Genomic DNA, 121,896 nt, shown 5'->3' with positions numbered 1-121,896 from the left:
GATCAGATCAACCGAGCGTCTAACAAACATAGAGAGAACTAACAGTCATTCTGGCTTCCTCTTATGGCCAATTGAGGAATACAGCAAACAATCACATTTTACAGTATGATTTAAAGAAACAATTACAGCATTATTATGATTGATATATTGCCAACTCAACCATTAGAATTATATTCCTAACATTCTCGTAATCTGTATTCATCGCAACAACGGTTATACTTTATATTGCCTTGGGCCTTGGTAAAATGATCTGCGATGTTATCTTCAGACATACAATACTCCAGTGAAACTAATTTACTATTCATACACAAACCAGTATACATAGACACCTAGACTGAGCAGAATCGACCTTATAGAACTTATGGTTAGTGTGAGTGGGACCTTGAGAAATGCCACATGGAAATTCTATCACCTCAATAAAGTTACAAAACTCCTCATGTGTGCATGCAGGGGGCTGGAAAAGAGCAATGTGTTTCTGGCTGTCTTCTTCAATATCTTATGACTCTCCTATGGTTCCTCACGAGCACCAGGGAAGTGTAAAAAAAAGTAGGATTTCACTGTTTATCCTCTAGTTTAGATAAAACCTAGTGGATTTATTATATATGTTGTGCAGACAAAGTACAGAAAAAGATAGCATTGAATTGCATGGTTAAGGTGCCACCTTGAATATTTGGACTTTCTCTAGTGATACTTTTGGTCACAGTTAAAGGCTGAAATATAGAATGTTAGACTTAACCATTAATCTGTCTTCCTAGTCAGATGCTGTTTGGTATTCAGATGTGGGTTCAGCAGAATGATGTAGCACTTGGGCAGGAAGATGCAGCCCAGGAGGCCTGCAGTAGAGCCCAAGATGGAGAAGACCTCCACAGCTACCATGTATTTCCCCTTGGTGCTCAGATAGGCTGGGATGAAGGACACCCAAATGCTACAAAACACAAGCATGCTGAAGGTGATCAGCTTGGCTTCGTTAAAAGTGTCAGGCAGTTTTCTGGCAAAGAAAGCCACAGTAAAACTGATGATGGCTAAAAGCCACAAGTATCCCAGGACAATGTAAAACATGGTATCTGAACCTTCATTACATTGAACAATTATCTCTTGAACCTGTGAATGCATGTCCCATTCAGGGAAGGGAGGAGATACGATCAACCATACGATACAGATAACAGCTTGAATACAGGAGCAGAAGGCACTGATGGATCCCGCCAGTCTGTTTCGTAGCCATTTCCTCATCTGGTTTCCTGGCTTAGTGGCCAGGAAAGCCATAACAACCGTGATGGTCTTGGCCAAGACACAAGATACCGAGAGAGAGAAAATGGTGCCAAACATAGTTTGCCTGAGGAAGCAACTCACATTCCCAGGCTGACCTATGAAAAGCAGAGAGCACAGAAAACACAGCAGGAGAGAGGAAAGGAGGATACATGTGATGTTCCTGTTGTTGGCTTTGACAATGGGGGTGTCCCAATGTAGAATGAATGTCACTGCCACCAAAATAAGAATAGCTGAAAAGAAAAGGTTCAGAGAACTCAAAACGATTCCCAAGGGTTCCTCATAAGATAAATAGCTGAAACGTTTGGGAAGGCACTGGACTTTTTCTGCATTCGAATACTCATCTTCTGGGCATCTCTCACATTGGTCTGCATCTGAAATACATGAAGGAAGTCTTGTGATTCCAACTATATAGGACAATATATATATACAGCTAATTGAAAGAGATCATGGCTGGGGATGCCATTCACGATCCCCATGACACATACACAATAATTCTTTCTTAACAAGCATATGGGTTCTGCCTTGTTATTTATGCATATGTATTTATTTGAACTGCAGCATTAGTGGTGGAGTGCTTTGGAGAGAATTGCAACCCTCAACCAAAATAAAATGGATTTATACAAGTATTTAAATTGGACCCACCTTTGAAAAGAAAATTTACTGCAGTTCACCCAAATCCCATCCACTAAATAGCATAGCAGAGATGAAAAGACCAAAGGAAAGTTGAGTTTGGAAGTTCTCAACTCTCAGCTGTCTCTTTTTTTACTTACCTGTTTCAATTGAAATTCTTCCTTCAGGACATTGTCTACAATTATAGCAACAAATATGTTTCCCCTCCTGAACAACCCTGCTGAACCCCGGACAGCAGCTCTCTACACATCTGGCATGGGGACGTAGCTGGATAAAAAAACAAGAAATGTTAGGAATGGGATTCATCAAGATGTTGTACAAGTTCTCCATTTTATTAAAAGAACTTGGTACTTTCAGGGAGATTAGTAATCTTCTGATGTCAGCATATCCCAAAATGCATTTGGAGAGTGTCCATATTTACATCAAATCATCCTCTTCCTTGGATGAGTTCTTAGTTTTCTGCAAACACATCAGAGATGGCATTCAGCTGGTTCTAACCGGTTCTGGCGAACCAGTAGGAGAAATTTTGAGCAGTTAGGAGAACCGGCAAATACCACCTCTGGCTGCCCCTGCCCCTGATTTATTTGCTGCCTCCCGATACTCAGATGATCAGCTGGGTCTTCTTTTTTTGCCCTGCACAGGAAAGGGGATTTGGAAAGCAAGTAATGGTGGAGGCAATGGGGACTTTGCAGTATCCTTCCCTTGCCATGCCCACGAAGCCATGCTCAAAGAACCGGTAGTATTTTTAAAAAAAATCCGGCTACTGAAACACGTCCATTCTCATTTGCTCATTTGCATGTGTGGGCAAAAATCAGCTGTCCTTCATGCGTACGGAAGTTCTGGAAACTGGAAGGACTGATCTTTGTTTTCCAGTGCAATCATGCATGCCGGCCAACTGATCATTGTTCAAGTAACAAGAAGGGTAGGTTGCCGGCACGCATGCTGGAAACCAGAAGTTCAGTTTCTGGTGGGAGCATGTTCCATGGGCTTTCAAGTCATTGGAGAAGAATATCTTCACCTCCGAATAATAGTCTACCTAGTTAGAGTTTACCAAAAATCCCACCTGCTGAAACTTGTGATTCCACATAATGATACTTTCATTAATAATGAATTTCTTCCCATCAAGAGATTTGGAGACCATCTTTCCAATCCGGACTCTCTGGAAGGATTTATTGTGGAAGGAGACATAGTTGAAAATGTCATATCCCAGGTCAATCTCCCCTTTCTCATCAAAAAAGATTTCTTCTCCCACACTGTTATTAAAACGGGTGTTTCTCAGAAAGTAGTGAAGCTGGATTTGAGAGAGATGAGAAGTCATATCAGTTATCCTAATCTTCCCCAAAGTTTGGCTTTATTCAGAATCCCAACTGAGTTTCTTTAGTGAATCTTATCTGAATTGTAACTGAATTGCTTTCTGGTTTGATTCAGAAATCTCTTCAACCCATGGACCACACCGCATTTTAAATTTCAGTAATATCAGATCCAACAATTTCCTAATATGTATTGATTCAACTGGAATAAAGTAACCAATAAAATTAAGATTCATGGCATCAGATTCTCACACATTTTTTTAAATTTTTGCATAAATAAACAATTGGAGGAAAGAGACAATCCCACATAAGTAAGGTAAGATATCCATTACATGTGACAGGAAGAAAAGGGAAGGTCAGGGAATACATTGCTCTCCACCTCTTATTCTTGACTAACAGCTTTGTAAAAGTTTATTTCACATGAATCAATAACTTCCTTAAATTAATATTACTAAGAGTGTTGTAGACATTCAACTTAGTCTTTCCAATCCTGCCTGTCCCATATATATGGACTGTCAAATACATATAATACATCCAAAGGGTTACACTGCAAATCGATGCACCAATTTGAATTGGAGATGTCATTAATTAAGATAAAGACACAATCTAGTTATTATGATCTTCTAGTGATTTCAGGTCCACATATATTTATTTCTGCATGCACAAATATGAAATGTTGGGCCATTTTACTCAATAAATCAATTATCAGGTTTTTTTCAGTCCTCCTTATCTAGTTTTGGGATTTGTGCAGAAAACCAGTGATATTTTAGGTCATGTTTATGTAGAAATATTAAGACTTCCTAAGGATTCACAAAATGTACTATATACATGGTACATAAACAGTTCCATAGCACAGTAGGTAGGGTTGCAAGAACAGAAATATTGTTTACCACAATGAGACGGGAGGAGATTCTATAATGAAGAGTAAGGAGACAATCTAGAAACTTTTTAATTTTGTTCTTTTAAATTTTGGGAGATGTTGTGTGTAAGAGTTTTATTTTGTTTATTTGTTTCATCAAGCGTGTATAAGATAATGGATACAAGTACATCCAAGATTATGAATGCATGAAATGCATACAAATAACAGGGAATATTAGGGCAGGAACAGTAGGCACGTTGGTGCACTTATGAAAGCCCCTTACAGACCTCTTAGGAATGAGATGAGGTCGAGAGTAGACAGTACAACCATAAAGTTGTGGGGGTTTGGGGAAGAAACCACAGTGTCAGGTAGTGCATTTCAGGGATTGACCACTCTGTTGCTGAAGTCGTATTTTCTGCAATCAAGTTTGGAGTGGTTTACCTTAAGTTTGTATCTATTCTGCACTGTTGAAATGTTGTGGTTGAAGCTGAAGTAGTCATTGACAGGTAGAACATTGTACTAGATAATTTAATGAACTATGCTTAGGTCAGACCAAAGGCTGCATAAAATTAATGGGTTTTCACTCCCTGAAACAGCATTAAGAAGTAGATCTCCAAACATAATTCCTTTTGGAGCTGGTTTGACTTTGGAGATGATTCTTAGGTATTATTGAACTGCATCAGTTATTGCAGATTTGCTAATATTTGCTAATAGATATTGATTGCTACAGAGAAACAAATCCAGATTGTCTATCTATTGTTCCCTCCCCATCCTACCCCATCCCTTTCAGGGCTTCTATAAATGTATCTGAGAAGAGCAATGACATACCTCCCATGGCTGCAAAGGCTGATTCCTCACAGGAGCTGGCTTTGCTCTCTTTGCTCTTTTTGTATACATTGCTTGCAACACATGTGCTGCAAGATAAACCCCATTGTAGATATTGTAGCTTTCTCCAGACATTGTCATTTCAAACACAGAGCCAGAGACGGTCTTGAGTTTTTCCATCCCAGTGCAGCGTTTAACACCTTTCCGATATGGAGGCAGTGAACAATCAAACACAAATTCCCAGAACCAATCAATGTATGAAATGGGATGCACCAAAGGTTTTATTTTCTCAAGAAACTCTTGAAATCCTGGCACAGTCCTTCTATGGAGGGAGAAGTATAGGGAACCATTGAAAGTCTGAACTAGAAAGCTATCTATTGGCAATAAACTCACAGTGAAATCCCACTGGTAGGTCATGATCCATACTCTGTGATCAATTGGGGTTTGGCAAACTTCCCGCAAATAAAGCCCCCATTGTAAAATCTCCATTGATTGGGCAGTTCCAGAAGCAAGGAATACAGAGACATTCTTCTGTAAGATAATGCCTAATAGGTTGTCTACCCATTCCTGAATGAAACCTCTATTTAAGAGTGCATCTGCTAAAATTCTGATCAACGCTATCCAAGCAATGCAAATATCACTCTGGAAGAGCTTTTGTTCGAGATTTTGAATAAAGGCTTCCCCACTCTCATTCTCTGAGACCAAGAGGCCAATCCAGTTCCATCCAAAATGTTTTAGTAAATGAACAATCCCCTCGTATTGCAAATTGTCATTGGGAACCATGCTGAAGAAGGAAGGGAACTGCCTTTTATCACTCAGGACTGGATCAAAGGAACCATAATTGATCTGTTGGGAAGAAGGATGCATAGAAAAGATAAGTTTCACGATGGTAGATTCTGGGAACTCAGAATTGGTAAACGATAGACTGGCTGACATTGAAAGAAGCTAGGATTCATAAAAATAAAAGAAAAAGAAAAAGAAAGACCAAAGAAGAAACAAGAAAGAAAAACAAAAAAAAACTATGAGAGAATTTTTGGTCAAACAAGTTGATCTGTGGAAAATGGTCATACCTGTGGAAACTTGTAGATGTTCAACATGTGGGCCATCTGGATGGAATTGAGTGAGGTGAGGTCACCAATGATAGGCAAGAAGTTCAGATTCCTTCTTCCAACACAGTTGAAGTTGATAGGACTCCTTTGACTCAGAAACAGAAAATCTAAAACAAACTTACTGGCCTTTATGGGATTGAAACTAGTTTGAGCAATCAGAGGTGTTAGTGTGAGGTTGGGGAAGAGCTTGGCATTCTTGTTGATCTCATCAATGGCAAAATACATAGTAAGAGGATGCTGGACATATTTTGGTAATATGCTGCAATGAAAGCGCAGAAGTGGAGAAAAGCAAATTTTTAAAAAGAACTAAATCTACTTCCAAACTACATATTGATTTATTTTTATTTAGTTAGTTTGTCAAACATGTTCGAGACTACAGGTATACGTATAAACATGGACATGAACACAGGAAATGGATACAAATAGATGGGAAGAGTAAGACAGAGATGGTAGGCACTCTCATGCTCTTATGCAAGCCCCTTTACAGACCTCTTAGGAATGGGGTGAGGTCAATGGTAGACAGTTTATGTGTTAAAGTTATGGGGTTGGAGGATATAACAACAGAGTCAGGTAGTACATTCCAGGAATTGATCACTCTGTTGCTGAAGTCATATTTTCTGTAATCGAGTTTGGAGCAGTTTACCTTGAGTTTGTATATATTGTTTGCCCATGTAATATTGAGGATAATTTCAGCAATTGATTCAGCAGAGATTAATTTTGAATTTCAATGAAGGAGACTTTTGGCTTTGCACATTATTCTGACCATCTCCACAGTCACTGATTAGCAAGATCAGTCCTATACCTCTAGTTAGTGGTGGGATTCAAGTAATTTAACAATTGGTTCCCTGTGCTAATGATTTCTTCCAACAACCAGTTTGTGTGAGCTTAAATGGACTCCAGAGGATGGTAGAGGACAGAAAGGCCTGGAGAAACATTGTCCATGGGGTTGTGATGGGTCGGACCTGACTTCACAACTAAAAACAAAATGTTAATCTTGGGCAGTAAATTATACGATCAGGTCCATAAATTAAACTTTTAGTTCATAGTTTGGTGATTTGTTGGAGCTTCCTTCTTTCAATAGGAAAGGTATATTGAAGAGTTTATAAAATTATCAACTATCTAGATCTTTCTAGAACTGTTGTATAAAGTAAGTTTACATGCAACTACTACACACTTCAATCAATACAGAACAATGTTTAAGATAGAAATAGATCTTTACATTGTTCTTTTAAATTGTATCATCTTTTCTTCAGCCCATGGCATCAGCTAATAAAAACCTTGTGATGGTGATGATGATGTGCATTGCAATTTCTTAGAAAGAAGCCTCTTGGTTTTGTATTCCTTTGAGAAAGTGCTACCAATACTTTACTAGAAAGGATTGTAGTTGCCTGCATTTTAATTTGTGAATTCTGATCATAGTCAAAAAGGTGATATGAAAGAACCCAGTATTTGCTGAATGGAAAAAGGTTAGGAGGACATGATCCCATTCCCCACAAACTTTGTGGTAGTTCCATTTTTGAAATGGAGATTATTATTCTTGATATTATTATTATTTGGATTGTTATTGCTGTGACTGCATGATAGTATATCTCTAATTTATTATATCATAAATATAATAAGCATATTATATATTTCTAGTAGCCAATATCATTTGATCAGTTTACAAGTAGATTTTTAAAAATCTATGAAAGATAAAAACAATATGATAGCATTATTCTTTTCCCTTTGTTTTCAATAAAAAAACTAAGCAGAAAATAAAAAGACAAGAGTATTTGCTCTGGGAGCATTTTCCCCCCCAAAAATCCACATTTACCTTACAATGCACTTTTAGATTTCTAGATCTAGAAGAGGGTTTGTTGTAACATGTGAAGGTCCCACATGAATGTTTTCCTAACGGCCATCTCTCAATGGAAGCCCTGATCAACATAGCTAACATCTTTAAATATGACAGCCAAACTAGCAGTGCCATAATTGAACTAGTATAATATACCTTTTCTCTACATTCTATCCCCTTTGTCTGAATTTATATTGCATTTTACTCAAGGAAGAACGAGGCACTTACGATCCATATTCAGAAATTACTGGCACTTTTTTGAAACTCTGGGCACGTTCATCAGGGTTGACATAGGAAAAAAATCCCACAAGTAATGTTTCATCTCCAGAGGTGGAAAGTTTCCTGTGAACATTATTGGATTGGAGGCAGATTGATTTCAAATTCTGATTGACACTGCCAGGTAGAAAGAAGAACAGAATAAGGTTAAATGCCAGAAGACTTGAGCCATCCTTCCATCCTTTTGAAAACATGGTCAACAAATATAGCAGACAAGTTTGGAAAAAAAATTGCCTTGGTTAGACCTAATGGGGAACATCCACTGAAAAGGAGGAAGATATATAAATTTAAAAAGTAAAGATAAAATAGAGTGGTTTCCTTGATTGGCACAAGATCAATTTCGAGGGATCTTTCAAAGTGCAGCAGGATTTTCTGGTTTTTTTCTCCTTGCCATCCTTGTTCAGGTGTGATGATGTCAAGGAACTGAACTGAAATACAGACATTTGCAAATTATCACCTTATACTGTATTCCCTGGGAATTTCAGCAAATAGTGTTTGTGTTATTGTAAGAGTTACACTTTGTTTCCATAAGCAAGTGCTATTTTCTTTCTCTTGCCTTGCAATCTTCTTTGTTCTTACCTTGACCTTATATCCAGAAAGTTTTCAAAAACTTTGGCTTTTGAGAATTGCATTAGCTACCTTGATCTACATCAACCTCCACATGGATGTCAACTTCTTAAATCACACTAAGCTTAATTACAAGGAGCTGACAGAAAGATATGATCTTGAAAGTGGGATTAATTTAATATATAGAGGAAAGCTGTAATAGTCCATTGTCTTCGCTAAAATGGAAAAACCAAAAGAAATCAATACTCCACTTATGACCGTATCTGAGCCCCAAATTTCTGAGACTTTTTTTCAGTGAGGTTTGCCCCATTTTGTGACCATTATTGCCTTAGTTGTTAAGTGAATCACTGCAGTTTTTAAGTAAATAACCCAGTTGTTAAGTAAAACTAGCCTGTTCATGGACTTCTTGTTAGTGTCAGGCCAGGAAGCCATCACTTGCATTGGGCCTTCAGGCCTGCCACATTTAGTGCTGTGGGAAATTGGGAGGAGGGATTACATGGAGTATGGGAGATATATAGTCTAAATAACATTCCTTTCTCAGAGAGTCAAGGACATCTTGGCCTGTACCTGGAGGGGTGTGACTGGGAGGCATCCCCAGTTGGGACGGTGCCTGAGTGGGCCATGTGATGGACATGTGGGTGCTGTGCAGGGACTTGAACTTTCTTTTGGGTGAAAGAAACCTGGAAACTTTCAGATTTGGGTTTTCCCAGATGTGCCAATATGACATCTCTAATAAAATGGAACTTTCAAGACTTGGAGTCTTCTTTCATTGGGGGTCTTACTTGCAACCCTAATCTTCCGTTGTCAGAATATCGCAAATGGTGATCCCATGACCTTAGGACACTGCAACCGCCTTAAGTATGAACCAATTGCCAAGCATCTGAATTTTGATCACATGATCATGGGGATGTTGCAAAGGCCGGTCATAAATCAGTTATTTCTGTTCCGTTGTATGTTTGAATAGTCACTAAACAAACTATTGTAAGTCAAAGACTACCTGTATTTTTTTTCTATCTCTTGAAATAATCCATCCAAGCATCTATCAGTCTGATATTCCTATACAAGAAATCTCCCAAATTTCACCAAAATCATATTTCACTACCAATAAAGGAGAATATGTGAAGCTCAGGGTTGAATCATTTCAAATATTCTCCTTTTTGGCTCCTCATATTTCAGGGAAAACAAGAAGAACGAGAAACCCACACGATAAGCCCCTTTAGCTTCAAATTTATAATCTGAGTAGAGTGATTTTTAAAGGTCTCAGATACTGTATAAATGCCAGAGAAGGAAGAATGGATGGAAGCGGATCAAAGAGAGATTCAACCTGGAAATAAGGAGAAATTTTCTGACAGTGAGAACAATTTACCCATGGAACACAAGTTGCTTTCGGGGGTTGTGGGACCTTCATCACTGGAAGTTTTCAAGACGAGATTGGACTGCCATTTGTCAGAAATGGTGTACAGTCTCCTCTTTGGGTGAGGGGTTGGATTAGATGACCTAGAAGGTCCCTTCAAATTCTGTTCATTTGTATCTGTAAATGTTATCTTGAAAGTTGCTGTAGGCTCTTCTTCATGATTGGAGTTGGGAATGCTTAGAAATCCTAAATTAGGTTTGCAATAAAAAAAGTTGTAAGAGGTTCATTTTGCCCTTTTGTGAGTGTTTTGCCATTAAAAAAATTTATTGGATTTTAAACAAGAGGGTTGAAAACTAACACCAAATAATATTAAAAAAATAATTGCAAAAAAGAAATAAGGTCAAATATTTTACAAGCATTTTGAAGATGACTCATACTAAATTTATCTGACAACATTAAGGGTATTTTTTCCTTCAGATGTATGGAAATTCTAATTCCAAAGATTTACTAAAGCTTTTGTCTGCATAAATGTCATTTTAAAAGCATTCATATGTTGGAGATGAGCTTTTACAATACCAGAAAATAACTATTAAAGGTATTTCACTGTCCCTTTAGTGTTTGTTCCTTCATTGATTTTGTGCTATGGGCTAATGCTAATCATTTTGTGGAGCTCTCCCCTCACAATCAGGAGGTGGTGAGTTTTATCCTAGGTAGAGGCAGATGTAGGGTCTCCTGCTTGGGCAGGGGGTTGCAAGGTCTCTTCCAATTCTGTTTATCTCTGGGTGTGTGCGTGATGTAATGCACAAACAAATTCAGTGTAGAGTGTGGTGGATTTCCATGTTTCTCAGTCTTCTCCCAACTCATCTCACAGACATATTTTTTCCTGTAAAACACATGAATGCTAAATTACACGAAGGAGTATTATATGAAGGAGTATAAATATGTTTGAAGTTTTATATAAAAGTAATGCACAGGGGATCATAAAGTAGCCAGGGCAAAACACAGACTCCTTTCTAACCAATCTCTGCTGGGGGAAAAACAAAGCAGAAAAGTCAGCTTGGAGTGTATTTGGATATCAAGAGAGGAGAAGATGCATCAAGCTAAATTGCTAGAAAATTTCCACAATTTTTTCCTGTTCAGATTATTATTCCCATGTTGTAGGAGTGTCTGCGCCTATGGGTGCTTTGTTTGGTTTTCTCCCATTGTTTACTAAGATTTGTCCACTAGTAAAAGCAGTCTCAGGAACAGAAAGTGGCCCTTATGTAAAGCTCTGGAAGGATGCAGGGAAAAATACCATTTGGAATTGTAATGGTACAAAATAGATAAATTTATTTTGAAAGATACTGTGGAGCTGCTGAATGTCAATCTTCTGCTCATTGAAAAACTCTCATATTTGTGAGTAAATTCATTGCATTTTCAATACTATTCTTAAGCAAATCTCAGCAGCTTTCATCTCATGTATAACATACTGTATAAAGTAACAAGCTAATTAATATATATTAACATAGGAACCTAATATATATTTTTCAATAGGTGTCCCACCTCCAGATGACAAAAATCACCATGTTTCAACAACAGAAGAGCCAGGTGGGACTTCTCAAATTGATAAAATCAGGGGTAGAAAATGGGGCCAATATTAAAATTTTCAATAAAACTACTTGACATCTTGGAAACCAAAGAGGTTCCCACATGTTAACAAAACCATGCATTTCCCAAAATACCCTTATTCTCTCCATAGTATTAAAAAAAATTAATGAAATTTGGTACTATTTATTTATTTATTTTTATTTGTTTGTTTGTTTGTTTTGAAACTTTCATATAGCTAACCATCTTCTAACCATTTAGCTATTTGACAGCTCAGATAAACCCTTAGGGATTGATTATATACAGTATTTTACAGAAATGAAGAAAATAAAATAAATAGCATTGAATTGAATGATTAAGGTTGTGAGTTTGAATATTTGGACTGTTCACATGGATGATTTTGGTCACCAGATAAAGGCTGAATTATAGTATTATTGATTATTAATCTGTTCTCCTGGTTAGATGCTGCTTTGTGTTCAGATGTGGGTTCAGGAGAATGATATAGCACTTGGGGAAAAAGATGCAGCCCAGGAGGCCTGCAGTAGAGCCCAAGATGGAGAAGACCTCCACAGCCACCATGTATTTCCCCTTGGTGCTCATATAGGCTGGGATGAAGGACACCCAAATGCTACAAAACACAAGCATGCTGAAGGTGATCAGCTTGGCTTCATTAAAAGTATCAGGCAGTTTTCTGGCAAAGAAAGCCACAGTGAAACTGCTGGTGGCCAGGAGCCACAAGTAGCCCAGGATAATGTAAAACATGCCATCTGAGCCTTCATTACATTGAACAATGATCTCTTGAGCCTGTGAATGCATGTCCCATTCAGGGAAGGGAGGAGATATGATCAACCATACCATACAGATAACAGCTTGAATACAGGAGCAGAAGACAATGATGGATCCCGCCAGTCTGTTTCCTAGCCATTTCCTCATCTGGTTTCCTGGCTTAGTGGCCAGGAAGGCCAAAACAACCGTGATGGTCTTGGCCAAGACACAAGATACTGAGAGAGAGAAAATGGTACCAAACATTGTTTGCCTGAGAAAGCAAGTCACATTCCCAGGCTGACCTATGAAGATCAGAGAACACAGAAAACACAGCAGGAGAGAGGAAACGAGTACACATGTGATGTTCCTGTTGTTGGCTTTGACAATGGGGGTGTCCCAATGTAGAATGAAGGTCACTGCCACCAAAATAAGAATTGCTGAAAAGAAAAGAGTCAGAGAACTCAAAACGATTCCCAAGGGTTCCCCATAGGATAAATAGCTGAAACGTTTGGGAAGGCACTGGACTTTTTCTGCATTCGAATACTGATCTTCTGGGCATCTCTCACATTGGTCTGCATCTGAAATACATGAAGAAGACCTTGTCATTCCCAACTATATGGGACAATATATATATAGCTATCTGAAAGAGATCATGGCTGGGGTTGCCAGTCACAGTCCCCATGACACCTACAGTCCCCTACACAATAATCCTTTCTTAATAAGTGTATGGATTCTGGCTTGTTATTTCTGCATATGTATTTGTTTGAACTGCAGCATTAGTGGTAGAGTGCTTCGGAGTGAATTGCAACGCTCATCCAAGAAAAGAGATCAAAATAGAATGGATTCATACAAGTATTTAAATTAGACCCACCTTTGAAAAACAAAATCTACTGCAGTTCACTCCAATCCCATTCTACTAAATAGCATACCAGAGATGAAAAGAACAAGGGAAAGTTGAATTTGTAAACTCTCAACTCTCAGCTATCTCTTCCTTTACTTACCCGTTTTAATTGAAATTCTTCCTTCAGGACATTGTCTACAATTGTAGCAACAAATATGTTTCCCCTCCTGAACAACCTTGCTGTACCCCTGACGGCAGCTCTCTACACATCTGGCACGGGGACGTACCTTAAAAAAAACACCAAGAAACTTTAGGAATGGGATTCATCACGATGTTGTACAAGTTCTCCATTTTATTAAAACAACTTGGTACTTTCAGGGAGATGCATAATCTTCTGACGTCAACATGGCCCAAGATGCATTTGGAGAGTGTCCATATTTACATCAAATCATCCGCTTCCTAGGATGAGTTCTGAGTTTTCTGCAAACACATCAGAAATGGCATTCGGCCGGTTCTAAACGATTCTGGTGAATCAGTACCAGAAATTTTGAGGAGTTAGGAGAACTGGCAAATACCACCTCTAGCTGCCCCTGCCCCTGAATTATTTGCTGCCTCCCAAGACCCAGCTTCCTTCAGTTGCTTTGGAGAACAGGTTGACCCTCTCTTCTTTCTCATGGCTCATTAGATGTTGGAACGCTGCTACAACATCTTCCTTCTTTTTACTAAGACATATCTGTTCCTGCAACCATTCTTTATATATTTAATCCTTCAGCCCCCTAATCATGTTTGTTGCTCTTCTTGGTATGTAGAGGTCTTCATAAAGATCATCTCAAATATCCAGCAGAACCACAAGATTCCTGAGTACTATCACTGTTCTTCATTTATGGACTTTTAGATCATTGGAGAAGAATATCTTCACCTCCGAATAATAGTCTACCAGGTTAAAGTTTACCAAATATCCCACCTGCTGAAACTTGTGATTCCACACAATGGCATTTTCATTAATAGTGAATTTCTTCCCATCAAGAGATTTGGAGACCATCTTTCCAATCTGGATTCTCTGGAAGGATTGATTGTGGAAGGAGACAAAGTTGAAGATGTCATATCCTGGGTCAAACTCCCCTTTCTCATCAAAAAAGATTTCTTCTCCCACACTGTTATTAAAACGGATGTTTCTCAGAGTGTAGTGAAGCTGGATTTGAGAGAGAGAAGTTATCCTAATCTTCCCCAAAGATTGGCTTTATTCAGAATCCTAACTGGTTTTCTCTAGTGAATCTTATCAGAATTGTAACTGAATTGCTTTCTGGTTTAATTCAGAAATCTCTTCAACCCATGGACCAGAACCCATTTTAAATTTCAGTAATATCAGATCCAACAATTTCCTAATATGTATTGATTCAAATGGAATATAGTAGATAAAATTAAGATTCATGGCATCAGATTCTCACACAGCTTATTTTTCAATTCTTGCATAAATGTATCATTAGAGGAAAGAGACAATTCTACATAAATAAGGTGAGATATCCATTACATGTGATGGGAAGAAAAGGGAAGGACTGGGAATGCATCACTCTCCACCTCTTACTCTTGACTCACAGCTTTGTTTAAGTTTCTTTCACATGAATCAATAAATTCCTTAATGTAATATTACTTAGAGTCTTGTAGAAATTTAACTTAGTCTTTCCAATCCTCCTGTCCCATATGTCTGTACTGCCATATAAATATAATACATCTAAAGTGTTACAGTGAAAATGGATACATCAATTGGAATTGGAAATTTTATTAATTAAGATAAAAACACAATCCAGTTATTATGATCTTCTAGTGATTTTAGGTCCATAGATGTGCACAAATGGATCATTTTACTCAACAAATCAATCAGCAGGTTTATTTCAGCCCTCCTGTTCTAGTTTTAGGATTTGTGATGAAAACCAGTTATATTTTAGGTCATGTTTATGTAGAAATATTAAAACGTCACAAACTTTTCAGGATTACCATATATGTAAAAAAAATTTCACAATATTTACACAGTACATCAACAGTTCCATAGCACAATAGTTAGTATAGCAAGAACAGAAGTATTGTTTACTACAGAGAGATTAGGAGAGATACTATAATGAAGAATATGGAGACAACCTAGAAACGTTTTAATTTTGTGCATTAATTTTTTGGGTGATGTTGGGTGTGAGACTTTGCACAAAAGTTGCTAAAATTAATAGATTTTCACACCCTGAAACAGCATTAAGTAGTAGATCTCCAAACATAGTTCCTTTTGGGGATGGTTTGACTTTGGAGATGATTTTTAGGTATAATTGAGCTGCATCAGTTATTGCAGATTTACTAATATTTGCTAATAGATATTGGTTGCTACAGAGAAACAAATCCAGATTGTCTATCTATTGGTGCCTTCCCATCCTACTCCATCCCTTCCAGGGCTTCTATAAATGTATCTGAGAAGAGCAATGACATACCTCCCATGGCTGCAAAGGCTGAAGATTTGATCCATCCTGATTCCTCACAGGAGCTGGCTTTGCTCTTTTTGCTCTTTTTGAATACATTGCTTGCAACGCATGTGCTGCAAGATAAACCCCATTGTAGACATTGTAGCTTTCTCCAGACATGGTCATTTCAAACACAGAGCCAGAGACGGTCTTGAGTTTTTTCCTCCCAGTGCAGCGTTTAACACCTTTCTGATATGGAGGCAGTGAACAATCAAACACCAATTCCCAGAACCAATTAATGTAACGAAAGGGATGTTTATCAGGTTTTATTTTCTCAAGAAACTCCTGAAATCCTGGGACAATCCTAGTATGGAGGGAGAAGTATAAGGAACCATTGAAAGTTTGAACTTGGAATTTCCCTCGTGCTGATGAAATCACGGTGAAATCCCATTGATAGGTCATGATCCATACTCTGTGATCTATTGGATTCTGACGATTAATTTCAGTAGAATAAAGCCCCCATTGTAGAGTCTCCATAGATTGGGCAGTCCCGGAGGCAAGGAATATACTGATATTCTTCCCTAAGATAGTGTATATTATGTTTGTTATGCGATCAAAAATAACATACTTATTTATGACTGCATCCATTATAATTGGAATCAACCCTGTCCAAGCAATGCAAATATCACTCTGGAAGAGTTTTGGTTGGAGATTTTGAAGAAAGGTTTCCCCGCTTTCGTCCTCTGAGACCAAGAGGCCAATCCAGTTCCATCCAAAATGGTTCAGTAAATGGACAATCCCCTCGTATTGCAAATTTTCATTGGGAACCATGCTGAAGAAGGAAGGGAACTGCCTTTTGTCACTCAGGACTGGATCAAAGGAACCATAATTGATCTGTTGGAAAGAAGGAGGCATAGAAAATTAAATTCAGAGTCCTTTTGTGATCATGAAGAGCATAGACTTTTTCCATTCTCCATAGAATATTGGATTTCACTGTGACATCATGACTTTATTGCGAAAGTTTTACATTAAGAAAGAGATCATAAGATTTATTATAGTAGACTCAGAACTGATAATTGATAGCCTGGCTAAAAATGAAAGAAGCTAGGGTTAATAAAAAGAAAAGAAACAAAGAAGAAACAAGAAACAAACTGATCTGTGGAAAATGGTCATACCTGTGGAAACTTGTAGATGTTCAACATGTGGGCCATCTGGATGGAATTGAGCGAGGGGAGGTCACCAATGATAGGCAAGAAGTTCAGATTCCTTCTTCCAACACAATTGAAGTTGATAGGACTCCCTCGATTCAGAAACAGAAAATCTAAAACATCCTCACTGGCCTTCATGGCATTGAAACTAGTCTCATAAATCTTCGGTGTTAGTGTGATGTTGGGGAAGAGCTTGGCATTCTTGTTGATCTCATCAATGGCAAAATACATAGTAAGAGGATGCTGGGCATATTTTGGTATTAGGCTGAAATAAAAGTGGAGAAGTGGAGAAAATCAAATCCTAAAAAAGAACTCAATCTGGTTCTCAACTACATAGGTAACTTTAGCAATTTATTCAATAGAGATTAATTTTGAATTTCATTGAATGAGACTTTTGGCTTTGCACATTATTCTGACCGTCTCCACAGTCACTGATTAGCAAGACCTGTTCTATACCTCTAGGCAGTGGTGGGATTCAAGTAATTTAACAACTGGTTCTCTCCCCTATGGATTTTTTCCAACCACCAGTTTGCCAAACTGCTCAAAACATTAACCCCCGGTTCTCCCGAACTGGTGTGAACTGCCTGAATCCCACCACTGCCTCTAGGCAAGGATTTGGGAGAGGTTGATTGGAAGACATTTCCTCAACAGGGAAAGTGATGGTTCCTCTTTAGAAGAGAACATAGAATAGCGACAATGTTTCCAAACTGTTCACAGAATTGTTGGAAATGTAGTCAAGCCCACAGAACATTATATCATATGTGGTGGATGTGTATAGTAGCAAGAAAATATTGGACAAGAATAAAAAACTGGCTTGAAGAGATAACTACATTAGCAATAGAGCTAAAAGCAGAATTATTTTTCTTAGGGATGATTACTGGGAACTATGAGAAAAAAATTCAATACTTAATATTATATGCAATAAATGCAGCAAGAATCATATACACACAAAATTGGAAGAACAAAACTATACCAACAGAGGAAATTTGATTTAAAAAGTATTAGAGTGTGCTGAAATGGACAGAATTACAAAATAAATAAAAGATAAAGGATAATCTGATTATCACTTAGTATGGAATTTATGGTACAAATGGCTAGAGGAAAGATGCAAAGAATAAAAAAGCATTTAGGGAAGAAAGATTAAGAAATCAGAGAAAAATCATGAAACCATATAAATAAATAAGAGGGGAAAAAGTAAGATTTACTGTATATAAAATAGTACAGAATAATATCTATAAGAGGAATATATGTACACAGATAGATATAAGATGCATTGCATAGAAATTAGCACATTGAAAGAATAATAAGCATAGAAGAAATATAATTATGAATTAACATATTAGTAAATGGAAATGTATTCTCTCTCTCTCTCTCTCTCTCTCTCTCTGTGTGTGTGTGTGTGTGTGTGTGTGTATACATGTACAGACAAAAATATTATAATGGAGCTTACGATGTGGAAATGTTGGGAAAAAACTGTTTAATAAAAATATTTTGGAAAGTAGTAAAAAGTTTACTTTAAAAAAAAGAGAGAAAAAAAGAACAAAACATAGAATAAATTCTAGTTGAGCTGCCCTCTTGCTTCCTCCTTTACCGTTTGAATGACAAACTTGTCAGCTGGGTCAACCCATCCGATTCCCCTCTTTAATGTCTGGGTAAATAAACCCACCTGTTACTCCTGTGATGTATTTTGACATACATTGGTTAAGTTTGTAGCAAAACGTTCATCTATTTCGTATGCTTGGTTTGGTGCCCTAGAGTATATTCTTATGGTAATGTCTTTTTTTATGTTCAACCGTAAGCATTCTAGCAGGTTTTCATCCTTAGTGTTGTGTCCCCTAAATGCAAGCTGGGTGGATGTGACTTTGTAGACGACCCACACACTATCAAGGACCTTGGAGCACTCATCTCAAACAGTCTAAGTGCCAGAGCTCACTGTAACCACATTGCTAAAAGGGCATTAATCTTGCATAGCTTTTTCTCTGATAATATTGAACTGCCAACTAGGACATAAAAAACTTTCGCTAGACCAATTCTTGAATGCAGCTCATCTGTCTGGAAATTGGACTGCATATCAGACATAAATAGAATCAAACAAGTTCAGAGATATTTCCCAAGAAATGTCCTCCACTCCTCTGCTCTCAACAGAATAACTTATGCCTTGAAATTTTGGGCTTAGACAATTTAGAACTTTGCCATCTTCGACCCAACCTAAGCGCAGTACATAAATATCTGCTACAATGTCCTAGCTGTCAATGAATACTTCAGCTTCAAACACAACAACACACGAGCTCACAATAGATCCAAACGTATGGCAAACCACTCCACACTGGATTGCAGAAAACACGACTTCAGCAGCAGAATGGTCAATGCCTGGAATGCACTACCCAACACTGTGGTTTCTTCCCCAAACACCCAAACCTTTAACCTTAGACAGTCTACGGTCATACTCACCCCATTCCAAAGAGGACTTTAAGGGACGTGCATAGTCGCACCAGCGTACCTGCCGTCACTGTCCTAATATTACCTGGTATTCGTATTGATTTCATGTATTGAAAATCATGTTTATACTTATATCTGTTATCTAATCCACGCTTAATGAAATAAATAAATAAAATAAACTTGGTGGTATTTCCATTTTTGAAAGGGAGAGAGAAATACTCTTGCAGCATTTTTTTTCAAAAATCAAAGTTCTCTTAAAATGCTTCTTTAGATCTCTAGATTTCTAACAGGGTCCTTTATAACATGTGAAGGTCCAAAATGCATGTTTTCTTAAGGGTAATCTCTCAATGGAAGCCCTGATTAACATGGCTAGTATCTCTAAATATGACAGCCAAACTAGCAGTGCCATAATTGAACTAGTATAATCTACCTTTTCTTTACATTCTATCCCCTTTGTCTGAATTTATATTGCATTTTACTCAAGGAAGAACGAGGCACTTACGATCCATATTCAGAAATTACTGGCACTTTTTTGAAACTCTGGGCACGTTCATCAGGGTTGACATAGGAAAAAAATCCCACAAGTAATGTTTCATCTCCAGAGGTGGAAAGTTTCCTGTGAACATTATTGGATTGGAGGCAGATTGATTTCAAATTCTGATTGACACTGCCAGGTAGAAAGAAGAACAGAATAAGGTTAAATGCCAGAAGACTTGAGCCATCCTTCCATCCTTTTGAAAACATGGTCAACAAATATAGCAGTCGTTTGGGAAAAAAATTGCCTTGGTTAGACCTAATGGGGAACATCCACTGAAAAGGAGGAAGATACATAAATTAAAAAGTAAAGATAAAATAGAGTGGTTTCCTTGATTTCAGTGGCACAAGATCAATTTCGAGGGATCTTTCAAAGTGCAGCAGGATTTTCTGGTTTTTTTCTCCTTGCCATCCTTGTTCAGGTGTGATGATGTCAAGGAACTGAACTGAAATACAGACATTTGCAAATTATAACCTTATACTGTATTCCCTGGGGATTTCAGCAAATAGTGTTTGTGTTATTGTAAGAGTTACACTTTGTTTCCATAAGCAAGTGCTATTTTCTTTCTCTTGCCTTGCAATCTTCTTTGTTCTTACCTTGACCTTATATCCAGAAAGTTTTCAAAAACTTTGGCTGCCTTGATCTACATCAACCTCCACATGGATGCCAACTTCTTAGATCACACTAAGCTTAATTACAAGGGGCTGACAGAAAGATATGATCTTGAAAGTGGGATTAATTTAATATATAGAGGAAAGCTGTAATAGTCCATTGTCTTCGCTAAAATGGAAAAAACAAAATAAATCAATCCTCCACTTATGACCGTACTTGAGCCCAAAATTTCTGATGCACTTTTTTCATTGAGGTTTGCCCGTTTTGTGACCATTATTGCCTTAGATGTTAAGTGAATCACTGAAGTTTTTAAGTGAATAACCCAGTTGTTAAGTAAAACTGGCCTGTTCGTGGGCTTCTTGTTAGTGTCAGGCCTGGGAGCCATCACTTGCATTGGGCCTTCAGGCCTGCCACATTTAATGCTGTGGGAAATTGGGGGGAGGGATTACATGGGGTATGGGTGAGATATAGTCATAATAACATTCCTTTCTCAGAGCGTCAAGGACATCTTTGCCTGCACCTGGAGGGGTTTGACTGGGAAGTATCTCCAGTTGGGACAGTGCCTGATTGGACCATGTGATGGACATGTGAGTGCTGGGCAGGGAATTGAATTTTCTTTTGGGTGGAGGAAGCTTGGAAACTTTCAGATTCGGGTTTTCCCAGATGTGCCAATATGACATCTCTAATAAAATGGAACTTTCAAGACTCAGAGTCTTCTTTCCTTGGGGGTCTTACTTGCAACCCTAATTGTCAGTTGTCAAAATGTCGTAAAAGGTGATCACATGACCTTAGGACACTGCAACCGCCATAAATATGAACCAATTGCTAAGCATCTGAATTTTGATCACATGATCATGGGGATTTTGCAAAGGCCGTAACCTTTAAAAATGGTGATAAATCAGTTTTTTTCAGTTCCGTTGTATCTTTGAATAGTCACTAAACAAACTGTTGTAAATCATGGACTACCTGTATTTTTTTTCTATCTCTTGAAATAATCCATGCAAGCATCTATCAATTTCTTATTCCTATACAACAGCGTTGCGGCAGCCCTCCCCTCGCTCCTCGAGTCGGTAGCCGAGTTGGCAGTTGAGTTTCCCAGGCTTATGGTTCTGGGGGATTTCAACTTGCCTTCTCTCGGCGCTCACTCTGATGGAGCGCAGGAGTTCATGGCTTCCATGCTCGACCTCGTATTTCTCTCGGAGCAGTGGAGTTGTGACCTTGGTCTGAAGGGTAGTGAGATCTTACCCCTGTCATGGTCGGACCACTACCTACTGAGGCTTGACTTTCGGAGACCAAACCCCCACTGTAGGGAGGAGGAACCGATTAGGTGGTTTCACCCCAGGCGACTTATGGACCCGTCGGGTTTTCAGACAGGGCTTGGGGTTATTCCTGATACTCTCGCCCGCAGTCCGGCGGAGACTCTGGTGCTGCTTGGAATTCAGCAGCGACAGAGGCTCTTAACCGGATTGCGCCTTTACGGCCAATCCGAGGCAGTGGATCCAGGAGGGCCCCTTGGTTTACTGAGGAACTCCAGGAGATGAAGCGCCGAAAGAGACGCCTAGAGCATCGATGGAGATCCAGTAAATCCGAGTCAGACCGAGCACTTTTAACATCCAGCATCAGAGTTTACATCCAGGCAATTAGGACGACAAAAAGAACATACATTGCCTCTCTGATTGCTTCCGCTGAGTCGCGCCCAGCTGCCTTGTTCAGGATAACCCGTTCCCTCCTAAATAGGAGGGATACGAGCGATCCTTTGCAAGGCAGAGCTGAGGACTACGTCCAATTCCTCACGGATAAAGTTGCTCGGCTTCGGGCGGACCTGGACTCCAATTCTGCAGAACCAGCTGAGGCACCAAGGGATAATCTGGTAGGACATCACTGGATTGATTTTCAAGCTGTTACCCCTGAGGACGTGGACAAGGCCATGAGAGCTGTAAGTGCCTCCACATGTGTACTGGACCCGTGCCCCTCCTGGCTGGTTGTTAACAGCAGGGAGGTGACACGGGGCTGGATCCAGGCAGTTGTTGCCGCCTCCCTTCGGGAGGGGGTCTTTCCCCCCGCATTAAAGGCGGTGGTGGTGAGACCCCTCCTGAAGAAACCATGTTTGGATCCAGCCGTCCTAAACAACTATCGTCCAGTCTCCAACCTCCCCTTTGTGGGGAAGGTTGTTGAGAAGGTGGTAGCCTTTCAGCTCCAGCGGGCCTTGGAGGAAACCAATTATCTAGATCCCTTCCAGTCTGGTTTCAGGCCTGGCTACAACACGGAAACCGCTTTGGTCGCATTGATCGATGATCTTTGGAGAGCCAGGGATGGAGGTCATGCCTCCATCCTGGTACTCCTTGACCTCTCTGTGGCTTTCGATACCATCGACCATGGTATCCTTCTGCGACGACTGCGGGAGGTGGGGGTGGGAGGCACTGTCTTACGGTGGTTCTCCTCTTACCTCTCGGACAGGTCACAGTCGGTGTTGGTCGGAGGGCAGAGATCGACCCCTAAGCCCCTAATGTATGGGGTGCCACAGGGTTCGGTCCTGTCCCCCCTCCTCTTTAATATCTACATGAAACCGCTGGGTGAGACCATTCGACGGCACGGGATAAAATACCACCAGTATGCGGACGATACACAGTTGTATCTGTCCGCCCCGTGCCAACTCAATGAAGCGATTGATGTGATGTGCCAGGGCCTCGAGGCTGTTAGGGACCGGATGGGGGTTAACAAGCTTGTACTCAATCCAGATAAGACCGTGTGGCTGCTGTGCTTTCCTCCTACTAATTGGCCAGGTGTTCCACCTCTCAGGCTAGGGGGTCAAACGGTACGCCCCTCAGACAGGGTTTGCAATTTGGGAGTCCTCCTGGACCCACAGCTGACTTTTGAACATCATTTGTCAGCTGTGACCAGGGGGGCATTCGCCCAGGTTCGCCTGGTGCACCAGTTGCGTCCCTACCTGAACCGGGAGGCTCTCACAACAGTCACTCGTGCCCTTGTGACCTCCAGACTGGATTACTGCAACGTGCTCTACATGGGGCAGCCCTTGAAGAGTATTGGGCGACTTCAGCTTGTCCAGAATGCAGCCGTGCGAGCGATCACCTATCCTCCGCGAGCTGCACTGGCTGCCTGTTGATCTCCGTGTACGCTTCAAGGTGCTAGTTGTCACCTACAAAGCCCTTCATGGTATTGGACCTGGGTACTTGAGAGACCGCCTACTGCCAATTACCTCCACAGACTAGGCCTCCTCCGAATTCCATCAGCCGGCCAGTGTCGACTGGCGACTACCCTGAGGAGAGCCTTCTCTGTGGCTGCTCTGACCCTCTGGAACGAACTCCCCGTGGAGATTCGTACCCTCACCACCCTCCAGGCCTTCTGCATAGCCCTTAAAACCTGGCTGTTCCGACAGGCCTGGGGCTAAAGACTCGCTGCCTCACTCGAATGGTATGATTGTTGTGCTTTTAACTATGTATGGTTTTTTATGTTTTTGTTATTCTGTTTGTATTTCCCCTCCCTTTTGAGTTGTGAGCCGCCCTGAGTCCCTTCAGGGAAAAGGGCGGCATACAAATAAAATTAAAACCTAAAACCTAAAACCTAAAACCTAAACCTATACAAGATATCTGCCAAATTTCATCAAAATCATATTTCACTACCAATAAAAGAGAATATGTGTAGCTTGGGGTTGAATCATTTCAAATATTCTCCATATTTCGGTGAAACCAAGAAGAACGAGAAACCCACACGATAAGCAGCTTTAGCTTCAAATTTATAATCTGGGTGGAGTGATTTTTAAAGATCTCAGATACTACATAAAGGCCAGACAAGGAAGAATGGATGGAAGCGGATCAAAGAGAGATTCAACCTTGAAATAAGGAGAAATTTTCTGACAGTGAGAACAATTCACCCATGGAACACAAGTTGCCTTCGGGTGTTGTGGGACCTTCATCACTGGAAGTTTTCAAGATGAGATTGGACTGCCATCTGTCAGAAATGGTGTAGGGCTTCGTGCTTGGGTGAGGGGTTGGATTAGATGACCTACAAGGTACCTTCAAATTCTGTTCATCTGTATCTGTAAATGTTATCTTGAAAGTTGTTGTAGGCTCTTCTTTGTGATTGGAGTTGGGAATGCTTAGAAATCCTAAATTAGGTTTGCAATAAAAAAAATTGTAAGAGGTTTTGTGAGTGTTTTGCCATTAAAAAAAATTATTGGGATTTTAAACAAGAAAGTTGAAAACTAACACCAAATAATATTAAAAAAAATAATTGTAAAAAAGAAATAAGATCAAACATTTTACAAGCATTTTGAAGATGACTCATACTAATTTTATCTGACAACGTTAAGGGTATTTTTTCCTTCAGTTGTATGGAAATTCTAATTCCAAAGATTTACTAAAGCTTTTGTCTGAATAAATGTCATTTTAAAAGCAAACATATATTGTAGATGAGTTTTTACAATACCAGAAAATAACTATTAAAGGTATTTTACTATCCCTTTAGTATTTGAACTGTCAAGATTTTGTTCCTTCCTTGAATTTGTGCTATGGGCTAATGCTAATCATTTTGTGGAGCTCTCGCATCACAATCAGGAGGTGGTGAGTTTGTTCCTAGGTAGAGGCAGATCTAGGGTCTCCTGCTTGGGCAGGGGGTTGCAAGGTGTCTTCCAATTCTGTTAATCTCTGGGTGTGTGTGTGATGTAATGCACAAACAAATTATGTGTAGAGTGTGCTTGATCACCTCTGTCCTATTTCTCAGATTTCCATGTTTCTCAGTCTTCACCCAACTCATCTCACAGACATTTTTTTTCCCTGTAAAACACGTGAATGCTAAATTACATGAAGGAGTCTTATATGAAGGAGTATTAAGTATGTTTGAAGTTTTATATAAAAGTAATACACATGGGGTCATAAAATAGCCAGGGCAAAACACAGACTCATTTCCAGCCAATCTTGGCTAGAAAAAAACAAAGCAGAAAAGTCAGCTTGGAGTGTATTTGTATATCAAGAGACGAGAAGATGTATCAAGCTAAATTGCTAGAAAATTTCCAATTATTTTTCCTGTTCAGATTATGATTCCCTTGTTGTAGGAGAGTCTGTGCCTATGAGTGCTTTGTTGGTTTTCTCACGTTGTTTACTAAGATTTGTCCACTAGTAAAAGCAGTCTCAGGAACAGAAAGTGGCCCTTATGTAAAGCAGGGAAAAACAAAATTTGGGATTGTAATGGTACGAAATAGATAAATTTACTTTGAAAGATACTGTGGATCTGCTGAATGTTAATCTTCTGCTCATTGAAAAACTCTCATGTTTGCAAGTTAATTCATTGCATTTTCAGTACTATTCTTAAGCAAATCTCAACAGCTTTGATCTCATATATAACAGATAAGGTAACAAGCTAATTAATATATATTAACATAGGACCCTAATATATATTGTTCAATAGTTATCCCACCTCCAGATGACCAACCTCCCCCATTTCAACAACAGGAGAGCCAGGTGGGACTTCTCAAATTGATAAAATCAACAATGGAAAATGGGGCCAATCAATAAAATTTTCAATAAAGCTACTTGACATCCTGGAAACCAAAGTTTCCCACATGTTAACAAAAACCATGCATTTCCCAAATCACTCTTATTCTCTCTCTAGTATTAAAAAAATTGAATGCAATTTTGGTACTATTTATTTATTTTTATTTGTTTCTTTGTTTAGTTTGAAACTTTTATATAGCTAACCATCTTCTTTTTTTTTTTTCATTCAAATGTTTTATTTTCATTTTTTCATTTTCATTTCATATAGTCACATATATACTGTGCATGATTGGGGCCATATAACATTGGGCAATAAACACAGCCATCCTTGTACTCCCCAAAATGCAAAATCAATATACCACTTCAACCCTCCATACACCCTTTCTTTCTCCCCCCTCCAACTTTCCTTTCTCCCCTCCAACATTCCTCTCTCCTACTTCCCCTCCCCCTCTATCACTCCTTTCTCCCCTCCCTTCCATCTCACCCTCCTTCCGATCCTCTCTCCCACCCTCTCTACCCCTCCCTCTTCTTTCCCTCTGCTCCTCCCTTCGGTGTATTTCTACTATCTATCGATATATTCAGCTTCTTATTTTTATACTAAAATTTAAAAAAGCAACAGTATACAAGTGCAATCATGTTACTTTAAAATCTGGCACATACTATATTTCCCCCTCCCCCCCCATGACCCCACCTCCCTTCCCCCCTCCTGACTTCCCAGAGCCCGTACACGGTATAGCTTTTTATCAAACACAGTCTAAGATGTATTAAAACCAAGAAAGTTAGGGAAAAAAATAATAAAGAAAAAAAAAGGGGGAAAGAGAAAAGAAAGAGAAGAAAAAAAAGTCAGTAAAATCTCTGCGTTGAACTCAGCTTCTTACCATTACACAAACTTTAAGCAGTTTACATTGTTCCTAATCTTAATTGTTTGATTACCTACAGGATTTCCCCAGAAGTTATTTGTTAATTCAGCTTTTGCCTGTACTCTTCTCTAGCTAGGGGCCTTATCTCTTTATCTAAGTATCTGTCTGTTTCTAAACCCTTAGTTTTGTCCCCTTTATGCCTCCTTCCTCTATAACACAATTTGGATACATTTCAAATTTTTCTTTTGGTATCCTCTTCCAACTCTTTTCATTTTTGCCCTTGTTTATGTCTATATATATTTTTTTGTATTCATCAGTACTCCTCTCATATATGCTTTACTTACATCTCCTACAAATTCCCTGAATATACCCTTATTCATATTCAGAACAAAGTATTCAGATAGCAATTTTTTACAATCATTAATATACTTTTCATATAAAAATAAACTCCCATTCGACTTCCAAGACCTTCTTGCATGCACTACCCTTCCCAATTCCATCCAGACTGGGTTATGATCCAAGAGAACCCTCGCCGCAATCTTTGTCTTCTTCACCCTAGAAGATAAATCATTAGTGATTTGTATAAAATTCAAAGTTGTCCATCAAGTCTTTTTCCCTTCTAGAATTAGGTCTAATGCGATATATCTTCCAAAGGGATCTGCTTCAGTTCATTCAGCCTTAATGTCTTTTCTTAAGTATACAACTATACCATTTTTCTTTTGCGTAGCAGAGGTCACAAAATATTGACCAAGTTCGAGGTTGAACAGATATTTTGGATCAGTTAATTTAATATGATTTTCTTACAGACAAGTTATATCGTTCTTGAACTGTTTGAGATAGTAAAATATTTTCTTTCTCTTCTGTAAAGAGTTCAGACATAACTCCTTGATCAATGGCCGATGATTATTGAGGTTGTTGCAATCTGCCTTGTTTTCCCATTCGTCTGGTAGTCGTACGGCTAGGTCCTTGTTCTCTGGTACCTTGCCCTTCCGGAAGGAGGAAATGGTGCTTTCTGTCTGGTAGTTGTGTGATTTGCTGTTTATCTTGTCCTTCTCGTAGTCTTTCTCCAGATCCAGATGATTCGGGGTGTCCCACCTTCAGGGTCTTGTGATAGAAATCTCGGGCTTCCCATACAGAGTTGAGACGATATTTTTGCTTATCAAATGTAATTATAATACCAAATGGCACATCCCATCTATACTGTATCTGACGGTTTCTGAGTTCTTCCACTAGAAAAGCATAATCTCTCCTGGCTCTTAGCATTTGGGGTGGTATTTCTTTCAAGACAATCAAGTCCTGTCCACCAATTTGTAGCCTGGTATTATAAGACTCTTGTAGTATCATGTTTCTAGACTCTCTTGTAGTAAAATATATAATTACATCTCGAGGAAGTTGTCTCTGTTTTGCCGCCCAAGAGTTAATGCGATAATTTTTTTCGATCTGCCAGTCAAAGTTGATCCCCGGTCTTCCCACCAGACGATTAAAGGCCTCTGAGAAAATCTGCTTCAAGTTCTCCTGTTCGTTTTCACGCAGCCCCCTGACTCTTAATGCAAGCTCCATCTGTTTGTAGTGTATCATAACAATTTGTTTTTCTGCATTTTCAACTGTTTGTTGCATCACTTCAATTTTGGATGTCAAGTTAGTGTTGGCTTCATCAAGAACCTCTAGCTTATCTTCCATTCCAGCAACATATTCTGTCAATACAGTTACAAGTCCCACCATATTGTCCTTTATTTTGGCAATCCTAGTATCAAGCTTATCACATAAGTCTGCATTAAGTTTCTTTATCTCCTCTCTAAATTCTCTAAGAGTCTCAAAAAAAAAAATCTTTCGTTAGCAAATCTCCAGTAGGGGGCATAGAGGGTGAAAGCTGCAACTTTGTGCCAAGTGCGTGAGGTGTATTCCTAAAAGGACGTCTCCCCGACTTTGATTTTGATGCCATTATTTCTTTTCTTCAAACAATTATTCAACAATTATTCAAACTCTGCTGGCCCATTGTGTAGCTTGCGAGAGAAGAAAGTATTAAGTCCCCCCTTTATTTGTTCTTAGAGGTTTTTCAAAAGGTTTCAGAAAAGAGCATTGTAACAAAGCGAGTTTCAAAAGATTAGCATTGTAATGAAACAGTTCATATTCATCTCTGTTTAGAATGTCTCTATATTAACAAGGAGGCTTTTACAGCTTTTAAAAGTTGAAAAGAAAAAAAAATCTTGGTAGGTCTTCAGAGAAACAAAACTAATTAGTCAGAGAATGCTATCTGGCTGTTCCTTTGATCTTTTTCTCTGTCGGACAGTTAAGAATGTGGCATCCGCCATTTTAGGAGCTTATTTTTTTAGAAACCCGATGCACGAAGAAAGCTCTTTCTTTTAAAAAAATAAATAAAAAAAGGGGACAGATAAAGTTCTCGGGTACGGACTCTGCTTGTATTAATCTCAAATAGATATATCAAAAATTGTCCTAAGCGGGGGTTCCTTACTTTGTGCCGTAGTGGTTATGGCAGAAGTTCCTGGCTCGGAGGTGTGATTCAGCCTTCGGTAGGCCCCCCCTTCCGTTCGCAGCAAAAAAAAAGCTGCAAACTTCAAAGAAAAGCTCTTGCCAGCTGGATCTCTCTCTCATCTTCTTTGCCTGAAGAATGAGTTTATCTACCAGGTATTTAGGCAGATAACGCAGCCAGGAACCTGGGGGCAGCTCATTAAGCTACCGCCATCAGCAAGGTCCCGCCCCGGAAGCCCCATCTTCTAACCATTTAGCTGTTTGACAGCTCAGATAAACCTTTAGGGATTGATTATATATTTTACAGACATGAATAAAATAAAATAAATAGCATTGAATTGAATGATTAAGGTTGCAAGTTTGAATATTTGGACTGTTCACATGGATGATTTTGGTCACCAGATAAAGGCTGAATTATAGCATTATTGATTATTAATCTGTTTTTGTTAGATGCTGTTTTCTGTTGAGATGTGGGTTCAGGAGAATGATGAAGCACTTCAGAAGGAAGATGCAGCCCCTGAGGCCTGCAGTAGAGCCCAAGATGGAGAAGACCTCCACAGCCACCATGTATTTCCCCTTGGTGCTCAGATAGGCTGGGATGAAGGACACCCAAATGTTACAAAACACAAGGATGCTGAAGGTGATCAGCTTGGCTTCGTTAAAAGTATCAGGCAGTTTTCTGGCAAAGAAAGCCACAATGAAACTGATGGTGGCCAGGAGCTTCAAGTAGCTCAGGACAATGTAAAACATGGTATCTGAGCCTTCATTACATTGAACAATTATCTCTTGAACCTGTGAATGCATGTCCCACTTAGGGAAGGGAGGAGATACGATCAACCATACCGTATAGGTAACAGCTTGAATACAGGAGCAGAAGACAATGATGGATCCCGCCAGTCTGTTTCCTAGCCATTTCCTCCTCTGGTTACCTGGCTTAGTGGAAAACATGGAATGTACTGTATATATATCCTCTCAATTTTAAAACATAGTCAGAAAAAGTCAAAAGGTATTCAAACAATTCTTCTTATCAATTGTTCTCTGTTATTTAAACCAGGCCTAAATACAATAATATAACACTTGGGGAAGAAGATACATTCTAGAAGCACTGCACTAGAGCACAAAATAGAAAAGATCTCCACAGCCACCATGGCTTTTCCTCTGGTGCTCAGGTAGGTTGGCACAAAGGAGACCCACACACTGCAGAAAACCAACATGCTGAAGGTGATGAACTTGGCTTCATTAAAGGTGTCGGGCAGTTTACGAGCCTGGAAAGCCACAATGAAGCTGGCAAATGAAAGGAGAGCCATATAGCTCAGGAGACAATAAAACATAACAACTGACCCCTCATTACATTGGAGAACCATTTTTTCAGTGATTGAGTGCATATCTAATTCTGGGAATGGGGGAGAGGTGGATAACCAAACAATACAGATGCTTGCTTGGACTAGAAAGCAGAGAAGGACAATAGAAATAGCTAGTCTTTTCCCCACCCATGTCCTCAACCGAGATCCTGGCTTGGTGGCCTTGAAGGCAAGAGAAACAAGGATGGTTTTGGCCAACACACAAGAGATGGACAATGAGAAGGTGAGTCCAAATGCAGACTGTCTGAGGAGACAGGTGACTCTTCCAGGTTGTCCAATGAAGAGCAAAGAGCAGAAGAAGCAAAGCAGAAGGGAGATGAGGAGAGTGTAGGTGAGATCTTGGTTGTTGGCTTTCACAATAGGGCTGTCTTTGTGCTTAATAAATATTCCCAACATCCATGTTGTAGTAAGGAAAAATAAAGTGGCAACAGTGGTTAAAATGAGTCCTAAAGGTTCTTCATAAGACAAGAAGCTAATTGTTTTCATGATGCATCCATCCTTCTTACGGTTTGCATATTGATCACCAGGACATTGAAAGCAAGCAACAGCATCTAAAGAGAAAAAAAAATCAACACAGATTCAATAGAATGATCATTATTAATTTTCATATTTATCCACATCCTGATGTTTATGCCTTTGTATCAAACATAAGACCTACAAAGTGATAATGCTCCCTGTGTATATGTATATTTTTGTATTTAGGTATTGTCAAATATTATTTTGATTGATTGATTTGATTGATGGGAAAAAAAACCACCCCGTTTTGCAAAAAATGGACCGTTTTTGCTTGTTATTGCCCCCCACCCAGGAGCACTCTATAAGCCTCCTAAGGGCTATTCATTCCCTTTTTTGAAAAAAAATATGGGCCCATTTGATTAAATAATTCGCAGTCAACCTGGCTTCACCCAAATCTAAATTATGCTCCATTTCAAGCACACATAATATGTTCCTAAACTTTTCCTCCAAACATGGAATCAGCACATTGCCTTTTCCCATGACTTTAGCCTTCTGGCCATTTGCCAAAGCTACTGCATCTCCTCCAGCTGGACACATTCCGAAAAACAGTTTTGAATTATTAACAATTGTTTCATTGGCCCAGTGGTGGGTTTCAAAATTTTTTGGAACTTCTTCTGTAGGTGTGGCCTGCTTTCCGGGTCCTCTAGTGGAACCTCTTCTAATAGGTTTGGTAGATTTGACGAACCAGTTCTACTGAACTGGTGCAAACCGGTAGGAACCCACCTCCTGATTGGCCCCACTATCTATTAACCATTTGTCTCTGCTATTACAGTAACTAAATTTTGCAACAGCAACTTGTCCATCTGTTGTTTTTCTTCGTTGTAAACAGACTTTTTTTAAAGGAGTCTTATTACCACATATGAAACGCCATCATTGTTCCCATTTTTTCTTCTTAGAAATTCTTTTCTGGGCTGTAATCCAGTCTCTTCTGGTCTCTGCAGACATCCTGTCTGTTGCTTTTCTCTCTCTGCTCTTTGAGCCCTACCTCAAGAATTTCTCCTCATGGCTTCTTCTAAAATGGTGTTTGTTTCCTTCAGACATCAGAATCTGATCCACATCTATCTAGGAGGGATTTGTAGTCCATGCAGTGCAATTAATTTGAGTGGATTAACACCCGGTGCCTGCTTTCAGAGTACATCTATCCCATTGTTTGTCCATGAGGAAGTTACTGAATGCCCTTCAATTTGCAAGTCATCAACCTGAAGGTTACCTTGACTCTGAATGACATAGGACTATCAAAATGTGACATCCCATAGGTTCAAGAAAATATATTATAATAAACTGGGGATTATGATGACTACAACATGCTTATTAAACAACTTGTTCACTCAACACTAAAACAAAATGAATTTGGGTACGAATTAATTATTTTCAACAGACTGCAATGGAATGGAATGTAGAATGTAGAATAGAATATAGAAGAATGGAATGGAATAGAATAGAATAGAATGTAGAATGTAGAATGTAGAATGTAGAATGTAGAATGTAGAATGTAGAATGTAGAATGTAGAATGTAGAATGTAGAATGTAGAATGTAGAATAGAATATAGATGAATGGAATGGAATGGAATAGAATAGGAATAGGGTAGAGTAGAGTAGAGTAGAGTAGTATAGAGTGGAGTGGAGTGGAGTGGAGTGGAGTGGAGTGGAGTGGAGTGGACTGGACTGGACTGGAGTGGAGTGGAGTGGAGTGGACTGGAGCAGAGTAGAGTGGAATAGAATGTAGAATAGAATGTAGAATAGGATATGGAATGTAGAATAGAATATAGAATAGAATATAGAATAGAATATAGAAGAATGGAATGGAATGGAATGGAATGGAATGGAATGGAATGGAATGGAATAGAATAGAATAGAATAGAATAGAATAGAATAGAATAGAATAGAATAGAATAGAATAGAATAGAATAGAATAGAATAGAATAGTTCTTTATTGGCCAAGTGTAATTTTTGCTGTGAATTGAAACATTGACTTTGCCATTAGACTTTGATCATCATACTTTGGACTTTGCCTCTTAAAACTTGGACCTTATTTATTTATTTATTAATAAAATTTATAGGCCGCCCAATCCCGAAGGACTCCGGGCAGCTTACAAAGCAAAAGAAAAAAGAATTAATAAAGAAAAAAAATAAAGGAAAAACAATTTAAAAACATCACACATGCACAATGAGGTCAACAGCCCTGATCAGATTGAGGTCAACAGCCCCAGGCCTGCCGGAATAGCCAGGTTTTAACAGCTTTTCGGAAGGCCATGAATGTGGGCAAGGTCCGGATCTCTGGGGGTAGCTCATTCCCAAGGGTCGGAGCAGCCACAGAGAAGGCCCTCCTCTGTGGAGGAGGGCCTTAAATAGTTAAATTATTAGACTTAACTATTCATCTGTCTTCCTGGTCAGGTGTTGTTTTGGGTTCAGATGTAGGTTCAGGAGAATGATGTAGCACTTGGGTAGGAAGATGCAGCCCAGAAGGCCTGCAGTAGAGCCCAAGATGGAGAAGACCTCCACAGCCATCATGTATTTCCCTTTGGTGCTCAGATAACATGACAGAAAGACTATGTATCTGGTCTTACATATATTAACTGCAGCTAGAATTGTATTTGCACAAGAATGGAACACACTTCCACTCTCTGTCTGTGACCTTCCTCCCATATTTGGGCATACCAGGGGTTGTGACTTTAAATATATACCTCTCACCCTGGCTGGCTGATAAGGAGTCGAGCTTTGTAGCTCAATGGTTAACACATCTGCCTAAGAGGCAATAGAGCACAGGTTCGATTCCCAACAAGGGTGTGGCTAGCTGATGAGAGCTAAATAGCTTGAAATAGATCTATACTAGTCTCCCTTTACTTATTTATCAGCATAAATATAACAAATGTAACAAAAAGGCAACAGTAAAAAATATTGGGTTTCTGTCTGGATGGTCTCTTGTGATGAGCCGAAGACAGAGAGTGGAAGTGTGACCTTCCTCCCATATTTGGGCATACCAGGGGTTGTGACTTTAAGTATATAACTCCCACCCTGGCTGGCTGATAAGGAGTCGTTCTCTGTAGCTCAAATGGTTAACTCCCTGCCTGGGAGGCAATGGAGCACAGGTTCGATTCCCAAACTTGGGTATGGCTAGCTGATGAGAGCTAAATAGCTTGAAATAGATCTATACTAGTCTCCCTTTATTTATTTATCAGCATAAATATAACAAATGTAACAAAAAAGGCAACAGTAAAAAATATTGGGTTTCTGTCTGGATGGTCTCTTGTGACGAGCCTAATGACAGAGAGTGGAAGTGTGACCTTCCTCCCATACTTGGGCATACCAGGGGTTGTGACTTTAAGTATATACCTCCCACCCTGGCTGGCTGATAAGGAGTCGTTCTCTGTAGCTCAAATGGTTAACTCCCTGCCTGGGAGGCAATGGAGCACAGGTTCGATTCCCAAACTTGGGTATGGCTAGCTGATGAGAGCTAAATAGCTTGAAATAGATCTATACTAGTCTCCCTTTATTTATTTATCAGCATAAATATTATATATATATATATATATATATATATATATATATATATATATATATATATATATATATATATATATATATATATATATATATATATATATATATATATATATATATATATATATATATATATATATATATATACACACATACATACATACATACATACATACATACATATATATATATATATACACACACACACACACATAGTATAGTATAGTATAGTATAGTATAGTATAGTATAGTATAGTATAGTATAGTATAGTATAGTATAGTATAGTATAGTATAGTATATATATACCGGGGGTATATATATATCCCCGGTATACCCAAATATGGGAGGAAGATCACTACTTCCATTCCCTGTCCTTCGGCTCGTCACAAGAGGCCATCCAGAGAGAAACCCAATATTTTTACTGTTGCCTTTTTGTTACATTTTGCACAAAATGTTACATTTTGCCTTTTTGCACAAATATAACATATATATATATATATATATATATATATATATATATATATATATATATATATATATATATATATATATATATATATATATATATATATATATATATATATATATATATATATATATATATATATATACACACACATACATACATATATGCATATATACATATACATATACATATACATATACATATGCATATACACATACACATACACATACACATACACATACACATACACATATGTGAATGATATATATATCATTCTATTGTTATTAATCTATTTAACAACATAATTGTATTATCACTTAATTCCTTCAATTAGAACACAAGTAAAACATTCTTAAAAGCGAGTAACAGGTAAGAGTAACAGGCCCTAGTAAGACCACACCTAGAATACTACATCCTGTCTTGGTCACCACATTACAAAAAAGATGTTGACTCTAGAAAAAAAATGCAGAGAAGAGCAACCAAGATGAGGGGGGGACTTGAGGCTAAAACATATGAAGAACGGTTGCAGGAACAGGGCATGTCTAGTTTGATGAAAAGAAGGACCTGGGGTGACATGATAGCAGCGTTCCAATATTTGAGGACTGTCACAGAGAGGAGGAGGGGTTCAAGCTATTTTGCAAGGCACCTGAAGGCCAGTCAAGGAATAATGAATGGAAACTGAACAAGGAGAGATTCAACATAGAAATAAGGAGAATTTTTCTGACAGTGAGAAAAATGAACCACCATTTGTCGGGAATGGTGTAGGGTCTCCTGCTTGGGCAGAGGGTTGGACTAGATGACCTACAAGGTCCCTTCCAACTCTGTTAATCTATGTAAATCTACTGTATCAACTCCATTTAGAACAGTTGTCTTGCCCTGATTACATATCCCTTTCAGATAGATGCAGGATCAGGTCCTTTAGCTTAACCGAACTGATCTGTTGTGTTATTCATTCCATTACAATATTCTCATTTCCAAAAAAGTTCTGGGGAGTGATACTAGTAATCATCCATTTTACTAAAGAAATTCATTTGTGGAAGTTCTATTGTGAACCTGCCACGAGCACAAAAACATTTTCAGTTGAAAAGTGGAACATGACCAAAGTTTTAATCCTCAAAGTGTAGCTCTGTGATGAATTGAAGTTCCCTTCTGAACTTTTCAAATTATTGCATCAGCAACGGGAGAGAAAATGCTGAAGACATAACCTCCCACAGGAATTATTTCAATGATAATAATTTTCTCCCTTCATCAAAACTGTAAACAATTGAAGAAGACATGAAGGGTTAAGAAATAAATTCATATAAATATATAAAAGGACTACCCCATGGAGACTGGGGAATTGAAAAAAAATAACATACATGTCCTGTGATTTTAACTGTCCCAAATTAAGTTCTGTTGCTGGAATTCTACACTGCCACTCAGGACTTTTGCAGTATTATCACTATAAGAACACGAATCAGGGCTAAAAGTCAGTCTTCAGCCTTTCTCTTGACAGGAATATTGAGGCTGGTGAATGCAGACCAACATGGGAAGCTCCTGGTGGTTGAGGGTCTATACTTAGAGAGCCTTTGCTGCCCAAATGTTCATTCTTCTCCTGTTTCCACTCTTCAGAGTGAAGTCTCTGCCGTGTCATCTAGGTGAACCCATACCTGTTCCAAATGAATGGTACCAGCAAGGAGACTTTGTCATCGGTGGGATGGTATCCATGGCTAACTACCAATTTAATGAAGTTTCATTTCGGCAGCATCCCTCTCAGGAGTATTTTGGACACCCAGAGTAAGTAATTCTGATCGTTCACATATTTATTTATTTTAGTTAGTTAGTTAGTGTGTCAAAGCATGTACAGGTTACAGATATAAGTATAAACATGGACATGAGCGCACGGAAACAGTATAAATAGATGATTGCAAATATGTATTAGCATGGACATGAGACCGTAAAATGAGTACAAATCAATAGAGACAGAAACAGAAGCTCATGAAAGAAATGCCACAGAGATATGACTTGGGGTGATGGTGTGCATGCCAGCAGAGAGGGCTCTGCATGCTACCTCTGGCATGTGTGCCATAGGTGTGCCATCATGGGTATAGGGTCTCCTACTTTATCATGGGGTTGGGCTAGAAGACTTCCAATGTCCCATCCAACTGATATTTTCATCAGTTTTCTGAATGTCTTCTCTAGCAGAACATTTGTCATTTCCCTTTAGAGGACGTTCTTCATTCCTCACTTTCTTATCCATCCACTGTGGCTTCCTTTCATTTAGCATCCACTGACCCAGAAGGCTGAGTCCCATTTTCCTTTAGTTCAGTTCAGTAGAGATGGCAATAGGGTTGAAATGGCTGTTCTTCAATTGTGCTTGGATACTGACCGAAGCACCTCCATGAGATTACAGGAAAGTGGCTAGAACTAGAAATATTTAATGAGACATATACATTGTCCTATTTTCAGCGTACTAACTAAATTCTACCAGCATGTCCTTTCCTTGGTCTTTGCTGTGAAGGAGATCAATGAGAATCCAAAACTCTTGTCTAATGTCACTCTTGGCTTCCATATCCACGACAGCTACTACAATGCAATGATGACCTATCAAACCACTCTAGACCTCCTGTTCAGGTCACAGAAATTTGTCCCCAACTACAAGTGTGACACTAGGAAGAATCTCATTTCTGTCATTGGGGGACTGAGCTCTGAAACGTCATCCTATATTGCAGACCTTATACAGTTTTACATGATTCCACAGGTAGGATCTTTGAGAATAGAAAAATTCCCTCCTCCTTTCTTTTTTTCCAAATGAGGGCAATGCAAAAATAAATAAATAAATGATTATACTCTGAACAATGCCCACATAGCCCACAATGTGACCAAAATTTTCAAGGAATATTACTTGGAAACCTGACAATAAGTTTCCAAATTAAAAAAAAGAGAGAAATTGATGATGATGATGATGATGATGATGATGATGATGATGATGATGATGATGATGATAGTACGTAATAGCTATTTATTTGCTTTTAGTTCACGTATGGGTCATTTGCTCCAAAGGATATTCACAGTTCTGAGCTTCCCATCTATTACTCCATGGTTCCAAATGAGTCCTCCCAATACATTGGGATTATCCGTCTGCTTCAACATTTTGGGTGGATTTGGGTTGGGCTCTTTGCTATTGATAATAGTCACGGAGAATATTTTCTGCAGACCATGGAGTCCCTCTTTTCCCAGCATGGAATCTGCTCTGCCTGTACACAAAGGATTCCCTTTTTAACCCACTGGGACAATTTATCTGAAATGATCGTTATAGGGGAAACTATTTACAACCACATAGCTGATGAGAAGATCAATACCTTTGTCGTCTGCGGAGAGACCTTGACGATTGCATGGATCATTAATACTATATTCACGTTTGATCCTAGACATGAGAAGATTTCCTTGGGAAAGGTGTGGATCATGACTGCCCAGATTGTCTATTTGTTAACTGGCATGCAAACGAGATGGGATCGGCAGGCTTTGGATGGTTCCATTTTCTTTACAATTCACTCCAAAGACATTCCCGAGTTCAAGGAATTCCTGAAGGTCATAAAACCACCTTGGATTCAAGAAGATAGTTTTTTCCCACTTTTCTGGGAACAAGTATTTGATTGCTCCTTGCCAATTCATACCTTGACCCTTCCGGATAGTGAGATTTGTACTGGAAAGGAGAGGATGAAGGATATTCCTAGAGCTCTTTTTGAGCTGGAACTCTCTGGGCACAGCTATAGTATCTATAATGCGGTCTATATATTGGGTCAAGGTTTACATGATGTTTCCTTACTTGGATCTAACAACAGGCATTTTTTGAGGCATAAATTATCAGGATATCAAGATTTACAACCATGGCAGGTGATTTGTGTGCTACAAATACTTTGCACTAGATAATAGTAAAGTTAAGAATAGAATAACAGAGTTGGAAGGGAGATCTTCTAGTCCAACCCCCTTCTTAGATAGGTAACCCTACACCACTTCAGACAAATGGTTATCCAATATCTTCTTAAGTCTTGCAGCATTCACAACTTCTGGAGGCAAGTTGTTCCACTGATAAATTGTTCTGTCAGGAAATTTCTCCTTAGTTCTAAGTTGCTTCTCTCCTTGATTTCCCCCCATTGCTTCTTGTCCTACCCTCAGGTGCTTTGGAGAATAGCTTGACTCCCTCTGCCTTGTGGCAGCCCCTGAGCTATTGGAACATTGCTATCATGTCTCTCCTAGTCCTTTTTTTCATTAAACTAAACATACCCAGTTCCTGTAACAGTTCTTCATATGTTTTAGCCTCCAGTCTCCTAATCATCTTGGTTGGTCTTCTCTGCACTCCTTCTAGAGTCTCAACATGTTTTTTACATCGTGGTGACCAAAACTGAAGTTAGAGTGCATGATTCAAGCAGAGAAGAAGCAGATATTAATGTCCATTGATCATATTTATCTTTATCTTTATTTGCATCTTTGTATTTATAGAAAGGATGTTTGTAGAAGTAGAGCTGGTTTGATGGACTATAGTGAACAGCCATATTCCCAGGAAGAAGGGAACACATTCCAGAAAGTTGAAGGAGACAAGAGACACACAACCTGGATATTGAAATAAAAATAGAAAGGAATTAGAATAGCCATACTTTGAATTTTTCAGGTTATATCTGTTAGGATGAGAGTAGTAAGCGTTTAGTCAGGAAAGATTCTGTCTATTGTGTGTAAGCAAATAAAAGAACTGAACTCTGCTGATTTCTTCTATGTCGTTGGTTTTAAGTTCACAGTAATACATTTTCCATTTTATTTCCTGGACAACTTCAGGCGGCAATGATTAAAGCTTGAATGAATTAAGACAGTGGTCTTCATCCTTTCGGGCTCCATGGATTGACACTGGGGGAAGTGGTAGAAGGGGAGATGGTTTTCTGTGCACAATCTAGATTCCCCTGCATTTGCAGATGAAGATTCATGCACTCCCCCACCACTTGCCCGGCCCGGTTCGCAACAGGTTGTGGACTAATACCAATCCACAGCCCAGGGCTTGGAGACCCCCTGAACTAAGATGCAGCTTCTGGTTTTTAAAGCCCTACATCTATTCAGGAATTTCACCTATTGATGAAGATAGTAAATGAATGCTCCTTAGCATTGGTGGGATGCAACCGGTTTAAGAACTGGTTTAACAATTGATTCAGTGATTGTGTGCTTCAGTTTGCCTGAACCAGCTGAATCTCACCCCTGTTGTCCCTTAGCTGTTGTTCAGTTCTTACCACATGCTTAGCAACCTCACATCTATGAGAATAACATGAAATGAAAATAGATGGGAAGTGAGGAGCAGGATTGAAAAATGCTCCTCCATGTTTTTTGATATGCCTTTTCCTGGGACAAGGATCAGGGGGTTCTGCTAGCCTAGAATTCACCTTACCTTTTATTTCACTATTCCATAAATTGAAGTACTGAATCCTTCTTATTATGTTATCCCTGTTCTGACCTAGGCTTCCCAAGATCATGAAGCAGACTCCGCATCCTGATAAAACCTGTTTTATTTAGGTTAAAGGGAATTCCTCTCCAGCAAAGTCCCGGCAAACAGTCTTTCATGAGACTTCACAACTACAGAGTTTTATCAGGATTGGAGAGGTTACAGGCTGATATCTTCCAATCGCCACACTGTAACAGCAATTACTTGGCAAGAAGTCAGGAACAGATCTTTGTCCTAATGAACTGAATTAATTGTCTCTTATTCCTTAACTGTTCCCTTCTCCTGGCAGCTCTGCGCAGGCACACATTGGGAACAGGTTCCAGCTGTTCTTCTGCCCCACTGATATCTGACTCCAAAGGCAGTTGATAACTGTCAGATGGCCCTGGCCCCCTCTCTGCCTCCAACACAGAGGACTCATCAGAGCCTTCCCCAGACTCCAGGACTGGCCCATCTTCCTCCCCAACCTCCTCACAGTCTTAGACAGCCACCAGCTCTGCTGGTGGGCCACAACACCCCCCCTATGTAGGAAGAACTAAACAATTTCTCAAGATGTTGGACAAATAGATTCCCTATGTTTTCAGAGTTTCTCCCTCAAAAGTATAGCACAACTGTGACAAATGTACTCATATCTTTCTATTCTTTCTTTTCCTATTTTATTCATCCAAATAATCTAGCTCCACCAGTTTCTGAAAGGCATGAAATTCAATAATTCTCTTGGAGAGACCTTGACTTTCTATGATCAAAAGAAGATGGAGGGTGGATTTGATATTATAAATATAGCTGTCTTTCCCAATTCCACTTACCAGAGAGTAAAGCTTGGAACAGTGAACCCTGATACTCTCAAAGGAAAGGAATTAGACATAAATGAAGACATGATAGTTTGGCACAGATCGTTTAACCAGGTATGGATGCAAAGAGAGTTTGTATGACCATTGTAAGATGGGTAGATTTGAATGGGATATTTAGGGTTTTTCTTCTTGCAGACAACTTATAAAAACAAGAAAAACATTCTTTCAACTTTTACTGTTAAAAACTAAGACAAATATATTTTTGCACAATATTTATTATATCTCCCTGAAAAACTGAAACAAAAATATGAAAGAAATCTACATGCATTTAAGTGACTATATTTTCTTGTTTGAGTGAAGCTTCATCTGAGCCGAGGTGGCGCAGTGGTTAAATGCAGCACTACAGGCTACTTCAGCTGACTGCAGTTCTGCAGTTCGGCTGTTCAAATCTCACCGGCTCAGGGTTGACTCAGCCTTTCATCCTTCCGAGGTGGGTAAAATGAGGACCCAGATTGTTGGGGGCAATATGCTGACTCTATAAACCGCTTAGAGAGGGCTGAAAGCCCTATGAAGCAGTATAAAAGTCTAACTGCTATTGCTATTGCTATTGAGTTGTGATTGAAAGGGAATTTGATTGAGTCATTTTTTCTCATTGAATTAACTGAATTAATGAAATATTCCATATTAAAAACCCGATAATTTAAAAACTTAGAAATCCAGGTCAGATATGTCCACAAATTCAAATTAAAGTTCCAATTGAAATGGACGAACTGTATTTTCAAATAAATTGAATGTTTGATCCTTTTGTAAATCCTTTTGTTTAGGATATTTCTTTTAATATAATAGAACATTTCATTTCCAGTGTCGTAACTTCAAAGTAATACATCTTCATCTTCCAACATTTAATATTGATAATTAGGTCCTCCCTGTTTCTCTGTGCAATGACTATTGCCACCCTGGCAATCAGAAGAGGAAGAAGGAAGGGAAAAAATTCTGCTGCTATGATTGTGTTCCATGTCCAAAAGGGAAAATCTCCAAAGAGATGGGTAAGCTAACAGAATACTCTGGTTTTGTTGTTACGCAATGAAGTTGAAATTTCAGACAGACTTCCATAGTAATCAAGTACACCACAGAGCCGTGATGGCCAACCTCTGATGGCACACAAGCCATCGCCCCCATTCTGCTCAGCTGTGTATGACCCAGTTCAGCTCACCTCCCACTGGTCAGCTGGTCTTTGGGTCTCTGTTGCAGATGTCCTGGGGCAGGGTGCATGTGGGGGGCACGCACATGCATGGGGGTGCAGAGGAAGAGTGCACATGCATGGGGGCACACACACATTGCATTTTGGAAGTTCAAGCATTTGCTTGTTTTGGGCACTCCAGAAAAGATTAGCCATCATTGCCATAGAGGCATAGAGGAGTGCCAAAACAACCAGACATTAAGATATTTTCCCCCATGCATCACTCTGCTGAACAATTAATTCCTACAATACTGTCTTATCCCTAAGAATAGCTATGTAGTCGAGCTAAATCACTATTATCCTTCTCATCTTTTCTATTACCCAGGTTTCCCGAAAATAAGACCTCCCCGGATAATAAGCGCAATTGGGCTTTTGAGCGCTTGTGCTAAAATAAGCCCTCCCCAAAAAATAAGCCCTCCCCACACTTGCCGCCTCCCGCACCTCAAAAATAATAAGACCTCCCTGAAAATAAGGCCAAGTGCTTATTTCAGGGGTCAAAAGAAAATAAGTGTCTTATTTTCGGGAAAACACGGTACCTACTGGTATTCCTTTAACATCTTATGACTATCATCTTGTGTTGTATCTTATCATTTATGATGGACTTTATTTTTTGATTGTAATCATGATTTTTCACTTGCTGCTTGTATGTACACTGGGAGTTTATGCACCAGAGACAAATTCCTTTTGTGTGTTGAATCACACTTGGCCAATAAAGAATTCTATTTCTTTGAGTCTGTGGTCTGTTGAACTCTTTGAGATAATCTATTTTTGTGCTCAGGTTATGCATTCATGAAATCTTGTTTGGAAATGGAATGGGGCAATTAAGAAATCAAATTCATTTGTTCATTGGAAATTATATTATTCTGAGCATGGAATTAATTCTATGTCTCATGAACCTGGATTGACCTAAGGAATTTCTTTTCTTCTTAGACATTCTTACTTATCCCAAAGGTGCTTTTTCAACAGACAACTGGACTTCATTTTTTTCTTGAAGATGTTTGCTTTTCATCCAAAAAAACATCTTCACTGACTATCAGTTGCCTCTTGCAAAAGCATTTTTGGAACAACCATGACCTGGATGACTAAGAATCTACATGGATGTATTCCTACTTTCAGTGCTCTGAAAATCAATTCAAAAATTGTGATAAAGATGAATGCATCATCAAAAATAACTATCTTCTTGCCTTATGAAAGACTTTGGAATCAGTTTAGCCACTGTTGCTACTTTATATTTATCCATTACAACACATGTGTTGTTGTTGTTTTCAATTTCAGATATGGTAGCTTGTGTCCAATGCCCAGAAGATCAATATGCAAACCAAGAAAGAAATGGATGCCTCCTGAAAAGGATAAACTTTCTGTCTTATGAAGAACCTTTAGGGTATAATTTAGCTTGTCTTGGTGCTGTGTTATTCCTCATTACATCATGGGTCCTGGGAACTTTTATTAAGCACAAGGACAGCCCTATTGTGAAAGCCAACAACCGGGATCTCACCTACACTCTCCTTATCTCCCTTCTGTTCTGCTTCCTCTGCTCTTTGCTCTTCATTGGAAAACCTGGAAAAGTCACTTGTCTCCTCAGACAGTCTGCATTTGGTCTCATTTTCTCATTGTCCATCTCTTGTGTGTTGGCCAAAACCATCCTTGTTTCTCTTGCCTTCAAGGCCACCAAGCCAGGCTCTCGGATGAGGACATGGGTGGGGAAAAGACTGGCTGTTTCTATTGTCCTTTTCTGCTCAATATTCCAAGCAGGCATCTGTATTGTGTGGTTGTCAACCTCTCCCCCATTCCCAGAGTTAGATATGCACTCAACAACTGAAGAAATAATTATACAATGCAATGAAGGATCAGTTTTTATGTTTTATTGTGTCCTGAGCTATATGGCTCTCCTTTCATTTGCCAGCTTCATTGTGGCTTTCCAGGCTCGTAATCTTCCTGACAGCTTCAATGAAGCCAAGTTCATCACCTTCAGCATGTTGGCTTTCTGCAGTGTGTGGATCTCCTTTGTCCCAACCTACCTGAGCACCAGGGGAAAAGCCATGGTGGCTGTGGAGATCTTCTCTATCTTGTCCTCCAGTGCTGGGCTTCTAGGCTGCATCTTTTTCCCCAAATGTTACATTATTGTTTTGAGGCCTGATTTAAACCACAAGGAGCAACTGATAAGAAGACATGTTTAAACATGTTTTAATTACAAACAGATTATGTCTGTCTATGTAAAATTATAAAGTATCTTTAATGATTCTTGTGAAGATATTCATTTCTTTTAAATACTGAAAATTCATTCTTTAAGAGATATGAGGAAGAGGGCTTCTTATGGTTTCTTAAAGTTCTTGGGGAATTATGGTTTTTATAAAGAGCAAACAATATTTAATCAAATACAGTTAGCGGTGGATGAAAAGTTAATTAAGAAACTGTATAATTTCCTATTAAGACTAAAAATGTAAGATGAAAAGGTAAAAGAGAAGATGATAGTTTTTTGAATATACTATAAAGGTAAAGGTCCACCTTGCACATATATGCGATAGTAGTGGGCTCCTACTGGTTCGGACCGGTTCGGCTGAACCGGTAGTACTTCGGCAGCTGGAATCACTGGAATCGGCAGCAACAACGGCCTGCTATGGCTCCGAACCAATTCTCCCTGCAGTGTCATAGGCACTTGCATTTTGTGTTTTGCTTCTGTACATGCACAAAGCAATTTTTATTGCTCTGTACATGCATGCATCTGTGCAGCGCGCACAGAAGCAAACGAGCAGTAGTGACCACCGGAACCCATCCCTGATGTGCAAGTTGTTCCGAACTCTAGGGGGTGGTGCTGATCTCCATTTCAAAGCCGAAGAGCCAGCACTGTCCGAAGACGTCTCCGTGGTCATGTGGATGACGCAACTAAATGCTGAAGGCACACGGAATGCTGTTACCTTCCCACCAAAGGTGGTTTCTATTTTTCTACTTGCATTTTTACATGCTTTCAACTGCTAGGTTGCCAGAAGCTGAGACAAGTAATGGGAGCTCACTCCATTATGCAGTGCTAGGGATTCAAACCGCTGAACTGCCAACCTTTCTGATCAACATGTTCAGTGTCTTAGCCCCTGAGCCAGCACATCCCTTTTAGAAATACTATAGAATTTGATAATTGCCAAAAGCTCTAGGAAAGGAACTATAAATTGACAATGGCAACTACATATAAGAAAAATATGTATAAAATATTTTATAGGTGGCACTTACCACCAGCAAGACTAGCCAAAAAGGTTTAAAAATATGTCTGCTAAATGTTGGAAATGTAATTAAACTCTGGGCACATATTACCATATGTGGTGGACATGTCCAAAGTAAACTAAAATAGACAAAATACATATAATGATTGGCAAAAATGGTAAGGCAGCATATAGGCTACAAACCAGAATTATTTTTGCTAGGTATAATACCAGAAAAATCTGATAAAGGGAATGTATATTTCAAATTGTATTTTTTGACAGCAGCAATAATTGTATTTGCACAATTCTGGAAAAATGAGGAAACATCTCCAGAAGAAGAGATGATAAAAAAAATTGACTATGCAGAAATGGACAGACTAACAATGAAGGTAAAAGAAAAATAAATTTGGAACTCATTTTCTCAATGGTTGGATAATAAAGGTAGAAATTAGGAGTTTATTATTGCTATATAAACAAACTGACCCAGACAGTATACTGTCTATCAAGCACTTATTGTATACAAAGAGAAAATATATAAATACAATTGAAAGACAATGAAAATTATATATATATATATATATATATATAGATAGATAGATAGATAGATAGATAGATAGATAGATAGATAGAGAGAGAGAGAGTTATCATCACAAATACAACACACACACACACACACACACACACACACACACACACACACACACACACACATATATATATATATATATATATATATATATATATATAGTTATCAGCACAAATACAACACACACACACACATATATATGTGTGTGTGTGTTTGTGTGTGTGTTTGTGTTGTATTTGTGCTGATAAATGAATAAAGGGAGACTAGTATAGATCTATTTCAAGCTATTTTGCTCTCATCAGCTAGCCATACCCTTACTGGGATTCGAACCTGTGCTGTATTACATCTTAGGCAGATGTCTTAACCATTAAGCCACAGGTCCTCCTCTTTATCAGCTGAGCCAGGGAAGTAGATATATATTTAGTGTCACAACCCCCGGTATGCCCCAATTATGGGAGGAAGCTCACTGCTTCCATTCTCTGTCCATTATCTACCAGGGGTTATGACAGTAAGGGTATGGCTAGCTGATGAGAGCTAAATAGCTTGAAATAGATCTATACTAGTCTTTCTTTATTTATTTATCAGCACAAATATTACATACATACATACATACATACATACATACATACATACACACACATACATACATACACACACATACACATACACAAACACACACATACAATTGAAATACAATGAATACACATACACACACACACACACACAAACACACACACATATATATATCCCAGTAAGGGTATGACTAGCTGATGAGAGCTAAATAGCTTGAAATAGATCTATACTAGTCTCCCTTTATTTATTTATCAGCACAAATTAAAAAAAGAACAACCCCATATATATATATGTAACAAAAAGGCAACAGTAAAAAATATTGGGTTTCTGTCTGGATGGTCTCTTGTGACGAGCCGAAGGATAGAGAATGGAAGTGTGACCTTCCTCCCATATTTGGGCATACCAGGGGTTGTGACTTTAAATATATACCTTTCATCCTGGCCTGGCTGATAAGGAGTCGAGGTTCGATTCCCAGCAAGGGTATGACTAGCTGATGAGAGCTAAATAGCTTGAAATAGATCTATACTAGTCTCCCTTTATTTATTTATCAGCACAAATATAACATATATATATATATATATATATATATATATATATATATATATATATATATATATATATATATATATATATATATATATATATATATATATATATATATATATATATATATATATATATATATATATATATATATATATATATATATATATATATCACACCTCCACCCTATCAGAACACAGCCAAGCTCCCACCCAATCAGCTCCCACCCTCACTGGCAGTTAAAAGTAAGAAACAGCTGTGATCTCTCATTGCTCCTAGAAGCACGAAGCCGAGTAAACCAGCCTGAAGATGACGAATGGGACTTCGTCGAAACGTTGCCAAGACACTTCCAATTTTACGTGGGAGAAAACCTGAATAACCAAAGACCTACATTCAAACACCCGTGAAAACCTCAGAAAATATTTTTTATGTATGTATGTATGTATGTATGTATGTATGTATGTATGTGTGTATGTATGTATGTATGTATGTATGTATGTATGTATGTATGTATGTATGTATTTATTTAGTGTCACAACCCCTGGTATACCCAAATATGGGAGGAAGCATACTGCTTCCTTTCTCTGTCTATCGGCTCATCCCAAGAGACCATCCAGACAGAAAGCCATTATTTTTACTGTTGCCTTTGTTACATCCCTTTATTTATTTATCAGCACAAATGCAACACACACACACACACACAGAGAGAGACACACACAGATATTATTTTCATGGGGAATGCTATGAAACTCAAAACTCCCACAGAAAATAAGACAAAATAGTAAATTATTCTTCTTTTTGAGACTCATGGACTTTCAGACGCAAAATATTTATTGAAAATCAGGCAGCATACAAATTTGTTTGCTTGCCTTTTTTGTGGGAACTGAACAAGGTAAAGGTGTGGTTGTACTTCTGAACTAGAATGTCAAGTTTTATGGAATTTATTGACCACTTAAAATAGACAAGTCTACTGAATCAAAGAAAGGAAGTTACCTAGATCAAATGAGAACTTTGGACAGCTTCACGTTAACCTATTTATTTTGATGCCAAAATATTCAACAATACAATCTCAACTATTACATTGGAATCATACCTAACAAATAATTTGGGAAATACTCAATTTGCTTTGTTACTTTTGAATACCATGGTTCCTAATTGGAAAAAAAAACCATAATAATGGTGGCAAAAAGGCTTTGAAGACTCCTCTGAGAACTCTAATTATGATTGGAATAATAATTCTGAATTTCAGTAAGTCTATGAGTCTGATATGAGACTCATGAGTGATATGAGCCTATATATATATATACACAAAGAAAACCCCATAAAACATAATTCCTAACCATGGATAAATCACATCTATATCAATGACTCTAAATTTGTACTTTTGTCAAAATGTATGACTTAATTTATATGCCCTACATTAAGTATTCATATTGATGAGATGTATAAATTCATAAATATATGTATATATGCATAAATCTCATGATGATGAGATTTATAAATCAGCAATAAAACCATGTCAATGCATTTTGAAAAACTAATTATATTTGAAGGATAGATTTAGCAAATTTATACAGCTATCCATCTTACCAGCATGACTCCGGAGGGTATACAGCAAATCCAATAATTAAAAACTAGGGCAGCAACTATTAAAAACAATTAAATAAAGATTGCAGGAGAATGAAAAACAACTTAAACACAGTGTAACCATCTCACAATATTTTTTATTCTCACGAGAACCCAAAGGTTGATAGAAAAACCATGTTTTAAGGATTTTTAGAAGGTTGGTTGGGAATGGGCTAATTCACTGTATCTCCCTCTTCAGAATTATTCAGATAACTATAATTGGTTTGTATAGCTAAAGCCCGAGACATTTCCAAATAATAAAGGGCTCAATTAATTACCTGGATAGTGCATATAAATGAAACTCTGTGCCACAGAGAATAAGAAACAGGAGGCAGAAGCAGAGAAGCTTATGAATATCATTTCTAACCTTCTATTTCTTCTCCCTACCTGGCTGATTACTTCATTTGATCATCCAATTTTAATATTAACCTTGAAATGTTGACTAAATATAGGCTTCTCGTTGTTCTGCACTAATTGAGATGTGTGGAGAGAGATATTGATACAAGTGTGAATAGATGGTTTAAGGCACACAGTTGATCTAGATTTTGCCACCTAGATGTTGCTATTTCTGATGATCTTGGTGAGCAAGATTGATAGTTTGACATGCTCTGCAGATGATCCCATCCCTGTTCCACATCAGTGGTTCCAACCAGGAGACATCATCATTGGTGGAATGACTTCTCAAATCATTTATCATTTTAATGAGGTTTTGTTCAAGGATCATCCTTTTCAGAACTTCTTTGGAATCCCAGAGTAAGACATTTGTACTTTTCTGATGTGCTTCTCATGAATTTAGAGAGACCACAATGAATGGAGGGAAATATGGAAGAGTGGAGTTTAGTGTCCTCTAATAACAGGTTGCTTCTACTAAGGGACATGATGTGAGGATGGGAACCATTCGTCCTTTTTTTTTTTTTTTAAAAAAAAGCCAGAATTATGTTGTTAGACACACAGAGCTATTAAATTATAAAGGACTATTTGTAGAAGCAACAGCAGTTTCATAGGATACAAAGATGATTTTGAGTTAAGATCTCTTTTTGCATTTTGATGTTCTTTTTTTAAAAAAAAATGATACTAGCTGATAACTTGGCGTTGTCTGGGTATTTATTTATTTTTAGGGGGGAAATCTCCAGACCAAATGTAATTTCTAATGTTGGATTTTCCCCCTTACCATAACTAGCCTCTTTGTGGAGTATTGTGACGCCGTTACCATGACAACTCCACTGTGCTATACAGTAGAAACAATTTTATGGCAGTACAGTGGAAGCCATTTAAAGGCTGTATCAAAACAGAACACACGTCTTGAGGAGTGTTTTTACAAACAATATTTGTTTCCAGAGTGTAAGTCGTCTGTGTTTGTTTGAAATTGCTCAAGGTGTTCCAGAGTTATGCTGAAACATACACACACCCAACCATTGATAGATAGATAGATAGATAGATAGATAGATAGATAGATAGATGGATGGATGGATGGATGGATGGATGGATGGATGGATGGATGGATGGATGGATGGATGGATGGATGGATGGATGGATGGATGGATGGATGGATGGATGGATGGATAGATGGATAGATGGATAGATGGATAGATGGATAGATGGATAGATGGATAGATGGATAGATGGATAGATGGATAGATGGATGGATGGATGGATGGATGGATGGATGGATGGATGGATGGATGGATGGAAGGAAGGAAGGAAGGAAGGAAGGAAGGAAGGAAGGAAGGATGGGGATGGGGATGGGGATGGGGATGGGGATGGGGATGGGGATGGGGATGGGGATGGGGATGGGGATGGGGATGGGGATGGGGATGGGGATGGGGATGGGGATGGGGATATGGATATGGATATGGATATGGATATGGATATGGATATGGATATGGATATGGATATGGATATGGATATGGATATGGATATGGATATGGATATGGATATGGATATGGATATGGATATGGATATGGATATGGATATGGATATGGATATGGATGGATGAACAGAAGTGGACATAATTCTCTTGTAGTGTTTTCTCCCTTTAAAGCCCTTCTTTTGCAAGTAAATTAGTTTCAAAATGCAATCTTTAAATGTTTAAAAATGGAATTGAAAAAAATGCAAGTGACAGTCATAATTATTTTAAAGTTTGATGAGTGAATAGGCATAGAACATTAGGCCATCAATATAGAGCTAACTCATGGAATGTGTAACTGATTTGTAATAATTACAAGGTAACACAAAAAGTTGATGTCATCATTGTATTAGTATTTTACTGAACTGGGAAAAATTGGAAGTCAGCATCGTTTTTCTCCTTTCCTCCTCCTTTTTTTTCTTCATCCTCCATCCCCTCTTTTTTAATCTTTATTTTCATCATATATTATGTTGAGGTAAACCTTAATCGAACTTTGAAGTCTAAAAAAATTGAAAACCAAAATAACCACTGAGAAATCACTATGGATATTTTCAGTTATTCAGGTCATGGTTTTCCCAAAGGTACTTTTTCAAAAGGCAGTTGGATCTTATTTGATTTTTCTTTTCTTGAAAATGCTTCACTTCCCATCCAAGAACTGAACTGAGGATGCTTCTTGGATGAGAAGTGAAACATCTTCAAGAAAAGAAACAAACAAACAAAGGAAGTCCAGTTGCCTTTTGAAAAAGCACCTATGGGATGACTAAGATATGGAGATTCCAAAAATGTCCCATACTCCATCCTTGAAGTAAATGCCACTTGAATGCTTGGATCATTAATCAAGGAAGGAAGGAAGAAAAAGGAAGGAAGGAAGGAAGGAAGGAAGGAAGGAAGGAAGGAAGGAAGGAAGGGGATAAATCCTCTAAAGACAATCCTGATGATATGACATCCTACTTGATTCCAAGCAAATATATTAACTCTTAGAAAGTATGTTTCCCCCCAAGATATCTCCAGAACATGAGTATAATATCCAGAAAAGTTTGATGCAAGTTCCAAATTTTATTGCGTCCAAAATAATACATGGAAATACTAATTGCTGACTTCTTAAAAATAAAAAGAAATGGAAAAAAATATTGGAGGCATTGTCCAATTACTTTTGAAAATGATTATTTACAGTGTGATCATAAAATTCTACCAACATGCCCTTGCCTTGGCCTTTGCTGTCAATGAAATCAATGAGAATCTCCAGATCTTGCCTAATTTCTCCCTTGGATTCCACATCTATGACAGCTACTATGATGCAAAGATGACCTATCTGACCACCCTGGATTTGCTTTTCAAATCACAGAGATTTGTCCCCAATTATAAATGTGGCATGAAGAAAAACATCATAGCCGTCATTGGAGGACTGGGCTCTGCTACTTCTTCTTATATGTCTGACATCATCGATATCTACAAGATTCCACAGGTAGGAGTTGGAGTGGAAAAGAACAATGATACATCCTAGCTTTGTAAAAAAAAATGGTGGTGGGAATACTCTGGGTTTTAAAAAGAGAGATTGTTATTTATTTCTTTTATTCTTGTTTGGCCACCTAGTCAGCCAGATGTTTAGACTGGATTGGGCACTTTGTCCATCTGTCAAGTCCTTCCCAAGGACTTGAGATAGGCAGGTGTTGATGTCTGATGGCATTGCAAGTATTGTCCCTGGATGTGAACTGTTCCACGTCAATTCCTTTTGCAATTGACTGATGGCGATTTTGTCAATGCTGATGTAGTTCAAGTAGTATTCCTATGACTAATGGTTCTACCCGGAGGTGGGTTTCACGTAATTTTACCACCGGTTCACCATGCGCTGAAACTGTGAGTGTGCATGGCTTGCATGCGTTCATGCGGCTTAGAAAAATGTGTCTAAATAGGACGGCATAGCCCATCTGCAGGTCACCACTAGCAATTTGCTTGAACCGATCTTAACCGGCTGAATATCATCACCGGTTCTACCTTTGCTTCCTTTGGCCACAGTAATTCTACTTCTATTTGCAGACTTTTGCATTTTGTGATTTTCTCCAGTTTTTTTCTCTTTTATTCTGTCGTCTCCTGGTCCTCCTCCTTAATGTGGTAATGTTCATTATTCACACCTCCTATTTCTGTCTTTTGTATGGACAATTGTTAAGTCTGGGATGTTATGGCAGATCCTTGTCTGTTTGAATACTAAAGTGCTAGAGTACTTTAGCTTCTTCATTTTCTATTGCTTTGCCTATTTTGGAGTCCCAATGATTTTTTTCCCCCTTGCAGACAAGTGATACGTCTTGCAGATATTTGCAATGCACTATTATTGCTATTTTGTCATGCCATTGATTTCAATTTGTCCACAGAGCCTTCTTGCAAGCTAACTAGATGGCTCACTGTTTTTTTCAGGGTCTTTGAAGAGTTGACATTTGTTTTCTATTGTTGTCTCCTTAATTCTTACTTTATATACATTTGGTTTTTTTAAAAAACTATTATTATTTTGTGCAGCCAGAATTATCCTTCTTTCTTCCATTTTCCTAGTCTTAGCCATTGCCACGTCTTGCTGTTATCTGCTTTGAGCGCTGTTTTTATTTTAAAAAATATATGGAATAAGTAATGCTTTGCCTTGCCATGGTTATTTTTTTTCTTCTATTCTTCATTTCCTATTTCCTGGAGGCCACCTTGGTTTCCCTGGTATTCCATAAACATGCAGGGTGGACTAGTTTCAATGCATCTTCTTCACTGTACTTCTATTCTTCTAAAGCCCTTTTTCTCTTTTTAACTTTCTGTATACTTGCACATATTCCACATCTGCCTATGCTCCTTGTTAAGAGTGGAGTTCATCAACATCACTATGTTGATGAATAGCAATAGCAATAGCAGTTAGACTTATATACCGCTTCATAGGGCTTTCAGCCCTCTCTAAGCGGTTTACAGAGTCAGCATATTGCCCCCACAGTCTGGGTCCTCATTTCACCCACCTCGGAAGGATGGAAGGCTGAGTCAACCTTGAGCCGGTGAGATTAGAACCGCTGAACTGCAGGTAACAGTCAGCTGAAGTGGCTTGCAGTACTGCAACCTAACCACTGCGCCACCTCGGCTTTGAAGAATAGGTTTCATTGTCATCATTTTTCTGGTCTTTCTATCCAGGGTTTCTACTTCAGCTTGGGTCTAGTCCAGTATTCTAAATGTAACACTAATGACTGGAATTGCCCAGATGGATAATTTAATTGATAGTATGGATGTTTTAACTGCTACATGTTAGTGTTATAAACTGCCAAGAATCTGAAAAATCCCAAATAGCCCTGCCTTTATACAGCTTAAAAAAATTTCCTTGCTGTCTAGACTTTTAATTCTTGTATCTAACAAATTATTTGAATAAATCTCTGTTGCATGAACAAGAAGAAATACTGATGATCTCCTCCTCCTCCTCCTTCTTCCTCTTCCTCTTTTTCCTCCTCTTTCTCCTTCTCCTTCTCCTTCTCCTTCTTCTCCACCTTCTCCTCCTCCTCCTCCTCTTCCTCCTCCTCCTCCTCCCCCCTTTAGCTCACATATGGCTCATTTATCCCAGAAGACCTTCACAGAAACCAGATTTCATCCTTTTATTTCATGGCTCCAAATGAATCTAAACAATACGCTGGGATGATCCAACTTCTTCAACAATTCAGGTGGACCTGGGTTGGCATCTTTGCTGTAGATAATAGCAATGGAGAATATTTCTTACAGACCATGGAACGATTGTTTTCCCAGAATGGAATCTGTTCAGCTTGTACGCAAAAAATCCCACAATTAGCCCATTGGGATAATTTAAAAGAAATACTTGAAACAGCATCAGATATATATGTGCCCTTGACAGATGCCCGAATTAGTACCTTTATCATTTACGGGGAATCTTTGCAAGTGTTATGGCTGACTGCTGTTATCTTTCTTCTCAATGGGATGAAGGAACATCTGTCCTTTGGAAAGGTGTGGATCATGACTGCCCAGACTGACTTGGTGTTAACAGGAATGCAAAGAGGTTGGAACAGCCAGTTGTTTCATGGTGCCATTTCTTTTACAATTCACTCCGGAGAAATTCCAGGGTTCAAGGAGTTTCTTCAAACCATCAAGCCTTCCTGGACTGCAGGAGATGGATTTATTCAGGATGTATGGGAACAAGCTTTTGACTGCTTGTTTCTGGGACGCCTGGAGCGAGTGTCAGACGGTGATGCATGTACTAGAGAGGAGAGACTGGACAATCTTCCCCAACCACTTTTTGAGACGCAGATGACTGGGTACAGCTATAGCATCTACAATGCTGCTTATGCTGTAGCACATGCTTTGCATGCTCTTTTCTCCCTCGGATCCAACCCAAGAAATTGGGCGGCACGTAAACGATCTTTATGTCAAGGACTTCAATCTTGGCAGGTAACCTTCATTCAACCATGAATCTTCAATGTATAGATTAGAACCCATTTGATTACGCATGTCAAGGAACGAATAGCAGAGTGGTGCGGTGGCGTGGTGCTGGAGCTCTTGCCTCAAAATCAGCAGGCTGTGAGTTCGATCCTAGATAGAGGCAGATATTTCTCTTTCTGGGCACGATGAGAATCTATCGGCTGAACAAAACTCCGCATTGGCGACAAGCAGGGAAACCAGCCATTAAACGCTCTGCTAGCTTCATTCAGTTGCTCAGACTCCACCGTGCAAGGGATTATGGGGTTAAATGATGATGATGATGATGATGATGATGATGATGATGATGATGATGATGATGATGATGTTGTTGTTGTTGTAAAGGAAGGAATAGCTGTTCTTGGTAACTGGGTGGGAAAGACATTCATGAGTTTGTTCAAAGTCATATTTTGAGATGGATGCAAATTGAATTCATAAATAATGATGGAGGAAGAAGTGTACTATTAAAGAGGGACTGGAGAAGAGTTCACCCAGTCTTGGAATGGCCCAAAACTTCTAAGACCAGCTGGCCGGCGCACATGTGAGCACTAGAACTTGGAAGGCAGCAGTTGGCCGCCGTACGCTCTCGTGCCTGACCAATTGGCTGGCGCACATGCACGCAACAGAACCCAGAAGAGCAGCTGGCGATGGCATGCATGCCCACAGAGAGGGCTCTGAGTGCCACCTCTGGCATGTGTGCTATAGGTTCACCATCATGGCTATATACAATATGAGCTTTGATTCTTGTGCCCTTCAGTACACAGATCTTGTGCGCAAAAGGAACTAATCTGGTCATGTTGGGTCTGTGGACCTTCAACTGAGTGAACTGTAATCCCAGATAAGGCATTATTGTTTAGACAGGCAAGGCTTTATTATGGACTTGGTTGACAGCAGGAACCAATAGGCCAACTCTATATAGCTCGGGCTCATATCAGAAGGATAACCAGAATTTTTATTAATAGCTACCTCCATTTCTTAGATGCCTCTGTTATTGGATGACCATAAAGAAAGCAGACAGCCTGGATTCAAGACCCAAGCAACATGATGGGGTGAGCTCTCATTACTTGCCCCAGCTCCTGCCAACTGACCACTTTGAAAGCAGGCAAATGTGAGCAGATAAATAGGTACAACTTTAATGGGAAAGTCATTGAATTCCATGCACCTCAATATGTAGTCATGCTGATCACATAGCCATGAAATGCTGTCTAAAGGGTTTATGTACATGGAACACTTGTTACTTTCCCAACCAAAGTGGTACCCATTTATCTGCTTGCATTTATGGAACCGTCAAGGTTCCAGACAGAGCTTGGGGTTATTCCTGACACTTTCGCCCACAGTCCGGTGGAGACTCTGGCTGCTGCGTGGCACTCGGCAGCGTCGGAGGCCCTCGACCGGATTGCGCCACTGCGGCTCCTCCGAGGCGGCGGATCCCGGAGACCCCCTTGGTTCACCGAGGAACTCCGGGAGATGAAGCGCCGGAGGAGATGCCTAGAGCACCGTTGGAGGTCCGATAAGTCCGAATCGAACCGAGCAATGGTAACCACCTGCACCAGGGAATACACCAGGGCACTTAGGGCAGCAAAAAGATCGCACATAGCCACCCTGGTTGCATCCGCTGAGTCCCGTCCAGCCGCCCTGTTTAAGATAACCCGCTCCCTACTGAACAAAAGGGAGGCGGGGGAACCCTTGCAGGGCAGAGCTGAAGAGTATGCCCAATTCTTAGCGGACAAAATTGCTCGGTTTCGGTCGGACTTGGACTCCACCCCCGCAGTTCCAGCCGAGGCACAGGGGGACCAAGTAGAACAACTATGGGTTGAGTTTCAGGACGTTACCCCCGGGGATGTGGACAAGGCCATGAGAGCTGTAAGTACCTCCACCTGTGTTCTGGATCCGTGTCCCTCATGGCTGGTTACTAACTGCAGTGAGGTGACACGAGGCTGGATCCAGGCGGTTGTAACCGCCTCCCTTCAGGAGGGGAACTTCCCCGCCGCACTGAAAGCGGCGGTGGTGAGACCCCTCCTGAAGAAACCATCCTTGGATCCAGCTGTTCTTAATAACTATCGTCCAGTCTCCAACCTTCCCTTCTTGGGGAAGGTTGTTGAGAAGGTGGTGGCCTTCCAGCTCCAACGGTCCTTGGAGGAAGCAAACTATCTAGACCCCTTCCAGTCAGGCTTCAGACCCGGTTACAGCACAGAAACCGCTTTGGTCGCATTGATTGATGATCTCTGGAGAGCCAGAGATGAAGGATATTCCTCCATCCTGGTCCTCCTTGACCTCTCAGCGGCTTTCGATACCATCGACCATGGTATCCTTCTGCGACGACTGCGGGAGGTGGGAGTGGGAGGCACCGTGCTACGGTGGTTCTCCTCCTACCTCTCGGACAGGTCGCAGTCGGTGTTAGTGGGGGGGCAGAGATCGTCCCCTAGGCCCCTAAATTATGGGGTGCCTCAGGGCTCGGTCTTATCCCCCCTACTATTCAACATCTACATGAAACCGCTGGGAGAGATCATCCGCAGGCACGGGATTAGATACCATCAATATGCGGACGATACTCAATTGTATCTGTCCGCCCCGTGCCAACTCAATGAAGCGGTAGACGTGATGAGCCGGGTTATGGACTGGATGAGGGTTAACAAGCTTGTGCTCAACCCAGAAAAGACTGAGTGGCTGTTGTGTTTTCCTCCCAAAGATTTGACTAATATTCCACCACTCAGGCTGGGGGGTCAAATTTTATACCCCTCAGAGAGGGTTCGCAACTTGGGAGTCCTCCTGGATCCACAGCTGTCATTTGACCACCACTTAACGGCTGTGACCAGGGGGGCATTCGCCCAGGTTCGCCTGGTGCGCCAGTTGCGACCCTACCTGAATCGGGAGGCTCTCACAACAGTCACTCGGGCCCTTGTGACCTCTAGGCTGGAATACTGCAATGTGCTCTACATGGGGCTGCCCTTGAAGAGCATCCGGCGACTTCAGCTAGTGCAGAACGCAGCCGCGCGAGTGATTGCGGGTACACCTCGATTCACCCGCATAACACCTATCCTCCGTGAGCTGCGCTGGCTACCTGTCGATCTCCGGATGCGCTTCAAGGTGCTATTAGTCACCCATAAAGCCCTACATGGCAGTGGATCTGGATACTTGAGAGACCGCCTTCTGCCAATTACCTCCCTGCGACCAATAAGATCCCATAGATTAGGCCTCCTCCGCATTCCATCGGCCAGCCAGTGTCGGCTGGCAACTACAAGGAGGAGGGCCTTCTCAGCAGTAGCCCCGACCCTTTGGAACGAGCTCCCCGTGGAGATTCGTACCCTCTCCACCGTCCAAGCCTTCCGCATAGCCTTGAAGAACTGGTTCGCCCGTCAGGCCTGGGGACAATGATAGTTACCCCTCCCGAATGATGAATGTATGTTGCCCATTATTTTATTATATGTTTCTATCTTAATGTCTGTATTCCCCCTTCCCGGTTTTGTGTGAGCCGCCCTGAGTCCCCTCAGGGAAAAGGGCGGCCTACAAATACTAATAATAAATAATAAATAAATAATAAATTTGCTGGCTCCCTTGGCTAAGGAACAGAAATGACATTCTAGAGTTGGACATGACTGGACAGGGGAAACATTTACTTTTTTAAAAGAATTGGAAGACTTTCTGTCTGGTAAAACAAAATCCTATTAAACTAGCACTTGGATTATCTAGTTGTTCTTTTTTCATGCCACCTTACTGTATTTCCTTCCTTCCTTCCTTCCTTCCTTCCTTCCTTCCTTCCTTCCTTCCTTCCTTCCTTCCTTCCTTCCTTTTTTCCTTCTTTATTTTCTTTCTTTCTTTCTTTCTTTCTTTCTTTCATTCATTCATTCATTGCTTAATTTTTTAATTGTTTTGTTTTGTTTTCCAAATGACATAGCTCCATCCCTTTCTTCAAAGCATCTCATTCAACAACTCTGCTGGAGAAAATATTTCCTTTAGTGAAAGCAAGGAAATAGAGAGTGGTTTTGACCTGATGAACTTGATCACCTTTCCCAATACCTCCTTCCAGCGGGTGAAAATTGGAAGACTGGATGGAGATGCACCTGAAGGGAAAGAATTAATTATTAATGAGGACATGATCGTTTGGCATAGGTCGTTCAATCAGGTATGGGTGACTTTGGTGGAACAATCCAGGTCAGATATGTTCACACATTCAAATTAAAGTTCCAATTGAAATGGACCAATTAGTTTCAAATAAATGGAATGTTTGATCCTTTTGTAAATCCTTTTGTTTCGGATATTTCTTTTAATATAATAGAACATTTCATTTCCAGTGTCGTAACTTCAAAGTAACACATCTTCATCTTCCAACATTTAATATTGATAATTAGGTCCTCCCTGTTTCTCTGTGCAATGACTATTGCCACCCTGGCTATCAGAAGAGGAAGAAGGAAGGGAAAAAATTCTGCTGCTATGATTGTGTTCCATGTCCAAAAGGGAAAATCTCCAAAGGGATGGGTAAGCTATCAGAATACTCTGATTTTGTTGTTATGTCGATGAAGTTGAAATTTCAGACAGACTTCCATAGTAATCAAGTACACCACAGAGCCGTGATGGTGAACCTCTGATGGCACACAAGCCATCGCCCCCATTCAGCTAAGCTGGGTACACCCCAGTTCAGCTCACTTCCTGCTGGCCAGCTGGTCTTTGGGTCTTTGTTGCAGATGCCCTGGGGAGGGGTGCCTGCGTGGGGGTGCAGAGGAAGAGTGCACATGCATGGGGGCACACACACATTGCATTTTGGAGGTCCAAGCACTTGCTTACTTTGGACACTCCAGAAAAGGTTAGCCATCATTGCAATACAGGCATAGAGGAGTGCCAAAACAACCAGACATTAAGATATTTTCCCCCATGCCATCACTCTGCTAAACAATTAATTCCTACAATACTGTTCTATTCTATTACCCATTTTCCCCGAAAATAAGACCTCCCCGGATAATAAGCCCAATTGGGCTTTTGAGCGCATGTGCTAAAATAAGCCCTGCCCCCAAAATAAGCTCTACCCAAAAATATTGCAACACAGCAGCAGCCATGAGGTGACCACACTCGCCACCTCCTGCACCACAAAAATAATAAGACCTTCCCGAAAATAAGGCCAAGCGCTTATTTCAGGGGTCAAAAGAAAATAGTACCCTGTCTTATTTTCAGGAAAACACGGTACCTACTGGTATTCCTTTAACATCTTATTATTATCATCTTGTGTTGTATCTTATGATTTATTATTGACTTTATTTTATGATTGTGATCATGATTTATCATTTGCTGCTTGTATGTACACTGGGAGCTTATGCACCAGAGACAAATTTCTTGTGTGTGTCGAATCACAGTTGGCCAATAAAGAATTCAATTTCTTTGAGTCTGTGGTCTGTTGAACTCTTTGAGATAATCTATTTTTTGCTCAGGTTATGCATTCATGAAACCTTGTTTGGAAATGGAATGGGGCAATGAAGAAATCAATTCATTTGTTTATTGGAAATTATATTATTCTGAGCATGGAATTAATTCTATGTCTCCTGAACCTGGATTGACCTAAGGAATTTCTTTTTTTCTTAGACATTCTTACTTATAACAAAGATGCTTTTTCAAGAGACAACTTGACTTTTTTTTCTTGAAGATGTTTGATTTTCATCCAAGAAGCATCTTCACTGACTGTCAGTTGCTTCTTTCAAAAGCATTTTTGGAACAACCTTGACCTGGATGACTAAGAATCTACATAGATGCATTTCTATTTTTGGTGCTCTGAAAATCAAATTGTGATAAAGATGAATGTGCCATCAAAAATAATTATCTTCTTGCCTTATTAAAGACTTTGGAATCAGTTTAGCCACTGTTGCTACTCTACATTTATCCATTACAACACAGATTTTTTTCCCAATTTCAGATATGGTAGCTTGTGTCCAATGTCCAGAAGATCAATATGCAAACCAAGAAAGAAATGGATGTCTCCTGAAAAGGATAAACTTTCTGTCTTATGAAGAACCTTTAGGGTATATTTTAGCTTGTCTTGCTGCTGGGTTATTCCTCATTACATCATGGGTGCTGGGAACTTTTATTAAGCACAAGGACAGCCCTATTGTGAAAGCCAACAACCGGGATCTCACCTACACTCTCCTCATCTCCCTTCTGTTCTGCTTCCTCTGCTCTTTGCTCTTTATTGGAAAACCTGGAAGAGTCACTTGTCTCCTCAGACAGTCTGCATTTGGTCTCATTTTCTCATTGTCCATCTCTTGTGTGTTGGCCAAAACTATCCTTGTTTCCCTTGCCTTCAAGGCCACCAAGCCAGGGTCTCGGATGAGGACATGGCTGGGAAAAAGACTGGCTATTTCTATTGTCCTTTTCTGCTCAATATTCCAAGCAGGCATCTGTATTGTGTGGTTGTCAACCTCTCCCCCATTCCCAGAGTTAGATATGCTCTCAACAACTGAAGAAATAATTATACAATGCAATGAAGGGTCAGTTGTTATGTTTTATTGTGTCCTGAGCTATATGGCCCTCCTTTCATTTGCCAGCTTCATTGTGGCTTTCCAGGCTCGTAATCTTCCTGACAGCTTCAATGAAGCCAAGTTCATCACCTTCAGCATGTTGGCTTTCTGCAGTGTGTGGATCTCCTTTGTCCCAACCTACCTGAGCACCAGGGGAAAAGCCATGGTGGCTGTGGAGATCTTCTCTATCTTGTCCTCCACTGCTGGGCTTCTAGGCTGCTTCTTTCTCCCCAAATGTTACATTATTGTTTTGAGGCCTGGTTTAAATCACAAGGAGCAACTGATAAGAAGAAATGTTTAAACACTTTTTAATTACAAACAGATTATGTCTGTCTATGTAAAATTATAAAGTACCTTTAATAAACCTTGTGAAGATATTAATTTCTTTTAAACACTGAAAATTTATTCTTTAAAAGATAAGAGGAAGATGGCTTCTTATGGTGTCTTAAGGTTCTTGGGGAATTAGGTTTTTTATAAAGAGCAAACAATATTTAATCAAATATTGTTAGTGGCAGATGAAAAGTTAATTAAGAAACTATATAATTTCCTATTAAGTCTAAAAATGGAAGATGAAGAAGTAAAAGAGACAGTGATAGTTTTTTGGATATACTATAAAGGTAAAGCTCTGTTTGCACACATGTGCGATAGTAGTGGGCTTCTACTGGTTTGGACCGTTTCGGCTGAACTGGTAGTAGTTTGGCAGCCTGAGTCAGTGGAATCGGTAGCAAACAAAGATCTCTTTTTCCATTTTGATGGGTTTTTTTTTAAAGTGATACTAGCTGATAACTTGGCATTGTCTGGGTATTTATTTATTTTTAGGGGGGAAATGTCCAGACCAAATGTAATTTCTAATGTTGGATTTCCCCCCTTACCATAACTAGCCTCTTTATGGAATACTGTGAAGCAGTTACCATGACATCTCCACTGTGCTGTACAGTAGAAAAATTTTTATGGCAGTAAAGTGGAAGCCATTTAAAGGCACAACAGGTTGTATCATAACAGAACACGCACCTTGAGGTGTGTTTTTTCAAACAATATTTGTTACCTGGGAGTAAGTCATCTGTGTTTGTTTGAAATTGCTCAAGGTGTTCCAAAGTTATGCTGAAACATACACACACACACAACCATAGATAGATAGATAGATAGATAGATAGATAGATAGATAGATAGATAGGTAGGTAGGTAGGTAGGTAGGTAGGTAGGTAGGTAGGTAGGTAGGTAGGCAGGCAGGCAGGCAGGCAGGCAGGCAGACAGACAGACAGACAGACAGACAGACAGATGATAGATAGATTGATAGGTAGATAGATAGATAGCAATACTTAGCAATTATTAGACTTATATACCGCTTCATAGGGCTTTCAGCCCTCCCTAAGTGGTTTTACAGAGTCAGCATATTGCCCCCAACAACAATCCGGATCCTCATTTTACCCACCTCGGAAGGATGGAAGGCTGAGCCAATCTTCAGCCTGGTGGGATTTGAACAGCCGAACTGCTGAACTGCAGTCAGCTGCGCCACCTCGGCTCTTCAATAGATAGATAGGTAAGTGGGTGGATGGATGGATGGATGGATGGATGGATGGACGGACGGACAGACGGACATTGGGATGGGGATGGGGATAGACATAGGCATAGGAATGAGGATATGGATATGAATATGGATGGATGAACAGAAGTGGACATAATTCTCTTGTAGTGTTTTCTCCTTTTAAAGCCCTTCTTTTGCAAGTAAGTTAGTTTCAAAATGCAATCTTTAAACGTTTAAAAATGGAATTGAAAAAAAAGTGCAAGTGACAGTCATAACTATTTGCAAATTTGATGAGTGAATAAGCATAGAACGTTAGGTCCTTGTGCTATTTATCTCTTATCAGCTAGCCATAAGCTTATCAGCTGAGCCAGGGGAATAATTAGATGTTTTTTTTCAAGGCACCTGGTATGCCCATATATGAGAGGGAGCATACTGCTTCCCTTTTGCCCTTCAGCTCCACTCTAGGAACCTTCCATTATCAGCAAAAAAAAAAAAGCAATACAAAATGGTTTTGGCCTGGAAATTGTTACTGCTATTTGTTTCCTTTGTTGCATCTGAACCTTTGTCATGCTCTTGAAATTATGCCACTTTTATTCTGAGGTATATTGCAACTGAGTGTCTGTACGTGTGTGTGTGTGTGAGGTATGTGGGGTGTGTATGTGTGGTGTCAGACAGGACCGATGGCAAGATAAAATCAAACCTAATATGCAAAAGAATCTCCAAAATTTTCAAGAGTTTTCAAAGGCCAACAAAACAGATGACAGTTCTACAGTTTTGACTCTGCAACTTTCTCTCCTTCCTTCAGCTCTCTAAATCTCCTCAAAACAAGGGATGGTCAGCAATCTCTCCCTGCTGATGTAATTGGTTGAGCCAAATTAGGCTAGAAACAGTTGTCCGTATCTATCTGGAAGCCGTTTCATGGAGAGCATTATAGGTGTCTAAAATTGTGCCTAAAATTGGATGTGGAAATCTATTAGTGATCCATGCAAAATGTCTAATATGTTGTCAGAAGCCTGAAAGTATACAGGCTGTGCATTTTGAACTCACTGCAGTTTTTGAAGCCCCAACTAGAACTAAGTTGATATGTTTTGAGCAATCTGTCATTGGAATGAGTGAAATGTCCATGTAATAGTGTGGCAGGAGGGCCCAAGGGTCCTAATTTAATATCAAATCTTCAGTAGATTGACTTTTATTTGCTTCTGTCCCAGTTGTAATATTAGGAAAGTGTTCTGACCCCCCTTCTCCATCCAGGAATGAAAGCCAAAAAGCCACATAACTAAAAAGGTTTCTTTTAATCAGTCCAAGCTCTTGTTGGCTGCAAGCCCAAATAAACAAAGTCCTAATAGCTTTGGCAGAAAGTCACACCAAAATGCAAACCCGGCTTCTCTTATCCCAAGCCACTTATCCAAGTTGGCTTCTCTCGGTTTGTGAACGCGAACAAGAACAATCACTAGAACAGGAACGGAATGGAACGTTGACTTCTGCAACCAGGGCGTGGCACCAGCAGTCTCTTTATACTCAGGAGAGGATCCCAATGAGCAACAGCTGCTCGCAATCATCTCTTGTAAGTACTCAGTTGTTCCTTCCGTCGAGTAACCCTTCGATGGGGTGCATCCTGCAACCACTCCCAAGTGTTTCCCTGAACATTCTGATCCAATGATATGCCACCACCTGGTGGCCAATGGCTCCTGCCGGGCCACAACAGGAAAGTATTGCAAATCTTGCCAAATATACTTGCATGCTTACTGACCTATGTACCATGATATCTTTGTAACACAAGGATAGGACATGTGAGAAGCTCCTGAAACTTACAGACATGCCAGCCTTAACCATATATGGAACATAAGGTTCAACATAACTTCTTTTTGTATCCTGTTTTTATGTATTGTATCTTGATATGTGTCAAGGAAATGTACGCCATCAGGAAGCTGTAATTGTGAAACCTATAAAAGATAGACCCTGGGCGTTGCCCGGGGTTCAGAATTTGCCAAGTTATTACTCGAACCATTGCTAGCAATAAACCTCTGTCCTCCACTCTCGTGGTCTTGTCTCCTGTCTTTGGGAAGCGGGGTTTCCTGCCACAATAGGAACCACTGTTGGATGTATCCAGTGGTGGGATTCAACTGGTGTAACAACCAGTTTGCTGAGAGTGTGCTTTATGCATGCATGCTTGCTTTGCTCGCACATGCACAAAACACACACTCTATGTTTTACCTTCTACTGCAGCTCCAGTGAGTAAAACAGTTGAGGCATGCCTATCAGTTGGGCTTCAGAAAAGGGAATGCAGGTCAGTATAGTGCAGGGGCAGGCGGGCCACCTAATTGTCGGAGTGAACCAGTTTGCTCTCAACTGATGGTCGGAGCTATCAGTTCTCCTGAACTGGCCCAAACCTGCTGAATTCAACCCCTGGATGCATCTTCCATGAATTTGTCAAATACCTGTTAAAATAATCACAACTGACAATTGACTTCACATTTTGCTCTGCTGAAAGTGTACAATAACTGTCCTGTGGATAGGATAGATGTAGGAAAGAATAACTATTGAGTTTATTAAGTTGATTCCATTAATTTCTGTTCATAATTCTGCTCTGAGCACCTTCAAATCAGACCTCCATTTGTGAACTCCATATACATTTTTCAGATGAATGTGGAGGTTGGGAGATAGAGATTTTTAAAAATGAGATGATAAATGAGTCTATGATTCTTCCTCATTTTTCTTGGTGGTTTCTTACTGAACTTTTTTCAGTTCATTGTCCTCATTCCTTATCTTCTTTCAGCCCTCTATTGCCTCCTTGAGAGGCAGAGCTTTCAAAATAAAGAGACACAAATGAATAGTTTTCAATTCTTTGTTTTTATTAAGTGCTCCTTGGAATTCAACTCAGGTCTCAGCACAATAATGTAAAATTTGGGGGAAAATATACAACCCAGTAGTCCAAAAGTGGAAGCTAAAATGGAGAAGATCTCCACAGCTACAATATACTTCCCTTTGATGCTCAAATAGGCTGGAATGAAGGAAAACCAAACCGCGCAAAAAATCAGCATGCTGAAGGTGATAAACTTGGCTTCGTTGAAGTTATCCGGCAACTTCCTAGTTTGGAAAGCCACCATGAAACAGATGATGGACAAAAGGCCCAAGTAACCCAACACAAGATAAAACATGTTGGAAGAGCCTTCATTGCATTTGGCTATAATTTCAGTGACTAGAGTGTGATAGTCCAGATCTGGGAAAGGAGGAGAGATTGCCAACCACACTATACAGATAGTTGCTTGAAAAAGGGAGCAAGAAAGAATGATACATCTACCCAACCCTTTCCCCACCCATTTTCTCAGACTGGACCCTGGTTTGGTGGCCATGAAAGCCACAACGACCGTGATGTTTTTGGCCAAGATGCAGGAAACCACTGCTGAGAAGATGAAGCCAAAAGCTGCTTGCTGGAGTAGACAGGTTATTGCCCGCGGTTGTCCAATAAATAAAAAAGAGCAGAGAAAACAAAGGAGGAGAAATCCAAGAAGTATGTAAGTGAGCTCCCTATTGTTTGCTTTGACAATTGGAGTATCTCTGTGCTTGATGAAAATTCCTAGCAAGGAGAGCGTGAGAAGGGAAAAAAATAGAACAAGAAATGCTAAACAGGCTCCTAAGGGATCTCGATAAGATAGGAAAATTATAGTTTTGAGAATGCAGTGGTCATGGTGTCTGCTTGGATATTGATCCTCTGGACATTTGAAGCAGTCATTCATATCTGAGGAAAACAACAAATAAATTGTACATATTTTGGGGCTTTGTCCTCCATTAGCCAGTCCTTCATCAACCCAAACATTATGCTATCCAGGTAGTCCTCCACTTACAACAGTTCATTTAATGATCGTTCAAAGTTACTCGTGAAAAAAGTGAATTGTGACAGTTCTTTTACACTTAATGAGCTGTGGTGGCGCAGTGGTTAGAGTGCACTACTGCAGGCTACGTACTTCTGCTCACTGCCGGCTGCCTGCAATTTGGCAATTTAAATCTCACCAGGCTCAAGGTTGACTCATCCTTCCATCTTTCTGAGGAAGGGAAAATGAGGACCCAGACTGTTGGGGGTAACAGGATGACTCTGTAAAACTGCTTAGAGAGGGCTGTAAAGCACTGTGAAGCGGCATATATATCTAAGGGCTATTGCTATTGCTTAATGACCTTTGGAGCATCCTCATGGTCACGTGATCAAAATTCAGGCACTTGGCAACTGATTCATATTTAGTTGAATTATTATTATTATTTATAAAATTTATATGCCGCCCAATCCCGAAGGACTCCGGGCGGCTTACAAAAAAGAGAGAGAAAAAAGAGACACATAACAAATACATAACGAAAAAAATATGGTTTAAAATAGCAACACCACATACATTCATTCTAATCAGGGCTGGACCTCAACAGTGAGGTCAACAGCCCCAGGCCTGCCAGAACAGCCAGGTTTTTACAGCTTTCCTGAAGGCCATGAGAGTGGGTATGGTCTGGATCTCTGGGGGTAGCTGATTCCAAAGAGTCAGAGCAGCCACAGAGAAGGCTCTCCTCCGGGGGCCCGCCAGCCGATACTGTCTGGCTGATGGCATCTGTGGGATCTTACTGGCCGCTGGGAGGTATGTGGCAGTAGGCGGTCTCGAAGGTACGCTGGCCCTAAGCCATGTAGGGCTTTAAAGGTAATAACCAACACCTTGAATTGCGTCCAAAGACCAATTGGTAGCCAGTGCAGCTCACAGAGGACAGGTGTAACGTGGGTGTACCTCGGTGCACCCAATATCGCTCGTGCGGCCTCATTCTGGACTAACTGCAGTCTCCGAACGCTTTTCAAGGGTAGCCCCATGTAGAGCGCGTTGCAATAATCCAGCCTTGAGGTAACAAGGGCATGAGTAACCGTTTGAAGTTTAGAGGTTTTAGAGGTTTTATTTGCATTTGTAGGCCGCCCTTTTCCCTGAGGGGACTCAGGGCGGCTCACAGAAAACCAGGGAGGGGGGAATACAACATTGAGACAACAACATATAATAAAATAGTAAACAACATGCATACATCATTCGGGCGGGGTAGCGATCCTTATCCCCAGGCCTGACGGGCGAGCCAGTTCTTCAAGGCTATGCGGAAGGCTTGGACGGTGGAGAGGGTACGAATCTCCACGGGGAGCTCGTTCCAAAGGGTCGGGGCTACTGCTGAGAAGGCCCTCCTCCTTGTAGTTGCCAGCCGACATTGGCTGGCCGATGGGATACGGAGGAGGCCTAGTCTATGAGATCTTATAGGTCGTAGGGAGGTAATCGGCAGAAGGCGGTCTCTCAAGTATCCAGATCCACTGCCATGTAGGGCTTTATGGGTGATTAATAGCACCTTGAAGCGCATCCGGAGATCGACAGGTAGCCAGCGCAGCTCGCGGAGGATAGGTGTTATGCGGGTGAATCGGGGTGCACCCGCAATCACTCGCGCGGCTGCGTTCTGCACTAACTGAAGTCGCCGGGTGCTCCTCAAGGGCAGCCCCATGTAGAGCACATTGCAGTATTCCAGCCTAGAGGTCACAAGGGCCCGAGTGACTGTTGTGAGAGCCTCCCGATTCAGGTAGGGTCGCAACTGGCGCACCAGGCGTACCTGGGCGAATGCCCCCCTGGTCACAGCCGATAGATGATGTTCCAGTTTCAGCTGCGAATCCAGGAGGACCCCCAAATTGCGGACCCTCTCTGAGAGGCGTAAATTTTCACCCCCCAGGTTTAAGGATGGACTGTCTAAGCTGTCCTTCGGGGGCAGCATCCAAAGCCACTCAGTCTTATCGGGATTGAGCACAAGTTTGTTCACATGAACCCCTTTTGTGACCTTTTGACAAGCAAAGGCAATGGGAAAGCCAGATTCACTTAACAGCCATGTTCCTAACTTAATAACTGCAGTGATTTACTTAACCACTCTGACAAGAAAGGTTGTAAGCTGGGCAAAACTGACTTAAAAATGTGTTGTTGGTCTACCTGGTCTATCCAAATATGGGATGGAGCCTACTGCTTCTACTTTTGCCTTTCAGCCTCCAATCCAGGAGCCTTTGGAGGCAGTTGCTTTTGCAACAAATTACTTTTTTGTTAAATTTATATTTACTGACAAAGAAACAAAGGGAAACTAGTATAGGAAAAATAAACTTAATCTCTCCCTTGGTACAGCTGACAAACCTAGGAGAGCCCATGGCTTAGCGGTTAATACAGTTACTTAATTCCCTGTTTCCCTAAAAATAAGACCTCCTTGGATAATAAGCCCAATCGGGCTTTTGAGTGCATGTGCTAAAATGAGTCCTCCCCCAAAAATAAACCTTCCCTGAAAATATTGAAACACAGCAGCAGCCATGAGGTGACCACGCTCACTGCCTCCTGCACCTCAAAAATAATAAGACCTCCCTGAAAATAAGGCCAAGCACTTATTTCAGGAGTCTTATTTTAGGGAAACACAGTTGTATAGAAAAACCCCATCACTTAATCTCTCCCCTGGTACAGCTGACAAAGCTAGGAGAGCCCATGGCTTAGAGGTTAATACATCTACATAATATGTAGACAGCCCGGGTTCAAATCCCAGAAGGATATGGCTAACTATTTCAAGCTAAATAGCTTGAAATAAATCTATACTAGTCTCTCTTTATTTTTTTGTCAGTAATTATAATTTTTTCACTTAAAAATGTTTCACTTAGCAATTGAAATGTTGGGCTCAATTGAACACCTAAGTTGAGGATGACTTGTGATGCATCCCAAGTCTGTAGCATCTTCTGAAATCCCTGTATCATCTTTACATCTTTTTTCTGAGATTTCTTCAGTCTATCAATAATCTTACTGGGAATGTGATACCCAGAACTGTACATAGAAATTTCCCCTGGCTGGTTTTCTCATTCCACCCTCCCCTTCCTATGTATTACTTACTCCATGGCTTATTCCATTTAAACTCTCCTAACTCCTAATCTTATCTTATCACACTTCTGGTTTTTTACTCTTTGGGAAAGAGCCCTTCTCATTTTCAAGCTGCCCAAGCCTTAATGCAGGTGTGGGTTTCAAAAATTTTAGCAACAAGTTTTCTGCCCAGTTGCTGGGAGGGCATGGCCATGTCAGGTATGGCTTACTCGGCCTCCTGCACTATGGTGGTGGTTTTTCTACTTCCCCAGGCTCCGGAGGCTTTCCTTGAGTCTCCAGGAGGGCGAAAATGGTCTCACCTGGGCTTCGGAAGACCTCCAGAGGCTGGAAAAGGGGCCATTTCCAGAACTCTGGTAGGCTCATTTTTCACCCTCCGCAGGCTCTAGAGGCTTTATTTGAGCCTCCGGGAAGGCAAAAATTGCCTCCCATGGGCCTTGGAGGCCTATTTCTGGGCTTCCGGAGCTTCCGAGAGGCCCATATTTTTTGTCATTCCATAGCCTCTATGTTGGCCCTGCATTTACCTGGCATCCAAAATGGACTGCTTGGAGACTCCTGGGATGGGTGGGGCAAGATTGGAAGGGGCCAGCCAATCCTTGCAACTCCGGTTCGGTGAACCAGATGTAAAATTAGCATCCAATTCACCCAAATTGGTCTGCACTGGCTGAATCCGAGCCGAGGTGGCACAGTGGTTAGGGTGCAGTACTGCAGGCCACTTCAGCTGACTGTGATCTGCAGTTAAGCGGTTCAAACCTCACTGGCTCAAGGTCGACTCATCCTTCCATCCTTCCGAGGTGGGTGAAAGGAGGACCCAGACTGTGGGGGCAAGTTGCTGACTCAATTTGCTAAAAAAATTGTAAACCGCTTAGAGAGGGCTGAAAGCCCTATGAAGCAATATATAAGTCAAATAAATAAATAAATAAATAAATAAATAAATAAATAAATAAATAAATAAATAAATAAATAAATAAATAAATAAATAAATAAATAAATCCCACCCCTGGTCTAATGCAAAAATTAGGCTTCAGGATCTAAAATTCAAACCTTGGTAAGCCAAAAATACTGATATTTCAGACTTATCTGGAAGAAGGCAGTTCAAGCAATTCTAATAGATCCCACCATGATGTGTTTAATCCCTTTCTAAGGATTTGTATCCCACTCCTTATTTTTTTCCCCTTAGGGATTAAACATGATTAATGGAACAAAATGGGATTAAACATGATTAATGGAACAAAATGTGAATCTTTTGTATTTCCCTAGTTAATCGTTGCTGATTAACCCTAACTTCCTCCTTATCTTTGCAGCAATTTATTTATTTATTATTTATATGAACAGTTCAAGGGATTGATCCTTCTTCCTCCTAATTACCCCACAACAACCACTCTGTTAAACTGGTTGGGTTGAGAGAGAATGACTGGCTCAAGGTCACCCAGATGGCTTTCATGGTTAAGGCAGAAGTTGAACTCATGATCATATATTTTATATTTTCTCTTCTATGTAGCTTTTGGGTCTCCAAAGATCCTATTCCTCCTGGTTCCCATGAAAAAAAAAACAGTAAACTTCAACAAACTGGGATTAATCAAATAAACAGATCAAGAAACTGGGATTAATCAAATTAACAGATTAACAGAGTTGGAAGGGTCCTTGTAGGTCATCTAGTCCAACCCTCTCCATTCAAGCAGGAGACCCTACACCAGTGATGGCAAACTGAATGGCCAAACCAGAATGTGTGTGCATGCTGGAGGGCTGGAAACCTGATCTTTGGGTTTCTAGCACTCCAACACACACAAAGTCTAGCTGGCCGGTGCACATGTGTGTGCCAGGAACCAGAAGAGCAGCTGGCGATGGCACACATCCCCATAGAGAGGGCTCTGTGTGCCACCTCTGGCAGGTGTGCCATAGATTTACCATCACAGCCCTATGCCATTTCTGAGAAATGGCAGTCCAATCTTTCTTTGAAAGCCTCCAGTGATGAACCTCCCACAACTTCTGAAGGCAACTCCATCGGTTGATTGTTCTCACTGTCAGAAAAGTTCCCCTTATTTCTAGGTTGAATCTTTCCTCAATCGGTTTCCTTCCATTATTCCTCATCTGGCCTTAGGGTGCTTTGGAAAATAGCTTGACCCCTTCCTCTCTGTGGCAGCTCCTCAAATACTGGAAGGCTGCTATCATGAGCTGAGGTGGCACAGTAGTTAGAGTGCAGTACTGCAGGCTACTTCAGCTGACTGCTAGTTCGGCAGTTCGGCTATTCAAATCTCACTGGCTCAGGGTTGACTCAGCCTTCCATCCTTCCGAGGTGGGTAAAATGAGGACCCGGATTGTTGGGGGCAATATGCTGACTCTGTAAACCGCTTAGAGAGGGCTGAAAGCCCCATGAAGCGGTATATAAGTCTAACTGCTATTGCTATTGCTATCATGTCTCCCCTGGTCCTTCTCTTCACCAGAGTAGTCATGCCCAGTTCCTGTAACCATTCTTCCAATGTTTTAGTCTCTGGTCCCCTAATCATCCTGGTTGAAAATTTGAAAAGAAGTAGGCATTTTCTTGGAAGAGTAGAAAGGGAAGGCTTCCAATATTCAGAAATTGCATACCTTTCTGGTTTGAAATCTTCCCTTCTGGGCATGGAACACAATTGTAACAACAAAATTTCTCTCCTTCTTTCTTTTCTTTCCAGAAACCAGGAAGACAGGAAGGGTTGCACAAAGAAACAGGCCGTATCTACCCGTAGAAAGAAAAGGGATTTCAGGACAAATGGTGAAGAATAGTATTCCATTTTTTAGTTATCCAGTAGATTTGTGATACTACCTTCAGACAGTTATTATCAGCTGAGCAGATATACAATAGCTATAGATGGAAATACTGCAGATATATGAACCGTTCCTGATTTTCTAGTACATAATTTCTATACTTTATTCTAATATTCTTTCTTTTTTAAAACATTTTTTATTTTAAATTTAAACCATCCTTCTTTACATGCTGTAGAAAGTGTATCAGTTGGTTACAAAAAGACTTTTGTGCATCTCTTTCACAGTCAACAAACATAATTAATACAATACAATAGCAGAGTTGGAAGGGATCTTGGAGATCTTCTAGTCCACCCCCTGCCTAGGCAGGAAACCCTATACCATTTCAGACAAATGGCTATCCAACATCTTCTTAAAGGTTTCCAGTGTTGGGGCATTCACAACTTCTGGAGGCAAGTTGTTCCATTGATTAATTGTTCTCACTGTCAGATAATTTCTCCTTAGTTCTAAGTTGCTTCTCTCCTTGATTAGTTTCCACCCATTGCTTCTTGTTCTACCCTCAGGTGCCTTGGAAAAGAGTTTGACTCCCTCTTCTTTGTGGCAGCTCCTGAAATATTGGAAGACTGCTATCATGTCTCCCCTAGTCCTTCTTCCTATTAAACTAGACATGCCCAGTTCCTGCAACCGTTCTTCATATGTTTTAGTCTCCAGTCCCCTAATCATCTATGTTGCTCTTCTCTGCACTCTTTCTAGAGTCTCCACATCTTTTCTACATTGTGATGACCACAACTGAATGCAGTATTCTAAGTGTGGCCTTACCAAGGCATTGTAAAGTGGTATTCACACTTCACGTGATCTTGATTCTATCCCTCAGTTGATGCAGCCTAGAACTGTGTTGGCTTTTTTGGCAGCTGCTGCACACAGCTGGCTCCTATTTAAATGGTTGTCCACTAGGACTCCAAGATCCCTCTCACAGTTACTACTATTGAGCAAGGTATCACCTATACTGTACCTGTGCATTTCATTTTTCTTGCCTAAATGTAGAACCTTACTCTTTTCACCATTGAATTTCATTGTATTAGAGACTCTGAAAAGAATACAGAAAAGAGCAACAAAAGTGATTAGGCTACAACGTATGAAGAACGGTTTCAGAGATTGAGTTTCTCTAGTCTAGTGAAAAGAAGGACAGGGGGTGATATGATGGCAGTGTTCCAATATTTGAGGGGCTACCATAAAGAAGAGGGGGTCAACCTATTTTCCAAAGCACCAGAAGAAGGCAAGACAAGAAACAATGAATGGAAACTAAGCAAGGAGAGAAGCAACCTAGTACCAAAGAGAAATTTCCTGGAAGTGAGAACAATTAATCTGTGGAACAACTTGCCTCACTGGAGGCTTTTAATAAGAGGTTGGATAACCATTTGTCTGCAATGGTTTGAGGGTGTCAAACTCAATTTCATTGAGGGTCACATCATGGTTGTGTTTGACCTTGGGGGGGCCGAGGTGGGTTTGGTCAGCTTGACATCAGTCATGTTGGCGGTGCCTATACTGACCCAAGTGCTCTGCCAGTGAAAACGGGCTTCCAAGGTTCATTTTCAGCTGCCACAGCCTCCTGCAACCCTCTGCCAGTGAAAATGGAGCATGCAGCCTTCCCAAGCTCCATTTTCACTGGCAGAAGCACTGCGGGCTGGCCTTCGCTGTTTCTAAGTGTTCTGACCTAGGCTTCTCAAAAGCACAAAGCCGACTCCTCATCCCAATAAAACCCCTTTTATTTAGTTTAAAGTGAATTCCTCTCCAGCAAAGATTTTAGATTTTTTTTTTATTAGATTTTATTGAACATTTATATGCCGCCCTTTTCCCTGAGGGGACTCAGGGCGGCTTACAACAATAGGGGAAGGGAGTGCAAGACAAGACTTAAAAGGAAAAAAAAACGTGAGTGAGAAAAAAAAAATTAACCATAAAAACACAACATTCACTCAACATTCGGGCGGGGTGAGAATAAATCCTATCCCCAGGCCTGACGGGATAGCCAGATCTTGAGGGCTGTGCGGAAGGCCTGGACTGTGGTGAGGGTACGGATCTCCACGGGGAGGTTGTTCCATAGCGTCGGAGCTGCAACTGAGAAGGCTCTCCTCCGCGTAGTCGCCAGTCGGCACTGACTGGCGGATGGAATTCGGAGGAGGCCTACCCTGTGCGATCTGATGGGACGCAGGGAGGTAAATGGCAGAAGGCGGTCTCTCAGATAGCCAGATCCACTACCATGGAGCGCTTTATAGGTGGTAAGTAGGACCTTGAAGTGCACCCGACGATCAACAGGTAGCCAGCGTAGCTCACGGAGGATCGGTGTTATATGGGCGAACCGTGGTGCGCCCATGATCACTCGCGCGGCCGCGTTCTGGACTAGTTGAAGTCGCCGGATGCTCTTCAAGGGCAGCCCCATGTAGAGCACATTGCAGTATTCCAGCCTAGAGATCACAAGGGCTCGAGTGACTGTTGTGAGAGCCTCCCGGTTCAGGTAGGGCCGCAACTGGCGCACCAGGCGAACCTGGGTAAATGCCCCCCTGGTCACAGCCGACAAATGGTGGTCAAAACTCAGCTGTGGATCCAGGAGGACTCCCAAGTTGCGGACCCTGTCTGAGGGGTATAAATTTTGCCCCCCCCCAGCCTGATTGATGGAACGTTAGCCGAATTTTTGGGAGGAAAACACAACAGCCACTCGGTCTTTTCCGGGTTGAGCACCAGTTTGTTAGCTCTCATCCAGTCTTTAACAGCCTCAAGGCCCCGGTTCATCACGTCCACCGCTTCATTGAGTTGGCACGGGGCGGACAGATACAACTGTGTATCGTCCGCGTATTGATGGTACTTAATCCCGTGCCTCCGAATGATCTCGCCCAGCGGTTTCATGTATATGTTAAATAGCAGGGGGGACAGAACTGAGCCCTGCGGCACCCCATAGGTTAGGGGCCTCGGGGACGATCTCTCCCTCCCCACCAACACCGACTGTGACCTGTCCGAGAGGTAGGAGGAGAACCACTGTAAAACAGTGCCGCCCACCCCCACCTCCCACAGTCGTCGCAGAAGGATACCATGGTCGATGGTATCGAAAGCCGCTGAGAGGTCAAGGAGAACCAGGATGGACGCATAGCCTCCATCTCTGGCTCTCCAGAGATCATCGGTCAATGCGACCAAAGCGGTTTCAGTGCTGTAACCGGGCCTGAAGCCAGACTGGAAGGGGTCAAGATAGTTAGCTTCCTCCAAGGTACGCTGAAGCTGTAAGGCCACCACCTTCTCAACAACCTTCCCCACAAAGGGGAGGTTGGAGACTGGACGATAGCTATTAAGAACTGCTGGATCCAAGGACGGTTTCTTCAGGAGGGGCCTCACCACCGCCGCCTTAAGCGCGGTGGGGAGGTGTCCCTCCTGAAGAGAGGCGGTAACAACCGCCTGGATCCAGCCTCGTGTCACCTCTCTGCTGTTGGCAGTCAGCCAAGAGGGACACGGGTCCAGTATACAGGTGGAGGAACTCACAGCTCGCATAGCCTTGTCCACATCCCCGGAGGCAACATCCTGAAACTCAACCCAGAGATGGTCTGCCAAGTCATTCCCTTGTGTCTCGACTGGATCTGCGAGGGTGGAGTCCAGTTCCGATCGAAACCGAGCAACTTTGTCCGCCAAGAACTGACCATACTCCTCAGCCTTACCCTGCAGGGGGTTCCCCATCTCCCTCCTATTTAGGAGGGAGCGGGTTATCCTAAACAGGGCGGCTGGGCGGGACTCGGCGGACGCTACCAAGGAGGCAATGTGTGATCTTTTGGCGGTTCTCAATGCCCAAATATACTCCTTGGTGCAAGCTGTCAATAGTGCTCGGTTCGATACGGACCTATCGGACCTCCACAGGTGCTCTAGGCGTCTCCTCCGGCGCTTTATCTCACGGAGCTCCTCGGTGAACCAAGGGGGTCTCTGCGAGCCACTGACCCGGAGGGGCCGTAGTGGCGCAATTCGGTCCAGAGACCCTGATGCTGCCGAGTGCCAGGCCGCAGCAAGAGTCTCCGCCGAACTGTGGGCAAGAGCATCTGGAATGACCCCAAGCTCCGTCTGGAACCTAGCAGGGTCCATCAGTCGCCTGGGGTGGAACCACCTGGTCGGTTCCTCCTCCCTACGGTGGGGGTTTGGCCTCCGGAAGTCTAGCCTCAGTAGGTAGTGGTCTGACCACGACAGGGGAATGATCTCATTTCCCCTCAGACCAAGATCATAACTCCACTGCTCCGAGAGGAATACGAGGTCGAGTGTGTGCCCCGCTGAGTGGGTAGGGCCTCGAATTACCTGGGTCAGGCCCATGGCTGTCATGGAAGCCATGAACTCCTGCGCTCCGTCAGAGTGTTCACCGAGCGAAGGCAGATTGAAGTCCCCCAGAACCATTAGTCTAGGGAACTCAATTGCTAGCTCGGCTACTGACTCGAGGAGCGCGGGGAGGGCTGCTGCAACGCAGTTGGGAGGCAGGTACATTAGCAGCAAACCCGCTTGACCCTTGAGGTCCAACTTCACTAGTAGGGACTCACACCCGGCAAGCTCCGGAGCAGGGATCCTACGAGGAGCTAAAGACTCCCGGACTACAATAGCCACACCGCCACCCCTTCCCTGGGCTCTTGGCTGATGAAGCACCTGAAACCCGTCTGGTCACAGCTCTACGAGGGGGACTCCTCCCTCCGTGCCCAGCCATGTCTCAGTAATACATGCCAGGTCTTCCCCCTCGTCTACAATCAAGTCCCGGACGAGGGGAGCCTTATGAATAACAGACCTGGCATTTAGCGACAGCAGCCTGAGACCAGGGTCCTGATTGCTCACGCCATCTGACCTTGGAGTGGGACTCATAGGGCCGGAAGGAGGGATCTCTGCGATATAGCGAACCCTCCTTCCCCGGTAATGGCCAGCTCTAAAGTCCCCGCCGTATCTGCCTCTCCCTGTTATGACCGCAATGCTCCGACTCTCCCCCGTGGGTATAATTCCTCCAACCACCCCAATGGCCCCCGCTTGCCCCGCCAGGTCCTCCGAATCAGGCATACTCAAACACTCACACAAACAGTCCCCACAATATAGTTAAAACACAAAAGAATACAGCAATAATAATACTAAAAGTGGGTCTTTCATACTAACACATTCAATCCCACGCACTCAACATACCCATTTAAAATTGCGCAACACAGAGTTTAAAATTATGAGTTCCAGAAGAGCCAGCCTCCCTTCCTCCAGTTCCAGTCCTGGCCAACAGTCTTTCAAGAGCTTTCACAACTACAGATCTTTATCAGGCTTGGAGAGCTGCCAATCTGATATCTTCAAAACACCATGCTGTAGCAGCAATTACTTGGCAAGGAGTCATGAACCGATCTTCACCCTAATGAATTGAACTAATTGTCTCCTGCAAACTCCCCTCCTTGTTCACTCCTCTTTATTCACTATGGGAGGGGCCCTTCACTGTCCACCTGTGGCTTTACTCCCAAGTTGACCCTTATTCCTTCGCTGTTCCCTTCTCCTGGCAGCGCTGCACATGTGCACATTGAGAACAGGCTCCAACTGTTCTTCTGCCCCACTGAAGTCCAACTCTGAAGGCTGCTGATAATTATCAGACAGCCCGGCTTCATCTCTGCTTCTGATGCAGAGAACTCATCAGAGCTTTTCCCAGACTCCATGACTGGCCCATGTTTCTCCCCAACTGCCTCACTGTCCAAATTTGCTACCATATCTGCTGGCCACTGGTGGGCCACAACATCTAAGTTCCCCACGTGCCGAATCTGGCCCCCGGGCCTTGAGTTTGACACCCCTAGTATAGGTCCCCTGCTTGAGAAGCAGGGTTTTCTAGAAGATCTCCAATGTCCCACCCAACTCTGTTTTTGTGCTATGGACAGATACATCTAGAATTGTTTCTTTCTCTGACAATGAACACAAGGATACATGAGAATTTAGAAATATCTGGAATCTACTATACTTTACCTGGTTAAATCCTTGGTGCCAGACCATCCTATCCTCATCAATAGTTAAATATCTCCCATCAGAAGTGTAAGGATTCACCCATCCAATTTTAAGCCTATGGAAGGAGTTGTTTGGGAAGACAACCAAGTTACTAATCTCAAGACCAGTTGGCATTTCTCCATGCTTATCCAGGAATATAGTATCTCCAGCAGAATTGTTGAATGAAAGATCTCGAAGAAATTGATGAAGCTGATTATAAGCAGGGGGGGAAGTTTAGTCACCTTTGGTTTTCTGTGGGGCAGGGTTTTTTTTTTGTTTTCTTTTAAAAAAAGATATATGATAGATATTAGAATTAAAAAAACAGAGTTGGAAGAGACCTTGGAGGTCTTTTAGTCCAACCCCCTACTTAGGCAGGAAATGCTACATCACTTCAGACAAATGGTTATCCAACATCTTCTTAAAAACTTCCAGTGTTGGAGGATTCACAGTCCAAATTAATTCATAATAATTGTACACAAAATGTAACAATTATTCAAACTTAAAAGAGCCAAGGTGGCGCAATGGTTAAATGCAGCACTGCAGGATACTTCAGCTGACTGCAGTTCGGCTGTTCAAATCTCACCGGCTCAGGGTTGACTCAGCCTTCCATCCTTCCGAGGTGGGTAAAATGAGGACCTGGATTGTTGTTGGGGGCAATATGCTGACTCTGTAAACTGCTTAGAGAGGGCTGAAAAACCTATGAAGCGGTATATAAGTCTAACTGCTATTGCTATTGCTTGGAGGCAAGTTTTTCCACTGATTAATTGTTCTCACTCTCAGGAAATTTCTCGTTAATTCCAGGTTGCTTCTCTCCTTGATTAGTTTCCACCCCTTACTTCTTGTTCTGGCCTCTGGTGTTTTGGGGAACAGGTTGACTCCCTCTTCTTTGTGACAGCCCCTGAGATATTGGGACCAAAAATGGAAGCTAATCAAGAACAGAACCAATTTAGAACTGAGGAGAAATAATCTGAGAGTAAGAACAATCAACCAGTGGAACCACTTGCTTTCTGAAATTATGGGTGCTCCAACACTTGAGGCTTTTAAGAAAGGGTTCAATAACCATTGGTCCAAAATGGAATAGGGTTTCCTGCTTGAACAGCGGGCTGGACTAGAAGATCTCCAAGCTCCTTTCCAACTCTGTTATTCCGATATCTTAGTCCCACTTAATTAATCCGATTGTCAGCTTCCAGCTTGCATGCTTGCTATCAGCTACCATAGTAACGAGGAGTGAGGGGGATCATGGTATTTGGAAGGAGAAAGGTGTTGGTGGAGATATTTCATGGGAGTTTTGTTCTCACCATTTTCTGCACATCCTGATGGCTTGTGTTTGGGTTTGGTCAAGACCAACGGTCTCTGCATACCAACTGAATGAAGCCACTTGAAGATGCAGCCCTCATGACACCTTTGGGAGCTGGAGATTGGACATTGGGTCGGGATAACTGGGGATAGGGATTTGGGTAAATGTTTGATATGTACAAGTTCACGCCTTTTTGGTTCAGATCTTGCTTCACCTTTGCTGTTTTCATTTCATGTCCAGTAAAAGTAACTTTTCTCTAATTAAGTGGAGTTGGGGGGTTTTCTTTCTTGGATCTTGAATGAGGCTGTGGAATAGAAGAAAAATTACCTGCCAGGGCTTTAGTTTCTGAAGATGAAAACCTTGGTGATCCATCTTTGCTTTCCTTTTCGACTGAGGTGAACAGATTTTACGTAGAGCATGTGCCACAGCATAGACGGCATTATAAATACTGTAACTATGAGCGGCCATGGCCATTTCAAAAAAGGAAGCAGGAAGACACTCCATTTTTTCCTCTCCAGTACATGTCTTGTTGACCTTTAATGTTCCAGTGGAATTTGTGAAAAGGCACCCAAATGCTTGTTCCCAAAACTCCTTGAGAAAAATATCTCCTTGTGTCCCAAATGGCTGAAGCCTCTGAAGAAACATATGGAATCCCTGGACTTCATTGGACTGAACTGTCAGAGAAATGGCACCTCCAAATTTCTGCAAACGCCAGCCATGCTGGAAGCTCATTAACGCAAAATCAATCTGAGCTGTTGTGAGCCACACTTTCCCGCCAGGAGTAAGTTCTTCAGGTAGACTACTGACTGTTTCTATCATTAAGGTCAACCAAATGAAGGAGCTTGTTTCTCCATAAACGATGAGGACATTGGCTTTTCCTTGCATCATGTGCAGGTGATATTTTTCAGCCGTTTCCAACGTCTCTTCATACTTGTAAATAAAAGCTTGTTTTGGAGGCCTTTCAATGAACGCTGAACAGATCCCATTCTTGGAAAACAAGAGCTGCAAGCTTTGCAGGAAAAGTGTCCCGCTGTTATCATCTACGACGAAGAGGCCCACCCAGGTCCATCCGAAATGTCGTAACATGTAGATCATCCCCAGACTTTGATGGGCTTCATTAGGGACAATGCGGTAAAAGGAAGGAGTTTCATACTTCTTTTCTGGGACAAAAGATCCATAGGTAATCTACCCCCCCCCCAAAAAAAAGCAAAGAAATAAAAATATTCATGTCAACGACAAAAAAAGAGAAAAGTCAATGGATTAGTGGATGATTTTCAGTAGATGCTTTGTTATACATAGGGTGCTGGCAGCCAATTCAGTTCATAGTTCATGTGCTTAGTGAAAATGAACATAATGGAGGTGGGTGGGTGGGTAATCTGAATTTAGTATATTTAAAAAGTGACCTCTAGTTATTTACCACAACCAGAGAACTAATTTTCTTGTCTCTACTTTTGAGGTTTGTTTGACCCTATATACCTAACACGTTGAATTCTTAATGTTTAAATTTTTTACACTCTCTCTCCCCTTATCACTTAATGACTAAATTCCATACTCATTGATTATGAATATCCTGAGAGACAAACTGGTATGTGAAATGAATATTTATATACTTCACTGACACTTAGGAAATTAGCAGAATGATCTCTATAGGATCCCCTCGTATAAAATTTGTCTGAAGTGGTGTAGGGTCTCTTTCTTGAGCAGAGGGTTGGACTAGAAGACCTTCAAGGTCCTTTCCAACTCTGTTATTCTATTTCTAAAACAGTCTGATTTAGTTTTTCGTAATAAGCTTAGTAATATATTGGTTAGAACTTTTTCTATGAGTCTAATATATTTCATTTCCAAATATGTTGAGTTTAATATTTGTACAGTGCGGTAGGATCTGAACAGTATATTGGTTTCTTTTTCACTGTATCAATAAGATGCAGAATATATATATATATATATATATATATGTATGTATGTATGTATGTATGTATGTATGTATGTATGTATGTATGTATGTATGTGTGTGTGTATATATATATATATATATATATATATATATATATATATATATATATATATATATATATATATATATATATATATATACATACATACATACATACATACATACATACATACATACATACATACATATATATATATATATATATATATATATATATATACATATATACATACATACATACATACATACATACATACATACATACATACATACATACATATATATATATATATATATATATATATATATATATATATATATATATATACACACATATATATATATATATATAGGCCTTTGAGGTCTTCAAGTCCAACTCCCCCCCCGTCCCTGCTCAAGGAGAAAACCCTACCCCATTTCAGACAAATGGTTGTCCAATCTCTTCTTAAAAACCTCCAATAATATTGTTTTCATGCAAGAAATGTGAGCTTAAGAAAAATGAGCTTCTTATTTTTGTCAGTTTATATGTTGTTGCGAAATCGTGACACCATGGACAACAGTCCTCTAGTCCTTCCTGTCCTCTACCATCCTCTGGAGTCCATTTAAACTCTGCTTCAGTGACTCCATCCAGCCACCTCATTCTCTGTCGTCCCATTCTTCTTTTGCCCTCAATCTTTCCCAGCATTAGGCTCTTCTCCAGTGAGTCCTTCCTTCTCATTAGGCAGCCAAAGTATTTGAGTTTCCTCTTCAGGATCTGTCCTTCTAAAGAGCAGTCAGGGTTGATCTCCTCTAGGACTGACCGGTTTGATCACCTTGCAGTCCAAGGGACTCGCAGGAATCTTCTCCAGCGCCAGAGTTCAAAGGTCTCAATTCTTTGGCGCTCAGCCTTTCTTATGGTCCAACTTTCACAGCCATCCATTGCAACTGGGGAAACCATAGCCTTGACTCTATGCACTTTTGTTGGCAGGGTGATGTCTCTGCTTTTTAGTCTATATATTTTCCCTAATATTAGGCACTTGCCTGTCCATTGTTCAAACATTGACTAGTATTAACATAGAAGACAAAGCCCTATTAAGATAACCCTGGAGACCCATAGAAACACCCTCATATTATTGTCAGGTTGTATAAGGGACCATATTACTGATGCAAGTGTAATTTCAGGTACTGTACTGTATACTGAGCAGACGAGAAGAAAAACATATTTTTGACTTTCTACTGCAGTTAAAGGGAAGTCATTGTAAATAAAGCTGAAGGGAAGATATGAAAGAGACTGGGATGCACATATGTAAGTAACAAACTGAAAGTGAAAATGACCCATATGGAAGCAGAAACAGAAAAAGAGGGGATCACTCAACAATTGTGTAGTTGACTGTAGCCAAGAAGACAACAGATGAAGCAGTTGGCCAACCTGAAATGTTAAACACAATAGAGTCTTTAAAATGTTAGCAAAGCAGATGAAATTACCACTGAGCTCTTCAGATATGACTGTGGTAATTAATTCCTTTTTCATTCAAACATGTCCTCATAATTCTGCCACAACAAGTTTGGGAGTGCTAAGAGAAAGAAGAAATAGGAGGTATGGGATAATACCTAACTGCCTCTGAAATGTTTTGAGGGTTAGGGTTAACCTTGGTGTGAGCTTGGTTTTATTAACCAAACTAGGTAACATCATCACTAGCACTGATAATGTTATCCAGTTTGGTTAATGAAACTCCTGCAAGAAAACAACCAAGCTCAGAGAGCATCAAGGACCCCTCATTTCAATCCTGAGCTGCAAATAATCACCTTTGGTCAGGTTTCTGAAAGATGCCCTAATTAATTTATGAGCCTTGAGCCAAGTTTCAAAAGAAAACCAGATATTTATTATGAATACTATTTTGGCAATACTGCATTGCAGTCAGAGCTAACCTCATTTGAATTATGACTGAACTTTATCCCTGTTCCTAACCTCCCCTCAGTCTGTGTCATAAGTCACATTCACCAACAAGGTGCATGCCTCACAAGCCTGTGGTAGTAATCTGAGATCCAACTCTAGCTGAAGGTATGCGTGGAATGCGCTCCCCCCCTTTCCTCACCATGGCAATGTATACAAACATGCCAATGCTTTATGAATTGACACCTTTATTGAAATGTTTTACCTGTGGAACTTTGTAGAGGCTTAAGATATCTGCCATGCCCAAGGAAACATCATGGCCAATCCCCCCAATGACGGCTATGAGATTTTTCTCCATCCCACATTGGAAGTTGGGGACAAACCGGTCAGCTTTGGAGAGCAGATCCAAGATATTGCGATAGACCATCCTTGCATCATAATAGCTGTCATAGATATGGAATCCAAGGGTAGTATTGGGCAAAAGGTGGGCATCCTTATTGATCTCATTGGCAGCGAACACCAGGGCCAGCAGATGCTGGTAGAACTTGGTGATCATGCTATCAACACAGAAATATATTGTAGTTTTACTCACGTTCACCTTTCTACTATAGAAAACAAATGCTTGTTTTGCTGAACTCTCTTTCAGCCCAACTTTACATTCCCACACTAAAATAAAATAAAGAAACTTGTCCCAATTTTATGCCTTGCAATTGTTTCTACCTCTGAAAACTCACCTTATTTTACGTTCATATAATGGTGTAATCTATGTACACTGAGAGGATATGCACCAAAGAGAAATTCCTTGTGTGTCCAATCACACTTGGCCAATAAAGAATTCCATTCCATTCCATTCCATTCCATTCCATTCCATTCCATTCCATTCCATTCTATTCTATTCTATTCTATTCTATTCTATTCTTTTCCTGTTGTTGTAATATGCTTCTTACAAAATGTTTTCAGCAGAATAATAAACCACTTTGGTATGACATGTAAACCATGCCTATACACACAAACTAATATTACACAATTCAGAATTCTGGAAAGGATGAAAACAGAATTCAATGGGAGCTCCATGTAATAGCCAAGGTGGCGCAGTGGTTAAATGCAGCACTGCAGGCTACTGCTAGATCAGCAGGTCAGCGGTTCAAATCTCACCGGCTCAGGGTTGACTCAGCCTTCCATCCTTCCGAGGTGGGTAAAATGAGGACCCAGATTGTTGTTGGGGGCAATATGCTGACTCTCTGTAAACCGCTTAGAGAGGCCTGAAAGGCCTATGAAGCGGTATATAAGTCTACTGCTATTGCTATTGCTATTGCTATTGCTATTGCTAATAATAATTATTCTCAGTAAGAATCAGAAAAAATGACTTCTTGAAAATATGGAGAAATGTTGAGTTCAGTCCTTTCACCACTTACTAGCCATGCCTGCTATGGAGTTAATTATGAGTATCTTTTCCATCACTACCATCTAGTCGTTGTAATCCTCTACACACACCAGAATACCCTAGGCACACGGCTGAAAAATATGGGCTTGGACAACCTAGAACTACTCTAGCTACAGTCTGACCTAAGCGTAGCACACAAAATTATCGGCTACAATGTCCTACCTGACTACTTCAGCCTTCAACCGCAATAATACACAAGCAGCCAATAGATACAAACTCAAGATAAACCACACCAAACTTGATTGCAGAAAATACGACTTCAGTAACACAGTGGTCAATGTCTGGAATGCCCTACCTGACTCTGTTGTTACATCCTCAATCCCCTACAGCTTCAACCTTAAACTGTCTATAGTGGACCTCAGCCCATTCCTAAGAGGTCAGTAAGGGCGTGAATAAGCGCACCAACGTGCCTAACATCCCTCTCTTTCTGTCCCCACTGATTTGTCCCCATGTCCTGTGTTCTTATTCATGTTTCTTCTTATTTATTTATTTATTTATTTATTTTTATTTATTAATAAAATGTATATGTCGCCCAATTCCGAAGGACTCCGGGCGGCTTACAAAAAGAAAAAGAAAAAAAAGAACAAAACATAACAAAAGAAAACGGTTTAAAATAGCAACATTCATGCATTCATTCTAATCGGGGCCGGACCTCAACAGTGAGGTCAACAGCCCCAGGCCTGCCAGAACAGCCAAGTTTTTACAGCTTTCCTGAAGGCCATGAGAGTGGGTATGGTCCGGATCTCTGGGGGTAGCTGATTCCAAAGAGTTGGAGCAGCCACAGAGAAGGCTCTCTTCTGGGGGCCCGCCAGCCAACACTGTCTGGCTGACGGCATCTGAAGGAGGCCCAATCTGTGGGATCTTACTGGCCACTTCTTATTCCTGTTATCTTGTACATGAGTGACAAACTGACTAACTATATTAATAAATTCCCCCAACACTGTAAGTAAGCAGTGGCCAAAACCCATTTTTAAATAATCAAACATTGAATAGAAAAGAAAAGAAAAACTCCTTACACTGGAAGATCCAAACTTAGCTCCTGCAAAGGGTGCTCCATGTAGGAAACTTCACTTAATATATACATTATCTGAGATAGCATTCCTCCTATGAAAAGATCACCTGACTGATACCGCTGGTGAGGAACGGGGAAAGGGCTTGTTGCTGGGCACTTCATTTTAACTAGACAATATGCTGTAGAAAGACTTTTGAGTTGGCTTATGATAGCAGACAGAGAGGATTCTTCATAAGTGGAGATTCTTCATAAGTGGAGATTCTCCTGCGGTCAATCTGCCTGAGGAACAGGTTGGACTAGAAGACTTCCAAGGTCCCTTCCAACTCGGCCATGGGCTGCAGTCTAACTAAAGTCAGCATCGTGAAGGTCAAGAGAACATCAGATCACAATGTTAAACCTGTTCTACATATCTGATCTCCCAACCGCACAATAAATAGACAACATTCTTAACCATTGAAATGGAGAATCTGTTCCCAACCCAACAGCCTTAAACGACACCCACAAAAGAATTTATAACCAGTGTTGGTCATGGATCGAGCTCTCAGTTGTATAAAGGAAATGCATTTTACCCTGTAATTATCTCCAATTGTCACCCAAGGTATCACTTCATTTTCATTATAAATCATTTTTGTTGAACCTTCAGATCTCCGCCGTGTTTATTGGCTTGATAAAAAAAAAAAAAAACTAGGAAAAGGCAGATGGCAGGCTTGTAAAATAGAAGGAATGTGTGACAAAAGGAGAAAATGGACAGGGAGAAAGAAGCGTAGATGTTGGGGTCAACATTTTCTGAAATCTTATTTTTGCTTGTTTGGCATGAAGGAGAAGAGGTGACTTCAGTTGAGATCTGTTTCGGCGGGGGAGTAATAATAACATTGTTAGTATCACAGTGGAATATTTCTAATTATAGTTATTGGCCCATCTCTCTCAGGTGCTCACTGTCTTTCAGAAGCAAATATAAAAACTTTTTTAATTTCTTCTGTTCAGAAAGCCAGATCCCAATATCAAGAAGTATATTGGGGGGGGGGAGTGTTAACTCTACTCTTCCTGGTCTTCTTTTCAAGCAAGCATGTCTATGGCATGCTTGTCATCATCACCTCCATTCCCTGATTTAGACATGTACCCAGCAGCTAAATAATTCATTCTTCAATGCAATGAAGGGTCAATTTTTATGGTTTACTAGTAGATTACCTGGTGTTGCCCGGGTATTTATTTATAGGGGGGAAATGTCCGGACCAAATGTAATTAATAATGTTGGATTTTCCCCCTTAGCAGAGAAAGCTCCCTTGTAGAGTACTGGGAAGCTGTTGCCATGGCAACTCCACTCCAGTGTACAGTAGAATCCATTATGGCAGCATAGTAGAAGCCATTTTAAGGCACAACATAATATTAACAGATCCCGCCCACCACTGAGGAACCTTCAGGGTGCCTTATACCCACAGTATTTGTTTCCAGAGATTAAGTCATCTGTGTACCAAGTTTGGTTGAAATTGCTTGAGGTGTTCCAGAGTTATGCTGGAACATACATACACATTTCTCCCTCTCTTCCTCTCTCTCTCCCTCCCTCCCTCTCCCTCTCTCCCTCTCTCTCTCTCTACGTGTGTGGTGTGTGTGTGTGTGTGTTTGTGTGTGTGTGTGTGTGTGTGTGTATGTATGTATGTATGTATGTATGTATGTATGTATGTATGTATGTATGTTTTGTTATAAAAAGTTCCGTATATAAAAAACAAAGGGAAACCACAAGCAACCACAGGCAATAAATCTTACTTTAAGATCAGAGGTTTATTTCTTCATCAATAGTTTTTGAATATAAATAGCAAACATAGCATTATTTAAATTAGCATCATATTGCAATAAGATCCATTGTCATACCTGAATCAAGCAGGGATTAGTTATGGCCAGTGGCCCTGAACTCTTCCCAAGACAATTTTTTTATACCTTTTCTGCACGCATTTCACAACTTACTTCCTTGTTCTGCCTTAGTGACCACTACTCTCTGCAAACACCCATGTACATTTGAAGTTCTCAGACACGTGTTACTTTCAGTTCCTCATTTCCCACCATCTCACTCTTCCTGCTCTAAATATGTCCATATCAAGTACAAACTTTGCAGAAAATGCAGTGCAAGTCAGCCCATTTGGAAATATTAGTCTGGTACATTGTGCAATTATGCTAGTTTAAAACTTGGATACAGTGAGGCCTGCAAGCTCACTCCTAAGCCTATTACCTGCAACTTTCCAATGAATATTTTCTCCCCTCACAGTATGTTTGATAAGAAGAAGAAGAAGAAGAAGAAGAAGAAGAAGAAGAAGAAGAAGAGGAGGAGGAGGAGGAGGAGGAGGAGGAGGAGGAGGAGGAGGAGGAGGAGGAGGAGGAGGAGGAGGAGGAGGAGGAGGAGGAAGAAGAAGAAGCAGCTGCTGCTAGAGTCCCGGGCTATTTGATCATCGTTTCATTTAGCAGCTTAATTGTGGCTTTCCAGGGTCATAATCCCCCTTATCACTTTGACGAAGCCAGGTTCGTCTCCTTCACAATATTTTGCAGTCAGGCTTCTTCATTCTGACATACATATCTGTTCTGACCCCCCTCCTTGCTTGTTCACAAACGACAGCCAGACAGAACTTCAAAGGAAATATCTTTATCAGTCCCGGCTCAAGCTGGCTGTGAGCCCAAAATAAACATAGATAAAGTCTCTGGCAAAAAGTTGCAGCAAATGCAAAAACAAAACTCTTACAGCAAACCAGGTTTACAGAAAGCAAATCACTTATCCAAGTGCCTCTTTGAATCATGAATACTAACTCGAACAGGAACGGAACTCACGAACAAACAAACGACGAAGGAACGTTGACTTCTGCAACTAAGGCGTGGCACCATCAGTCTTTTATCTGCAGGATAAGACCTTTAACGAGCCACAACTGCTCATTATCCTGCACCCTGAAACAACTCACAGGTTTCTGCCGAGTCACAACACATATCTAAGTACCAAGAAAAAAAAATCATGGTGGCTATGGAGGTCTTCTCCATCTTATGAAGAAGACTTCATTAGTGGGTTGTAAGATTTTCTGTAAATGCTACATAATTTTGTTGTGCCTGAACTGAATAATGGAAAACAAATAAGAAGGATTAAATTAAAAAATAAATAAACATTAAAATAAAATAATACAATAATATAATACAATAAAAATAAAATAAACTGCACTGAGCTGTCCCTATGTTCATCTCCTGGTACATTTTATGACTTCACCTTGTAAATATGGCTGAGCTGACAATTTTAGTTTTATTGGAGAATATATTTGTGGAAAAGAGATTTGCCTTATTTGACATTGTAAATCAATGTATAGGTCTACTTTTCCCTGGGAAGATACATACAGATTAGGGGATCAGATCAGATTAGATTAGATTAGATTAGATTAACAGAGTTGGAAGGGATCTTGTAGGTCATTTAGTCCAACCCCCCACTGAAACAGGAGAGCCTATACCATTTTCAACAAACGGCAGACCAATCTTTTCCTGAAAGCCTCCAGTGATGAAGCTCCCACAACTACCAAAGGGAACTTCAGTTCCATTGCTTGATTCTTCTCACTGTGAGAAAAGTTCTCTTTATTTCGAGGTCGAATTTCACCTTGGTCAGTTTCCATTCATTGTGTGGTATTCAGGTGTCTTTGAGTGTCCCTACCAATTCTCCTTCAAATAATAGTTCTAATGCTTGCTCTAAGGCTCACCATCTTGAATGAATGGGATAAATTATTAGCCTGTCACCATTTTCTGAATGCTATCCTTTGGTGATCAAACAAAGGTGCAGAGCACAGAGTTTCCTCGAAGACAAACAGGTTTTTGCTTGGCTTCAGATTCACTTCCTCTCACTGTGTCTCTTGCACAGTAATAAAGTGCTGTGTCTTCTGCTTTGAGATTGTTCATTTGCAGATATAACAGACTACTGGAATCATCCCTGGAGATGATGAAGCGTCCCTTGACTTTATCTGAATAGTAAGTGGCAGGAGATGAGCCTGTACCTATTAAGGCCAACCATTCCAGTCCTTTCCCAGGAACCTGTCTCGCCCAGACCATGTTATAGCTGCTGAAGGTGAATCCAGAGGCTTGGCAGGAGAGATGAAGGGACTCTCCAGGTCTTCTCACAGCCCCTTCAGACTCCTCCAATTTGATCAACTGCACACCTGGAACAAACAATGCATGTAAAAAAAAGATGTTTTGGGATAATTCAAAGTTATTGGGCATCATTTGTGGTGAACGAACATAGATTACCTGGGAGAACGGATAAACAGAGAAGTAACCAAATCATTTTCCACCCTATTTTCCCTTGGCATAGACTAATACAAAGAAATCAGGGGCACAACAGCTAATGCTAACTGGGACAGGGAAACTATATGCATAGGCTCTAGAGGAAACCACCAAAATATTTGCATATGCTACAGGATAAAAGAGCAGTTGACCCAGTGAGAGCGAAAGATATGCATTTTTCTAAATTTATTTTATTACATTGTTAAGCAGGCAAGTATGCAAGGACAGAGCTGCTTAATTATAAAAATAAATCCAAGGTTCAAAGCAATCCTTCTTCTCAATCTACAGTCAGAAAGATAGGATAGAAATATTTGCAGTGCAGTTGGTTGTTTTTTTTTAAAGGGACGCAGTGGCTCAATGGCTAAGACGCTGAGCTTCTCGATCAGAGAAGTCAGCAGTTCAGCGGTTTGAATCCCTAGTGCTGCATAACGGAGTGAGCTCCCATGACTTGTCCCAGCTTTTGCCAACCTAGCAGTTTTAAAGCAGGTAAAAAATGCAAGTAGAGAAATAGGGACCATCTTTGGTGGGAAGGTAACTGTGTTCCCTGCGACTTTGGCATTTAGTTGTGCAGGCCACATGACCACGGAGACGTCTTTGGACAGGGCTGGCTCTTCGGCTTTGAAATGGAGATGAGCAAAGCCTCCTAGAGTTGGGAATGACTAGCAGATATGTGCCTTTTACTTTTATCTTTTACCTAGTAGATTTTATCACCATGCTCTGCAAACAGCTCTGTCAATCTCTGCTCTCTAAACATTTCATTTTTAATAAGTTAATGCAGTAAATTATTTTATGGAATCTGAGAAGAATCCCTTATTTTGTACTGAGATATTTGCATTGATTGATTGGTTAAATTTATATGCCAAAAGCTTTATGGGCCAAAAACTTTGGTTACAACATAGATCTAGTGGATCGGGAAAGAATTTGGAACACAAATTATAAACTAACACGATCAGCAGCACTTAAAGAAAATATATACAAAATGTTTTATCATTGGCACTTATCACCAACAAGATTGGCTAAAATGTACCCAAACATGAAGCCGACCTGCTGGAAGTGTAAAAAAGTACAAGGGACTTATTATCACATATGGTGGACCTGCCCAGAAACAGAAAAATATTGGACCAAAATTTGGAAACGGGTGCAAGAAATTACAGGAGAACAGATAAAATACAAACCCGAAATCTTTCTACTGAGAATAATCAAAAGGAAATATACAAAGAAAATTAAGTACATATTAATACATCAACTAACTACAGCTAGAATAGCATTTGCCCAATGCTGGAAACAAAATAACACCCCCTTGGACGAATTAGTGATAAAAAAAAAACTTTGGATTGTCCAGAGATGGACAAATTAACACTGAAATTAAAAGATAAAGAAGAGTCGGAATATTATGAAATTTGGAACAATTGTTACAAATGGCTGCAAAACAAGAATAAAATTAATTAAGCCAAAAAACTATATATAAATATATATAGAACTGTGTATAAAGGTGTGTAAATATAGAAGCAAAATATTATATACATATACAGGTATGATGACATAATAATGTTGATATAATGACTGTAAAGTGTTGTAGAAGGGAAAAAATAATAAACAATATCTGCAAAAAATTACATGCTATATATTAACCACTGTTCTCAATTTGCAGTCACAAATATCTCAGGCACACACTTTTTCATTTGTTCATTGATAGATGGATGGAAGGATGGATGGATTTAATTTATAGACTGTCTCCTAAATTTCCATCCACAAGTTTATAGCAGCATATGTAGACCTTCCTCTTTCTGCTTGTCCTATCCAAATAAAATTGTTCATAGGCGGATCAAAGAGAGTGATTGGTCAAATTCTTTGCTGGTGGTGGAGTCCTGGGGGCACCCTGGTTAGAAAATAGCACTGCAGGGCTAACTCACTGCTCACACCAGGAGTTCAATTCTGAGGGGCTCAAAGTTGACTCAGCCTTCCCTCCTTCCGAGGTCGGTAAAATGAAGACCCAGATTGTTGGGGGCAATAGGCTGACTCTGTAAACTGCTTAGAAAAGGCTGTCCCTGTGAAGCGATATACAAGTCTAAGTGCCTTTTCCAGAGTTTATACATTTTTGTGGTCACTGTTAAAATATTCCTGATTGCTTCTGTACCATTCCATTCTATAATCTGAAGAATAAAAGAACCTGATTAGAATATTCATTCATTCATTCGTTGGTTTTGTTAGAATATTCATGACTGGGAGAGACATGGTAACAAGGTCAGCCAATGAATCGGCATAGCAACAAAGTCAGCCAATGGTAGCTTAAACAGATCTGAAAGTGCTGAGAATCGAAACTGAAACTACTCTGTCTGTTCTGAACCCTGAGATGAAACTAACTGTTCTCTCCTGCTTGTGTTCTGCTTGTAACTTCTACCATGTTGAAAGAATCTATTATTGGTATTGCAATTTATTCATCTGTTATTATGTATAAAAAGAAGTTAATGAATCCAGCTGAATCAGTTATCTGTGTGTGCTTTCTAAATTTGATTTTTCTGCAACAAACACTGACGTGTTTGTCCATCTGTTCGTTCGTTCATTCATTCATTCATTCATTCATTCATTCATTCATTCATTCATTTCTATAGCCATCCTTCTCAATCAATGACTTTAGATGGCTTGCAACTTAAAAAATATACAGCAGCTGAAACATTTAAATATAATACTTCAATTAAAAAAAACATCCAAGATAAATATATACAGCAGCCACTAGTTGATTCTTCTCACTGTTAGGAAATTTCTCCTTAATTCTAAGTTGCTTGTCTCCTTGATGAGTTTCCATCCATTGCTTCCTGTCCTTCTTTCAGTGCTTTGGAAAATAGCTTGACTCCCTCTTCTTTGGGGCAGCCCCTGAGATACTGGAACACTGCTATCATGTCTCCCTTGGTCCTTCTTTTCACTAGACTAGGCATACCGAATTCCTGAAACCATTCTTAATATGTGTTAACCTCCAGCCACTTAATCCTCCTTGTTGTTCTCTTTCTCAAGTCTCAACATATTTTTTATATGACAGTGACCCAAACTGGTGTGGTCTTACTAAAACTTTATAAAGTTGTACTAATATTTCACACAAACTTGATGGGATTGAATGAATAGCACCATAGTTTATATCTTCCCTTAATTTCTTTAGGATTTTTTATAGTTGATTAATAAAAAGGCTTTACAACGTGGAGATCTTAAATTTGCTGAGATGGAAGCGTGTGCTAGAATGGGGAACTATTTCCATTCATTGTCTCCAATCAACAGGAAGAACCTGGCAGGCCTGTAAAGATATCGACACGGATGAAAAACCAACAGCTGCTGATCTCTAAAAAAATATATGCTTTCTTTGCTTGGTTCATCTGATTTGGCTTCAAATGTTTCCTTGTCACTCTCTAATTCACCCAACAGTTATTTACTGCCCCCTTTAGAGTCACTTTTCAAAATTTGACACCATCAAGATTTTTTCCTTGATCCGTTTCACTGTGTTCCTTGCACAGTAATAAGTGGCTGTATCTTTTTCCTTTAAACCAGAGGTCACAAATTAATGGCCTGTGGGCCATTGGTGGTCAATGCGAAATTTTTGGTGATCCACATTGTGGATGGAGGAGCTGCTCTGGGATGACCAATGGGCCAGTCCTGTGACTAGAGCTCTCTGAATATGGGTCCAGCCAGGCAGCTTGTGGTGGAGCTGGGGGGTGGGGGTGGGGGTGCAGGCGGGCCGAAGCAACAGGTGTTGGCAACACGCAGCTCTTTCATTCCCCTGCTGTGGCTTCCAGTCACGTAACCCACCAGTGGCTGGCCCTGCCCCTCGCCCTCCCCTCCCAGTCACTCCTCACTTGGCATGGGAAGGAAAGGGTGGGGATTTGAGATTCGCTCCATGTTCCAGAGCAGGAGTGAAGTTTCATCTTTTGCTGGGATTCACGGGGATCTCTTCCAGCCCTCATCGGTGATCAACACACCTTGGTCACCCAGGGAAACACCATGCTGTTTCTTCTGCTTTTGGTGCCTCCATGGCTTCACAGTGTGGGAAATAGCATCCTCTCTTCCCCCTGGAGTCTATTACAATGTGGAGCATCAGCTGCAATCGAGCAGGTCATGTATCTCCCCAAATGACCCAGATGCATTCAGCATCCAAAAAGGCTGAAGAAGCACCCACGAAACCCAGAGCGCTTGAGAATGAGAGAGAGGGGGGAGAGAGAGGAGAGAGAGAGGGGAGAGAGAGGAGAGAGAGAGAGAGAGAGAGACAGACAGACAGACAGACAGACAGACAGACAGATATCCCAGTATCCGGTGTTCTTTTTTCTGTGCGAAATAGTCCAAATTGAATGTTTAAGGTTGCAGAAACAGGCGGCCAAGCTAAGTGCCTGAAGGACCCCATTCCGCCAATTACCTCCCAAAGACCCGTCAGATCACACAGGGTCAGCCTCCTCCGGGTTCCATCCACCAGCCAATGCCATCTGGCTACTACCCGGGGGAGGGCCTTCTCTGTAGCAGGTCCGGCCCTTTGGAATGAACTCCCCATGGAGATCTGGACCCTCACCTCTCTCCAGGCCTTCCGGAAAGCCGTCAAAACCTGGCTGTGCCAGCAGGCCTGGGGTTGATGAGTTCCCCTCCCCTCTCGACTGGTATGGCTGTGTGATTTTCGTGTATTTTAATTATGTGTACTGTTGTTTATGTTCCCTTTCCCCTTTGAGTTGTTCGCCGCCCTGAGTCCCTCCTGGAGAAGGGCGGCATACAAATAAACCAGAACTAAACTAAACTAAACTAAACTGTCACTGGGAGTGCAGGCACTAACAAGAATGCAAGAATACAATAAATACAATACAATAGCAGAGTTGGAAGGGACCGTGGAGGTCTTTTAGTCCAACCCCCTGCCTAGGCAGGAAACCCTATACCATTTCAGACAAATGGCTATCCAACATCTTCTTAAAGACTTCCAGTGTTGGGGCATTCACAACTTCTGGAGGCAAGCTGTTCCACTGATTAATTGTTCTAACTGTCAGGAAGTTTCTCCTCAGTTCTAAGTTGCTTCTGTCGTTTAGTTTCCACCCATTGCCTCTTGTTCTACACTCAGATGCCTTGGAGAATAGTTTGACTCCCCCTCCTTTGTGGCAACCCCTGAGATATTGGAAGACTGCTATCATGTCTCCCCTAGTCCTTCTCTTCATTAAACTAGACATGCCCAGTTCCTGCAACCGGTCATTGTATGTTTTAGCCTCCAGTCCCCTAATCATCTTTGTTGCTCTTCTCTGCACTTTAGCGAGCGATGCGCTGGATTCATATTCTCCTTCAAATGATAGTTCTAATGCTTGCTCTAAGGCTCACTGGCTTGAAAGAATGGGAGACGTTATAAGCCTGTCACCATTTTCTGAATGCTATCCTTTGGTGATCAAACAAAGGTTGCAGAGCACAGAGTTTCCTGGAAGACAAGCAAGTTTTTTCTTGGCTTCAGATTCACTTCCTCTCACTGTGTCTCTTGCACAGTAATAAAGGGCTGTGTCTTCTGCTTTGAGGTTGTTCATTTGCAGATATAACAGACTACTGGAATCATCCCTGAAGATGATGAAGCGTCCCTTCACGTTATTTGGGTAGTAAGTGCTAGATGACCCTGCACTGATGCGGGCCACCCATTCCGGTCCTTTCTCTGGAGCCTGTCTCACCCAGTGCATCCAGTAGCTGCTGAAGGTGAATCCAGAGGCTTGGCAGGAGAGCTGAAGGGACTCTCCAGGTCTTCTCACATCCCCTCCAGACTCCTCCAGTTTGATCAACTGCACGCCTAGAACAAATAATGCATGTAAAAAAAATCTTTCAGGATAATTCAAAGTTATTGTGCATCATTCGTGCTGAACAAACATAGATTACCTGGGAGAAGGGATAAACAGAGAAGAAACCAAATCATTTTCCCCTCTACTTTCCCTTGGCATAGACTGATACAAAGGAACTAAAGGCACAACAGCTAATGCTATCTGGGGCAGGGAAACTATATGGAAAGGCTCTAGAGAAAACCACCAAAATATTTGCATATGCTTCAGGATAAAAGATCAGTTTACCTAGCGATAACAAAACATACACATTTTTCTAAAATTTATGTTATTACCTTGTTAAACGGGACAAGGACGCAAGAAAACAGCTGCTTAATTATAGAAATAAATCCAAGACATGATCATATATGAACGAATCTGATTTCACAAACAAACACAAACATAGAAAATCTGGCCCCTGACAGCTGTACTCACAGAACCTGAATCATATTGCTGTGATATTGGAATACATATAATAAACCAGAATTGGCTAAGTACCTCATTCAATAGGAAGTTATGAACCCGCATGTGATGTTCTTATTTAAAGAAAATGCTAAAGTGTGGTATATGGGCTTTGTACTGAATTGATTACGATCACCGTCTTAGCCCATGGGAATTAGATAGTTGATTTATTTATGATCTGCCACCCAGGACCCAGTTTAGGTTTAGGTTTAGGTTTAGGTTTATTGGGATTTATATGCCGCCCTTTTCCCTGAGGGGACTCAGGGCGGCTTACAACCACAGGGGAGGGGAAGTGCAAGGTCAAAACAAACACTTTGTGAACAAAAGAAAAATAATAAAACACAGCTTTCATTCAGCAATCAAACACTCGGGCGGGTAATTGGAAGCCTATCCCCAGGCCTGCTGGGAGAGCCAGATCTTGAGGGCTGCGCGGAAGGTCTGGGTCGTGGTGAGGGTGCGGATCTCCATGGGGAGCTCGTTCCATAGGGTCGGGGCAGCAACAGAAAAGGCTCTCCTCCGTGTGGTCGCCAGTCGACATTGACTGGCAGATGGAATTCGGAGGAGGCCCAGTCTGTGCGATCTGATTGGTCGATTTAGGGAGGTAATCGGCAGAAGGCGGTCTCTCAAGTACCTAGATCCACTACCATGGAGTGCTTTAAAGATGGTCATCATTATCCTGAAGCGCACCCGGAGACCAACAGGCAGCCAGTGCAGCTCGCGGAGGACAGGTGTAACGTGGGCGAACCGAGGTGCGCCCACTATCACTCGCGCGGCTGCATTTTGGACTAGCTGTAGTCGCCGGATGCACTTCAGGGGCAACCCCATGTAGAGCCCATTGCAGTATTCCAGTCTAGAGATCACAAGGGCTCGAGTGACTGTTGTGAGGGCCCTCCCTCTCTTCTTAGGGAGAAGATTAAAGTGTGCTACATTCCCAGTTGCAATGGATGGCTGTGAAAGTTGGACCATAAGAAAGGCTGAGCACCAAAGAATGGAGGCCTTTGAACTCTAGTGCTGGAGAAGTCTCTTGCAAGTCCTTTGGACTGCAAGGCGATCAAATGGGTCAGTCCTACAGGAGATCAACCGTGACTGCTCATTAGAAGGCCAGATCCTGAAGAGGAAACTCAAATACTTTGGCCACCTAATGAGAAGGAAGGACTCACTGGAGAAGAGCCTAATGCCTGGAAAGATTGAGGGCAAAAGAAGAAGTGGACGACAGAGAATGAGGTGGCTGGCTGGAGTCACTGAAGCAGTAGGTGTGAGCTTAAATGGACTCCAGAGGATGGTAGAGGATAGGAAGGCCTGGAGGAATGTTGTCCTTGGGGGTCGCGATGTGTCAGATTTCCCAACTAACAACAATGAAGAACCTAGTGTAAGGAGAAGATTAAAGTGTGCTACCTTTAGAGTTTAAAGTTAACTCTGATAACGGACATATTTAATGGGCTTAAAGAAAGGAAATATGGTTGCTAAATAAAAATTTCCTGGCAGTTACAGATTAATTCAATGGGGCACATGGATTAATGGCCATGAATGCTCCATCGTAACCTTAATTTAAAATGTCTTCTTAGAGACTTACTGTTTGCGGGTTTTGCAGAATTGTTTGGTTCCATTCAGATTCATAATTGTCTGCAATTATGGAAGTGTAGGGAAACACCTATTCAGGCAGCTGGGAGGCCTAGAGGACGAAATTAGTCTCAGGTCCTTGTGCAGTCACATGAGGCACAGTACTTACTCTTCCTCAGAGATGGTATCATTTTCATTTCATTTATTTCATTTAAAGTTTATTTATATGCCGCCCTTTTCCCTGGGGGGACTCAGGGCGGCTTACAACTTAAAAGGGGGGGGGGAGACAAACTTTTAACATATAAGACAAATACATAATTAAAACACAACATTCATACTATTTGGGCGGGTTGTAGTCTTAACCCCAGGCCTGACGGGATAGCCAAGTTCTGAGGGCTGTGCGGAAGGTCTGGAGGGTGGTGAGGGTACGAATTTCCACGGGGAGATCGTTCCACAGGGTCGGAGCTGCCACCGAGAAGGCTCTCCTCCGCGTAGTAGCCAGTCGACATTGACCGGCAGATGGGACTCGGAGGAGGCCTAACCGGTGAGATCTAATAGGTCGTGTGGAGGTAATTGGCAGTAGGCGGTCTCTCAAGTATCCAGATCCACTACCATGGAGGGCTTTATGGGTGGCAAGTAGCACCTTGAAGCGCACCTGGAGATCGACAGGTAGCCAGTGCAGCTCGCGGAGGATAGGTGTTATGTAGGTGAAACAAGGTGCACCCACAATCGCTCGTGCGGCCGCATTCTGGACTAGCTGAAGTCGCCAAATACTCTTCAAGGGCAGCCCCATGTAGAGCACATTGCAGTATTCCAGCCTAGAGGTCACAAGGGCACGAGTGACTGTTGTGAGAGCCTCCTGGTTCAGGTAGGGGCGCAACTGGTGGACCAGGTGAACCTGGGCAAATGCCCCCCTGGTCACAGCTGACAAGTGATGTTCGAAAGTCAGCTGTGGGTCCAGGAGGACTCCCAAGTTGCGGACTCTGTCTGAGGGGCGTAGTTTTTGACCCCCCAGACTGAGAGATGGAATACTACCCAAATTGGTGGGAGGGAAACACAACAGCCACTCGGTCTTATCTGGGTTGAGCACGAGTTTGTTAGCCCTCATCCAGTCACTAACAGCTTCAAGTCCCTGGTTCATCACTTCCACCGCTTCATTGAGTTGGCACGGGGCGGACAGATACAACTGGGTATCGTCCGCATACTGGTGGTATTTTATCCCGTGCCGCGGAATGATCTCGCCCAGCGGTTTCATGTAGATGTTGAAAAGTAGGGGGGACAGGACCGAACCCTGCGGCACCCCATATGTTAGGGGCCTAGGGGTCGATCTCTGCCCTCCAACTAACACCGACTGCGACCTGTCCGAGAGGTAAGAGGAGAACCACCGCAAAACAGTGCCTCCCACCCCCACCTCCCGCAGTCATCGCAGAAGGATACCATGGTCGATGGTATTGAAAGCCGCTGAGAGGTCAAGGAGAACCAGGATGGAGGCGTAGCCTCCGTCCCTGGCTCTCCAGAGGTCATTGGTCAATGCGACCAAAGCGGTTTCTGTGCTGTAGCCAGGCCTGAAGCCAGACTGGAATGGGTCAAGATAGCTAGCTTCCTCCAAGGACCGCTGGAGCTGAAAGGCCACCACCTTCTCAACAACCTTCCCCACAAAGGGGAGGTTAGAGACTGGACGATAATTCTTAAGAATGGCTGGATCCAAAGATGGTTTCTTCAGGAGGGGTCTCGCCCGAAATAATAGCAGAAATTGTGGGTGGGCCCACCTACCTGCCCCAGCTCTATGTCATCCTATTTAGGCATGTTTTGGATCTAACTGGGTGTAACAAAATATGAAACCCATCACTGCTCCTCCTACTTAAGCTCCATAGAATCTTATTTAGCTGTTCCCAGGTTAAGGCTGCAATCTAGGGAGATTCCTGTCTAATAGGCAGAATACAATAAAGTAGTGAGCTTGATGCTGACACACCTGGATCTCATTGCTTGCTTTCTGAAAAGGTCGTCCTCAGTTTGAAAACACAATCTTCCATCACTAAGATGGAGGGAACCTTGGAGTTGAAGTCCACACATGTTAAAATTGTGGAGTTTGAGATATACGGACCTCAGCTATCCCTATGTTCATCTCCTGGTACATTTCATGACTTGACCATCTAAATATGGCCGAGCTGTCAATTTTAGCTTTACTGGAGAGTATATTTGTGGGAAAGAGACCTGGTTAGCCCCTTGTGCTAATCTCGTTACAGGACGTGATCTTCTGATGAAGGGGGGTGGCCTGTCAGGCCTGGAAGCCATCTTTTGCGTTGGGCTTTTAGGCCTGCCACATTTAATGCTGTGGGAAATCAGGAGGGGGGATTATATGGAGTATGGGAGATATATAGTCATAATAACATTCCTCTCTCAGAGAGTGGAGTGGTTTGATTGGGAGGCATCTCCAGTTGGGACGGTACCTGATTGGACAATGTGATGGACATGTGGGTAATGGGAAGGGACTTGAACTTTCAATTGGGTGGGAAAACCTGGAAGCTTTCAGATTTGGGTTTTCCCAGATGTGCCAATATGACATCGCTGGTAAAATGGAATTTAGAGGAAATTAAGCCTTGGAGTCTTCTTTCTTCTTTTTTTTATATTTCTTTTTATTTTCAAAACAAACATAGAAATCTTCCTTTACATACTGTAGAAAGTGTATCAGTTGGTTACAAAAGGCTTTCGTGCATCTCTTCCACCGTCATCAAATATAATTCATATTGATTCTAATATTTTAACTCAGATATTTATTATATTACCATCATCATACCTCCACTTTTATTTGACTACAATTATTTAAATGCCCTTCATCATAAAATATACCAAGATTTAATACATAACCACATACTGGCATTTCCTTTACTTATTTATAAAATCCTCCATTAACATTATATCCTCATATCCTGTTTTAGCTAAACATCCATAATATTTAATACCGAAATTTTCTAATCCTCCATATATATAGCTTATTATCATTATCCTTTCTTTATCCTTTCTTTATTTAACTATATCCTATATCATAACATTTTTCCCCTATCAGTTAAAACTTAGCTGTTTCCAATTTTGTCCTTTTTATTGTTATTGTTATTAATAACCTTAATATATAGTCAGTGTTGGGTTTCAAAAATTGTTCTAACCTACTCTGTGGGTGTGGCCTCCTCTGTGGAAGTGGCTTGCCGACCATGTGACTGGATGGGAGTGGCTTGCTACCCATGTGACCGGATACGAAGATGCCGACGACACTTGTCAGAACCACCTTAAATTCCCTCACACACAGCACTGGCATGCATAAGAATATGATATAAACTTGCTTTTTAAAAAGCATCTTTGGTTTGCGTTAAAACAACTTCAACGCACGTAATGTTCTGATTGCACCACAAACACAGTAGTCATTTTTATCTTTCACAGAGGCACTGAGTTTTATAAATATGAGCATGATAGTGTAGAATAATTATATCCAAGGACCAGTGGTGGGTTTCAAAATTTTTTGGAACCTCTTCTGTAGGTGTGGCCTGCTTTCCGCGTCCACTGGTGGAACCTCTTCTAACCGGTTCGGTACATTTGACAAACCGGTTCTACCGAATATGTGCGAACTGGTAGGAACCCACCTCTGTATATAGTCCAAAAATATTTCTAACCTTCCCTTCATGGGTAACATTCAATATTCATATCCAATTATTGCTTATCATAACCTTGGAGTCTTCTTTCATTTGGGGTGTTAATTGGAACCCTGACAGTTGCCTTTTCTGACATTATAAGTCAACTTAAAGGTCTACATTTCCCTGGGAAGATATATTCAGGTTAGGGGATTAGATTAGATTAACAGAGACCTTTAATCAGATCCCCACTACCAAAGCAGGAGACCCTACACCATTTCCAACAAATGACAGTCCAGTCTCTTCATGAAAGCCTTCAGTGATGAAGCTCCCACAACTTCCAAAGGCAACTTCTATTCCATTGCTTGATTGTTCTCACTGTCAGAAAAGTTCTCCTTATTTCTAGGTTGAATCTCTCCTTGATCAGTTTCCATCCATAATTCCTTGTCTGACCTTCTGGTGCCTTGGGCTTAGAGTATCCCTACCAATTCTCCTTCAAATGATAGTTCTAATGCTTGCTCTAAGGCTCACCACCTTGAATGAATGGTACAAGTTACTAGCCTGTCACCATTTTCTGAATGCTATGCTTTGAAGATCAAACAAAGGTTGCAAGGCACAGAATTTCCTGGAAGACAAACAAGTTTTTGTTTGGCTTTAGATTCACTTCCTCTCACTGTGTCTGTCGCACAGTAATAAAGGGCTGCATCCTCTGGCTTGAGGTTGTTCATTTGCAGATACAGCAGACTATTGGAATCATCTCTGGAGATGATGAAGCGTCCCTTCACGTTATTTGGGTAGTAAGTGCTAGATGACCCTGTACTGATGCGAGCCACCCATTCCAGTCCTTTCCCTGGAGCCTGTCTCACCCACTCCATCCATTTGCTGCTGAAGGTGAATCCAGAGGCTTGGCAGGAGAGATGAAGGGACTCTCCAGGTTTTCTCACATCCCCTCCAGACTCCTCCAATTTGATCAACTGAGCGCCTGGAACAAATAATGCATTAAAAAAAATGCTTTCAGGATAATTCAAAGTTATTGTGCATCATTCGTGCTGAACAAACATAGATTACCTGGGAGAAGGGATAAACAGAGAAGAAACCAAATCATTTTCCACCCTATTTTCCCTTGGCATAGACTGATACAAAGAAATCAGAGGCACAACAGCTAATGCTATCCGGGGCAGGGAAACTATATGGAAAGGCTTTAGAGGAAACCACCAAAATATTTGCATATGCTACAGGATAAAATAGCAATTTGCCAACGTTAACGAAACATAGACGTTTGTCTAAAGTGGGTTTTATTATGTTGTTAAACAGGCAAGGAAGCAAGGAAACAACTGCTTAATTGTAGAAATAAATCCAAGGTTTAAAGCAATCCTTGTTCTCAATCTGAAGTCACAAAGATGGGCCAGGAATATTTGCAGTGCAGTTGGTTGGTTTTTTTGAAAGGGATGCTGTGGCTCAGTGGCTAAGACGTTGAGCTTCTCATTCAGAAGGTTGCCAGTTAAGCGGTTTGAATCCCTAGCACCACATAGCAGAGTGAGCTCCTGTTACTTGTCCCAGCTTCTGCCAACCTAGCAGTTCAAAAGCACATAAGAATATGCACAACAGCCAAGATACCTGGCCAGTTAATAGTAAAGCCAGGAATGGGGACCCTTAACATATTAAATACTTCAGCTCAAGAATGTAGCCACGTTTATAAAGCTGTAAGAAAGACCCAATGGATTGTGGCCATTCTAATCTTTCATGGAAGAGCAAAGACCAGTACAGAAAATTCCCATATTCTAATCCCTGCCAGCTGTATGGGTAAGATTGATGGATTCAATAATTTGAAAAAATTAAAACAAGCCATTTCTTTATCATCAATCAGAAAATAATGGTCTATCCCTCCAAGTTGCCTTGCCTTATCCTGTCCTGTCCTGTTTGTTTTGTCTTTGAGTAATTGACTTTGGAGAGGCCCAAAGAAAGGAAGATTTGAGGTGAATAGGGGGATGGGCTTCAAAAATTTCAGCAACGGGTTTTCAACGAGGATTGAAATTACCTAACTTAAAATTATACTATGACGCAGTGGCATTATCTGTAATTAGTGATTGGATTCATCTAACTAATGACAGAATTTTGAATATCGAGGGATATGACTTGTTATATGGTTGGCATGCTTACCTGTTATTTAACAAAAAAACGGATAAGAAATTTAAAAATCACATTTTAAGAAATGCTTTATTGTGGGTTTGGAAAAAATATCAACATAAATTAAATGATAAAGTGCCCATGTGGGCAATTCCTAGACATGCAATTGAAAATATGAATGTAGAACAAAAACACGATAGAACCACCTATAGACAACTTCTTATCTCAGAAAGAGGGGTGATGGAACTAAAATCTTTAGAGGTACTTAAAGAAGAGAAGGTAGTTCAAATGTGGTTTCAGTATGGTCAACTACAGGCTAGGTGGAAAACAGATCAAAAAATTGGTTTTGTAAAAGTTGAGGATAATTTGTTTAAACAAATAAGAGATCAAAGCTCAATGCATATAAAGAGGATATATAATGTATTAGTACAGATGGATTCTGAAACGGAACTGATTAAGGATTGTATGATAAAATGGGCTCAGAATATCGAGGAACCAATAATGCTTGAAACATGGGAAAGAATCTGGGTAAGAAATGTGAAATTTACACAAGCACAAAACTTGAGAGAAAATTTTTATAAGATGTTTTATAGATGGCACCTAGATCCTAAAAAGCTTGCCTCTATGTATCCAAATGTTCAACCTAAATGTTGGAGATGTGGTTCCTGTGATGCTACATATTTTCATATATGGTGGACATGTCGTAATGTCAAGGCATTTTGGATAAAAATATGGTGGATCCTGCAAAACATCTTTAAAAGAAGGATAAAATTTACCCCCCAGTTGTTTTTACTGGGTATATGTATTGATTTTACAGCAGCAGAGACTAATTTGGTTTTGTATTTAATAACGGCAGCAAGACTCTTGGTGGCGCAGTATTGGAAGAAGAAAGATTTACCTACAATTCAAGAATGGACTTTGAAAGTTATGAACTTAGCCGAAATGGCCAAAATCTCAGCATATCTCAAAGAACATTCAAACGAGAGATATAAACGAGACTGGAAAAAATGGATTGATTACATAAAAAGTAAATATGGGACTAAGAAACTCCAGATAGCTTATGCTTAGTATCAGTAATAATTTAAATTGTTTAAAATTTGGGTAACAGTAAGAAGCTGAGTTCAATGTAGAGATATTTTAGACTGTGATTGTTCAAAAGTTATACCATGTATGGTCTTTGGGAAGTCGGGGGGAGGGAAGGGAGGTGGGGATTTAGGGGGAGGGGGGAGGGGGAAATACAATATGTGTTAAATTCCATGATTGTATTTGTATACTGTGGCTTTTCAATGTTAGTGCGAAAATAGAACAAACCGAATATACTGGAAGGTAATAGATACCGAAGGAAAGAGTCGAGTGAAAGAAGAAGGAGGGTGGAGAGGGTGAGAGAGAGGAGGAGGAGAAGGGAGGGAGGGAATGGAGAGGGAGTGATAGGGTTAAGGTTAGAAAGAAGGGGAGGGGAAGTAGGCGTAGAGGGGTGTGTGAGAAGGAAGAATGAAAGTTGGAGGGGGTTGAAAGAGGGTGTATGGCAGGCCAAGGTGGTATACTGGGTTTGTATTGTAGAGGGCATTTTCTATATAAGTGAGGGCCGTGTTTATTATTCAATGTTATATGCCCTGATTAAGCACAGTGAATATGTGATTGTATAGAATGAAAACATAATAAAATATATATTAAAAAAAAAAAATTCAGCAACGGGTTTTCTGCCCAATTGGTGGGTGAGCGTAGCCATGGTGGGGGTGGCCTAGTTGGCCTCCTGCACCATGGTGAGGGATGAGAGTTTTCACCTTTCTCAGCCTCCAAAGACTTTCCTTGTACCTCTGAGAGGGCGAAAACTGCCTCCCTGGGCTCCGGATGCCTTTCAGGAGGCCCATTTTCCCTCTCCCTGAGCCTCTGCATGGGCCCTGCTTCCAAAATAGGCTGAGTTGAGACTCCTGGGAGGGGAGGGATAGCGTGAGAGGGGAGTGGTGAGGTGGGTGGGGTTAGTCAGGGGTTGTTTTAAGAGGTTCTCCAAACCAGCCATAACGTTAGCTACTGATTTGCCTGAACCCGAGTAAACCTGTAGCAGCCCAGCCCTGGGTGCAGTGGTGGGTTCCTACCGGTTCATACAAACCAGTAGTGGTATGGTAGCCTCGGTTGCTGGAATCGGCAGCGACCCAGGCCACACCGACAAACCGGTTCCCGGGTCTCTTCTCCATGCGGAGAACCATTTTCAGTTAACTGTGCATGCACAGCAATGTGCAGCTGGTGCACACGTGAGTGAAACAAGCAGCGTGCATGGAAAACACCCTCTCAGTGAACTGGTAGTAATCCGGTTAGGAACCCATCACTGCCTGGGCGAACATGTAATCAGAAATGACCGGTCTCTGCTGACCAGACTGTTCTAGCTGAGAGAACGCGGTCGGACAAATGGAGGCGAGCCAGGATTTCAAGTCAGCCAACAGTTTATTTCTAACAGGTTGCCAAACGTGGCACTTCACATTTCACGCGTATTAGCTAACTGGCAACAGCTGAGCCCTGTTTGACGGCTCTTTATATACCCCAGCTGTCAAATAGGTAACCAATCAGTAACAAGGATACGCCCCCCTAGCCAAACAGACCAGAGAGGAAACTGTAGTACACAACACATACCTCATTAGCTTAAATTGTAAGAGATTAAAATTGCCCTTTCACTTTTCTTTGAGGGCTAATCCTCCGGAACCTCTACAGAGGAGGCATGATAGAGAATTTATTAGAAGGGGGAAATGTTTTTTGCTTGGTTTCATATTCATTTCCTCTCACTGTGAGTCTCCCACAGTAATAGACATCTGTGTCCTCTAATTTCAGGCTGCTCATTTGCAGATGAATCTGGCTGCGGGAGTCATCCCTGGTGATGGTGAAGCGTCCCTTGACTTTATCCGAATAGTAAATTGGAGAGGAGGAGGTTCCTATATACAAAACCCATTCCAAGCCTTTTCCAGGAGCTTGCCTCACCCAGGTCATCCAATGGTCCTTGAAGTTGAATCCAGAGGCTTGGCAGGAGAGACGGAGGGACTCCCCAGGTCTTCTCACATCCCCTCCAGATGCCACCAAGTGTACCGCAGACTGCACCCCTAGAATGACAACATAAAAAGATTATTTAAGGAAAATCAACATTCACACGTAGCTCTTCTAGAAGATCATTCCACAAGTACCTTTCCCTATTATTAAAAGAAGAAGAAATGGGAGACCAGAGATCATTTTTTCTTCCTCTTTAGGGGTTTGCTATTGGATTATTTATGGAGGAAACAAAGGCAGAACACCTTGGCTTTATGGGCATCACTGCTTCTGGAAGGGCAGAGGGCAAGCATTTAAAGAAAAATCTCTACATATTTGCATGTCTTTGAGGATAAAAAGGCAAATATTTTACCAGAGCCCTTTACTAGTCATGTCATTAGGAAGCAGATGATGGCAAACTACTTCCTAAGCAGGAACTAATCCAGGAATTATAGGGAGTTAACACTGATTTGAAATGTGTCTTTGTGTGTGTATGCATGTATGTGGGTATATGTGTACACACACTGTCTGTCTGTCTGTCTGTCCATCCGTATGTCTGTACGTCCGTCCATCCATCCATCCATCCATCCATCCATCCATCCGTCTGCCTGTCTGCCTGTCTGCCTGTCTGCCTGTCTGCCTGTCTGCCTGTCTGCCTGTCTGCCTGTCTGCCTGTCTGCCTGTCTGCCTGTCTGCCTGTCTGCCTGTCTGCCTGTCTGCCTGTCTGCCTGTCTATCATCTATCTATCTATCTATCTATCTATCTATCCATCCATCCATCCATCCATCCATCCATCCATCTACCTGTCTGTCTGTCTGTCTATCTATCTAACATCAAAAACATCATCAAAACAGCACAACAAAGAAAGTTCTTCCTGCGCCAACTCGGGAAGCTCAAACTGCCCAAGGAGTTGCTGATACAGTTCTACAGAGGAATTATTGAGTCTGTCATCTGCACCTCTATAACTCTCTGGTTTGGTTCTGCAACATGACAGACACAGACTTCGGAGGATAATCAGAACTGCAGAAAAAAACGATTACTGCCAATCTGCTTTCCACTGAGGACCTGTACACTGCACGAGTCAAAAAGAGGCCCTGAAAATACTTACAGACCCCTCACATCTGGACATAAATTGTTTCAACTCCTATCCTCAAAATGGTGCTATAGAACACTGCACACCAAGACAACTAGACACAAGAACAGTTTTTCCCCTTTTCCCCCAAATGCCATCATTCTGCTAAACAAATAATTCCCTCAACACTGTCAAACTATTCTCTAAGGCTGCATTACTATTACTATTAATCTCCTCATCATTCCTATCACCCATCTCCTCCCGCTTATGACTGCAGGACTGTAACTTTGTTGCTTGTATCCTTACAATTTATATTGATTGTTTCCTAATATTATTTGTTTGCTTATTTGTACCCTATGACTATCGTTAAGTGTTGTTCGTTATGATCCTTAATGAATGCATCTTTTCTTTTATGTACACTGAGAGCATATGAACCAAAGACAAATTCGTTGTGTGTCCAAACTTACTTGGCCAATGAAGAATTCTATCCTGCCCTGTCCTGTCCTGTCCTATCCTATCCTGTCCTGTCCTATTCTATTCCATTCCATTCCATTCCACTCCACTCAATTTCACTCCACATTCTATTCTATTCTGTTCTGTTCTGTTCGGTTCTCTCTATTCTATTCTATTCTATTCTATTCTATTCTATTCTATTCTATTCTATTCTGTTCTCTCTATTCCGTTCTGTTCTGTTCTGTTCTGCTCTGCTCTGCTCTGTTCTAGAGCTGAAGGTCTTTGGTTTTGTAGAGAGTCTGGCCCAATCTTTCTCAATGAGCAATGAAAAATATCTGCTAGGACTATTAAGAAAGGTAGGGGTTAATTTCCAAGAGCATGTTTCTCCATTCCTCCTTTAGGGAAATATAATATTCTGCCTTTTTATTATTTCTCAATATATTTCATTCTTCTGGGAGAGGGGTGGGCACTAACTTTCTACAGATGCAAATTCTGACCTCGTACCTTATTTTCATAACGTACAACACTTAACGATATTTGGCCAATAAAGAATTCTATTCTATTCTATTCTATTCTATTCTATTCTATTCTATTCTATTTGATCCGTCTATCCGTCTATCCGTCTATCCATCTATCCGTCTATCCGTCTATCCGTCTACCCATCTACCCGTCTATCTATCTATCTATCTATCTATCTATCTATCTATCTATCTATCTATCTATCTATCTATCTATCTATCTATCTATCTATCTATCTATCTATCTATCTATCCCTCCCTCCCTCCCTCCCTCCCTCCCTCCCTCCACCCACCCACCCATCCATCCATCTATCTATCTATCTATCTCTCTATCATAAAGATATTCAATAAAAAGGCACTGCAACATGGAGATCTTATAATTTGGTGAGATGGAAGCATGTGCTAGAATGAGGAACTATTTCCATTCATTGTCTCCAATCAACAGGAAGAACCTGGCAAGTCTGTAATGATATCGACACGGATGAAAAACCAACAGCTGTTGATCTCTTAAAAAATATGTTTTCTTTGCTTGGTTTGGCTTCAAGTATTTTCTTGTCGCTCTCTAATTCACCCTACAGTTATTTACTGCCCCCTTTAGAATCAGTTTCAAACTTTGACACCATCAAGATTTTTTGCTTTCACTGTATTCCTTGCACAGTAATAAGTGGCTGCATCTTTTTTTTCCTTTAAAAGATCCATTTTCAGGTAGAAGTTGGAGCCACTTTTTGAAACTGCAACTCTCTCTTGAATGACAGGAAAATGAAAATGATGTGATGGGGTGTGATAACCAACAAACCATTCCAGTTATTTTCCAGGTTCCTGCCTAATTCAGCTATAAAATAGCTGTTAATATAAAAACCAGTGGCAGTGCATGTCAATGAAATGGGGGAATTCACTAAGGGACGCTCAGCCAATCTTATTGTACACATGTTGTGCATTGAGAATAAAGGTTTGAGTCGGAATTTGATCTGCTGGATTTGTGGTTCATATTATCAGAACTTCTGCATTTCAGCCAGCTGCACTCCACTGGCAGAGGATGCAAAGATAGGCCTTGTATAATATTTCCAAGTGTCCCTTGAGAGAAGAAGTTGAGGGGAAGGCGTTGCTAGTCTGGGTCGCATGTCTCAGTTTCTTCTCTCAAGGGGCCATTGGGGAAATTGTACAAGCTAGAAGGGAAATTAAGCCATAGTGCTCCTTGTACAATAGTACGAGGCAGTGTCTTCAGGCTTCACGCTGTTCATCTGGAGATAAACTAAGCTTTGGGAATTGTCCAAAGAGATGAGGAATCTGCCGTAGACTTTGGGGTTGTACCATTGACTACCTCCTGAACCACTTGTTCCACCTGCCCACTCCAGTCCATTTTTGGGAGCGCGGCGGATCCAGTGCATTTCATAGCCTCCCATGGTGAATCCAGATGCCCTACAGGTTAGGCGGAGGGAACCTCCAGGGGCTACAGTGCCTCCTCCAGTCTCCGCCAACTCAACCTGGGAGCGGCAGCCTGCAATGGAATGATACAGAGGAGATCAGGGGGGGAGGACTTGAAAAGGAGGGTTTATCCATGATCACATATGATCAAGAGGGTCCAACTACCTGAAAGGCTGAGGAAGAAGATAAAGAAGATGCAGAACATCCTAACCGTGAGAGTGGTGGGGTCTCTTGAAACTAATGTCTTGACTTCTTCTTTTTCAGAGCTGTATTTGAAAGAGCTGCTTTCAAGGGTGTGAAAAGCTTCAACCAATTTGCATAGTTCTCTTATTATAAATTTGTGGATCTCATTCTGGAGTTAAAATTTGTCTCAAGGTTTCCGAGTTAAGAATGAGGCAAACTCAGTGTATTCAGCTGGTTCGGCCTGGTTTAGGCGAACCAGTTGTTAAATTGCTGGCTGGCCACACCCCTTCCTCTCCTGCCCCTTCCAGGAGTCCCCATATGCCCCATTTTGGTCCCAGGTAAGTGCAGGGAGGTCTACTAGGCCCAAAACGGGGCAAATAGGGGGAGGTGCTCCCCCCCATGGCCTGTTTTTGCTCCCAGGGGGGTTCAGGAGGCCAAATGCTCCCTGCCACATCCTATGGTCACACCCACTATGGCTACAGCAACCCAACTGGTCATTAGGGCAGAGAACCAGTTGTTAAATTATTTAAATCTCACCATTGGGCAAAGTCAATGGAGGAAGCTGAGTTCAATTGACTACCACTTAACAACTGCAGTGAATCACTTAACAACCATGGCCAAAAATGTAAAGTAAGGTATGATTCACTTAATGACTGCCTTAACAAGGGAAATCTGGTTTCAGTTGTGGTTTTTATTAGAGGACTACCTGTAAAACATGTTTATATCCTGCTTTGTCCTGGGAAAGGAGGAGCCTGTTAAAAATGCAACAGGCTAGTTTTGAGGTCAGTAATCAAACTGAGTAAGAAGAGAAGGAAGGTGCAAAATATTATAATTGGGAGAGTCTCCTAAAGCTAATTTCTTCCTCTGCACAGTTGTATTTCTAAGGGTATGAAAGGCTTCATCCAATTTTCTTAGGTCTGATGTTATGAATTCACGAACCCCTTTCTGTAGCTAACATTTGTCTCAAGATTTCCAGTTTAAGGTCAAGTACAGCCAGAAATGCCAATGCAATCCTAAATTGCATTAAAAGAGGGATACAATCAAAATCAAGTGAGGTACTAATACCACTCTATAAAGTCTTAGGAAGACCACACCTAGAATATTGCAACCAGTTTGGGTCAGCCCAGTCTAAAAAAGATGTTGAGCTCATAGAAAAAGGGCAGAGAAGAGCAACCAAGGGGATTAGGGGACTGTAGATTAACATTTATGAAGAACAATTACAGGAACTGGGCCAGTGGTGGGTTTCAAAAATTTTTGGAACCTCTTCTGTAGGTGTGGCCTGCTTTCCGGATCCACTGGTGGAACCTCTTCTAACCGGTTCGGTAGATTTGATGAACCGGTTCTGCTGAACTGGTGCGAAAAGGTAGAAACCCACCTCTGAACTGGGCATAGCTAGTCTAGTGAAGAGAAGGACCAGGGGAGACATGGTAGCAGTGTTCCAATATTTGTGGGGCTGCCACAGAGAGGAGGGGGTCAAGCTATTTTCCAAAGCACCTGAAGGCCAGACAAGGAATAATGGATGGAAACTGATCAAGGAGAGATTCACCCTAGAAATAAGGAGAAATTTTCAGATAGTGAGAACAATCAAACAGATGGAACAGAAGTTGCCTCTGGAAGTTGTGGGAGCTTCATCACTGGAGGCTTTCATGAAGATATTAGACTGCCATTTGTTGGAAATGGTGTAGGGTCTCCTGCTTGGGTTGGGAGGTCGAGTAGATGACCTACAAGATCCCTTCCAAATCTGTTAACCTGTTAATAGCAATAGCACTTAGACTTAATACACCACTTCATACTGCTTTACATACGGATTCCTTCACTTCTCTTCCATATGTTCTGTTCTGCTCTGCTCTAGAACTGCTGTTGATGTTTTGTTTAGGCTATGTTTCTTTTAAAGATTCTATCATTGTTTCCTCTTTCTGAGACCAATGAGGACAAGGGCCTGTGAACGTGTTCAAATAACATACCACATAATCATCTAAGACATGAAGGACCATGAGTTCAATTCCTGATTGAGCCTTTGGATCAAGTAGAATAACATCTAGCTACCAATGTCCAAGGAATATTAACGAGGATGAATCCAGTCCTGTGGTGCTCCAGGACAGAAGCTGCACAATTATAACTTATGCAGATACTTTTAAGGACAATTAAATGAAGAAGCTGAGTGAGAGCAGCAGCAAGGATGACCTCTTCTTCTTAAGGGACCTCTGGATAAATTCTACGAGCTCAACTATAACTTACTAGCCACTAACTCGGTGTTGGCTGGATATTTATTTATAGGGCAAAAATGTCCGGACCAAATGTAATTTCTAATGTTGGATATTTCCCCTTACCAGAGGGAGCCCCCTTGTTGAGTAGTGTGAAGTCATTATCATGGCAACTCCACTGCACCGAACAGTAGAAGCCATTTTACAGCAGTACAGTAGAAGCCATTTTAAGGCACAACAAGCTGAATTGTAAAAGAACACCCCCCCAAGGGGTATTAGGGGTGTCTTACCCCCACAATATTTGTTTCCAGAGACCAAGTCATCTTTGTACCAAGTTTGGCTGAGAGTGCTAAAGGCATTCAAGACTTATGCTGGAATACACACACACACACACACACACACACACACACACACACACACACACACACACACGGATAGATAGATAGATAGATAGATAGATAGATAGATAGATGGATGGATGGATGGATGGATGGATGGATGGATGGATGGATGGATGGATGGATGGATGGATGGATGGATGGATAGAGATAGATAGCTGGATAGAGATAGCTGGATAGAGAGAGAGAGAGAGAGAGATAGAGATAGATAGATAGATAGATAGATAGATAGATAGATAACACATACACACACACTATATATATGTGTGTATGTATGTGTATGTGTATGTGTATGTGTATGTGTATGTGTATGTGTATGTATATGTATATGTATATGTATATGTATATGTATATGTATATGTATATGTATATGTATATGTATATGTATATGTATATGTATATGTATATGTATATGTATATGTATATGTATATGTATATGTATATGTATATGTGGAGGTGGAGGTGGAGGTGGAGGTGGAGGTGGAGGTGGAGGTGGAGGTGGAGATGGAGATGGAGATGGAGATGGAGATGGAGATGGAGATAGAGATAGAGATAGAGATAGAGATAGAGATAGAGATAGAGATAGAGATAGAGATAGAGATAGAGATAGAGATAGAGATAGAGATAGAGATAGATATTTTAGGGACAATTGAATGAAGAAGCTGAGCGAGAACAGCAGCAGGGATGACCACTTCCTCTCAAGGGACCCATGGAGAAATTGCACAAGCTTGAAGGGAAGAGGAGTCACTGTGTCTGTTGTACAATAATACAAGGCAGAGTCCTCAGCCTTGAGGATGTTCATTTGGAGGTGAAGAGAACTTTGGGAATTGTCCCTGGAGATAGTGAATCTTCCCTTGACTTTGGAGTTGTACCATTGGTTAGCTCCATTAGAATGAATAGTTGCCACCCACTCTAGTACATCCTCAGAAGCTCCACGGACCCAGGCCATGTTGTAGCCTGCAAAGTTGAATCCAGATGTTTTACAGGACAAGCGGAGTGACCTTCCTGGAGCTACAACACCTCCTCCAGTCTCCACCAACTGAACTGCTGAGTGACAGCCTGAGAAGGAAAGACAAAGTGGTAGAATCAGGAAAAAACTTAGGGGGGAAAATCTTATGAATTGTTGTTTTTGCTTATGAGAGAACAATGACCTGAGAGACTGAGGAAGAAGATAAAGATGATACAAAACATAATTGTGTCAGTTCTGGTGTCTCTTACAAATGATTTCTCGACTTCCTGTATAGAACGAAGTTTCTAAGGTCTGCATTTAAGGGCGAGGAAGAGTTCAACTAATTTGCATAGTCTGCATATTATAAGAAGATGTTCCTTCCATTTGATTTATAAATTCATCCCAAGGTTTCAAGCTTATGGTCTGGGGAACAGGATTTTAGGAATAGAGGATATTTAACTTTCAGCCAGTTTAATGAAGAATGCTGTTCTTTCTCCTTCATGAATCATTGTCTGGACATGGTGAAGGGGTTTGTGTAGCTCAAAAAAGCTATGATCTAAGGCCACCCAAGTGCAGGGCCACCCAAGATGGGCAGGTCATAACCATTAATAAGAGCCGAGGTGGCACAGTGGTTAAATGTAGCACTGCAGGCTACTTCAGCTGACTGCAGTTCAGCAGTTCGGCTGTTCAAATCTCACCAGGCTGAAGGTTGACTCAGCCTTCCATCCTTCTGAGGTGGGTAAAATGAGGACCCGGATTGTTGTTGGGGGCAATATGCTGACTCTGTAAACTGCTTAGAGAGGGCTGAAAGCCCTATGAAGCGGTATATAAGTCTAACTATTGCTACTATTGCTATTGATTTGTTTGTATAGGATTTTCTGCCTGAGTAGAGGGTTGGACTAGAAGATCTCCTAGGTTCCTTCCAACTATTCTATTCTATTCTGTTCCGTTCCATTCCATTCCATTCCATTCTATTCTCTGTCTTCCCTTCCCTATTTTTTGTTCTATTCTGTTCTCTTCTTTTTTATTCCATTCCATTCCATTCTATTCCATTCTATTATCTGTCCCTTCCCTATTTTCTGTTCTGTTCTATTCTGTTCTTTTCTTTAGTATAGAGCTGCTGTTGACGTTGTGTTCAGATTGTGCTTCTTTCCAAGATTCTGTCATTGTATCCTCTTCTGAGACCAACACCAGCGCCTGTTAAGGTGTTCAAATAACACACCACATAATCATCTAAGAGATGAAGGACTATGAAGCCATTACCATGGCTACTCCACTGTACTGTACAGTAGAAGCCATTTTACGGCAGTATAGTAGAAGCTATTTAAAGGCACAGCAGGCTGTATATTAACAGAACACACATCCCAAGGGGTGTTAGGGGTGTCTTACCCCCACAGTATTTATTTCCAGAAAGTAAGTCATTTGTGTACCAAGTTTGGTTGAAATTGCTCGAGGCGTTCTAGAGTTATGCTGGAACATACATATTTCTAGAGACAATTGAATGAAGAAGCTGAAGGAGAACAGCTGCAAGGATAACCTCTTCCTCTCAAGGGACCTTGGAGAAATTGCACAAGCTTGAAGGGAAGAGGAGTCACTGTGTCTGTTGTACAATAATACAAGGCAGAGTCCTCAGCCTTGAGGCTGTTCATTTGGAGATAAAGAGAACTTTGGGTATTGTCCCTGGAGATGGTGAATCTTCCTTTAAATTTGGAGTTGTAAAATTGGTTAGCTGCATTAGAATGAATACTTGCCACCCACTCTAGTACATTCTCAGAAGCTCCACGGACCCAGGCCAGGTTATAGGCTGCAAAGTTGAATCCAGATACTTTACAGGACAGGCGGAGTGACCCTCCTGGAGCTTCAACACCTCCTCCAGTCTCCACCAGATGAACCTCCAAGTGACAGCCTGAGAAGGAAAGATAAAGAAGGGATCAAGGGAAACAGGAAAAGCAGAGTTGACTACTGCCAATTTTTGGTTACAAGAGAACATCTACCAGAAAGCCTGAGAAGGAAGACAACAAAGATGCAAAACATAATTGTGACAGTGCTGGTGTCTCTTGAAGCTAAGTTGTTGGCTTCCTCTGCACAGTGGAGATTCCAAGAACTCCACTTAAGGGTGTGGATGAATTGAACCAATTTGCATAGTCCCCATATAATAAGAACATGCTCCTTCCATCCTGACTATAAATCCAGACCATGGTGGCAAATATATAGTACGTTCCTGAGACCAGGATTTTAAAAGGTAAGGGTAAAAGGTAAAGATTCCCTTCGCACATCTGTGCTAGTCGTTCCTGACTCTAGGGAGCAGTGCTCATCTCCATTTCAAAGCTGAAGAGCCAGCGCTGTCCAAAGACATCTCCATGGTCATGTGGCTGGCAGGACTAAATGCCGAAGGTGTACAGAACACTATTTTTCTACTTGCATTTTTACATGCTTTCGAACTGCCATGTTGGCAGAAGCTGGGACAAGAAAAAGGAGCTCACTCTTAGCCACTGAGCCATCGTGTCCCTACTGGATTTTTAGGAACAAGCATTTTTTTAATTTTCAGTCAGTTGATTGGGAATTGTGGTTTCACTCTCAAAGACAAGAGAAGGAGATGTACCATAAGAACATGATCACCAAGAAAGAAATAGGACATACATTTCAAATTTCCATAAAAAGAAATAATTAGGAAAAAAAAGAAATTTTCCCTCAGAAGTTTTTTTTTTTAAAAAAAAGATTTTAAAAAGTTTTAAAATACAGAATCCTTATAGCAAAGATGAATGTAAATTACATCGGATGACTTTCCTTATCGCTTTCAAACTTTTTAAAAAAAATTAACATCAGTATTTTCTTCTCTCATTCTTTCTATGGCCCTCAAATTATCCTCCCTGCATTTCAACTATCATTCTGATGTGTTTTCAGCACTGAAGTCTCTTAGATGGAATTCAAAATTGTTTGAAAATATTCCATTTATGCTTTTGAAGACCTTTCTAAATGTCCTCAATGACAATTTGCAAAGGCATTTCTAGTCTGCTCTCGAGTTGCCATGAGCAGAAAGTGGGGAGCACATTCTACGCAAACCTTCTTCCAGGATCAGATCTCAGATTACCAAAGCCAGCTTGTGAGGCGTGGATTTCTACAGCCTGCGAGAGTGCCTCCTTGGAGTAGGTGATTGATGACACAGACTGAGAGGAGGGGGGGGGAACAGGGTCAAAGTTGAATCATAAACTATATGTGGCAGAGTTGACCTCACTCGAGTAGATGCTGACATGCTGCTCCTAATAAATAACTGGTTTTGTTTTGAAACTTGGCTCGATACTCATGAATTCATTAGGGCATCTGTGGGAACCTTGACATTCTATTTTAATCACTTCTCCAAATCCTTCAATCTAGTCTTCATGTTAACCATAGTTAGGTGAAATGTTTGAGATTAAAGGTGTTTTATAATATTTGAACCTCCAGTGCCCTCTTCTGACTTGTAAATGAAAGAAAATTTGGGGATTTTTAAAGAAAAGACACATGTAATGAAACATGAATTTTCCATTTCCATGTCTAACTTGCCCTGTAAAAGGAAGAACCTTCTGCAACAGGATTAATTGGTATCACTAAACAACTACTGTGGTGGCTCAAATAGCATTGATCTATCCTTAATAAATCCCTTTTGCCCTTTAGTAGCCTCTTTCCACCAGCATTCACCCTTCCAACAGCAAACCTTGTCTTCAAAATATGGGTGAATCGTTGCTTATTTCCACCCATGTTTTCTTCCTGTGATTCCACTGATTTTGTGGTCTGTTGTATGAGAACTTTTCCCTCTCTGACAGCTGCACTCCTGAGACAGTGGCTTCTAGGCTGCATTTTAGAAGAGGGAAGGAAGGAGGGAAGGAGAGAAGGAGGGAAGGGGAAGGAGGGAGGGAAGGAAGGAGGGAAGGAAGGGGAGTAGGAGAGAAGAAACGAGGGAAGGAAAGAGGGAGGGAGGGAAGAAGAAGTAGGACCGTTGTAAGATAAGATAGATCTATGGGATGTTAAAAAAGCAATCTTCAAGTATATTGTCAACTGTAGGGAAAAATTGTTATAAATACATATTATTAATAACAGTTATGAGATCATATAATTGTGAATGTATATATGAAATTGATAAAAAAAGAAGAGTGCAGTCTACCTCCCTACATCCCTCCATTGTATTCTTCCACCCTTTACTTTTCCACGTTTACTCTAATGTATCTTCAATATTACTGTAGTTTTCTCCCACCAGAGGTCAAATTTCTTAGAAGAAGATCAGCTAAGATTAATTATACTGTAAGTACCAAAATCTTACAGCTTACATCTGAACATTTCTCTTGCAGTGCTTCTGCCTGCTTCTTTGGTTTGAGAGCATAATGTGCTTCTTTTTAAACAGCTGCACTCCAGTGTCAGAGGCTGCAATATCTCTAGGGGTTATGAATGGAGAAGCTCAGAGGAAATAGAAACAAGGTTGGGCCTCTTCCTTCCAGCCTCTCCTCTCAAGGGATCCCTGGAGAAATTGTAAAAGCTTAATGGGAAATTCAGTCACAGTGTCTGTTGCACAATAGTACAAGGCAGAGTCTTCGGGCTTCAAGCTGTTCATCTGCAGATAAAGAGAACTTTGGGAATTATCCCTGGAGATGGTGAATCTTTCGACGATTTTGGAGTTGTACAATTTGCTACTTCCTGTATCACTAATTCTAGCCATCCATTCCAGTCCTTCCTCTGGAGAATGACGGACCCAGTCCATGTAAGCACTTGCGAAGGTGAATCCAGATGCTTTACAGGTAAGACGGAGGGAACTTCCAGGGGCTACAACAACGTTTCTTCCAGTCTCCACCAACTGAACCTTTGAGTGACAGCCTGAGAATGAAAATAAAGAAAGGATCAGGGGAAACTGTAAAAGCAGAGTTGACCAATGGTCAATTTTTGGTTACAAAAGAACATCTACCCAAAAGACTGAGAAAGAAGACAACGAAGATGCAAAACATAATTATGACAGTGCTAGTGCCACTTGGAGCTAGTTTCTTGACTTCCTCTGCAGAGTGGAGTTTCCAAGAACTACAACATTTAAGGGTGTGAAAGAATTGAACCAATTTGCATAGTCCCCATATGATAAGAACACACGCCTTCCATTCATACTATAAATTCATCCCATGGTGGCAAACATACAACACTTTCCTGAGACCAGGATTTTAGGAATAGTCAATTTTTAATTGTTGATTGGGGGATTGTAGTTTTACTCTCAAAGACAAGAGAAGGAGAACCCCTAGAGATATTGCAGCCTAAGAAAATGATCACTGAGGAAGAAATCTATCTATCCATCCATCCATCCATCCATCCATATCTATCTATCTATCTATCATCTATCTATCTATCTATCTATCTATCTATCTATCTATCTATCTATCTATCTATCTATCTATCTATCTATCTATCTATCTATCTATCTATATCTATATCTATATCTATATATCTGTCTGTTTATCTATCTCTCTATCTCTCTATCTCTCTATCTCTCTATCTCTCTATCTCTCTATCTCTCTATCTCTCTATCTCTCTATCTCTCTCTCTCTCTCTCTCTCTCTGTCACTCACTCACTCACTCACTCACTCACTCACTCACTCACTCACTCACTCACTCACTCACTGTGTTCTAGCATAACTCTGGAATGCCTCAAGCAATTCCAACCAAACTTGGTACACAGATGACTTACTCTCTGGAAAAAAAATACTGTGGGAGTAAGACACCACTAACACCCCTCAGGGGCTGTGTTCTGTTAAGAATGCAGTGTGCTGTGCCTTTAAATGGCTTTTACTGTACTGCCGTAAAATGGCTTCTACTGTACAGTGCAGTGGAGTTTCCATGGTAATGGCTTCACAGTACTCCACAAGGGTGCTCCCTCTGGTAAGGGGGAAAATCCAACATTAGAAATTATGTTTAGTCCGGACATTTCCCCCTATAAATAAATACCCAGGCAACACCAGGTTATCCGCTACTATAAGATAAATTTCAATTTTTTGCAATAAAAATGGTTAGACAAAAAAAGAAAGAAATTTCCCATCAGAAGATTTTAAAAAAAAACAACGCCAGGAATTTCCTTGTAGCAAAGATAAATGTAGGTTAAATTGCATGACTTTTACTACCTCTTTCAAACCTTTTTTTTAATTACATTAAAATCTGTATTTTCTTCTGTCATTCTTTCTCTGCCCTCACATTTCCCACCCTGCTTTTCAACTATTATTCAGATGTGATTTCAACATTACTGGATCTTTCCCCAACACAGGAGAGATGTAGTCTCTTGGGTGGAATTCAACATTGTTTGAAAGTATTCTGGGAGACCTTTCTAAATTTCCTCTATTTTAATTAGTTCTCTGAATTCTTGAATCTAGTCTTCATGTTAACCATAGTTAGTAGGTGAAATGCTTGAGATTAATGGTGTTTTATAATATTTGAACCTCCAGCGCCCCCTTCTGACTTGTAAATAAAAGAAAATGTGGGGATTTTTTTTAAAGAGATTTTTGTAATGACACATGAATTGTCCTCTTCATTCCCCCAGCTGGCAAGCAATCATTTTCACTGAGGTAGAACTGACATGGAACTGGGTGCCAGAAAGTAGAATTTCTTTAATTAAGAAAGGTGTCAGAGCTGCAGCCATCTTTTCTGTTGGTTCGTTGGCTTGCCACACTTTTTATTTTTTCTACTATTCATTTTCTATTGTGGAAAAATGGGAGGAAGGATTGAAAAATGGGAGGGGGAGGGGAGTTAGATGGTATGTAGCTATAACAACATTCTTTCTAGAAAGCCAAGGTCATCCTTTGTCTCTGCACCTCTGCACCTGGATGGTTGGAACTGCCAACATGGCAGTGGGAGATTGGACTATCTGGTGGACGTGTGGATGTGGGGGCAAGATCTTGAACTTTCAACTTGGTGGGGAAAACCGGGAAGCTTTTGCATTCAGGTTTTCCCAGATGTGCCAACATGGCTCTCTTAATAAATTGGAACTTTGAGCAATACTTTGCCTTGGACTCTGATTTACTTTTGGATGCTATTTTGAACCCTGACAAGAGT

At 41.0% G+C, this 121,896-nt stretch overlaps 6 protein-coding genes across 6 annotated transcripts; 2 read left to right on the top strand and 4 right to left on the bottom strand.

Moving 5' to 3' along the window:
* Positions 1-382: 382 nt before the first annotated feature.
* On the bottom strand, positions 383-5,999 carry LOC148046748 (vomeronasal type-2 receptor 26-like). Its single transcript, XM_087712099.1, has 4 exons — positions 5,964-5,999; positions 2,963-3,190; positions 2,040-2,166; positions 383-1,640 (listed from the first exon to the last, which is right to left on the bottom strand). Exons 1-4 carry the CDS (start codon positions 5,997-5,999, stop codon positions 739-741), a joined length of 1,293 nt encoding a protein of 430 aa, XP_087568225.1. The 3' UTR covers positions 383-738.
* Positions 6,000-11,937: 5,938 nt separating this feature from the next.
* On the bottom strand, positions 11,938-30,625 carry LOC148046747 (vomeronasal type-2 receptor 26-like). Its single transcript, XM_087714923.1, has 7 exons — positions 30,531-30,625; positions 19,814-19,978; positions 16,840-17,137; positions 15,695-16,558; positions 14,188-14,415; positions 13,384-13,510; positions 11,938-12,960 (listed from the first exon to the last, which is right to left on the bottom strand). The coding sequence occupies exons 1-7, from the start codon at positions 30,623-30,625 to the stop codon at positions 12,059-12,061; spliced, it is 2,679 nt and encodes an 892-aa protein (XP_087571049.1). The 3' UTR covers positions 11,938-12,058.
* A 269-nt stretch (positions 30,626-30,894) lies between these two features.
* On the top strand, positions 30,895-44,832 carry LOC148046746 (vomeronasal type-2 receptor 26-like). Its single transcript, XM_087714922.1, has 7 exons — positions 30,895-30,902; positions 36,775-36,939; positions 37,612-37,903; positions 38,179-39,039; positions 41,302-41,529; positions 42,335-42,461; positions 43,931-44,832. The coding sequence occupies exons 1-7, from the start codon at positions 30,895-30,897 to the stop codon at positions 44,830-44,832; spliced, it is 2,583 nt and encodes an 860-aa protein (XP_087571048.1).
* A 4,898-nt stretch (positions 44,833-49,730) lies between these two features.
* LOC148046745 (vomeronasal type-2 receptor 26-like) lies at positions 49,731-62,318 on the top strand. The gene is made up of 6 exons (XM_087714921.1): positions 49,731-49,927; positions 52,254-52,545; positions 54,630-55,490; positions 59,413-59,640; positions 59,867-59,993; positions 61,417-62,318. The coding sequence occupies exons 1-6, from the start codon at positions 49,731-49,733 to the stop codon at positions 62,316-62,318; spliced, it is 2,607 nt and encodes an 868-aa protein (XP_087571047.1).
* Positions 62,319-66,379: 4,061 nt separating this feature from the next.
* LOC148046744 (vomeronasal type-2 receptor 26-like) lies at positions 66,380-78,909 on the bottom strand. The gene is made up of 4 exons (XM_087714919.1): positions 78,760-78,909; positions 73,022-73,148; positions 70,951-70,956; positions 66,380-67,281 (listed from the first exon to the last, which is right to left on the bottom strand). The coding sequence occupies exons 1-4, from the start codon at positions 78,907-78,909 to the stop codon at positions 66,380-66,382; spliced, it is 1,185 nt and encodes a 394-aa protein (XP_087571045.1).
* Positions 78,910-79,080: 171 nt separating this feature from the next.
* LOC148046743 (vomeronasal type-2 receptor 26-like) lies at positions 79,081-84,857 on the bottom strand. Its single transcript, XM_087714918.1, has 3 exons — positions 84,567-84,857; positions 80,802-81,659; positions 79,081-79,098 (listed from the first exon to the last, which is right to left on the bottom strand). Exons 1-3 carry the CDS (start codon positions 84,855-84,857, stop codon positions 79,081-79,083), a joined length of 1,167 nt encoding a protein of 388 aa, XP_087571044.1.
* Positions 84,858-121,896: the final 37,039 nt, after the last annotated feature.

Source organism: Thamnophis sirtalis, unplaced genomic scaffold (genome assembly GCF_051295495.1).
Source record: "Thamnophis sirtalis isolate CommonGarterSnake01/CBP01778 unplaced genomic scaffold, rThaSir2_p1.2 scaffold_4, whole genome shotgun sequence".
NCBI classification, from domain to species: Eukaryota; Metazoa; Chordata; class Lepidosauria; order Squamata; family Natricidae; genus Thamnophis; species Thamnophis sirtalis.
This window is presented reverse-complemented; position numbering and strand designations above follow the sequence as displayed.

What these genes read in the sequence shown, in the direction of transcription:
- LOC148046747 (XM_087714923.1), bottom strand. Translation starts at nt 30,625, where the DNA reads ATGGCTCTCCTTTCATTTGCCAGCTTCATTGTGGCTTTCCAGGCTCGT. An exon ending in AAGTTCATCACCTTCAGCAT is followed by an intron (nt 19,979 to 30,530) that starts GTTGGTTTTCTG and finishes TCTACCTGGCAG; the next exon opens with TGTCAATCAGAATTTGAAAT. An exon ending in GTAATTTCTGAATATGGATC is followed by an intron (nt 17,138 to 19,813) that starts GTAAGTGCCTCG and finishes CTTTTATTTCAG; the next exon opens with CCTAATACCAAAATATGCCC.
- LOC148046745 (XM_087714921.1), top strand. Translation starts at nt 49,731, where the DNA reads ATGTTGCTATTTCTGATGATCTTGGTGAGCAAGATTGATAGTTTGACA. An exon ending in AAGGACTTCAATCTTGGCAG is followed by an intron (nt 55,491 to 59,412) that starts GTAACCTTCATT and finishes CAAATGACATAG; the next exon opens with CTCCATCCCTTTCTTCAAAG. An exon ending in GAAAATCTCCAAAGGGATGG is followed by an intron (nt 59,994 to 61,416) that starts GTAAGCTATCAG and finishes TCCCAATTTCAG; the next exon opens with ATATGGTAGCTTGTGTCCAA.
- LOC148046748 (XM_087712099.1), bottom strand. Translation starts at nt 5,999, where the DNA reads ATGGCCCACATGTTGAACATCTACAAGTTTCCACAG. An exon ending in ACATCTACAAGTTTCCACAG is followed by an intron (nt 3,191 to 5,963) that starts GTATGACCATTT and finishes TCTCAAATCCAG; the next exon opens with CTTCACTACTTTCTGAGAAA. An exon ending in AAGAATTTCAATTGAAACAG is followed by an intron (nt 1,641 to 2,039) that starts GTAAGTAAAAAA and finishes CATGTATTTCAG; the next exon opens with ATGCAGACCAATGTGAGAGA.
- LOC148046746 (XM_087714922.1), top strand. An exon ending in GAGTATTTTGGACACCCAGA is followed by an intron (nt 36,940 to 37,611) that starts GTAAGTAATTCT and finishes TCCTATTTTCAG; the next exon opens with CGTACTAACTAAATTCTACC. An exon ending in AGTTTTACATGATTCCACAG is followed by an intron (nt 37,904 to 38,178) that starts GTAGGATCTTTG and finishes ATTTGCTTTTAG; the next exon opens with TTCACGTATGGGTCATTTGC.
- LOC148046743 (XM_087714918.1), bottom strand. Translation starts at nt 84,857, where the DNA reads ATGATCACCAAGTTCTACCAGCATCTGCTGGCCCTGGTGTTCGCTGCC. An exon ending in GCCTCTACAAAGTTCCACAG is followed by an intron (nt 81,660 to 84,566) that starts GTAAAACATTTC and finishes GGGGGGGGGTAG; the next exon opens with ATTACCTATGGATCTTTTGT.
- LOC148046744 (XM_087714919.1), bottom strand. Translation starts at nt 78,909, where the DNA reads ATGGTAGCAAATTTGGACAGTGAGGCAGTTGGGGAGAAACATGGGCCA. An exon ending in GCCTTCAGAGTTGGACTTCA is followed by an intron (nt 73,149 to 78,759) that starts GTGGGGCAGAAG and finishes TTCTACGGGTAG; the next exon opens with ATACGGCCTGTTTCTTTGTG.